Here is a 144,179-nt window from a genome sequence, read left to right on the forward strand (position 1 = left end):
ACCTTGAGATTACAGAGTGATTCCCAGATCATCTTGGGCTAGAGTGAGACCCTGCCTTGAAAAACCAACCAACCAACCAACCAACCAACCAACCAACCAACCAACAGAAATAATAATAATAATAGAATAAACAGAACAGAATGTGTGCAAAGAGAACCAATGGCCATTCTCTATATTCCCAGTGTCCCACCTGGGGTCTGCCCCCAACTCTCTGATCTTCCTTGCTGCATAGCTGAGAACCCTGAACCCGGGGTTATTCTGATGGTTCCCAGAGTACTTCTCTGTCTCCATAGAAGGGTGGTTTTGGCTGGGTTGGGGCTTTGTGGTACTTATCTTGACTGTTCTCTTTTAGAAGGAAGCAAGAACACTTGTGCCATCTGCAGAGAGCTCATCACCCTCACAAAAGAAATGCTCACTTCTGGGCCTCACCTGGGATGTCATTATCATTACCGCTCTTCCTCCACGCATAGTAGGTTCATCACTGCACCCCTTCTCCCTAACATTCTTCCAAAATAGACTAACGCATTGGCTCGCCAAACGCTTCTGTGCAGGCGGCAGCAGTAGCAGCTGCAGAGCTTGGCAAGTGCCAATTTCTGGGTGTCACGCTAAGCCTACTGAATCTTAAAATATGGACATCAACCCTCATTCAGTGTTTTAACCAAATGGCCAGAGATAGTGCGTCCAAGAATGCGCTGCCCAGCCTGCGGGCTCTTGCGATCTGCCCCAAGTCAGCACCAAGGTGGTTCCTCTGGGCCCTGGGAAGACGCTGGGAGGGCCAGCTGCTCTGGGCTCCCCACCTGCAGACAAGGACCTAGGCGGGGAGGCGCCCTGGTGGGAGAAGCTGCAGTCACCAGTGGTTCGCTGTCCCCTCACTTCACAGCCAGAGGCGGCGCCCGAGTCCCTGGCTGGCGAGACTCTTCATTCTAGTTCCCTGTGGTTCAGAACTGCAGCCGAATCTCAGCCTCCCACCCCACCGCTCCAACCTAGCCTACCCAGAGCCAGGTCTGGCAATGCACCGTGGGTTATGGATGTATACGCACTCCTTCTAAAGAGTGTTGGGCTGTTTGGGAGTGCAGTGGCGATGGGGTCTGAAAGAAAACCGGAGAGGTAGGGAAAGAGAAAACTGTCCAGAAAGCTAGTCTAAAGGCTTTCAAAGCTAGAGCAGGTAAGGAGTTCGGAGAAACGAGAAACGGAGATGTATAGGCGCCACCCTTTATCCAGTCCGTTCTCTGTGATCCTCTCCTTCATCGAGGCCAGTGACCTCGCCCGGTACCTCCCCACCCGGTAAAAATGGGCCTGGCTTGTACAGATTTACTAAGAGAGTGTTTTACACTGAAATTTAGGAACTAGTTAGGGATTAGTGTCTTCCAACCTTGTGCTGTTTGTACATGTTCATTTCTGGCTCCCTAGTATCTTGTGTTCCAGCTTTGCTGAATTCTATGCACACATCACTCCTAGCTCAATCTCTAGAAAGAGAATATGCGAAGGTTCTGGCTCCTACTGCAGAAGGCTGGCGTCCCTTCCGTCTACAGGAGACACGGAATTACTTTCCTTTGCAGCGTCCGCTTTTTATAAATGCTTTATTTTAAAGTCGAAACTTTGCGTCTGCCAGCCTATTGATATATACTACAAGAAACACTATTTTTAGCAACCAATACAGCGTTATATTTTAGATTAAGGTCGCAAAACGCAAATGGAAAATATCCGGAATAGAGAAACTATATGAAATCCTTACTTGGATTAACCACTCTCATTTTTCAAGTTGTATATTTTTCCACTGTGTAACCACCACAGCCAATCTTTTTTTTTGGGGGGGTATTGTGAAGATCAATCCAGGCAGATGTCTGAAAAACAGTAGCACAGAAAATGGGGTTATTTAAAAAAAAAAAAAAAAACAACCCGGCGATGTACAACACACGTTTAATTCCAGCACTTAGGAGACTGAGGCAGGAGGACCACTGGAGTTCGAGACCAGCCTAGTCTACAGAGTGAGTCCTAATTCAGCCTGAGCTAGTGTGCCAAGATTTGGCCTCGAAAAAGAAAAAAAAGGAAAAAAAATTCACCTTGAAATAGTCCTGATTAGGTAATATTTATGTTCTAAAATAGTAAACATTCACTCTATTTTTGGAGGTTCCCCTGCCTTTTTTCTTTTGTTCTAGCATGCCCCCCACAGGGGTTAGAGCTGCAAGCGGTCCCTCCAATGTCACAACTTCCCAGAACCAGCAACTTCTAACTGTGATAATAAAATGGGTCTAAGATAGGATTAAAATTAACGTAAATACATGAAGAAAAATGTTAGTGTTTTTGATGATCCTGATTATTTCCCTCGATAAACGGTCATATTTGGTGGTAGAGTGGACATCTTGTATTCCAGACTATGCTACCTAAGTGGCCATTTTCCGCTCTTCTTGATTCTAACTATATCTTTCACCCTGATCTTGTCATAGAGGAAAAAAATCCATGTCTAAGTTCATTGTATCCCAGTGCATATGTGATGTGCGGACATCTGGATGACAACAGAAATTACACCAGCTTTGAGATGGTCACATAGCTGGGACCGAGAGTAGTTGATGAAGGCTGGATGGAGGTCTACGGCTAATAGACACCCCAGTTCATCCAGGTCCTGGCCACAGCTCTGAAGCTCAGCTTGGTTTTTCGTTCTGGGTTGGGTTTCCACATGCTTTTGTTCCTTGACAACAGCATCTCAAGCCGGGACTTCGGAAGCTGGGGAAGGTCGGGCGGCCGCGGCCCTCGGTGTCTCCTCCGCTGTCACTCCGGGACGCACTGGCGTGCAGGTCCCCGGATCCGCCGCGGCGCGTCCCCTCGCCAGGGCCTGGGGTAGGCGCGCGGGTGGGTGCCCCGCCCCGCCACCGCCGTTCCAGTCGGGTGGGGGCGGAGGGTGTTTTCAGAGGTTCGGCGTCGTCACCTCTTCGGGCTGCGGGTCCTCTCAGGTGAGGGAGGGGGCTGCCTTAGAGCTCAGCGTCAACGAGGTCGCGTTCGGATGCCGCTGGGGACGGCGCTTTAATGCTCGCGCGCCTGGAGGCGACCTGAACGCTGCGGGGACCCCAGTCTGGCTCTGTTGGTCGCGCGTGCTCGTCCCTTCCCTCTAGCATTGGTGAGAAAGTGGGTAAGATTAGCGTCTCAGCTGCAAGAAACTTATTTACAATTTTCCAGTTTTGGAGGCAAGCCGGAATGCTCAGAGCACGTGGGAGGCACCTGAGCCCGGGAGTCAAAACGCCGGTCCTCGGACGGGCTGCGGGCGGGTCACCAGCCCTGCCTTCCCGCTCCAACCTGAGTTCAAAGATGAGAAAAACAGGTGTCACGTCGTCGCTGCGCTAATTCACCCTCTGGGTAAATGAATCTCAGGGATTTGGGTGCCAGGACTTAAGAAGGGCCTGTTAGGGCTGTTCCTTGACTTTCTTTAAGGACTTGTCCATTTACAGCAGGGCGTGGGACCTTGGAGGAACCTGCTAGGCCCTCTGGCACACCCGTTCTGGTGGAAGAATTCCACACTTATGTTGCTTATCTTGCTTCGGTTGGCAACCCCCCTGCATTTGCATTTCTTCATCTTTTCCCGCGTGTGTTTGAGGAGCCCCAATGATTCCCCCCAATCCCAACAGCGGATACAACCGGGCTCCACTGCCTGCACTTTGTTGAAGTTTATAGGGTGTAGGTAGCATCAGCAGAGCGCTGTGGACAGAAAACTGCTTCCTAACGTACTATTAATTAGCCTAGTGGCTCATCTGGTCCAAATTCTGCCCCGGCTGGTGGACAAAGGAGTCAGGCAAGGTTCCTCACCCTCTCCACACCACACAACACCCTCCCTGCCTTCTTGGATGTCGCAGTGAGCTTGACCTCATCTGGTCTTTCTGGAAGCTTGTGTGAGAGCCACAGTGCACCTCTACCTTTCTACTCATCTGTCCTTAACAATGTAACTTGGGTGGACCGTGGTCTGAGCGCGCCCAGCTTCGGAACTCTAAGTGGCCGCAGCCCATAGGGAAATGACCCCTCCTTCTAGACTACAGGCCATTAGCTGGTTCCAGTTCTGAAGCACCTACAAAAATCTCCAGATTTAGTCCTGTTCTTTTCTCTTTCTATACTAAACATTCACCTCTTGCCAGGTGTCGCCCAGATGTGTAAACACTCCAGAAAGCTCCCATTGTGCTCAGAGCTTATTTCCATGCGGGAAGTGGCGCGCACAAGAAAATGGCAGATGTCTTATTTTTAAACAAACATCCTTTTAACAGTGGTCCGAATGTGAGCAGATTGGCCTAAAACCCTCTTCTGGAGTATCCTTTCTCTGGCAATTTGTGCCACAAAGAAGAGGAGGGCACACGGTTCCGGTCGCTCACACTGACTTTCATGATGGACACCACTGCCCAAGCACACTGTGGTCATCGGCGCCACCAAATAGAGGGATTCTGAGCAGCCGTCTTTGTCTTCTAGACAATTTAGCTTCTTTCTGTTTACAAATTGTTGTCTTTTCTCGGATGAGAGAAAGAGAAGGCGATTCAATTTAGAGTGTCTCCAAATTAATTTGTTAACATCAGTACTTGTATGCTCCTTTAAAAGCTCTTGATGGGAAGTGTAAACGTTCTAGGTTCATTCAAGAGGACTGTATACTCTTTGGAAGGAATGTTCTGCTGGTCTTTTGTTTCCTGAAACAAAACCCACAGTTGAGTAACCTTTCAGATAACAGACATCTATCATCTCTCTCTCTCTCTCTCTCTCTCTCTCTCTCTCTCTCTCTGTCTCTCTCCCTCCTCTCTCTCCCTCTCTCCCTCCCTCCATCCCTCCATTTTTCTACCTTACCTACCTACCATCTATCTAATGTCAGTCACTTCAACATTTTGGTTTGACATACACTTCTTTTCCTTCAGTGACCACTGGCTGCAACTCCTAGGAAAACGCCCTGCAGAGCTGTCCCTGAGAGCAGATCAGTCTCCAACCCAAGCCATTTCGAAAAAAAAAAAAAAATGTTTATCGGAATTCAAGACAAGTGTTGCATGTATTTTCTCTGGTGATGAACTGTGGTGTCAGGGAAACGTGGGAGAATAAAATAAAGTCCAACACCAGTCTCCCGCGTGCTCCCGCCTGGAGAGGGGCACGGCGGCCGAGCCCGCCCTTGGGCCTCGCGGGCCAGGGCTCAGGAGTGCGCGGCGGGTGGAGGGCCGGGGCGCTGGGCGCGGCTCACACACTCGCACCGCGGGGAGCCTGGAGAGAGAAGGTGGGGAGTTGCGCCCAACTCCTGGAAGGCCCGTGAGGTGGCGAGCGGCGGAGGCGGCAGCGGGGCAGCGTGGCAGCGGCGCCCCGCGCCCGGGAGATCACCGGGAGATCACTTAGAAGCCCGGCTGCCGGGCGCAGCCGAGGGACCGGGATATCGCAGCCCAGACGCGCGCGAGGGTGGGCGCGGCGCGCGGCGGGCTCACGTCACTCAGCCCGATTGACCAATCAGTGACACGCTCCGGGGCGCCCAGGGCCAATAGGAAGCGGGAAGGCTTGTGAATGGCATGGAGAAGGGCGGAACTAAGGGAGCTAGGAGCGAAGTTGAAGCTAAAGCCCGTAAGCTATAAAGAAGTTCCGGGGGGGCGCTTTCGGCTTCCAATTAGGAGTAATACCGGCCTGGGAGCCGCGGGCGAGGAGGAGGAGGAGGAGGAAGAGGAGAAGGGCTCCAAGATTCCCGCCGTCGCGAGCCCGCATCCTCCTCCTCGTCGGGCCGCGTCGTGCTCCCCGATTCATGACCACGAGGAAGCCGCCGGGGTGCGCTCGGGTCCTGACCGCGGGCGGGCGGCGCGGGCGCCCTCGCCCCCTCCCAGGCCCGCCGGGACACCAGGTAGGTGCGGCCCGAGACCCGCGTCGCCGTCGCCGGGCGGTCCGGACGGGCGGGCAGGGGCCTGCCACCTGTTAACCGGGGCGCGCCGCCGCGAGCTCCCGCCCCTCTGGGCGGGAAGGCCGGCGCCTCCTCGGGGGACCGCGGGGCTCGCGTGGAGGTCTCACTTTCTGGAGGTCCTTCTGACTGGGGCCCGGGCCCGTACTCGGGGCCCGCGCGCGATGCTGTGCAGGAATCTGCTCCGCTGCTCCGTGCACCGGCGGGGCCTGGGCGCCGGGCCGCCCGCCGCCCAAGGTCTCTAGAGGGACTTCAGCACACGCGACTTTCCGGGGCGGGGAAGCGAGCGCGAGCATTATTTGCAGGCGGCCCTCTCTGGCTATTCATTTCTCCCTATCTTTAATAATAATAATAATAATAATAATAATAATAATAATAATAATAATAATAATAATAGAACCACGGCTTGCAGGGCGGAGGGAGGAGGCACAGAATTCCCTTTCTGCGGGGCCGGGCAGATCCCTGATGTTCTGATGTTGTTGTCTTCGCAGAGGTCTGAGAGTTATCCCGGATTCCTGCCCTTCCCTAAGGAGCTCCTAGCTGCCGCCCTGAAGAGCAGGCGTCGAGGATTATTATGTCGAGTTTCCAAGGAAAGGGGATCTCTGCGCTGAACTGGAGAAAAGGCAGGCTTCTAAGGGACCCCGCCAGCATTTGATATCTAGGATTGCCCACAACGTTCCTATGCTTACACCTACATTTTCACGAAAGTATTTTGTTTGCTGCGTTGTCCCGTGCAAATCACCAATACAAGTTTCCCTGGAGCAAACTTCAGCCTCTTCACTCAACGTATGCGTTTTGTTTCTACCAAGTATGATTTCTAATTGAAAGTTAACTTTTGGTTTTGGATGAATCTGTGGAGCTTGTGTAGTAAGAAGAAAGGGAGACTGAGACACAATGAAAGAAAAATCCAAAAATGCTGCCCGGACTAGGAGGGAGAAGGAAAATAGTGAATTTTATGAACTGGCTAAGTTACTGCCTTTGCCTTCAGCCATCACCTCGCAGCTGGACAAAGCATCCATAATCAGACTCACAACCAGCTATCTCAAAATGCGAGTGGTGTTCCCAGAAGGTAAGGGGTTGTGCCGATCTGGAATTTCAAAGGCAGGAGGGTAAGAAATCTGCCAGCAGCAAGCCTCACAGAAACACTCTTGTAGTTGCATGTACATCCTCTGCAAAGGGACATTTAACCCACTTGCTTGGCCAGGGCTGAACTCTGAATCCCCGTGGCCTTCGCTAGCTAGCCTTCCTGTCCTTCACCCTACCTAATACTTTCTCCAGCCCATCAGATGCGTTTGGCTAGGAAGCAGCCCAACAGTGCTTTGTCAACACTTCAGATCCTGGGCTCAAAGGAAAGTACTACTAATCCAAACACGACCTGCTTTCTTTCTTTCTTTTGGTAGAATTGCATCCAGTAGAAAGCAGGGGTACTGCCGAATTATGTATTTTTGCTAGGTATAGATTAGAACCACATAATGGAGCTTAGGAAGCCAGATAAAAATTTTTCAGCAAAACGGAATGGGCATATCTCTGAACAATATGCCCTGCATTCTTCCAGCCTCTTAGCAGCTTGTAGGAGATTGATCCTGAGTTTTAAAGTTGTGCACAAATTCTGAAATGACCCATGGGGTCTGTTTGTTCTGACCTTGATATCTGTAAGCTTTAGGCTTGTCCCGAAATATGTAAGATTGAATGACGGCAGCAAGCCGCTTAGAAATATATTCTCAGCCTTAGGTTAGGAAGTGTGTTCTGAGAAAATTATGGCATAAGGCCTAGAAGTTAGCTGAGCAGTGGGCATGATTTAAAGCTGGAGTTTTGATAACCACAGTTCCCTGTGAGAGGACTGAGCCACCTTTGAGATCTGTCCTGCGTGAATTCATTTATCCTCACTGGGGAAAGGGATACCACCTCTTTATTTGCTCATCTTTACCCATATACAAATTGCAAACAGATTAAAAAGGTGTTAGGTAAGTTTTCATTAAGGTAGTTTGGTGAAGGAGTGATTACTAGACAAACAAAAATTCGAAAGAATCCATTTATTTACAAGTGAGAACTTTTTTTTGATCCATAGGAGTTTATGTTGTTACTAGTTTGGGTGTGTTTTCTTTTAGAGATGGAAGTAGTTATTGTTGGGGCTGAAGTTTCACTGGGCTTGATTTTGATGTAAAAGCTTGCAAAATATGCTATCAATTAGTCTGCAGGGACACAGCAGAAAAACTTCCAGACTGTAGTTTGTTTCCCCTCAAGCTCTCCAGTGTTTGGTGACTCTTAAGTTCCTTTTTGACTCCGGGATGGGGTGGTGGTGGTGTAATAATTAATGCTTGGAGTATCTGAAAAGTTTTTTAAGAGAAGAAAAATAAGGACGCAGGACCTATATACTAAAATCACATTTCCCATTCAACTGTGCTGTGAATTCCTAATGGAAAAATTACCATTATCCAACTCCACCTTTTGTTTAAAAAAGAGATTTGATGTCTTTTATACTGTCAGCGCCTACTTTATAAAAATCAAGCCATTGCATGCTCCACTGGTCGTCCTCTTCCTAACAGGATTACTAACAGCGGTTTGTCAGCTCCTGCGCTCTCAGTGGGCTCCCTTCCCGCGTGATTCCTAGCGGGTCTCATCAATTATCGGTAGCAGTGTCGCTTGCTGCTTGATCAGGAACAGCACATATATGTTGTGTGGCTTCTGGGCTGCGAGTAATCGCAGGAGAGAAGGGCGGTTGCTCCGCAGCCTCTCTCGGAGTGACCAGGCAGGCCAGAGACCCTGGTGGGTTCGGTGCACACCCGGGACAGGCGCGGCTTGTTTGGTGGTCGTGTTTTTTTTTTTTTTATTACAAGAGGAAGCTTTCTTCTTTAAACGCTTACTCTAAAATTAAAATATCGCATTATAAACAAGGAGCAAGAACCAAAGTAAACTCTCACGGCCAAATTCTGGTTATTTAAGAGGGAACTAAAGATTCCCCGCCAGGCTCACCTTGGTGGCCTCGCGGTCCCCTCTGGCTACTTTAACAGGCAATTGTGCTTTCTGCAGCCCCTCTTCCAGAGCCCTGGCCCCTCCCACCTCTTCCTCTTCCACGGGTGAGTGTGAGTTTATGGGGAGGAGGGAATGGACAATGTGTGAACTCTGGGCACATCATTTATTTCTCAGCTACTGTTGAGCTCATAACTCACCCGCAGCCTCCACCCGATGAGTTAGACAGGGTCATCGGAACAGCTGACTCCTAGAATGAGGTTTTAATCTTGAGAGTGAATGGGCTTCAGAACCCAAAACCGAAACACTGCCTTTTAAGATACTAAAGAAACGACAAACACCACAAACCCTGGATGTTTTCAAAGGAGGGAAATACTGACAGGGCGCAGAATCAATCGCAGCCTGCAGGGGGTGCCAAATTCGGGTTTAGTCTAGCCCTAGGGCTGTGGGGTGGGTTGGTGGACAAGGTTGGCATCCAAGGCAGTCTGTAGGGGAAACCCAACACTTTATATAGCTGTGATCTTTTTACTGTTGTTAGTTTAAAGATAAAGTTCGACTTCATATATGTGCATCCTAGCACATAGTAGGTTTTCAATAAAGTTGTTTTAAGGATAGGGACAGCAGTTTTATCATGATGTAGATTTGGGAATATACAAAGTCTCAAATAATTATCAAGTTGGTGACATAGCTCTCAGCAGCACGACGTAAAACTTCAGTTTTTGCTCATATCCCACTTCATCTATATTACTGTGTAATACCAACAGGCTCTACAGAGCATAACAAAAGATCTTCCATACTTCTGTCTGTAAAAAGGAAGATCATTGAAAATTGGTCATTTCCTGCATAGATTTTTTTTTCTCTTGCAGAGTCAAATAGCTTTTGTCTGGAACTGTTTCAGCTTTAGCTATTTAACCTGGAGGCGCACTAAGCCTCAACACTAAGGGAAGAAGAGAAGGAAGGTATAGGCGTCTGGAAAATTAAGATTTAAGTATGAAACTGGGTATGGTATGTGCCTGTAATCTCACCTCTGAGGTGGTGGAGGAAGGAAAGATAAGAAGTTCAAGGTCATCCTCAGCTACATACTAATTTCAAGGTCAGCTTGAGGTACAAGAGACCCATTGCTTTAAGGAAAAAAAAAAAAAAAGAAGGAAGAGAGAAAATAAAATAGCAAAATTTAGTAGTAAAAAGAAAATCAGGGAGAATACAGTGAAATCACTTAAGGTGCACAACTTCTGTTTGGTAGTATTGCATCTAAAATAGCCTTGCAAAGGGTGAATGTGGAGGCACTTAGAAATGTATAAATTGTGGGTGTAAAAATGCAGGATTACAAAGAGATGGCATTACTTTATTTATTTGCAAAATGGGACAAATTCAACTTTAAAAGCAGTACATATTTGTTATTCAGCTATTATGCAATTTGACTGAGTACACAGTGACACCCCGAATAAACTTTGAAAGGCCAGATATGTTTTCAGATCTGCAGCTATTAAAGGTCTTGGTAACATCATTTTACATTTCATTGTATTGTAAAACAAAAGTTATCACAGAGTTGAAATTAGTAACTGCAGAGGAAAGAGATAGGAAAAGAGAGGTCAAGAACAATTAAACAAAACTCCATATATCGCTTCTATAACTAATTCACAGAAAGACTGAGTTCCTTCATCTTTGGATTTTTTGAGCCAAAGGACTGAAAAAGAAAAAGGGCTCAGTTTCCCACGTGGATGGTGATTTAAAGTTGTTTTTCTTGCTGCTTGGGGAAATGATTGAGTATTGGATTTCCATGTTTATTTTCTTACAGAAGTTTTTCTCATTTAAAAGTCTTTAAACACTGTTTACACTCGACTCTGATTTTCTCTAAGTCCAGTTTTGATGTTGACTGAAAAACTTGGAGTGCAGAACTAAACGGGAGTGCAGAACATTTGCGAGGCGGATTTTCTACCTAAAGCGATGGCGAGTGTCACTAATAAAAACCAAATAAACTTGGTATCATAAGCTACTACCAAGCCGGGTATAGTCACCTACCTGAAGTTAAAACCAGACTAAATATACCAAGGACACATCTATTTGTAAGGAGGTTTGTTTTTCCGTTCTGAAGAATGTTGGCATTTTCAAGCATTTACAGAAACATGTGGACTCGGAATGCAAACTCATGGATCCGTGCTGCATTCCTTGTTAGTCCAGGTATTTCTTTAAAAAAAAATGAAAAAGAAAATGAGTTTCGAGTTCCAATAACAATGATTTAAGTGGGTCACCCATTGCTAGTCTCTTGGAGACCCAATTATTTAGGAATACTCTTGTCACTCTGTGGACTCTTTGAAAGAGAGACCTGGGTAGAGCCGGTACTAAACACACGCGGGCGGGGGGGTGCGGGTAGCTGAACCGTGGTGTCTGCAGCCCGGCCCGGGACCGCGATGGTAACCTGTGCGATTCGGCGTCTCGCCGGAGGCCCGAAGCTGGAACCCGAGGAGGTAGCTGTGGTTCGGCCGGTGCTCTTTTCGTGGTGGCCGGGTTCGAGGTCTGCGCACCCGGGCGTCCGTCCAGCCCTCGCTGGCGACCCGTTCGCGCCACTCCGGGAGGGCGCGCTTCGCTGCGCGGTCCCCTCTCCCAAGCCCAGGAGCCCCTGAGCGGGATTTCGCGGGTCCCGGCCGCGCGCAGTTCTGCGACCCCGAGAGGTGGCCTCGCCAAGTCCCGGACACTTTCCAAAACCCAGGTCCTGGACAATTGCGGGTCACACTGCGGTCGCCGTGGAGGACATTCTCCCGCAGACTTGTGGCCAGTTTTTGCCTGGACCGGGCCAAAGAAGTCTACCCTTCCCTGGCATTGAGCGTCCCCACGTTCCCAGCCGGTGCAGGTTAGTTCTGGCCGGCTAGATCAGGAACTGAACCCATCAGCCTTCATCCTCCGTCGTAGAGCGCACACGGGCGGGTAGGCCCGGGCCGCGAGCCGTGGTGGGCAGGACGCACACCGTGCAGAATAGGGCCTGGCCGGGTTCTGCCCACGAGTCCAGGGGACTCCCGGGTGGCCTGGGATAGCCCTAACGCTCAGGTGGTAGTGGGTGTTCCCCAGTGAGAGACTGCCCCGGGACTTGAGTTCCGACCCGGGGATCACCCATTCCAAGTTCTTCCCCCGAGAGCTCCGCGGAGGGACCAGCGCTGCTCTGGACCTAGAAGGCCACTGGACATTCGGCTGGGGCAGTGCCTGGGCTGTCCCTGTGAGGGACTACACGAGGGCACACGTCTATGCAGATACAGTGTTAATATATTAAAAGGGAAGGAGGAAGGAACCACTAGAGTAAGCTTTTTTTTTTTTTTTTTTACTTCTGTCTGGAAGAAGGCGGCGATGATGCCTGGTCTGTAATCTATATTTTGTCAAGGGTATGAAATTCATTCGAAGCAAAAGCTCGATCAATTTATTTTTGCTGCAATAACACAGCTGGGTATGCTTTGAGCTCGCGCTAGACTGGGGGCTCATCATTCATTCGCCAAGAACGGGCCTAAATGGTGCCTGTGGGATTAGGTCAATTTTAGTGGATCTACTTCGCCTCATTTGGTTACTAATTGGTTTCTTGTTTTATAAATCGAAATCTCATTTTCAGGAAATTACAAAACCCGTGCAGTCAGTCCATTGAGGTAATCCTTGGGTCAGGGGGTATTTAAATGGAAATGGCTCAACCCGGCACCGCGGTGGAGCAACAGTGAAACTTCTCGGGTTTTCAAAGGAAATGTGAGCTAGCCCTTTAGGTCCATAATAGATACATCCCTTCTAATGCTACTTATGTAAATATGGTAAACCAGACTTTAAGGGACGAGGGGGACTGAGAGAAGTAAAATTTATCTGCTAAGGTTAATGTGGCATATCTTGGAAATCTTCCAAAATAGATTACGTTTTCCTTTGTCTTGGCCACTTTAGCTGGGGAAAATCCTTTTGTCTAAAACCCGATTTAGTTATCGCCTCCCTCACACAGCTCCTTTTCTGCTTGGCAAAACCCTGTTCCCTCGGCCTCACCCAATCACAAGAGAATCTTTAGATCTTGTTCCCACTGTAATCCTGCCGCAAAGGGAGCTGGTTCCTTCTCATTTTAAACAGACAATCAAAGGATTTGTGAATTTTCTGCGGTAGGTCAAGTGCAGAGATGAAATCTCACCTACCTCCTCATCAACTAAAACTGAGTCTGAGGCACTCCACCAAAGGCCAGAGGCTATGAGCCAGCGGACTTTAGCCCACTTTAATACTTTTAGGAAAGGGGACCTTGATCTAGTGTAGGTAGGTGTCCTCCTCACCTTGAAGGGGGAGCTTGTCTCTAATATTACATCAGGAGTGCTCCACAGGTAGACAAGGGCAGTCAGCACCTTATGAAACATTAACCCAGACTCATCCATGTGACAGATTTCCATAGAGAACAACAACAAAACAACAACATAGGCAACACTGAAAGCAAAGGTTCCTTTAAGGGGCTGTGTGTGTGTGTGTGTGTGTGTGTGTGTGTGTGTGTGTGTGTTGGGGGTTGTTACAGGAGGGCGATTGAGGCCCAGTTCCCTGGATGGCTGTTTATTAACCTATGAGGAAGTATTATTTTCCCTTGTAGTGCATGCTAGTGAGGGCACAACCCAACAGGACAGAACACCTGGAGCTCCCAACTAGTTTGTTTCCTTCCTTCCTAACTTCCTTCCTTCCTTCCTTCCTTCCTTCCTTCCTTCCTTCCTTCCTTCCTTCCTTCCTTCCTTTCTTTTTCTTTTTCCCCAAGTACTGTAGCACCCTAGATGATGTTCAAATTTTTTGGAGGCTACTACACAAGATCAACTTTTTAAATTAAAGATGTTTGTTGGCACAAGATTCAGGCTTTATTTGCTCCCGAGCAGAGAGATGGTTTCTCCACAACTGCAGCCCACAGCCCACTGCTGGGGACATGGGGGTGTATTGGTCCCTCAGCCTCTGGGTTCAGTGCTGTACCTGGTCCAAGGGGCATCACCCAAGTCTTGCCACACTTTGGGCAGTGCCCTTTCTCTTTTCCTCATGCTTTCTTTCCATGCAGCCAATTTTTCTTACTACCCCAGTGAGGATGTCTGAGTATGATCAAAACCAAACACTTGTGACAGAAATCGTGGACAGGTTGGCTGGATCAGGAGTAGTGAAGAAAAAGTGACTGACTTGAAAGCATGTGCATGGTTGGCTGTGACGGGCCCTCCTGGACATTTGGTCCAACGGGATGACTAGGGCTGGGCCGTAGAGTCACTCACTCCGGAGAGAAGCTGGGACAGCCTGAAGAGTCTAGAGGGTAAGGAGGGAGGGGAGTCAGTGAAAGACCTGGAGCCTCAGTATTTGCCAAGCAGTGTGGAAATCGTTAGCTTTATTCAGACGTGCAAACACCCAGAAAGACCTTCAGGCGTAAGGGGTGCTCATTGTTAGTCATTGCCTGGGTTTGATCACTTTCTTAGGAAGCAGCTCCTGGCCAACACCTTTAAGATGCCTAGCCCTGTGTTTTATTGTAAACAAACAAAAACCCCCAGCCGCATATTATAGTGCGAGAGTATGTCATTCTGTGATTTATGGAATATTTGCCCCTAACAAAGTAGATAATTTTTATTTAAGGTTTAAGCCTTGTTCTATAATATAAGAATGAAAGGATTTAACTGTCTAGTTGAAATACTTTCAACAACACTGTTAAAAGATGCTGTACCCTTTTCTTCTGCTTAATTTTTATTTTCCTTCTAGACACAGGTATACACATATTATATATAGATTATATTACACATGATTTACATCATAATTATATTAAAATTTAAAATTAGACTAGTGAGTCTCTGATATTTTATTTTTAAGCTTTGTCAGGATAGGTTTGTGACAAAGGCTTCAAAAATTATGGTGGCAACATCAGGGAGGAGGGACTGTCTTTGCAAACAGGACATGGTACCTGGGAAATAGGGAAATTATCTCTGTCCAGAGCAGAGAAAAAATACTGCTGAGAAGTTGTTAGCACCTCACAGTAAGTTACTACGAAAAGCCCAAGAAGTATTCTTTTCTGGAGGCTGCAGGGTGCTGTGGGGTGAGGGGTATGGGAATGCATCAGGCTGGAGCTAAGAGGGAAAGGAAGTGGAAGGACTGCACAGTGTTGCCAAACTGGCAGGCTGGAAGTCAACTACAGATTTTTTTCAAAGGGGATTAAAGTCAGAGGCCATGGGAGGAGAGTGGCTAGAAAGCCTGGCAGCCAATCAGAAAGGCCACCAGAGACTGGCTAGATCTGTCTGGCTTTCACTGCACTCTGCAGTGACAAGCCGGGTGTAGGGACCCTCTGGCATTTAATAAGGACAATGATGAAACCCTAGTAAGAAATAAAATTTCTCTTGCCCCAGTAAACACTCAAGAGAACCTCATTCAAAGTTATACGGGAATTCCCTGTCTCCAGGACAGAGGCCACTTGAGATTCTGCCAGGCAAGAGGTCCATGAGGTGTCAGTCCTGCTGAGAAACCTGTTCAAGCCAGAAGAAGCCAGTCTGACTTCTGCTCAGAAGCCCAGAAGGAGGCGTTCCTAAATCTTACAGGGCTCCCCCATTCCCCACCCCAAAGTGGCTTCCTGTAGAGTTTGACTCAGGAGGTGGTGTCCTCAGGCCCTGCCTTTTGCAATGTAACAAGCCATAAATCTGCCTGCTGGGTTAGGGCTCCCTTCTAAAAGTTGCTGGTGTGTCTCTACAGGGCTTGGCGAGGCATGGGGCCACTCGAGTCGGACCAGCCCTCTGGACAACGTTGGCAGAGAACTTGGCTCTCATCTACTGCAGGTACAGGCATAGGTTTCCTGGAACCTGGATGGCACTTGTGCTTTTAGTTTCTTGTAAAAAAAAAAAAGAATCTGACCTAGACATGGTCCACTCTAAGCCCACTAGCCCCTCCAACGTTGAAAAAAAAAAACTCCTATCTAGCTGGGTGAGGATGGTGTGTAAAGGGAAAACAAAGTGGCTTTGGACTTTGGGTCCCATCAGAACTTGGACTCAGGGAGGGCCTGATAGATTTTGGGTGAAGAAACTGGAGTGAGTCAGGCAAGGCCTCCAAGGCAGGGCTGTAGAACCATCATAAACAAAGGATTTGCAAAGGAAATAACAAGAATTGGGTGTAAATGCCCATCAGTACTTTAAGCCCACACATTCCAGATCCAGTTGTGCCTGCAACTCATTTCATCTCTGCCTTGTAGCTCCCTGGCTCCTTTCTTTCCACTACGTCCCTGGCTTCAGGCTGGCCCAGGCTCTGTACAACCCTCCAATCTATACATATAGGCCTCCAGGTGTTGAGTTTCACCAATGTGAGGTGGCTCATTACCTTGTTATTTGCAGTGCACATCGTTTTAAATTGCCTATTGCCTGCTTAAATCACGGAACAAATATTTTAAATAATAAAACTTTCAGCGGCATTTTAAAGTTTGACACTGTCCCCCACCCTGCTCCCTCTGTATTATTATTATTCAAGTCTACCAGGAGCTCCTGGAACCTCAGAAGCCTACTGGAATTAGCCATCATGAGCAGTGTTTGTTGGCAGGATCCCATAGCCGTCAGGTCCCTCTGCCACCTTTCTCCTCTCCACCCAGAGACCTTTCAGCTTCACAAAAGAAAGGCCTTGGACAAGCATTACCCTGGCCCCTGGTTTGGGTTCCATTTTGAATGTATCTAGAAAAGCACATTAACTCTCTTTACTGAAATCCTTACTTCAGATGAGGTACCTGTATGGCTCATGCCACCTTTGTATTTTTTCAATTAATTTCTCCATGCAACATGAATAAGTAAATGAAACCTCAAAAGCCCTTGTCCCTTTTGGTTCTTGTCCAATTTCTTTCCTTCACTCCAAGTTGCTGGCAAGACTTACTTCACACTCCATAATTCAGGGGCTCACTCTCCCCTCTCTATTTGCTGTCACATCCCTGTAGCTTGACTTCTCTTTTTATTACTATGCTCTGCACAGGCTCCACCACATTTTGATATCAAGAATGGGGTGCACATCTCTTATCTTACCTGAACTTGTTCAGTCTACAAAGACAAGAAGATGAGTTGTATGCCAGATGCAGAACTTTGTGCACAGGGAATGAAGTTTGCACTCTGAGGACAGCAGACTTACAAACGTAACAGGGCACTGCAGGCGACATAGGCTCTGCAGAGAATGGGGACAAAGTAGGACCCTATGCAAAATTGGGGTGGTTGGAGAGGGCCTCTATGAAGAGGTGTCATTTGGGCAAAAAATGGAAGGCATGACATGGAAAACAAATGTTCACTTTTCTCAGTTTCTAAACTAGTATAATTTCCTCAAATAATCTCCCTTTTTAATCTGCTCCTCTTTGATTCCGGCTGATCTGTAAATGATGTCATCTTCACAGAGATCTACATTTGTTTCTTCTCACAGCTCCAATGCCTCCTGGTGATCTTATCCAGCAAATACTACCTGAGTCACTCTTTGTTCCCTGTGACCCTAGCTGGTTTCTCCTGAGGTACTGGCATTTAGAAACATCTAAGTGGGAATCTGCATGCACCCTAAGTTTAGCATCTCTAAGACAAAAATGAATTATCTTCCCCTCTCACCAGACTTTCAGCATATACAAAGTATCACAGCTTTTTATAAATTTTTAGTCTTGGTTAGCCTTCTGCTCAATCTCCTTACTAAAACTAAGAAGCCAATATTAATTTTTATCTCTGCCACTAATTACCATGAAATCCGCATCTAGGACCACCATTAACTTAGACTCTCCATTTATTTCTTGTCTTTGTAAGTACCCGATTTAATCGACTATCTCTGCTGCTGCTACCTGCTCAAATCTCCTCATGTCCTTCTTGTAGGTGATTAGCAGGGAACAAAATATACTGTTCTGTTACTTTAAAACCTCAGTTGGAATCCTAGTGCCTGCAGGGGCAACTCCAGATTCTCAGATTGACATTCCAACCTCCACAAGTCCATTGAGGATGTACCTCTCCAGCCTCATCTCTGATATACCAAACCTATCATCTCATACTATACCTTCATATATCCTTCCTTCTGCCTGAGATACTTTTCCTTCCTTCTCTAGTTCAAGCCTCTTCTTCAAGGTTTTGCTTCTTTAAGCTTCTATGATGCTCGCCAAGGTCTCTGGCTACTCAGCCTCTGAGTCTCTTGTCTATTCAGCACGACTCAGCCATCTGGTCATTATATCCATCTTCTGGCCAGTTGTCTCTGTTGGACTTCTAGCCCCTTAAGAGCAGGGTCTAATGCATTCTAGGTCTACTACCTCAGACACTGCATTCCCAGTGACAGGGTAAGTCTAATATATTTCTTCATAACGAGCTTGTCAGCTGGATACATCTGTAAACACATACACACACACACACATGCACACACACACACACAATCTATTGACTTGCTTTTCTGAAAAGCCTCTTATCTCATAAATCCCCCCCTTGTGGACTCTTTCCAGAGCCACTGGCCAGCTTCTGTCTGTCTAAAAACTCCGTACTGCCAGTACTTCCAAGGTGACCAGTGCTATTATTCTTCATTAAGGAATCCTTCAAGACTGACACAGTTTCTTCCATTAATCAGCACCCAAAGACTTTAACCTCCTTCTTATTGACACCTGTGATCCTTGCCCTCCCCAAGGACCTTTGTGGATGTCTTTGTTTGTTTCTGGGGATCTCCAGTCTTACTGGGCATTTGGCTTGTTCATTGCTTCCTTGATTCTTCTGGGTGTGATACCTAATTGCAGACTTGGAAAGAACAAAAGATGAGACTCTTGAGGCTGGTTGCAGGTCCAAGTTCTGGACATACCCTTTGCTCCCTTGACTGTTTCTACATTCTGCCACTTCCTTCCCATTTCTCCAGACCTCTCAGTTCACTCTTTCTGCCTCCCCAGACCCTGGATGGCTTCATCTTCGTGGTGGCCCCAGATGGGAAGATCATGTACATTTCAGAGACAGCATCAGTTCACCTGGGTCTTTCTCAGGTAGGTGAGTTGTCCACCCTTCCAGCCTGCAGTGTTAATAGCCAAAGCTGGAGATGAGGGGAGGGCTTCCCTAGTCCTTTTCTATCTACATTTCTAGAGCTTGAAAACTTTCAGGTAACTGGAGGACTCTGGTTCTCCCAGTCTTTTAGCTTCTACCTAGCCATAAGCAATTGCTCCTTTTATTGTTTTCTTTTTGAATTCTTACCATAAGCCAGACAAGGTGGGAGGAATTTATATAATGATTTCATGATGTATTTGCCAGGCATTAGAAGTGATGCCACTGTGACTATTGTCACTATCACCACTGCTGATACCATGATTATTTCACAGGTAAGGAAGTTGAGGTTTAGATAAGATGTGGTAGGTACAAGCAGCAGAGCTGGGATGAAAACTCAGGACCTGTTCCAGATTGCTGACTCCTGTCCTCGTATTCCTATAGACCCCTGGCCCCAATTTTCAGCCTCTTCCTGGGACACTGTACCACCACAGAGATGGCGATATGATCTCCTCTTCTTTATAGGTAGAGCTGACTGGGAACAGCATCTATGAGTACATCCACCCTGCTGACCATGATGAGATGACTGCAGTGCTCACGGCCCATCAGCCCTACCACTCCCACTTTGTGCAGGGTAAGACAGACATGTGCCTGCTACTAAGCATGTGGTTTGGTATTCTCCCAATTAGTCTTGGCTGGGACTGGTGCTTGGCAGTCCCATGTCCTGAGCTTTCCTCTGCTCCTCTTTCCCAGAGTATGAAATTGAGCGTTCCTTCTTCCTGCGAATGAAGTGTGTCTTGGCCAAGCGGAATGCTGGCCTCACCTGTGGCGGCTACAAGGTGCGTGGCTGAGCTGGAAGGTGGCCCTGTCCTGGTGGCCAGGTGTAGTCTGAAGGCAAGACTCTATAAGTGGGAAGGTCATAGTCTTACTGGGCCCAGGTTCTGGGCTGCTCAGGGAGCTCTTGAAATAGAGCCTTAGGAACTGCAAAGCCTGTGAAATGCAAGTAGTTGTAAAGCCCCAACTCAGTTATGTTAGATTTTGACATCCAAAGAGGTTAAGAGCCAGAGCTTTAGCTACAAGCTGAGGTTCTCCAGTTGAATGCAAATGAACTTCATCAAAAAGTGGGTTCCAGGCGGGGGCGTGGTGGTGCATCCCTTTAATCCCAGCACTCAGGAGGCTGAGGTAGGAGGATCTCTGTGAGTTTGAGCCACCCTGAGACTACATAGTGAATTCCAGGTCAGTGTGAGCTAGAATGAGACCCTACCTTGAAAAACAAAAACAAAAACAAAACAAAACAAAAAAGCAGGTTCCAGGGACCTGATTTAGATGCATGAGGGTTGGTGGTGACTAGACTTTCTCTGTCTCTCATTTCTTCTTTACAAGCTCACAGGTGAATTCACTGTTACAATGCATTCACTGTCTTGAGACACCTTAGCATATGGATAACGTTAGGCTTGGTGCCCTTTGCACTTGTGACAATGTTTCATCGCGTTTCAACTCCTTTCCCATCTTTGGGGGCTCTTTCTGGCCAGAGTTGAGTCTTGCTCCTTCTGGTCTACCACAGGTCATTCACTGCAGTGGCTACCTGAAGATCCGCCAGTACAGCCTGGACATGTCCCCCTTTGATGGTTGCTATCAGAATGTAGGCTTGGTGGCAGTGGGCCACTCATTGCCTCCTAGTGCTGTCACAGAGATCAAACTACACAGCAACATGTTCATGTTCCGGGCCAGCTTGGACATGAAACTCATCTTCCTGGACTCCAGGTAGGTGAGCAGGGCTGAAAGGGACCATAAAGAATGGCCTTGTAGCTGGGTGTGGTGATGCACACCTTTAATCCCAGCACTTGGGAGGCAGGGGTAGGAGGATCCCCATGAGTTCAAGGCCACCCCGAGACTACATAGTGAATTCCAGGTTAGCCTGGGCCAGAATAAGACCCTACCTCGCAAAACCAAAAAAAAAAAAAAAAAAAAAAAAAAAAAAAAAAGAATGGTCTTGGCCTTGCTGAGTGAAGAAGAGCTTGTGGTGATCTGAAGAGCCTGTTTTTCAGGTGAGGTACTGATGAGGCTTTGTGAATTGGGGGTGGGCATTCATGTCTGGGTGGTTTGTCCAGAGAGGGACTACCCCCACTCATTCCTTGGGGATTGTTGTTTGCAGGGTGGCAGAGCTTACCGGGTATGAGCCTCAGGACCTGATTGAGAAGACCCTCTACCATCATGTGCATGGCTGTGACACCTTCCACCTGCGCTGTGCACACCACCTGTGTAAGGCCATACTCTGTTCTGCCTGCAACTTTGGAGAGGGTGCATTTAGGCCACACCCACCAGTGGGAGCTCTGTTATCTCCTAGAAGTGGTAGTGTGTGAGGACCCAGGAAGGCCTCCTGATACACTTGATCTCATCTGGTTTCTCTGAGTTGTAGGACCTGCTAGCACTGAGGGAGATGGGAGTGTTTCTAGGAGAAATCCTTTCTCAGAAGACTAGCTAACTTTCCTCAGGAGCTTACCTGACCTTTAACACAACTTTGTTGTGACCTTACCCTCAGGACTGGGTACCTAATCTTCCATTGTGCAGACAAAACCTCCCTTCAATAGTTAAAAAAGCCAATCTAGGAGAAAAAGTAATTTTTAGTGATTCCTGATTACTTATGTGGAAGACCATGGCCCCTGGAAGGACCATACCATTAGCATAGCTGTGGGGAGGGCAGGAGCACAATGCTTTTTAACAGGACAGTTAAAATTTCCCAATGGGGAATTTTCCTGTTGCCTGGTGCAGTTATGAGGGCCCACAGAGATCACACTCCCACTCTCAGGCGTTGTTGACCAATGGGGCAGGCTGGGTCAGCACCATCTGCATCTCTCTCTCCAGTGCTGGTGAAGGGTCAGGTGACTACCAAGTACTACCGTTTCCTGGCGAAGCACGGCGGCTGGGTTTGGGTGCAGAGTTATGCGACCATCGTGCACAATAGCCGCTCCTCCAGGCCACACTGCATTGTCAGCGTCAACTATGTCCTCACGTGAGTGCCAGCCTGGGACCCTGTCACCCACCCGGGGATGCTTTGATCTCTGCAGGATGCATGCTGGGCATTGTTGACACCCAGTGCAGGTTGAACACTTTCATCTTTCTAAGCCTTCTAGGAAAAGATTTAGGTGTTTTTTCATCGTGGTCCACATTTGCTTTCTTTCTCTCTTAAAAGGTTAAGAGAACCCTGTATTAAATAAAACTTAATGCAGCAGAAAAAGAGAGAAAGAGAAAGAGGAAAAGATCCAATGCACGGAGCCATTTATAGTTAACAAACAGGACATCTGTTTCACTTTTTCAGATCTGGGGTTTGAAGTTCTTAATTTTAAACAGAGTCTCCAATCCATGTTGAGAGTTCTGAGAGAGTACTTTTTCCCTTGAACCATAGAGAGGGACTCAGTGACCAGGAGGAACTGACTTTAACCTCCAGAAAGCAAAGGCTGGGAGTCAGCTCAAGTAGCTATGGGCGCCCCACCGGGTCTCTGGTGAGGAGATGAGCTCTGGTTCCAGCTGTTGCATTCAAACCTTACTCTCTGGACTCCTATCATTTGTCCCTGGTATGGCCCTTCATCGTGATCAAGTGGTGTAGTATGAGCCAGTTGAAGAACACATTCTATAGGGTCTGTAAAAATCAAATTGCTTAGGGTTGAAGACTTTATGTAAAAGTATTTTGTGTTTGTGAAGTTATCTCTTTCCTCTTTTGTCTCTGTCTTTAAAAAGAGGTCAACATTCCTATGATGTGATTTTAGAAATTCTTTGACACACCTGGCACTTAGCAGAATACTGTTTAAGTGTTAGGAATTTGTTTAAGGGTTGATCTTTGGAATCAGCTCATGTTATGCATCATGAGGAATAGATTCATTCCAGATTCTGCTTTAAATTGCCAAATTAAAACTAGTAGCTGATAATACTATGCTGAGCATTAAGACTCCAGACCTATTTAATAAAAGACTAATCCAGTAGACTCCAAAGATGAATTTAAGGGAGGATTGTGTATTTAAAAATAATGGCTTGTTTTTAAGAAGAATTTTTAAAACTATTTATTGATATCCGTACATATACACAATGTACCCTGATCATAATCCACTCCCACCATTTTCCTTTTGTCTCCTCTTCTCTATGACCCCCACCGCTGAATCCCTCTTTCCAAATAGTGCCTAAGAACAATTTCTGACTACTCTCATTTTAGTATGCAGTGTTAAAATAAACATTATTAGTTTTTTCTTTTGGTAATAGCAGTGAGATAGTATATTTCATTACAGAGTGAAAATATCCTGATATTTTGGATATGTGAAATGAAGCCACTTACTTTATGAATGCAGTTTTTCATATTGTTAAAGTAAACATAAAAAATGGCAAGGCATAACTCATAAATAAGCCTTTGGTGAAGCAGAAATATTAAAGGGTGAAAAATTATGTCTGCTTACCATGGCAAGGAAACGGACATTCTTTAAGAAGGTGCTTTGTATGTCTGAGACATCACAAGCATTACATCCCCTCTGTTCACTGGTGGGTGCCTGTGGTTAGTAATCATTCTTTATCAAACAGCAGGGTCTGTAGTCACACAGACCCCTGTAAATGATCTGAATGCAGGGTAGACCTCCCAATGGGTAGCTTAATTTATGTTTGGAGTCATTTTGAAATTTTCTGTTTCGTTTTCCAGAGGGTAAGTGTTCTTTTTCCTTCTGTTCACTGTGTCATTCTTTACACACTTCTTCAGGTTGGTAGAATTAGACCATCAGTTTTACATCAGATAAAAAGGATATAATGAAAGTAAAGAAATGATCTATAGGAGAAAAATAGTGTGGCACACATGTTTTGAGCATTTCGTACCTCTAACTGAAACTAGAAATAAACACACAGAAGCATGTATACATGGCCAGATGAAAAGCTGAGCTTGATTACCCTCTTATGAGTCTCAGCTTCAATTCCTTGCATAAAAATTCTTAGAACAATTTTTATAGCTGCAAATGTGGAAACTGCTTTAGATGAAAAGTCATCCAATACTCTGTGTGTGCTGACAGCATTTTCATAATGAACAGGTTTGCAGTTTGTTTGATGTGTATATGACACATCTGGCTGGAAGTTACTAATTTATATTGTCTTAGCAAATTAAATAGATGGCTATTGATTCTTAGTGGTAGTAGTGAATTATCATGTACATTTGTTTTCAGGCTACTTCTCCATGCAGCCAGAGAATGATAAGTGAATTCTTTCCAAATGCATCACCACCTCAAACATATACTTAAAAGCTGTAAGTTCTGAAATGTCAGATGTTTTCCAAATTTAAACATTTTAATGGTATATGCTTTGAAGTGATCATCATGTCATGGAAACAAGAAATTTTAGAATAATCTTTGATCAAATGAAGATGTTATGTTCATAAGAAGCTCATTTTTCTGACATTGTGATGGTAAATGTATTGCTGAAGTTCGAAATCAGTGATTGTTACTGAATAAAAGCATCAATGAAGAGCAAAAAAGCTCACTAAACTTCTGTAAGCAAGCAGCTACAGTAGTGTATGTAGGAAAACTGGATGGTTTTTGAAGCCAGGTAGTGAATGCCCTGGGGCTTTTTACTTACTTCTATGACTACTATGTATTCAAATCTTAAGAGAGTGAGAAGGCACTATGGCTAAAATGTAAAAATTCTGTTACTTTTCTATCTATGAGGTTCAATCAGACCTTTATATTTCCTTAACATACCTCAAACAACAGCAACAACAAAATCTTGAATAAATCATAATTTATTGTAAGACACACATACTCTGGGAGATTTCTCTTCTATATTAAAAAAAGCTAATAACCTGTGAGTACACACATCATTTGAAATTTATGTTATATGTAACAGGCCTGGTTCTTTGGGGATGGTCCTGAGAATGTGGTGTGGAAAGGTTTGTATTACATAAACACCTGAGTAATTTTGGGGAATTTATATGCACTTAAATTTAATTGGTAACAGTAATAGTTCATATTCAGTTCAGATGTAAAATATTAGTGCTTAATGTGAAAAAATTGAAAATGTGGAACATCCAGTAAACTATGAAAAGTAATTTCAAGGAAAATGAAAGGTGTTGGTTTCCATTATACTTACAGACTTTGTATATTTTAACATTACTAAATATTTTTTCACTCTTAGGGATAAAGTAAATGATAGTACGTATTTTAAAATGTCTTAAAACTTTTTCAAGCATATAGGTTGGAAAAATAGTATTGTTAGTATCCATAAACACATCTAGAACCAACATTCAAAATTTGTTATATTTGTTTTGTATTTCTCGCCCTATATATAGTCTAAATAATTGCAAAGAAAGATGTAGATACCATAGCACTATATCTTTACCAAGTATTTTCCAACCTTACCACTATACTATGATGTCACTTTTATAGTGTCCAAAAATTACTCTTAGGAGCTTGTAAACATTTGGATTATGGATGCCATTATAAATTATCTGCCATGAATTCAATTCAGGTACTCATTGAGAAATGATCTCAGCTAGGCTGAAGAATAGTATTTTGTGAGGGGGCTGCTACAGAAGTAGCTAAGTGTTAGTGTATTTTAAATTAGATTTCTAGTAAGAATTATAAGGCATTCTGATATGTACTTGGAATAAAAGAGAAATTGAATTTAGTGAGTGATTTGGTTCTTGTAAAATTAGGCTAAGTATTTTAGCCCCCACCCCCCTTTTTTGCTGGTAAAAATGCTTGCTGTGCTTACTTTCTGAACTTAGGCTGGCACGCTGCTTCTAGTGGACAGTCTCATCAGGTATTTTAGAAGATATTCAGGGTATCTAGGAGGAAATAGTTTTCTGTGTTAAAATTTTTGTGTTACGGAAAGCAGAACAAATAGACACAATCTGTTCAGTGGTTATCTACTAAATACCTCTTGGATTTTGCTGAAAAGTTAGCACAATATTAAGAGAGGTAGATTCATGTCAAAGAACAAGGTAATCTACATGCTAATTATTGCAGGTTTCATGCTTTCTGTATTATATACATATTATTTCATGTTCTCAGTTAACTCTAGTGACAGTGATTGTAATTTTCATAATTTAGAGGGGTTTGAAAATGTTAACATGGCTGGAGATATGGTTTAGTCATTAAGGCACTTGCCTGCAAATCCAGGTTTGATTCCTCAGAACTCACATAAGTCAGATGCACATGGTGGTACATGTGTCTGGAGTTTGCTGTGGCTAGAAACCCTGGTGCACCTATTCGCTCCATCTCTCTCTCTCTTCCTCTTTCTCTCTAATAAATAAATAAAAATAAATTATTTTTAAAAAATCAAAAAATATGAGCATATTGTAGATTATAAGACTTCACATATTCTTACCATTAGTAATAAATATGAAAACATGTTTGTATTTATTGTTCTTTCAAGAATGTCAGTAATACTAAATTAATTTGATGTCAAGTGTGTTCAAATTTATCTACAGGTCAGTGACATGACTATTCCTAGCAAATTTTAGAGAATACTTTTAAAACTTGGCCAATTGTATGGATGTTTATAAAAACAGATTTATGGGGCTGGAGAGGTAACTCAGCACATAAAGGCACTTGCCTGCAAAGCCTGAAGGCCCAGGTTCACTTTCCCAGTACTCATGTAAAGCCACACGCACAAAGTGGCACATGCATCTGGAGTTCATGTACAGTGACCAGAGGTCTTGGTGTACCCATGCTATCTCTCCCTCTTTGCAAACAAATAAAAATATTTTAAAAAATAGATTTCATTTTTTTTAGTTAGCAATCTCTCTTTTATGTTTCAGATGATATCAAGTGAAGTATCTTTTGATTAAATTACAGTATCTTACTCTTATGCCTCAGATCTGTGGAGCACTTGTGTTAATTTAATCTTTCTGACAGTTTTAGAATAGCAACTACAATATAGACATAAATTAGCTTCTACCTTACTTATGCTTAATCTTCATTCAAGATTGAGTATCAAAGTCTCACTTGTCCTCGTCAGGTGACATTTTATGTACCATAATGATTATAGAAACAAACACATTTGTTGGTTGCATTAATAGTAATCTTTTAACTGCCACACACCTTGTTAAAAGGAAGGACTTTATGAGTTAGCCTTTTTACTTTTATTTTTTTGTTTTTTCAAGGTAAGGTCTTGCTCTAGCCCAGGCTGACCTGAAATTCACTATGTAGTTTCAGGTTGGCCTCAAACTCACAGTGATCCTCCTGCTTCTGCCTCTGCCTCCTGAGTGTTGGGGCTAAAGGAATGTACCACACCTGGTGAATTAGTCTTTTTTTATGTGCACAAAACCTTCATACACTTTTCTTATTATAATTTTTAATTTTTAGTCAACATATTTTTTTTTGGAGGCAGAGTCTCAACATATAGGCCATGCTGTTTTCAAACTCCCAGCCTTTCTGCTTCAGCTTCCTGAATGTTGGGATTATAAGTATGTATCTGATTGTATTTAGTTTTGAATTCACCTTTCATAAATGTTCAAGCTTGCTGTTCTTTGAAGAAATAATTCTGAATGCATACTTCTGTCAGAGTGTTGTCACCTTGGTTACCTGATTGTTTCTTGACAGCTCTGCCTGGTGGTTGGGTCAGAGGTCATAGTTCTCATCTGCTAGGTGAGGGAACTGAGGCTCACAGATACTACTAAGTAAGTGATGGAGCCAGGGAATGTTTTTATTTTTATAAGTGACACATAATTGTAAATATTTATGGGATATAGGTTGCTGCTTTTATGCTTGCATATTTTATTCAGTAATCAAATCAGGGTAACTGACATATCTATCACCTTGAACATTCACTATTCACCATTTCTTGTGGTCAGGCCATTAAAACTTCCAGCTCAAAGATGTTTTGAAATATACATTACATTATTGTTAACGATGGTCTCCCTACCATAATATAACATCAGAATTTATTCACCCTATTTGAATTGTAACTTTATACATATATACTGTCCTTATCCCCCGTTACCTCGTGAAGTAAAATGCTAAGTACAACATCCTGTTCTCTGCATGAGGGTGAGAGCTAGAGTGGTTTTGGGGAAGAAAAGTCTGAGAGTGAGGGATGAATTTTAACGAGTACTGTGTGTAGTGTTCAGCCCACCCAACATTGAAATGTGAGTTCCTGGTGGAAGATTGAAAAGCTGCTTCAGGGTTGCTGCTTCGCAAGTGCATGTTCAGGTATTGACATTTCACTCCCTAAGATATAGTGGTGATATTTTCTCAATAGCAATCCATAATATGAAGTGTTCAACAGTTAAGTCCCATTAAGGACATTGTTTTTAGCAATAAAAACATGGAATGCAAGCATTTCAGTCTTTTTTTTCTGACTTCTTGCCTCTAGATTTCAGATATACAATTGCTATTATTAATTATTTCATTTATGCAACCAGGTTTAACTTTTTATGTTTTCATTAAACAAAAGCTTTAAACCAAATGTTAATTGTTTTTAAGCCAATTCATCCTGTTTATCATATTTAACCTACATTACCTCTTGTGGCAATGGAATACTTCCAGACTGTATATGTGAGCATACACATGCATGCATGAGTATGTTGTCCCTCTTCTGTCTTTGAGGGGAGTGGAGGCCATTCATTGATGGTAGTTTTTCTCTGGGGTTTCTGCTCTGGAGTTGAGACCTTCCCAGCATTCCATGCTGTGTGTCCTCTGGCTCCTGGACACTGTTGCCACTGGCTTGCTTCCCCTTCTCCAAGTGTCTCTGGCCTCCTGTTCCTCTTTTGTTGATGCTCTGACTTGCAAGACACTGATTCACAGTCCCACCCCCTTCCTTCCTGGGTGATGGTCACTTGGTGAGCTAGATAGCTAGATTGACTGCTCTTCTGGTTTTCTCATCTTGCCCTTGGTAAGAAAGGGCTCTGATCTTTGAATCACATCATAGAAAAACATGTATTACTGCCTTATTGGAGACTGGGATTCATGCATGGAGCATTCAAATAAGGCTTTACTTCAATTATACGAAAGCATGCCTTTTCTCTTGACAGTCTACCTATTGGGAAATGTTAAGTTCCATACAAGCTATAGCTAGGTCTGGTGGTTCAGATTTATAATTGTACCTACTCAGGAGGAGGAGGCATGAGGATCATAATTTCAAGGCCTATCTAAATTCTACAATGAGTTCAAGGGCATCTTTGATAACTTAGTGAGACCCTGTCTCAAAAAGTAAAAAGATGAGCCAGGCGTGGTGGCGCACGCCTTTAATCCCAGCACTTGGGAGGAAGAGGTAGGAGGATCGCCGTGAGTTCAAGGTCACCCTGAGACTCCATAGTGAATTCCAGGTCAGCCTGTGCTAGAGTGAGACCCTACCTTGAAAAAATAAAAAAAAAGTAAAAAGATGGCTGGGGATATAGCTCAGGAGTCAAACAATGCTGTCTCAGAACACTTGAAGTCCAAGTTTAATCCACAGGACTTTAAACAAAATGCCAGGAAGTATGTATAGGAGGCTGTGCATAGCTTGATAATTTCTTAAAAGTCTGCTACTGCTTTTCCTTTACCCAGGATTTCTCTTTGCTGTCTGCTGTCACTGGCTATGATGTGTGATGTCTTTCCAGATGGGTGTGTGATGATAGAAAATTCATTGGGGGGATAAAGTGCTGATTTCTATGCTTAAGCTATCATACAAAAAAGAATTAGTTAGAGTTTAAATGAAATGGGAAATATCTGAGTATTTGTGATGGAGAACCTGTATATTAGCCTTTCCTGAAGAAATGACCTCTGTTGTATTTCTCTGTTATATTTCAAGGTCATGGCACTGGCCTGGGAGAGGGATTATTCACTCAGATACAGATCTGAGAGAGATGAGGAAGTGATTTTTTGTCTGCTACCATTTATGACGGATGTTTGCTCCAGAAAGTGATATGTGTTCATGAAGACTCACAGTATCATTTCAAGAAACCTGTGAGGGAATACCATGAGCCTTGGTACAGAATGGGTTGGAAATAAGACTCTTTTTGCATAAAAGCTGTGAGATATTGATGTGTCATTCCATCTCCTTGGCCCTCTGTTTACCCATCTGTAAAACATGGACATTTATGCTTAACTTTTAGAGATTTATGGAGAATACCATGAGCTAAGATGATATGAAATGAAATGTTATGACATAGATGAGGAAACAGTGAAAGATAGAGAGTATGTGAGACAAACACTAGTAGAGTACCAGGCACAAACCAGATCCTCAAAATATCTTACCTATTATTATAACTTTTGTCAGATGTGTAATAACTACTAAAATATTTTGAGGGGAAAAAAGAATAGTGTCTTCATTAACTTGAATTTCTAAGTCCTTAAATCACAAAATTAGATATTTATTTTCTCCTTCCTACTCAGTCCCTTCACTGTGCCTTCCAAGTGCTGTGCTGTTTGGATGTGGTAATTTCTCCAGCTCATCTAGGCTCATTCCACCTTTTGCTGTTGTTGTCATGTACTCTAAAGGCAGCAGAGATTTCTGCTTGGAGGTAGGTAAGCCAGAATCTCCCATGCAGTTTCTTTGTGCCAGGATGGTTGAAAGTGCTTTACATAGGTTACTTTATGAGGGAAAAAGAAATTTCAGAGGAGCTAGGCTTTTACCAGAGCTCTAGTTCAGTGGGAACCAGTGACTTGCCTACCTTAGTGGTGTTCAAGTTAGCTAAAGTACATATACATGAGACGTGGTCTCTTGATGGTAATCAGTGATGACTCTTTGTTCTACATGGACTGAACATGACCTTTTGTGAAACATAAATCATGGCATCTCTCAAGCAGTTTATAGTTGACATGAAAAACTGGAAGAGCTCCACTTATGCATTTAGGAAGTCATGTCAACCCAAGTTGAATTGGTCTTAGATACACTTGTACTATTTGCAGAGGGCACAGAATTCAAAAGAGCTAAAGTGAAGGTGAAGCTCTCATGAAGGGCAAGAGCTTAAGGGATGGAAATAAGGTAAGATCTTTAAGCACAGGCCAGTAACTCCATTTTCAATGTGGTTCTCTCAGCAAGTTCTTGTAACATCACTCTTCATATGAGATGCAAACCAATTGTTTCACTGCTCCTGTTGAAGTGGGGTTATCTTTCCTCCCTCCCTCTCAACTGTGCATGATCCATCAGGACTAGCAGGTATTTTTTCCAAATTAGTAGTGGTTGAATTTAAAAAACTTAAATAACTTTAATAATATATTTTTAAAAAATAGTAAAATATTTTAATAAAAGTTGGTAATAATTTTTAAGCACCTATGCACAGAACATAGTCTTGAAATTTGGAGAGTTATCAGTATTCTAAATTGAATGTAAATATTACTGAAAATAGTGTATAGTATTATTACTGTGTATCATGGCTTATTGTTAAAATTGATTTTCAGAAGATGATGTAAGGAATATATTGCGACAATAAATAGCAGGCTGGACAACATGGAAGTACAAAGTCCTTATGTGACTTTTTTTCCAGATTTGCAGGGTATGAGGATCTCATTTGATGCAATTCTGGTGCTATCAGAATGTGATGCAGCCTAACCTCTAGGCTTTTTTTGTTTGATGTTTCAAGCCCTGAAACATGCAGAGATCCATTACAAGGTATTTGAAACATATATTGTGAAATAAGATATCACTATATATATATCACACCACATAGGATATTGGTTAAGAGTCTATTAATTATCCCCAGTGCTGCCATTCACAGGCAAATTTCTTAATTTTATCATACACAATTAAAAAACATTTTTTTTGAGGCAGCCCAGGCTGACTTGGAACTAGCCCAGGCTCACTTGGTACTTACTCTGTATCCCCAAGCTAGCCTCGAAGTCACAGTGATCCTCCTACCTTAGCCTCCCAAGTACTAGGACTAAAGTCATTACAGAAGAGGGCCCAAAATTCCTTGGCACTACAAGGATCATGCCTGAGGAATGAACTGGGAGGAAAGGTCTGAATCATTCTTACCCAGTGGCAGCGAAGAAGTAGAGATACTGGCAGGAGTTGGGCTTATTTGGAAGTGTGTGTGTGTGTGTGTGTGTGTGTGTGTGAGAGAGAGAGAGAGAGAGAGAGAGAGAGAGAGAAATTCATAATTGGCAATAGAGTACCTGGCTATAAACTAAAGAGTCCTACCCTAACCCTCACAAGGGCTGCGGCCCTAGGGTATCTCATTGTTTTAGGGAGGGAGAACAACTATATTTGAGTTGATTTTGTTCTGCTGTAGGAGTGATGATGAATTTTTTTCTGCTTTTAATTGGATTTCTCAATATTTTTGGGATTGCTGTTTGAAAGGAATGTCTCAGTGACTTTTTATATGAAAGAATCAAAATGGATCTGTTCAGATCTGTTAATAGTTTCAGGTGCTTGTAATTTTCAAAATAACTTTGTAGCTGGGCATGGTGGTGCACGCCTTTAATCCCAGCACTCGGGAGGCAGAGATAGGAGGATCTCCATGAGTTCGATGCCACCATGAGATTACATAGTGAATTTCAGGTCAGCCTGAGCGAGAGTGAGACCTTACCTTGAGAAAAAAACCAAAAAACTTTGTGCTTCTAAAGACTATTTTTATTTATTTGCATGTGTCAGGGCCTCCTGCCACTGCAAATAAACTCTAGATGCACAGGCAACTTTTTGCATCTGGCCTTTCATGGGCTGGGGAATAGAACCCAAGCTAGCAGGCTTCGCAAGCAAGCACCTTTCAGCACTGAGCCATATCCCCAACCTGAATTATTTTGTTCATAAGGGCAAACTCTCATGCATTGCTGCCCTGTCTGAATTGCTGTGTTAACTACCATGTTTAGGAAAGTTGAGGCTAAATATGGAGTCAGATTAGAAGGACTCTTGCTTTGTGCAAGGGCTCAATGAAATCTAATGTTTTAGCCAATGCAACATAGCTAGTGTGTAGTCAAGCAGCCTGCCCACCCCATGTCTAGACTCATGGTCATTTGATGTCCTTTTTGACCTGCTCTTTTTAAAACAGTGATCTTATATTAGGGTGTGCTAAATAAAGTTGTTATTGCTACATGTTAAGGCAGTCCAATACTGGCAATTTCATATGATTCTACCTACTATTTATGAAGTACTTTATGGTATCTTGAAAATATTTTGCAAAGGCCTATGGAGAACTTCTTCCCTCCTTTAATATGAGATCTCCACACAGTGGCTTTGTTTCTTCATAGTTTGTGTGCACTTGGGACTGAATCAGCTGTCATGTAATAGCCTCGAGCCCCAATCCCATCTCTCCTTTACCAATTTAAGCATCAATAGTAATGATGTTTTCATAAAATAGCAATTGGCAAATGTCTCCCATAGATGATTGTTTTATTTAGAACATCTCATATTTTACCAGCATTCAAGTGAGAGTTGCTGTCCTTCCCAGAAGGATATTTTTTTTTTTTGATTGATTGCAAAATGGGTAGAGCCTGTGAATGTATCTTTTTCCCCCCTCAGGAATTTCTGTTCAAACAGAATTTGTCGTATCCACATCAGTAAAGCCGTGCTAATGTGGACCTCTGTCCAGATCTTGGAAATAGCCTCATTATATTGAACTGGATGTCATAATGGTGCCATTAAGGTGGGATTGGTTCAGTGTTTGTACATTTAAACCCAAATCCCCTGCCACTTTTACATCTGGCCAAGAATAGCAACATTTCTAGTAATTCACCCTTAGAAAGTGCAGGTTCTCATCTATCTTCTCTTGAAAACCATGGCAATAGAATACTTGGTTTTGAGCATTCTTAGAAGTTTATGGCTTACTATTCTTTAGTCATTCATATTACTTCTGAGTTTGTGATCACTTTAATGTGTTCTGATGACTGACGGTAAAAACACCCAAGATTCTTTCTTTCAACATCCCCACCTAATTGATATTGCTCTCCAAATATGTAGCATATAAGGAGTTGATTTTTTTTTTTTTGGAGAAGGGTCTGATGATAATTCAATACAAAGTCCTTCCTTTATCTTTTTAAGCTATTAGGAGACTAATAGTGTTGAAAGTCACAGTATTTGGCTTCTTTATGGAAATCTTACTGTAGTTCAGCAGAAAAAAACATTTGTGCTATGTTTGGAAAATGGACCCCTGTGAGGTCTCAGCTCAGGAATGCTGAGCCATGAAGTCCACAGAGGGCAGGGCAGGGTGGGTGTCAATTCCACTTCTCCATTATAGCATTTAAAGAAATAGCAAAATTAAAAGTAGTGCTGTATGGTGAAGGCTAATTAAAAGCTGGGGGAAATTAGAGATATTACATAGCATTTATAATAAAATCTCTTTTGTGTTTGTGTGGCTTCTCAGTTTGCTCAATAGGACTTTTATTACACACACATTTCTATCACTAGAGTCAGCTTAGTTTCTGTTGCTTTAATTAAGGGGATAGTAAGAAATGTTTTGGATGGTGATTTTGTCTAAGACAAGTGGGAGATGGTGTGTTCATGCACTTAAGTATTTCCCCTGTGCCAACTACCTAGGCAGCATGGTAGGGCTCTGGTATGACCAAGGGACACAAGATCCCTGCCCTCACGAAACATCTATTTCAGTAGAAAGATACGGATAGTAGTTATAAACAAATAAAATGTCATAGGATACCAGGAAGTGAAAGAAAATACATAAACAAGAGATAAGAATGGCCAGAGAAAATTACTTTTCTCTGAAAGCTCATGAATGAAGGAAGAGTGTCAGCTGGGCTGAGCACTTTCCTGGCAGCAGGCAGCAAAGACCAAGAAGCAGAAATCAGCCTGGCTTGTCAAGGTCACTGAGGTAGTTGCAGAGGACAGAAGGGCCAAAGGTGGAAGGAGACGATGTTTGAAAAATGGGTACTCAGACCTTTTTGGTCCTCAAAGGCTTTGAAAGCCATTGGCAAATTCTGAGCAAAGGTATAGCATGCCCTAATGTTTGAGATGGAGAGACTATTCAGGCTGAAATGGAAGATAGGTTTTGGAGTGGGCAGAGGGTGAAGGCAGGGGCAGTGGGGGAGATTATTGCAATCACCTAGGGGAGACAAAATTATGGGTCAACAAAAGGAAGTAGTGTGAGGTGTCAGGTTCAGGTTATATTTTGAAGGTATGCAATCCAAGTTTTAGGGCATAAGCCTTGGCTCCCACAGATCCCATAGTCTAGGCTCAGTTATCTATCTCAATATGCCAATGAAAGAGATGAGTAATGGTGAAAAGCAGAAAAAGGAAATGGAAATGAAATCTATGAGGTACATTGAGAAGAACAGACAAAAGGGTCCAGTGACCCCAAGTCTGTCTTCGGGGTACTGACAGAAGCCCTTTAAAAACATTTATTTATTTATTTGAGATGGGGAGAGAAAGAGAGGGAGAGTGAGAAAATACATGAGAGCAAGAGAAAGAGAGAAAGAATGGGCATGCCAGGACCTCCTGCCACTGAGAAAAAACTCCAGATGCATGTGCCACTTTGTGCATCTTGTTTTATGTGGGTACTGGGAAACCCAGGGAATCAGGATTTACAAGCAAGCACCTTTAACCACTGATCAATTTTTCTAGCACAGGAACTCAAGTTTCAGTAGAGGACAACTTGGTACAAAAGGCAAGAGGTGTGCATATGCAGTCATGCTCAAGATGTTTTCTCGATCACTGTCGCAGCTCCTGGTCTGCAAGGTGGTTCTAAGCAGGACTTATTCCAGGAGGGAAGACAAGCTGGTCCTCAGGAGTTGGTATCTTTTATCCTTATCACTATCTGGGGCTGGTCTCTCTTGTAAGGCTTTATTCTTCCTGGAATCCAAGGTAACTATACCTTTAGTTCAATGACTTTCTCTGTCTTTCAGCCTGAGGATGAGGCAGGTTAGGTACACAGAGATAACTAGTCTCAGCTTAGGTGGTTATCATACCTATGCAGAGTTAAGCAGAAGTCTGACCCACAGTAAAGGAGACTCAGAAATATAGGCAGAGCTGCCAGGCTTCATCTCAGTGCTTGACACTTGATAAAAAAAAAAAAAAAAGTTACTATTTTAGCAGACAAATCAGATTTTCCATTGTCCATTCAGAACTTATTTTTATTATAACTTACCTCCCAGGCAATTTAAATAATGCCTAAGGCACATATTATAGTGATAAAGGTAGAACATTTGTGAAATTTTGAATTTTCTTCATAAAATATGCCTCAAATTTATTTTAGCCATTTAAATAATGGAGTTTAATGTATATTTAGTCAAGCATTACAGTAGTAAGGGCTTAAGAAGATTAGAAATAAATGAATCCAATTAAGAACATGTCTCTGAGACTTGATGTGTCATGGGTATGAATGAACTGTTTGCACAGCAACTGAAAAGAAATCATTAATGATTAACTATCTAGAAGAGGTTTAATCAAGAATGTTATAGGAAATATTTAAAAATATTTAAGTTAAACAAATGAGGGTTTGTGCATTTGAAGGCATCGTATAATGCCATTGTGTCTGCTCTCTTTTCCTGGAGTTTAGTATCTTAAGTTATGCTTTTCTATAATCTACAAAAGTGGTAGTCTCTGCATTGAGCAGAGAAGGGTGGAAATTCCAACAATGCCCTGACTGAGGCTTTGCTTTGTGGGGCTTTCACATGAGGCTCTGTGGAGAACCCAAGGACCCTGGTGTTGAGTGTGGGGTCAAGTTTACCAGTATGGTGGGAAGATTATTTCATTTTGTCTTGTCTGCATTTTTTTCTTTTCTTTTATTTATTAAATTATTTAATTTTGGTTTTTTCAAGGTAGGGTCTCAGTGTAGCCCAGGCTGACCTGGAATTCACTATGTAGTCTCAGGGTGGCCTTGAACTCATGGCAACCCTTCTACATCTATCTCCCAAATGCTGGTATTAAAGACATGTGCCACCAATTTTTTTCCCCTTTTCTTTTCATTGATTTTGTGTAGAGCTGAAAATAGGTGTGTACCTTTCACCCACTGTGCCAGATGATACTTTTAGTGATCAGCTGCGGATGAGAACCAGACAGGAAAATGGCTGTTTTGGGAGAGGGGAGGCTAAGTTCCTGGGAGAGAGTTCAGGTTTAGGTGATGAGACTCCACTGCTTATCCACTTTAGATATTGGAGAATTCTAACCAAACACATATTTGAAGAACATTAGCTTAATGAATAACAGTGAAGTAGCTGGGGTGGATAGTGGGTGGGAAGGAAACAAAGAATATGGAACAGAGGGTAAGATAACATTTGAGGATTTTATTTATTATTTGTTGAAAATTTAAAAGTAATACAAACTTGGTTGGCATTAATATTTCTTTTATCTTTCTTTCTTTTCTGTCTCTGTCTTTCCCTCCTTCCATTTCTTTCTCTTCTTTCTTCTTTTTTTTTTTTTTAAGATTTTTATTTATTTATTTGAGAGAGAAAGACAGAGAGAGAAAGAGGCAGATAGAGAGCGAAAGAGAGAATGGGCACGCCAGGGCCTCCAGCCACTGCAAATGAACTCCAGACACGTGCACCCCTTTGTGCATCTGGCTAATGTGGGACCTGGGGAACCGAGCCTCGAACCGGGGTCCTTAGGCTTCACAGGCAAGCGCTCAACAGCTACGCCATCTCTCCAGCCCCCTTCTTTCTTCTTGAGACAGGGTTTCACTGTGTACCCTAGCTGGTCTGAAATTCACTATGTAGCCCATGCTGGCCTCAATTTTTTTCATCCTCCTTCCATAGTCTCCCTACAACTGAGATTACAGGCTTGAATCCCATTACTTTCTATCTTTAAATTTTTTTCTATTTATTTAGTAACTTCTTTACTTGTTAGAGAAACAGCAAGAGAGAGACTGTGTGTGTATGAAAGAGAGCGAAAGTTATGAGCATATCAGGGCCCTACTGACACTGCAAATAAACTCTAGATACATGCACCACTTTGTGCTTCTGGCTTTACATGGATACTGGGGATTGAACCCTGGCCATCAGACTTAGAAAGCACCTTTTTTTTTTTTTTTTTGGTTTCCTAAAGGTCTTGCTCTAGTCCAGGCTATCCTGGAATTCGCTATGTAATCTCAGGCTGGCCTTGAATTCACGGCAGTCCTCCTACCTCTGCCAATGGAGTTCTGGAATTAAAGGTGTGTGCCACCATTCCTGGCACAAGCAAGTGCCTTTAACTACTGAGCCATCTCTCAGCCCTACTTTCTTTTTATTTAACTCTGTTTTAGAAGTAAGTTAAAGGAATTCAGTGCTGGGGATGTAGCTCAGTTGGTAGAGTGTTTATTGAGCATACACTAGCCCTGCATTAGATCATACGAATTTCATAAAACTAGGCATGGTGGCACAGTCCTGTTAATGGAAGCACTACAGAGGCAGAGAGAGGAGGATCAGAAGCTCAGCATTGCCCTTGGCTATAGAACAAGTTTGAGGCCAGCCTGGGCTACATAACTACTTGTCACAACAAAGCAAAAAAAAACAAAGGAACAAACAAAAAATAAATTAGGCCAGGAATGGTGGCACATGCATTTAATCCCAGCACTCAGGAGGCAGTGGTAGGTGGCTTGCTGTGAGTTTGAGGCCACCCTGAGACTACAAAGTGAATTCCAGCTTGGGCTAGAGCCTTGAAAAATCAATAAAATATAAGTATAAAAAAAATCAATAAAATATAAATATAAATAAATAAATAAGGAGTTCAGACTATGAAAGAGTGTCAGTTTTGAAACATATTCCTTTCCTAAAATGAGCATGTGTTTAATTTGTGTTTAAGTGTGTTTAATTTGTTTTGCTCTGCATTATAAAGATCAAAATGCTCCTTTCCTTCTAAGAAAATAAGAAACAAAGGAGCTATAATAACAACAGAATTTAGATCTTACATCTGAAGGATGAAGAGATGTATTTAAAACTTCAGAATTATATTTTTTTCAAGGTAGGGCCTCACTTAAGCTCAGGCTGACCTGAAATTCACTATGTAATCTCAGAGTCTCAGAATGACCTCAAACTCATAGCGATCCTCCTACCTCTGCCTCCTGAGTGCTGGGATTAAAAGCATGTGCCAAATGCCCAACTCTTCAGAATGATTTTCGAGCATAAAAATTAAGTGTTTTTTTTTTTTTTTTTCAAGGTAGGGTCTCACCCTAGCTCAGGTTGACCTAGAATTCACTATGTAGTCTCAGGGTGGCCTTGAACTCACAGCAATCCTCCTACCTGTGCCTCCTAGGTATTGGATTAAAGGTGTGCACCACCATGCCTGGCTAAGCAAGAAATAAAACCCTCAAATTAGGGTTCAATTTAATTGCACAATGATAGATAAATGCACTTTTTTTAATTAGCAGTGCCTCTTACATATGCATCTTTTTTTTTTTAATTTTATTTATTTATTTGAGAGCGACAGACACAGAGAGAAAGACAGATAGAGGGAGAGAGAGAGAATGGGCGCGCCAGGGCTTCCAGCCTCTGCAAACGAACTCCAGATGCGTGCGCCCCCTTGTGCATCTGGCTAACGTGGGACCTGGGGAACCGAGCCTCGAACCGGGGTCCTTAGGCTTCACAGGCAAGCGCTTAACCGCTAAGCCATCTCTCCAGCCCTACATATGCATCTTATGCACACTAAGCAATCTTTTCTTGTTGAGCTACATCTCCAGCCTATATATAATTAAAAAAATATATTTTATTTCTACTTATATTTCAGAGAAGTAGAGGGAGAGAGAGAGAGAGAAAGAGAAAATGGGTGTGCCAGGGCCTTCAGCTGCTGCAAAGGAACTCCAGATGCATGCGCCACCTTGTGCATCTGGTTTACATGGGTCCTGAGGAATCAACCTGGGTCCTTTAGCTTTGCAGGCTAGCGTCTTAAACACTAAGCAATCCATCCATCCCTACATACAATTTTTTAATTTTTTTTGTTTATTTTATTTATTTATTTGAGAGCAACAGACAGAGAGAAAGAGGCAGAGAGAGAGAGAGAGAGAATGGGCGTGCTAGGGCTTCCAGCCACTGCAAACGAACTCTAGAAGCGTGCACCCCCTTGTGCATCTGGCTAATGTGGGTCCTGGGGAATTGAGCCTTGAACTAGGGTCCTTAGGCTTCATAGGCAAGTGCTTAACTGCTAAGCCATCTCTCTAGACCCCTACATACAATTTTTAATTCACTTGAAGCTATATTGTTTTCAGAAACCATAGGCAAAGACTCTGTTTTATTCAAGTATACTAATAATAAATAAAGTCATGTTTTCTAAAGAAGGAAACAAAAGTTAAATAGTTCATATGAAAGCCTTCAGAGGCAGATAATTCTATAGGTAGGAGTTGTGGAAAATAGATTAGGAAGTAAATGAAATGTGTAGGCACTGAGAAAACACATGGACACCTGAACAATTATCATTCATACATGGCATGCCTGAAACAATGAACCTATCTATGGAGAAAAGTCTGGTAGTGTTTCCCCTTTGTATTTAATTTACATGAAGAGGAAATTCTGAAAATAAAAAGAAGTGGGGAACTATTTCACTACAAGATGGGAATATCTGAAATTTTGCTCAATTCATTTTTGTTTTTTGGGGGGGAGGGTTTCAAGGTAGGGATTCACTGTAGCTTAGGCTGTCCTGGAATTCTTTATGTAGTTTCAGGGTGACCTCAGACTCACAGCAATCCTCCTACCTCTGCCTCTTGAGTGCTGGGATTAAAGTCATTTACTACCATACCAGGCTTTTACAATTAGTCTTTCTGAAAGAAATACTTGTTCTGATGATATGCCCATTATAGAAAAATTATGATAGTGCAGAGAAGTATAAAAAAAGAAAATATGTTTTAGTTTTAGATGTCTGCATTTAGTATTTACTTTGTTGCTTCCCATGATGCATATCTAATACTTATTAATTTAAAAAGAAAAATTCAGTTTATTATAGTGTTTTTCTCATATCATCGGAGTCAAAACATTTAATGACTACATAATATTTTATTACATGAATATGTCCTAACTTAGTAATTCCTTTATTTTCAGATCTTAAGTTATTATTTCTGGTTTAATATGATAAATTATTCTGATGAACACCCTTGCATACATTTGTAATACTTTTATTATTTTCATAAAAGTATTTCCTCTTTCAATGGATACTTTTATATTCCTAGAAGTGAAATAGCTGAATATAAAGTATGAACATTCTTAAAACTATTGCTCTCTTACCAGTAATATACATGAGTGTCTACTTATTGAATTATATTACTAGGGTTTTATGTCATAAAAATATCTTCAACAATTTGAAAGTAAAATATATCACTTGTTACCTGTTTTAATTCATGTAGATTATTATTACTTATGAGGCAAAGTCTTTAAAATATTTCCCAGCAATTTGTTCATTGTGCACATCCCTTTTTCTTTTGTAGAGATAGTATATTCATTACTACCTTGGAATGTCTGTTTCTCTGGGGGCTTAATGCCTCCTAACTCCTTCTATAAAGTGGTAATAATTCCATATATCTAGTTTAGGCTAAAACTAATTTGGTATTCTAGTTTTCCTAAATATCATATGTGCTATGCCTAATGTTAAAATTTGATAAAAAGAAATGTATTTTATTAGTGTGTATAATACTAAAACAGTTAAATATTACATTTTTCTTTGACTTAGGAGCTCATGGAACTTCAGAATTATTACTATTGATTATAACAGGGATTAAAAAATGTCTCATAAATTCATTTACTTAGCAAACATATATAGGTTTAATGGTCTCTTGAATTCTTGGTTACTTGGATTTGAAATAAGAATTATTTTTGTAAATCACTAGCAAGTGAGTATCTGTTCTATGTAAGATGTGCTAGAAAATTAAGACTGCCATATGACAAGTGATTTAGGAGTTGTTTGTAAAGATATGACATTCACCACAAACTAAGAGGCAGGAGCAAGAAAAATCACCTTGGCCCATAAGGGTGAGGAAAATGTTCAGATGCAGTGTGGTGCCAGGTATTTAGCTCTATTTCAGCTTGTTCAGTGGGTTAACTGGAAGTATCACACAATGTCTGCTATGAGTGAGATGGCTTCTTGGTGTGTTATAATTTTTTGCCTTATTTCTTACTTATTACTGTTTGCCTACTGATTTTATTCATCTTTATCCCTCTTGAAATCCAAACATGATAGCAATCTGTGTCTGAGCCATTGGTCCTATTGTGGAGCCATCTACTCCATAGATGTTGGATAAAACCTTCAAACTGGTGGGCAAAGATGATTTCTAGGCAGAGGCACTTTATGTAAAAGCAACACATTTTTAGAATTATGATATGGAACAAATACTAACCCACTTATTAGTATGAGACTGTTTCATTTCCAGGGGTGCTTTAGTCTAAGTTCCCAGCAGATTGTCTTAGTCTGTGAGCCTCTCACAGTATGGATTCTCCTTCTCATCTCTCTCAGCTCGGCTCCATAGGAGCCTGAAAATGAAACATAAAGTAGGTCTCTCTGCTGCCAACGTTTACAGTGGCTAGGCAGTAACTCTGCCAGAATATAAAGCAGGTCATGCACTTTGTGTAATGGTGAATCTAGAATCCAATTAAAAAGTTTAATGTAAGGCACAATCATTCCATTTAATCTGATTATAGTTTAATGCAATCCTCTGCTTATTTCCATCAGTGCCTTGGGTCCAACTCAGTTACATATCTTGGTTTCCACGTTTTTTGGCTGGGTAATTTGATCATCTTCAGCTGTTTAAAAAATAGCTCAGTTGGGAAATCTAACATCTTTTGAGAATTGCCACATAATGCAACAGCCACAAAAAAGCTCTAGAATGACCTGCAGATCTGAAATTGATGGAAGCAAAAATTCAGTTCTTTAAAATTAAACTGGAATAGAGTGTGATAATAAGGAGGAGCATTCTTGTAAAGAATCTAGACATACGTTTCAGCTCACTTGAAGGCTGTGAATGTCAGTGTGGATGCTGGCATCACAGAGTACTGTGTCCCAGTTGCAATGATAGCAAAGGTGCTCCTACCTTTGCAAGGGCATCACACTGAGCTTTTCATGAGGGAAGTTGGCACTGACATCATGAATAGTTGTGACATTGTTAAGGGAAGGCTGAAGAAGACGTGCAGTGGCCCCATTTTTCTATTGGAATTTGAGTTATTCTAAATGTGTACATGACTATTATAAAGTTTAAAGTAGACTTGGATGGCTAATTCTGCAAATTGAATGATTTCTGACTGTCTCTAATGGAATAAGAGGATTACTTTGGTCTGTGCAAATATGGGTGAGATTGACAAGCTGCAAGTCCAAGTGTTTGCAAATTACCCATCTCTCATTGCTTTCAGAACTGAGTTATCTGAGGATGTCCATAGGTCTTGTAAAAATTATTAAAAGGAAAGAAAACCAAATGTAAATGATTCTCAATGAAGACTATGCCAAGTGGCCTATGCCATTATTCCCTTTTAAATATGCCAGTAATGTCTGGAGGAGCTGCCATAAAAAAGATGAACCATGGAGCCCAAGCTGGGTCTGTGTGGCATTCTCAAGAAAGCTTGAGGTAGAGCTGGGCTGTGTCTTTAATTCAAATCAGTTGAGTGACCCGTAGGAGTTTTGAGTAGTGAAGCAGGAGGGCTATATTCTTCTGAGTGTGTGCTCTAAGGATACCACTTTCTGACTTAGTAATAAAGAACCTACCTTAATAAGTGTCTAGACCATACATACCACAATAAAGTTTAAGTGCTAAAAGATAGCAGAACAAATTAAAATGTGTTCAGGGTGAAAAAGCAAGAAATGCCACATTAAGGTATTTGAAATGAAAGTTATCCTAACTGCCACCAAAGCAGAACTTGTTCTTGTGAAGATAGTGCTGAAAAGTGCCAGAGTTTGAAATTCAGAATAATTCTGCTCATTGAGTATTACTCTTTCTAGGCACCGTGCTAGTTTTTCATACACTACTTCATCTAAACTTTGCCATCTCCTTACCGATTACAAATGGAAATTGAAGCCTATATGGCTTGTTAGACAATATGTGAAAGGTTGATTTAAAACCTGATCTGCTTGACATTGTGGTCTTCTGCTATATTTGGGGAATTATTTTTCTTTATTTTTTTGTTGAAGACAAAGATCATTAATATTTTTGTTAAATTATCAAGAGCATTTATATACCTTTTATACTTGATAGTTTTCATGGAGTATGTAGAATTTTAAATTCTTTACTGACTTTAAAATGTTATTTAGATTTATTTAATTTGTGGAATTTCTGTCATCAGAAGTTATGCAAAAGCTTTAACAAGACCTCCATTTTTTTTCATTGTGTAATAATCATACACATTTATTACAGCATATTTCATGCATGTGTACAATGAGAAATGATAAAATCATAGTAATAGTAATCAGAAGTTCCATTTTTCTTATCATTTTTATATTTTGTGCCTTTAAGCACCTGTCTTATAGTTTTGCATGAAACTTGTTATAGACTATGAACTATAGTCACTTTCTGTGCTATGGAACACAAAGAACTCATTTCTCCTACTAACTATATTTTAAAAATATTTTATTTATTAATTTGAGAGAGAGAGAGAGAGAAAGAGAATAACTGTGAGTATGGGTGTGACAGGACCTCCTGCCACTGCAAACAAACTCCATATACATGCACCACATTGTGCATTTGGTTTTATGAAGGTGTTACGGAATTGAACTTGGGCCATCAGTCTTTGCAAGCAAGTACCTTTAACCATTGGGCAATCTTCCCAACCCTCCTAACCATATTTTGATACCAATTTTCCAGCTTCCTCCATCCACCTCTCTCTCCCTTTTCTTGCCTTCAATAGTTATTATTCTACCCTCTTCTACTTGAAGATCAGCATTTGTTAGCCTCCACATATAAGAGATAACATGTTAACGTGGTATTTGTCTTTGTGAGTTTGACTTTTCACTTGACATAATGTCTTTCAGCTCCATTCATGATGCTTCAAATGATAAGATTGCATTCATTTTTTATGGCAGAAGATATTCATATATGTGTATGTATGTATACTTCACATTTTTTTTCCTTTTTTTACTTCAAATTTTCTTATCCACTCATTTGTGTGTGAACATCTCAATTGACTTTACATATTAGCTGCTGTGATGCAATAAGCATGGGGATTTAGGTATCTTTTTAATATGATGATTTCATTTCTTTTGGGTTGATGTTCAGAAGTATGATGGCTGTATTACAATGTAGTTTTTGGTATTTTTTCCAGTTTTCTGAAGAGCCACCCTACTGTTCCCTATGATGACTATATCAGTTTATTTTCTCACCAGCAGTGTAGAAGAATCCCCTTTTCTTTGCATTAGCTTTTTTTAAATATTATTTTGACTGGAATGAGATATTAAATTGTGCTTTTGATTTTCACTTCCTTGGTAGCTAGTGATTTGAGTTGGTCATTTATATTTCTTCTTTTGAAACTTGTCTATTCAGATCATTTGTCCATTTTACAATTGTATTACTTGTGGATTTCTGTTTTCTTCAGTTCCTCATATGTTCTACATACTAACTTCCTATCAGTTGAAGAGCTTGCAAATAATTCTTCCATTTTTTTTGTAGGTTAAATCTTCACCATGTAGATAGTTTCCCTTGCTGTGCAGAAGCATCTTAATTTGATACAATCCTAGCTGTCAGTTTTTATTTTTGTTACTTATGCTTTTGGGCTCTTACCAAAAGGCATTGTCTATACTGATGTCTTGAGATGTTTTCCCCATTTTCTGCCAGTATTAATAGGCCTTTCATTTAAGTTGATATTATTTATTTCCAAGCAGAGAGAGACAGAGAGGAGAGACAGAGAAAATGGGTGCATCCGGGCCTTCGGCTGTTATAGTTGAACTCCAGATGCATGTGCCATTTTATGCATTTGGCTTTATGTCTTTACTGGGGAGTCAAACCCAGGTGGTTAGGTTTTACAGACAAGAACCTGAACTGCTGAGCTCTCTCTCAAGCCCATGTTTTTTTTTTTTTTTTAATATTGCTTGAGATAGGAATTAAATTGCAATTTTCTGTAGCTAGATAACTGGATTTCCCAGCATTAATTGTTGAGAGGCTATCTTTTTTCCAATGTATGTTCTTATGTCTTTGTGAAGAATCAGTGGAGTATAGATACATTGATTTACTTCAGTGACACCTCTGTTCTGTTACATTGCTCTGTTACATCAACCTGTGTATAAGTTTTTATTCCAGGACCATGCTGCTTTGGTTAGTGTCGATTGCAGTATGTTTGAGATGAGGTGTTATAATACCTCCATCTTTGTCCTGTGTACTCAGGATTAGTTTGTATGATGTGAAGAATATACTATTTTTTTTTAAAAAATTTTAGGTGCTAGGAACTGAACCCAATTCCAGGAGAATGATTTACTCCTGAGCTGTACCTCCACAACTTCAGTGGTTCATTTGTCAATCACTATGGGGAGTATACGCATTCTAACAATATTGATTTCTTTTTTCAATCCATGAGCATTGGGTGTCTTTCCATTTTTTGTGCTTTCTTTAATTTATTTCAGTAATCCCTACTCTCATAGTCTTGAACTCATGATTTTCCTTCCTCTGCCTCCCAAATGCTGGGATTAAAGGCTTACACCACTATGCCTGGCTAAAATGTTACTGAATAAACATTTTTTTTTTGGAGACAGTGTCTCACATTATTGCTCAGGTTGTTCTTGAACTTATGACAATCCTCTTGCATTAGCCTCTAGAGTGTTAGGATTATAGGCATGAACCACCATGTCCAGCCTAAGCTTTTTTTTCCTACATGCAGCATCATGTGATCTGTAAATAGTTATAATTTAGCTTTTTCATTTCCCATTTATGTAGTTTTTTTTTTTTTTTCTTTTGAGGTAAGGTCTTGCTCTAGCCCAGGCTGACCTGGATTCACTATGTAGTCTCAGGGTGGCCTCGGACTCACCGCGATCCTCTTACCTCTGCCTTCTGAGTGCTGGGATTAAAGATGTACACCACCATGCCTAGCTCCCATTTATATAGCTTTTATTTCTCTCCCTTGCTTTATTGTTTTCTCTGCTACTTCCAGTATTAAGTTAAGAGTTATGAAAGTGGACTCCTTGTTTTTTCCAGATCTCAGAGGAAATGTTTTTAGCTCCCCTCCCCCAAGAAATATGATTTGTCTGTGAATGTGTCATATATAGTCTGTGTTATGTTGAGGTATATTCCTTCTCTATCCAATTAGAAGTCTTTATCATGAAGTAGTGTTTAATTTTTCCAGAGTCTTGTTCTGCATCTATTCAGGTGTGCATGTGTTTTTTTTGTCCTTCATTCTGTTGATATTGTACATTTGTTAATTTTCATATGTTGAGTTACTCATGCAGCCCTTGAGTAAATTCCATTTGGTCATTGTGTGTGATCTTTTTGATATGATGTTGGATCAGAGCTGCTAGTGTTTTGTGGAGAGATTTTCTCTGTGCATTCATCAGGGTTGGTGGATTACAGATTTATTTTTTTGTTGTGTCTTTATCTCACTTTGGAATCAGGGCTTCATAGCGTGAGTTCCCTTCCTCAGAAAGACCTTGCAATAGTTGATAATTGAGATACATGCCTACTAGAATCTGACTGTGTAGAAAGGAAAAGTGAATATTATTTATTCTTTGATTATAATTATGAAATTCATGCATGACATGCTAAATTAAAAAGGAGTTTACAAAGATACTTGGCTACACTTGCAAGGCTGAATTATTTTTGTTTTTTATGTATATCTTGTACTCTTCTAAAAATATTTTTTAATTATTTGCAAGCAGAGAGAGAAAGAGAGGGAGAAAGAGAAAGAGGAAGAGAGGGGGTAGCAGAGAGAGAAAGAATAAATGGTATGCCAGAGCCTCTTGCCACTGCAAACAAATTCCAGATGTGTGCTCCACTTTATGCATCTGGCTTTACATGGGTGCTGGGGGATTGAACCTGGGTTACTAGACTTTGTACTTTTATTCACTGAGCCATTCTGTCCTCTATTCCAATGGACAAAAGTGTATTTGATTCAGATGGTCAAGGGGAGTGGCTCTACCTCCCACCAGCGTCCTATTTGATTGAGTTACTGTTGTTTAAAGGAAGACAAGTCAAAGAACTCACAGCCCACATGGTCTTTTCCCATTAAGGAAGGCTACTGGCTGGGTTTGTTGGTGCATGCCTTTACTCCCATCACTTGGGAGGTAGAGGTAGGAGGATCAATGTGAGTTCAAGGCCAGCCTGAGACTACATAGTAAATTCCAGGTCACCCTGGGTTAGACTGAGACCCTACCTCAAAAACCAAACCAAAACCAAAACCACCCACCCAACCAACCAACCAACCAACCAACCAAACAAACAAACAAACAAAAGAAAGCTACTGGTTCTAAGTTGTTAATGCTCATTGGTGAGGACAAACTTTTTTATAGTTTTGTCCTTGATATCTCCCCCTTTCATCTGTGTGATGTTCAGTGAAATTGTCTTTAACACATAAAAATCTGACTCTTGTAGGAACTTAAAATTTACTGAGGAAGATATAACATAATCATTTGAAAAATTATGTTAGAATGGGAAGAAGTTTCCAGTCTCCACCTCTCTTAGGATTAGGTCTGGTGCCTCCAGAGAGGGATAGAGGCTTAGGTCTTATATTAATTGATGTCTACCTGCCCTCTAGAATATAACCTCATACAGCAGAGACTTAGTAGGCATATATTGAATGAGTGTGTAATATTAGCAAGCAGGAAGCATTTTATAGAGGCAAGTGGGATTTAAGAGGAACTCTATAGGTATATGTTGGGGGAGTAAGAAAGCTCCAAAATATATGGAATACTATTTGGATAACATGCATGGTGATGAATTAGGCATTATGGCAGACAGTGACATGAATAGACTTCCGAAGCCAAGAAGCCATGGTACATGTTGACTTCTAAACTTTGGGCTACTCTTGAGGAAAAAAAAAAGATTATTTGCATTGAGTGAATTGAATAAAACCATTTATCAGTATCTGCAAGGGATTTGTTCCAGGATTCTCCCTGGATATAAAAATTCACTTACAATATCTTAAACAATGTATATGTTATATAAATAGTTGTTATGCTGTATTGCTTAAGGAATAACAATAAGGAAAATAAGCCTGTACAGGATTAGTACAGATGCAATTAAAAAATATTCTCAACTTAATGTTTGGATCTGCAGATATGACATGTGCTGGTAAAGATCCTGACCATTTGAAATCAAGCTATTGTAGTTTGCTGATGTGTGTCACTGTTCTATAGCTGTGCCAGTGATAACCCTAAAATTACTGGAACTGTGTGGGCTGTTTCTCTTCTTTCTCACATGAGAGACTCCTGGCCTGAGTTACACTTGTTCATCTTTTAGTTGATAGTCAAGTTGCATGTGTTTGATATGTCTGGTATGTATGTATATGTATATGTGTGTGTGTATGTATATATATATATACATATATATATGCATATATATGTATATATATGTATGTAAATATATATACATATACATGTATATATGTATATATAGTATTTAAGACTATTTTAAGACTATGTATTTGTACATTAAAATAGGCATACAAAACTTAATAAAGAATCCTTATATATGTTGGACTTGGGGCTTACCTTTTGACTTCTAGTGCAAAGGGGGAACTATGATGAAATACATAGTTCATAGTGTTCAGGAGTTAAATATAAAGTCAGCTACCCAGGAACAGCCTAAATAGTTATGGGAGCTGAAAGAAATTTCTCCCATGAGTGCTGATAGAGAAGACTCTGAAAATATACTCTGTATTCCCTTCAATCAGTCTGTAGTCTTTATGTGTGTTTGTTTACCATTGCCTTTCACAAATATATTATAATCTATGCATTCAGGGATTGTACATATTTATTCTCACATCTCCATCTAGCACAAAATTTTATCTATATTAGGAGCTTAATAAATTATTTATTAAATGAAACAAAGAGTGGGAAAAAACTGGTGGTAAATGTACTCTGAGAGAAATGAATTAGTCAATTGGAAGGGATTTTTAACTAAGCATAGGCCTAGTCATACTGATTAACTAGCTATTAGAATGTTTGGCATGGTTACCAAAATGATTGCTCTAGTATCAGCTTATAGAAGACATTCTTCTCAATAATTAGGTTGCATCAGCTAGATATTTCATCAACTGGCTGTTGAGTTCACTGCACATTGGAAACTTTCAGAGTAGGTTTTATAATTTACATCTCACAAAGGTCAGAATTTAAACTTTATACTTAACTATATAAAATAAATTAGTTTTATTTTCTACTTAACTAAAATCAATGGAATATTTTTTTCAAGGTAGGGCCTTGCTCTTGCCCAGGCTGACCTGAAATTCACTATGTAGTCTCAGGGTGGCCTTGAACTCTCGGTGATCCTCCTACCTCTGCCTCCTGAGTGCTGGGATTAAAGACACGCACCACCAGGCCTGACAGAAGCTTTTTGTCTGTGATCTATGAATATATATGGGTATCATGATCATATGCATGTGGGCATGTGTGTGTGTGCACACGTGTGGAGGTCAGATGGCAATATTGAGTATCTCCCTGTGTAAGGTACTCTCCACCTCATTTATTCAGGCGGACTGTCTCACTGAAACTTGAGTTCATGGATTTAGTTAGTTTAGCTAGATATCTTGCCCCAGGAATACCTATCGTCCTCCTGAGCACTGGGATTTCAGGCATGTATCACCACACCTGGCTTTTACATGGGTGCTGGGAATGTAAGCTCAGGTCTTCACACTTGCATGATAAGCACTTCTTTCCAGCCCCTGGGAGGGGGTACCTTTTAAAATAAATCAAGACTGTTTCATAGGCATATCATCTAACTCGGCTAATGTCTGTGGAAGCCAAATTCACACATGTTAGTTAAATATGAAGCTTTTCTAGAAGAATTCTGGTGTTCATGTAAACCAGCTATCTGGCTAACTTTTCTTGCTTCCCTTTTCACATGTAGAGGACTATCACTCCTAATAAGAGAATGCATGAGTATATTTCCTGTGTTGGATAATTAAGGGTTTTGTCTTCCCACCCTACAGAGACACAGAATACAAAGGGCTACAGCTCTCCCTGGATCAGATCTCAGCTTCTAAACCCACCTTCTCCTATGCCAGCAGCTCCACGCCCACCATAACTGACAACCGGAAGGGGGTGAAGGCCCGGCTCTCTAGCTCAAAGTCAAAATCCAGGACATCCCCATACCCTCAGGTAAGTATGTGGCTATTTTGTAACTTTCTTTTCTTGTGACCTATTTTGATTCTGAAAAAAGTAGAAAAACTGTTTGGAATTACTCATCTGGTTTTAATAGATTTAAAACGTCTGTAAATCTGGAAGGTTTTACAAAGCTATCTTCTTTCTCTTCTTCCTTTAAAGTAAGTGTGTTAGTAAAATCTATGAAATGATCTTGTGGTTTATTGCATTTATATAAGGATAAGGAGGATTTAGTTGTTATAACTTTTTTGTTTTTTCAAGGACATTAATTATACCACCCCATGATAAACCAAGAAGATGAAGGTAACATAGTAAAATTAGGAAAATAAGAGCTTGACATAGCAAATTAAATTAACACAGGAATTGGAAAATAATAAAATAAAGTGGAAAAAGAATGAAGAATGCCTCTCACCATGAGATATGAGCACACATTGACTAAGACCAGATGACAGTTAAGAGTAAGGAAAGCAAATCTCTTATCCTGACAAGGTGGTGAGATGATGAGACCCAAAGGAAGTATTCTAGAAATGTTGCAAGGTACAGATGAGAGTCTTTGTTCATGGAGGAAAATATAGTGTTTTCTGATCTGTTTGTGATATATAGAAGCTAGGCTATGTCAAGTATATATGAGGCCATTTCACTCCCATCCTCCTTTGAGAGAGTTCTGGGCCAAATTTCTCACAGTTTCTTGAGTAATTCAGCAGATAGTTCCAAGGCCTTTTTAGTTATTTACTTAGTTCTTATTGGTTATGTTTTGTTTTTATTAAAAATGGTATACTGGGAGATACAGAAATGGTTATTTTCTTACTTGTCAGAGCTGTTATTTTGGTAATATGTTTGGCAATGAACAGCTGTGTACTATCTGAAGAAAAAGTGTTCATTGACTCAGTGGTCACTGAAAAGCTACAATTTGCTAGATTATTTTAGCATCTGGATCTGTGAAGTTGAGCAGACCATGACCTCTGTCTCCAGGAATCTTAGGTCACACGGCTTGAAATCTTCCTCAGAGAAGTTTAGGGTTTCTTTACTCTGACAAAATGGAGTAGAGAAGGTGGATGGAGCCTAGATGTGTTTTAGAGCTCTATTTCTGACAGGATTGCTGAGCACCATACTTGTGAAGTATTAAGAATCATGCCAAAGCGGGCTGGAGAGATGGCTTAGTGGTTAAGCGCTTGCCTGTGAAGCCTAAGGACCCCGATTCGAGGCTCGGTTCCCCAGGTCCCACATTAGCCAGATGCACAAGGGGGCGCACGCGTCTGGAGTTCGTTTGCAGAGGCTGGAGGCCCTGGCACGCCCATTCTCTCTCTCTCCCTCTATCTGTCTTTCTCTCTGTGTCTGTCACTCTCAAATAAATAAATTAAAAAAAAAAAAGAATCATGCCAAAGTCACTTCCACTGCCCATGCTGCTTTCTAGAGAATGTCTAATGAGGTGTATCTTGTACTTTGGAAAGTAAATTTTACTTCTTCCTTTGCTTCTTGGAAGGATGGGTTGTGCCGTGGAGTTAGCATTTCTCTTAAATATGTTGGAGTATGAGACACACAGCTGAAAGAAGAATTTAGGAAATTCTAAGTTCAGAAGCATTTGGTTCTTTGTTGTACAGAAATTAAGCACACAAAATCTCCCTGATGTATTTCTAAGACATCATTGCATAGTCTGTTTCCCTCATGCTCAGCTCTTAACATCTAAGTTTTCTGCAAGTTCATTCTAACAGTCTGTGTTCTTAAAAAATATCTTTACTTCCATTAGATGATTCCTTGTGTACAGTGTCATGAACACATTTGTGTGTGCATGTGCGTGTACATGTTTGGTGGGAAGCAAAATGAAAAAGTTACATATGTTCTGTAGTTTTAAAAAATAATTTAAAATGGAATACTATAAAACCACTCTGATCTCTTATTTTTCTCTTTCTAAATTTGCCTTCCCTCCCCCCACTATTGCATGGTGTTCAAAAATCACACATGTACACATATGTTGATCTAGGATTTCTCTAGTTTATGTGTGTATTCATTTTTTTGAAGCAAACCCAACAGACTGGCATTTTTTTAGAGAGGGAGAGAGAGAGAGAGAGAGAGAGAGAGAGAGAGAGAGAGAGAGAGAAAGAGAGAGAGAGAGAGAGAGAGAATTGATGCACCAGGGCTTCCATCTGCTGTAATTGGGCTCCAGACACGTGTGCCACCTTGTGCGCATGCCTGACTTTGTGCGTTTGTGTTATTGTGTGTCTGGATTATGTGGGATCTGGAGAGTCAAACACTAAGCCATTTCTCTAGCCCTGTGGTAACTTCTTATCCACATGTAGTCCTTAGCACTGTGTCCTTAGCCTTACTTCAAGTAGTAGAGACATACATTAAGGTTACTTAACATTTGCATGTCTGGTGAGAGTGCCTCTTGAATTGTGTTTATTTTATACACTCATGGTGCTAGATCAGTCATTGCTTAGTTCCTACTATGTGGGCTCCTCACCCATATGGGTCAAAAATGGAATTCTCCCTCTACATTCAAGGAATCACTGGTGTAGGCTGACAAGTAAATAGGTATTTGCAATTTAGTGTCAGGGGCTATTCCTCACCATTTCTACTGGAAGAAAACTTAGGAATCTGTCCTTTTTGGTTTTAATTCTTCAGAAAATTTAAAGAAGAAAAAATCCTCTCAAAAATGTTATTTGGTATAAATTGTTCTAGAATTAAGGAATAAACTTTAATTTTTATGCATTCATCATTTCTCATATCAGTTTCTACTCACCAGATGCCAGCTGGGGTTCTAGATGCTGCTGTGATCACTGTGGGAGGCGGGGGCATGGATTGGGTGAAGGTGCTGCAATATAAATAGTAGTGGAAGAGATGGCTTTACATTTTGCAGTATAGTTAGTGCAGGAAGTGTAATATGAGATGGTATATTCCAAGGGCTTTGTGAATAGTATCAATGAGTTAGGCTGGCTTATGAAGGTATTACTGACATGGTTTTGAGGGTAACATTCAGGGAAAAGAAGGGAAGATGGCTCAGAAGAGTAAGGTTATGAGGAAATGCAAGAATATGTTGTTAGTATGACTGAGTCTGCTGGTGGAGTGGGGAAGGTTGATTTCTCTGAATGAGGGAGTGACAAGTTTGGAAACAGACTGGGGCCAAATATATGTTAAGCCAAGGAGTTTAGAGTTGGATTTGTGGAGAAGAAAACTATTTTTAGTAGAACATGAGTGGGCTGACATGATGAAGCCAGGCAAATGGTTTAAAAGACCAACTTTAATGTGATATTGGTCTATGAAGACCTGTAGGAAAGATCTCTACTAAGGTCAAAGGCAGTACAGATGAAGAATTGGCTGACGTTCTTGGCTTCTTGTGATAGGTATGTTTTGATTATCATTGACTTACTTTGAATTTATTAGTTTATAACTTAGTTTCAGTTGTTAAAGCCAAATATAGTTGGAATTCCCTTATATGTATTAATGGATGCATAATAATGAGTAATTATGATGATGATGATGATGGCTTTAGTGTATTTAAGTTTAAAAGCATCTGCCCATTTTCCCAAAGTAGCCTGTACCTTTGTTTTGATATTTTTAACATGCAGATTTTCATCTAAGTTTTCAGAAGATAGTTGCCAGAGCAATAGGAAATCCACAAAATAATAGCTGTGCCTCTTAAAAGTTAACTCAGTGGTAACTTAATGATGCTGTTATTTATTAGGTCGTACATGACATATACTAGGCACATCTAACAAGTACTAACAGATGTTTACTAACTGGCAATCAGCATCACTGTGTTGCAGAATTATTTAGGCACCTTTTATATGAGCATTCAAGACATACACACACTATAATTCACTATCACCACATAGTTTAGGTTCAGAAGTAAATGAACTTTCAGGCCCTTTCCTGGAATTACATACCATTGGGAATGACTTTGGATTTGAATTTATTGTGGCTGTTTAATGAATGACTCTGTGTGTTACTTGGGATGGGGAAGGTCAAAACAGAATTGTTTTGAATGATAGAACATTCCTTATAAGAAATATTACAGTTAATTTCCAAAGGCTTCTTGTATCTCTACTGTGCAACTGTGCAGCAGTCAGTAGACTATATGATTGATATATTGCCCTGTTATCAGTCTTGTACTTATGAGAAGAGCAATGCAGTTTCATAGTTCTTTTGAATTTGGACTAGTTTTTGGACCAATTGTGTTTTAAGCAACTAGTCCTACTGTAATGCCAGTTGAAGGTTATCTTGCTTTGGTGTAGTCTGTCAATCATGAATAAACTGCCTTCTGATTTCAGAGATTCCTTTTAAAATTATGTTGGCATGTTTATAGTTGTATTTAATATAATCAGTGTGTGCCATCTGAGTTTGTGACAGAATACTGCTCTCCTTTTGCCTGTTCCCTAACCACTAGTAACCAATGTGTGTATCATCCTGGATAACCATGCATGCATTACACTGTGCATGCTTCTAGATTCTGAAAGTATTTAATCACTTGATATAGACACACTGTAACACTTGGAGGGTTTATTTCACATCTGTTACTTTAAGCTATCCCAACGAATCCTCTTAATTTTCATTGCCAGAAATCTGGCCTCCTTTTGGTGGCAGTAGGCACTCTCTTTCCACAAAAGTTTCTTCTGGCCCCAGTGGTACACTGGTGACTAGTACACCCGGAACCTGCTGTGAATTTTAAGTTGCAGAGGAAAAAAATACCAAGAATTTTCCCAGCAAGTAGTCCTGCAACACACAGTACTTTTATCACTGCCAGTATAGATATTCCTTCAAAGGGAAATGTAATCCTTGATTATTTGAAACAAAAATATTAATGTATTTGTACAAGAAACATTTTTCCAATAAATATTACATTATACAGGCTGGGATATAGGTCCAGGCCATGTATAAATTTAGGATTAGTCTCTCTCCTGTAGAAATATCAGGAAGCTAGTACAATAAACATGGCCTTGTGTGTGTGTGTGTGTGTGTGTGTGCGCGCGCACGCGCACATGTGTGTGCATGTGCATACATATGGAAGTCAAAGGACATCTTTCCTGTCTTCTACTTTATTTGAGGCAGAGTCTCTCTCCATCTTGCTATTGTTGTTGACTGCTGCTCTCAATGTGATCCTCTGAGCCCCCAGGAACGTCTCCCATCTCTACCTCCTGTCTTGCCCTCAGCATACAGAAGCCCACTATGGGGACTGGGAATCAAGCCAGGCCTAAGCAGAAAGCACTTTATTCACTGACCCATCTCCTCAGCCACATTTTTGGCCATTTGAAATTATCTTCACATATGAACCTCTGAGTATTATTTTAGAAAATATTTTGTTTAATAAGTTGAGACCTGTATGATTTGTTTATATTACTGCATTTATATAAACACCTGTGCTGTGTAAAGGTGAATGCTTAAGTCATCATACCCATGGTCTAGCTTGGGAGAAAAAAAACCTAATCTTTGAGAGAGGAAGTAGAAGATGTGTTTAGTTATGGGGCTTCAGGGCCACAGCTTCTGGCTGGAGGGGAATACAGTGTGGTCCAGAGTTGTTGGTTTCCTGTTCATCCTTTACTTGATAAATTTAATAAGGTTGGAATTACATCAAATATCTTTTTCCAACCACAGTGGTATAAAATAAAAAATCAGTAAGAGGAGAAAAATTGGAAAAGTCACAAATATGTAGAAATTAAAAAAGCATACTCCCAAATGGCCAATAAGGACTACTTGGAAAGATAAGGGTGCTCAATAGAATAGGTGTGAGGAAGAGGGACAAAAAGGGGTGTTAGGATGAGAATATGATCAAATTACAGTATGTTCATGTATTAAAATTCTCAATAAAATATTTAAAAATCTGGAGAAAACAAAAAATGCAAACAGAACACTCCAAAATATCTAGATATAGCAAAATATGGTCCTGAGGAAGGTTTATATATGGATACTTGTAATGTAAAAATAAGCATGGGGTGCTGGGGTGATTGCTGAGCAGGTAAGTACACTTGTCATGCAAGCATGAGGACCTAAGGTGGTATGAGAAGGCTCAGGTTTGATCCCTAGTAGCCATATAAAAAGGCAGGCATGATGATGTACATTTATAACCTCAGTTTTTTTGGAGTGGAGAGTGGATATGGGCCTTGCTGGTCATTCAGTTTGATGGAAAACTAAAGCTCTGGGTTCAGAGAGAGAAAACAATGGGGAAAGGAATTGAATAGGATACCCTATGTTCTTGTTTGGCATCTGTATACACACATGTGCATATACCAAACTAACACACATGCACACGAAATCATACAGGCTATACATACATGGCAAAAAAATTCTAGTGATTGGACATGGAAGCATGTTGTTAGCATTTGAAGATTATATTAAGCTACATAATAAAACCTTTAATAAAACAAGCATCTAGAGTAGAATTCAAGGTAGTGTTCTTGCCATTGCATTCAATCCCTAGCTATCCATAAACAAAAAAACACAGAGGAATGGAGGGATAACTTAGCAATTAAGTCTAAGAACTCATGTTCAAATTTCCAGATCCCACATAGCCAGACACACAGTGATGCAAGCATACAATGTTTCACATGCACACAAGGAGCCACCCACACCTGGAGTTCATTTGCAGCAGCTAATGGCTCTGGTGTGTCTATTCTCTTCCTATCTGCCTCTCTCTCTCTCAAAATAAATTATAAAAAAAATCTTAAAAAACACACACACAAAGGGGACTGGAGAGATGGCTTAGCAGTTAAGGCACTTGCCTGAAAAGCCTAAGGACCCATGCTTGACTCTCCAGATCCCACATAATCCAGATGCACAAAGGTGAGGCAAGGGCAAGACACACATGCCCGCTAGGTGGCGCTAGCATCTGGAAGTTGATTGCAGTGGCTGAAGTCCTGGCATGACAATTCATTCTCTCCCTCCTCTCTCTAAAAAATAGAAAAACACAAAGAATGCTGTAAACCTAACTTTATGCCTAAAGATGAAGAATAAAGAACAGAGTTAGCAGAAGGTTGGAGATAGTGAGGAACCAAATAAAGCAGAAAACAATAATGAAGATTCATAAACCTTTAGCTAGACTAATTTAGAAGAGGATACATGTAAATATGAAAAAAAAATGAAGAGGAGACATTACAACTGATACCACATTAATGTGGAGGATCTAAAGAGATTACTGTGAGCAATTTTGCACGAATAAATTGGAGAATTTATAAGAATATAGATGCATTTCTGTAACATAAAACCTACCAAGACTGACCCATTCAGATACAGAATATCTGCAGAGGGCAGTAATGAACAAGGAGATTCAATCAACAATAAAAAGCCTTCCAAAATGCCAAACCCACAACTACATAGCTTCACTAGCAAATTCTTTCCCACATCTAAAGAAGAAATAATGTGAATCTTTCTTCAAAATTGTCTAAGAAACTGAAAAGGAAGAAATATTTCTAAACTAATTTTATAAGGCCAGAATTCCAGTACCAATAATGAAATGACACTTCAAGATGAGATAATTTCAGGTCAATATTATTAATGAACATAGAAGCAAAAGTGTTTAAGTGTACTGGAAAGTTAAATTAAATAGCATATTAGAAAGATAATATGCAGTGACTGAGTGAGATTTATCCCTGGCATGCAAGGACAGCTCAAAATACAATCAACAATTGTGATTCAAAATACATATGGTTATCAGAATAAATGTGAGAAAGAATTTGACAAAATCTGGCACATTTTCATAATAACTCAACAAATTGTTTACATAAAGAATGTGCCTTAACACAATAAAATCAATAACACATAAGCCCACAGCTAACACAATACTTAGTGGCAAAAAGCTTTTCTTTAAATATTATCCATGTATATTATATTCATGTATTAAATTATCATAATGAAACACATTATTTTGTACAATGAATATACACTTAATCAGTAAAAAAAAAGTAAAAAGAAAGACCACAACCATGACAAGACAAAACATAAAAGTTTGCATAGAACCACAAAAGACCCTGAATAGTGAAAATAGTTTTGAGAAATAAGAATAAAGCTGGTGGCATGATACATCCTGATTTCTAACTGTATTATAAAGCTATACTAATCAAGATGATATATTACTATGAAAATAGAAATGGAACAAAATGCAGAGACTAGAAATAGATCCATTCCTATAGGTTAGCTAGTATTTGACAACCATGCTAAGAATAAACAATTGAGAAAGGATAGTTTCTTCAATAAATATTGTTGGGAAAATTGGATATCCAACTCAAAAGAGTGTAATTGGGTCTCTGTTGTACCAAACACACAAAGTAACTTGAAATAGATTACAGACTTAAGTATAAGACCAGGAACCACAAAATTTATGGAAGAAAATATAGGACCCAGTAACTGATATTAGTCATGTCAGTGGCCTTGTTTGGATATGTCACCAAAAGCAAACATAAGCAGACCTGCATCAACCTAAATTGCTCCAATACACTAAAGGAAGCAGTCGATACAATGAAAAAAATAGCCTTTGCAATGGCAGAAAATGCTTTCAAACCATGTAACTGATAAGATGTTAATCTATACAATATATAAAGAATTCAGTGTATAAGGAACTCGGTAGAAAAAGGTCCAGGAAAAATGGGCAAAGTGCCTGAGTAGAAATTTTTTCCAGAGATGACATACAAATGATCAAAAGGTAAACAGGAAGGTGGCCAATATCACTGCCAGCAGAGAAATGTAAATCTAAACTTACTTCTCTGATGATGGCTGGTATATAGCAGATGAAAGATAGAAACTGTTAAGATTGGAAGGACAGGAAATGCTGTGTGCTGCCAGTGTAATATAAATTAGTTCAGCCATTCTGAAGATAGTGGGAGAAGGGGTTCTTTAAAACAATTTAAAAATGGAATTTGACATAATCCAGTAAATCCCATGTCTTGGTATGTACCTCTAAGAAATGAAATCATTATCTTGAGGGGCTACTGTGAGTAAGCACAATACACAGTAGTGAAGAAATGCAAACAACCTAAGTGTTCACTGGTGGATGAATGGCTAACATCACTTTCAGTTAAATGGCAACCTTGCCATTTGTGACAAAATTTGAGTTCATTATGCTCAGGGAAATGTACCAGATGATGACAAATATTGAATAATTTCACTTGTATGTAGAATCTGATCATGTTAAACTCATAGAAGTAGAATAAAATGCTTGTTGTTAGAAGCTGAGGGAGTGGAGAATGAGATGTTGGTCATGTTAACCATGCTAAATTACATACTTCAAATTTACCAAGAGTGATCTTGAGTTTTCACATTAGACACTCACAAGTCATAAACTCAGAGAGATGATGGCTATATTAACTAACTTGAGTCTAGTAATAATTTTACAAGGTCTACTTATGCTACATTATTATGTTGTATACCATAAATTTGTGGTGTTTGTCACTAATAGCTCTAAAGGTGGTGAAAAGACTCAGATGTGTATACATATACATAACTAGGTAAAATCTACAGTTTTAGTTTTCTGAATTTTTCTGTACTTAGCTTCCAAAAAGGAAATGTAGGCCCCTCCTTTCATTTCCAGTCACCAGTTTAGAATGGATTTGTTCAGTGGAGGGCCTTCAAAACTTCAGTTCCTTTTCACAAAGTCACAAAATGATTGATCTTTCAGTATGCAGAAGCTGTTAATATGCTCACCAAGTAAACCCAGTTCCAGGACATGGCCAAGAGCATCTTGGGCAGCATTTTCACTGTATGAACCTAGAATAATGCAGCAGAGACCACAGGAAAGCTGCACTGAGGGGCTGGAGCAAGGGGCCCCACCTGTACCCACCTCTCCAATCTGACACTACAGGTGGACATCAGAGGGAAGTAACACATCAGTAAGGGACTGAAGTGGTCTCACTTATGGCTGAAGCCTACCATGAAAAGCAGTTGCTACTAAAATTAAAGCCACTCTGCTGGAAACACAGAATTTACCCATCAGGCTAAACCCATTTTTACTTGGTGTGTTCTTGGTCATCTACAGTAGAGGATGTGCTAAGTTAAAGGATTCAGTTAAATGTTTATCCTGTATTTGTTATTACCTGTTTAAAACTTCAGTGCAATGAAAATGTTTTAAAGTCCTTTAGGAATTCTCCTTTGAAATTACAAAAGGGCTAGATTGTGGATTTTATGGTTTGGAACAGCCCTCTCCATATGGAACCCTATGGGTGATTCCTTATAGTGTTACACTTGAGGAAACACAGCCCCTCATCTGGCATGCTGACTCCCTTCCAGCTTATGGAGATGCTCACCACAGCCACTTTTCTGTGAGAAAAATGAGGAAATGGAATCCTAGGAACATCTTTGCAACTGTGGGGGGTGGATTAAGAGAAGGCTTATGACATTTTAAACCACATTTGGGACATATTTTTAAAAAAACTTCCCATATTTCTACTTGATGAAATATATTAGAGGATTTACAGGTGTAAATTACTTCTTGTCAGCATATTTTAGAGTTAAATATGAAATATGGATTGAAATTTAAAACCAGTGTCATAATGAGTAATTAAGTATATATAACTGATTCAAGTCATTGAAATAATAAATGAAAGTATTGTGAATACTTTCCTAAATATTGATTTTGGGAAGCTGATGATTATACTATTTTCTAAGATGAAGGAAGAAATGGCCCAAATACTTAGAATTTCTAATAATTGAGTTCTGATTTAGTATTTGTTTTCAATTTTAATTACTTACATTATGAATAGATGCATTATTACTTAGCTTCTCTTATGAAATCTTCTTGGATGTGATTCAAGATTGATATCTTTTTCTCTTACAATATATTTATTAGTCTGAGAGTGTAGCATGCAGAAGGTTCTGGATTCCATACCCACCATCATAAATGTGTGTGTGTGTGTGTGTGTGTGCGTGTGTGTGTATGTGAGAGAGAGAGAGAGGGAGAGAGAGAGGGGTGGGGAGAGGAGAAAGAGGAGAGAATGTATGAATTTTCTATAAACAACTTCTCAGAAGACTTTTTAGGAAGGTTCTGGAATACTACATAGCTGTGATATATGTAGTATATAATCTCGTATGTAGCCCTTCTTAGGGTGTATTATATGCAATTTTTGTTTATTAATAATAACTTAGAGATGAAGAAGTAGCTGCAAAAATGACTAGCAAGAGAGCAGGAATGTAGAAAATAATTGCTACTTACTTTCTTTACAACTTCCCTTTTAAATTTTCTAGGTACTAAAATTTTTCAGTTGAGGTGAGCCTTATTGTTTGTGTGCTCTTTTAGTTAAATAGGCACACGGCTTCAGTAAGCCTCTCAGATTAGCAAATAACTTGCATTATTTTCATTTTATGAACCATTTGATTCTGACATGAGTTTTTCACTTACTCTATGTCTGTCCTTGAGAATCCACCTGGCACTTTACAGTGTATGTACGCTGAAGCTGTCCTCACAGTCAGCATGGCCTCTGTTCAAGGGAAGCATCCATTGCACTGGGGGTTACTTTAACAGACATGCCGTATCACTTTAATCTAACTCCTTCACCATCTGTTCTCCCTATAATGGTGAATGAAAAAACAGAACATATTTTAGGTTTCAGGGTTACATTAGTAAAAAGTAAGATAAAAGTGATTTAAAAGCATGCATATGTTCTCAGTACAATGCAGACTGCATCTGTGGCATTTTCTCTCATGGTTCAAACACAAATCAAGAGGAAAGCTGCTCATGTCTGATAGAGTGAAAGTTTTTCATGGAGAACAGGACTTCACCATCAGAGGGTCTCTTTATATATTTTACAGCTAAAAATGATAAAACCTCAATGAGCTGCCAGAGTAAAAATAGATAACTGTGACATCTACTGTGGGAACATCTGGCATTCCTCCTCAGCTTGGTCCTTGCTGCTATGTGCAGATGAATGCAGAGCACCTGTCTAGAGCATGCTGTTGAAGGAGCCATGAATCCTTGGACCGTTATTAAAAAAAAAAAAAGAATATCTATGGTACCACTGTGTCAGATTGCTTAGCAATTACAGGACACCACCCACGGGTATGAAGAGATGATTTACTGGGATGTGGAAGTAGGAAAAAAATATCCCTTTTGTATATCCATTAGAGGCAGGTCTTTGATGCCTAAAAATAAATAAATATATAAAATACAAATTATATAGAAATATGTAACATAAACAGATATTATAAGTCATATATAAGTACTAGTGGAATTGTAAGGATTCTGGAATTCTACCTCTGCCTCTTATACTTCATAACCATGTAACTTGGGGCAAATGTTTACTTATCTTAAGCCACATTTGCTTGACTGTAAAAAGATTGCTAAGACTTTTAAGATGCCAGCATTCAATAATACTACATCTGTGGAATCTTAGCATAGTGAATAAGAGATAACAAGCATTTCCTAAGGGAACTATTGTTATAGGCTTTACTTAGCATATGCAAATTATACAGTACTATTGTCTTTTACTCAGTTGTAGTTCATTTACCCTGCTTAACTTAAAATATTAAAGGAGAGACTAACATTTCCCTTCTTTCAACTCCTTTCCCTCTGTATTCAAGCATTTACCACTTTCTAACATATTAAGGTTATTTTCTATGCATTATTTATACTCATCCTAATATGAACACCTTGAAGAACAGAGAGCTTTATTTTTCATATCCGTTGGCAGGTTGACCTGAAAATAGTATTCAAAAAATAGTTTCCATTGACTGTATATTAAGACCTAATGGATGGCTCAGACCTTTAACCTGGTAAAGTACCAGTCTCTGGAATGGTTCTTTTATGAGCTGGACCCAGAGGTTGAGCTGGTGGGTAGCATTTGGTTTTGTGTTTTATGAAATCAAGAGCCTTCATCTGATTTATTTTTAAATACACAAATGAAATTCTTGTTTAGAAATTTAAATTTAAATAGCAGACTGGGGTTAATTAAGGTGTATGGTACTCAGAATGACAACACATTTTCTAAGAAATGAAAACAGAAGTTTCTGCAAACATTAATTTGAGTGAACTTTCTTTGATAGATGTAAACTAATTAAAATAGAAAATTCAGTAATTTAGTGGCCTGGCTTTAAATATGGGAGAAAGTTGTTATATTTTCATAGAAGAGCAGGTATCTAGGAGCTCAAAACATGGTTTTATTTCACTTGAATGGCCAGGGGAAATCAACCTCAAGCTTTTACATGGCCTCATTGATGACAAATCTTTTTTGAAAAATATTTTTTTTTATTTATGCATACATATATGAATGCATAAATGCCTACATATATTTGTGAAGAGAGAGATTAAGAGATTGTGAGTACACTAGGGCCTATAGCTACTATGAACAAACTCCAGATGCATGCACCACTTTATGCATCTGGCTTTGCTTTATGTGGGTAGTGGGAATTGAATCCTGGCCAGCTGGCCTTGCAAACAAGTACCTTTACTCCTGAGACAGATTCCCAGCCCATGATGATTCTTAATCTTCCATGGTCTTACCACCACATTCTTAGGCTTTTAATCAACATGTAAATTAACAACGTACATTTTAACATGAAGCATTGCTTTATCTCTAGTAAAACCCTGTGTTTAGGTAATTTGCTAGTGGTCTGGTGGTCTTTCTTTTACTTTTTTTTTTGGTCTTTCCAGGTAGGGTCTCACTCTAGCTCAGGCTGACCTGGAATTCACTTTGTAGTGTCAGGGTGGCCTCAAACTCACAGCAATCCTCCTACCTCAGCTTCTGGAGTGCATGAACCACCATGCTTGGTTTTCTTTTTCATTTGGAAATGATAAATTGCTTAACTTATAACATATATTTTATTTTTTAATTTTTTATTTATTTTTTTAAAGTTCTGAAAATATTTTATTTATTATTTATTTGCTTGTTTATATGCAAGGAGATAGAAAGACATAGAGATAGATAGATAGAGAATATGAAAATGGTCACTCCAGGGCCTCTTGCAATTGAAAATGAACTCCAGATGCATGCAACACTTTGTGCATCTCGCTTTACATGGGTACTGTGGAATTGAACCCAGGCCGTTAGGCTTTGTAAGCAAGTGCCTTTAACCACTGAGCAAATCTCCAGCCCAATTTTTTTTTGAGGTAGGGTCTCACTGTAGCCCAGGATAGCCTTGAATTCACAAGCAGTATTCCTACTTATGCCTCCTGAGTCCTGGCATTAAAGACATGCACCCCCTAGCCTAGTCTGGTGATGCATGCCTTTAATCCCAACACTTGGAAGGCAGAGGTAGGAGGATCACTGTGAATTTGAGGCCACCCTGAGACTACATAGTGAGTGAATTCCAGGTCAGCCTGAGCTAGAGCAAGACAACCAAAAATAAATAAATAAATAAATAAAAAAAACATGCACCCCATTGTCCAACTCCATGTATTTCAATCTCTTCTGTGCCTATAAAATGAATCAGAAAATAGCCTCTAGGTGATACAGTTTATAGGACCTGTCATTTTTACAGTATGGTTTTATGTTAACAATACTTGCCTATACAAGTGAAAGTGATTAATCAAGGACCTTTACATATTAAGTGAATGTCTATAGCCTTAATTTTTGTTTGTTTGTGTTTTCTTTTTCTTTTAGGAGTCAGGATCTCATTCTATAGCCCAGGCTGGCCTACTCATGATGATGCACCTGCCTCAGTCTCCAGTGTCAGAATCATAGGTCCAAGTCACTATACCCAGACTATGTTGTGTTATTTGTTTAATTCTCACTAATCCTAAAACATAGTCTATTCCTTTTCTACAAGTGGCAATCCTAATCCAAGCAAAGTGATCTTTTGACAGTAGATCAAGGCCTTCCCCCATTTGAGTCTAATACTAGTTTTTATTGGTATCTTTACTTTATAACTTTGAGCTACATTTTTATGTTCAAAGTATTAGCAATCAGTAACAAGAACAAAGATATTTGGGCAATGAAGTTACAGTTTTGTTAGAGCAAGTTTCTATTTCTTTAGAAAAGTGCTAATTTTATAAAGGGCTTTATCTGAAATCATTCTAAACAATAAGTTGATAGGATTTTTGGTTCCCAAATATTTATTTGAAATGATTATGTAAGTACACAAAGCTTGCAAGAGGACTCCAGGATATTCCTGCATACTGCAATTGAGCCAACAGTGCTTATTGTACTGTACTTGCTTTGTTATTTAAATTTTTTAAAATTTATGTGCAGGTGTGTGTGTGTGCGTGTGTGTGTATGTGTAGGTGGGCATACCACTACATGTGTGTAGAGGTTGAAGAACAGCCTACAGTTATTTGTGCTCCACCTCCTTTGAGACAGGGTCTTTTGCTACTGCAAATGAACTGCCAGACTGCAAAGGAACATCAGACTAGCTGGCCCATGGGTTTTGGATCTCGTGGTCCACCCTCTGTCATTGCTGGTGCATTGCAGATGCAAGTGCCCCTTTGTATCTGGCTTTACATTGATGCTGGGGAAGTGAACCCTGGCCAACAAGCTATGCAAACAAATACTTAAACTCACTGGGCATGGTGACGTACACCTTTAATCCAAGCACTTGGGGGTTGAGGTAGGAGGACTGCTGTGAGTTCAAGGCCACCCTGTACCTCAAAAAACCGAAAACCTGCTGAGCTGTCTATCATTTTTTAACTCTAACTCTCAGTTTTCCTTTCTTTTCCCTCATTAATTTTTTCTGAAGTTTTGGAGTAAATTATAAATGTGATGGCAACTTATGTACACTTTTAAATATATCTCAAGGTATATTTTGTGAGGACAAAAATATTCTCTTCATAACCATAGCACAATAAGAATTAGATTTTTAGGGGGAGGGAGGAATGTAGTACTAAATTGGCTACATAGCTAACTAGCTTGGATGTAAAAGATATTAAACACATTGTATCATATGACTAAATTCAATAAGCATTTAGATGGTGATCAGAAATGGGCTGCAGAGATGGCTAGTGGTTAACATGCTTACCTGTGAAACCTAAAGGCTCATGTTCAACTCTCCAGGTCCCATGTAAGCCAGATAAACAGTGACACAAGTGTGCAGGGTTGCACATTTGCACAAGAGGGTGCATGAGTCTGGAGTTCAATTGCAGTGGCTGGAGGCTCTTGTGTGCCAATTCTCAATCTCTCTCTCTCACTCTCACATAATAAAAGGCAGTCTGTTGAGCTGCCTCAAAAAAAATGAAATGGCAGTTTTAGTTAGTAGTGTGTTGATTTGAATGAAATGTTCCTCAAGGCCCATGTATTTTGAATTATTTGTGCCTTGCTGGAGGCATTTTGGAGAGGGAGCCTTGTTGGAGGAGGTGTGTTTCTTGGGTGCAGGATTTTCGGTGTTATGGCCCAAGCCGCCCTTGTCAGAGATTGGCTCACTCTCTTTGCCACCTTCCACCTGCTGTAATAGGCTGTGATTCCCAGTTTCTGCTTTGCCATGCTTTCCCTGCTATGATGAAACTTCCCCTAGAACTGCAAGTCTGAAAGAAACCCTTTCTTCCTATGAGCTGCTTCTGATCAGGTGTTTTGTCCCAGCAACGAGAAAGTAGCTGATACACACATCATTTAAAGGTACAGATTATACAACATCTGGACCTTCTGGCTCCATTTTCAAGCTGAGTGATTTGGGAAAAATTACTTAGCCTTGTTGTGTTTATCTGCTCAGGCTGCTAATAGAAGATACTGAAACTAGGCAACTTGAACAGCAGACATTTGTTCTTCAACGTTCTGGAACCTGGAGCGTCCAAGGTGAATGGCCAGCTAATTTGTTCTCATGAGGGCTTCTTGGTTTTCAGAGGCTGTCTTTACCCTGTGAATTCACATGGTGCCCAGAGACCACCTCGGGTTTTGTTTTCCTATGAGAACACTAATCCCAATATGAGGTCCCCGCCCTCAGGATCTAATTATCTCTCAAAGTCTGCACCTCTTAACATCATCCAATGGGTCTTTGAGCTTCAACATATGAATTTGGGGAACATACACTTTTAGTGAATAGTATTTTCTATTTGTTCAACTGTAAATTAGAGGGTTGTCAGGCAGGCATGGTGGCACACACCTTTAATCCCAGAATTTGGGAGGTAGAGGTAGGAGGATTGCTATGAGTTGAAGGCCACTCTGAGACTACATAGTGAATTCTAGGTCAGCCTGGGCTAGAGTGAGACCCTATCTTAAGAAAAAAATAAATAAATAAAAAACATTGCAATAAACTAGAGGGGTGTCATGAGGATTAAGTAATACATAACCATAGCACAATTAGCAAACTCAAGATAGTTCACATTAATAAATATTTTTTATTTAGCCTGACATTATATATATAATATTGAACCAGTAGCATTTATTTCCCTGCGGTCAATTTCCCACCCAGAATCTTGTACTGCATATAGTAGTCATATCTCTGTGATCTCCTGTCATCCGAATAGTTCCATCTTTTGGCTGTTTCTTTCATGTCACTGGCATTTGTGAAGAAGGATATCCAGTTCTCTTAAAAAACTGTTTCGTCAGTGTGTGTGCTACTTCCTTATTGTTAGACTGCAAGTCATCACCTTTCCCCTCTGGAATTCTTACATAAGTAGCATGATATCTGCAGACCAGAGGATCAGTCTTTCATGACTTGGTTGGGGATATTAATGTTGATCACCAGATCAAGGTATGATCTGATTTCTCTAGTTTATACTGACTGCTCGTTTTTCCTTTTCAATTAAAAAGCAATCTTTTGAGTTGACTGTTTATGACCCTGAAAATATCCTGTTTCTCATAAATTTACCTAGGTTTATCATCTATGATGAGTCATGCTCAAAGGGGTCTTTATTAGGTTGATTGTGAAATGCTTACTTTGCTTCTCAAACTGTGCTAACCACTTGATACTCTACTGTGAGGAAGGTCCCTTCTCTTTCATCTGTTTGCTTATCAGCGTGAACTCACTGATTCCTGTTGTGTGCGCTGTATTGTAATCATTTATTGCTGCTATTATTAGCTTTAGATTAAGCTTTCCATAAAGGTAAATGGGAATTCCTTAAAGCTTTTAACTTTTTTGACATATTCCCATCATTTTATTTTTTGAGCACTTTCCTACTTTGTGGTCACCAAGTAGTTTCAGATACCTGTGATACCTTCCCTACTTCAGCCCTGGAATGAATAGTTCCTTCAAGGAGCCCTCATCCCTTTTAGTCAAGAATGGTATTTATAAACAAAGATTCACACACTAAGGGTGCATATACTGCTGGCATGCAAGTGCCTCTGGGTCTTTTAGCAGATCAGCTGGGAGATATGCTTATATTTCCCTTCTCGATTCTTTTGTCCCCCTCTCCCCCTCATAGGTTTACATGTTTTCTGGTTTGTCCCTGGGGTTCTTTCTGCAAAAGCTAGGAGATATATATGTGTGTGTGTATACACACACACACACACACACACACACACACACACACACATATGTTTACTTTTATTTTTAACATGATAGATAGCATATTAGACACACATACACAAACACACAGACACACACACATATATAATTTTTTTTTTTTGGAGGTAGGATCTCACTGTAGCTCAGACTGATCTGGAATTCACTATGTAATCTCAGGGTGGCCTTGAACTCCTGGTGATCCTCCTATCTCTGCCTCCTGAGTGCTGGGATTAAAGGCACGCACCACCACATCCAGCTATTTATGTGTTCTTAATTCTCTTCCATGTGTGCTTTCTTTTGTTAAAAAGCAGCTACTTCTCCATTGTGCATTCTACTCTTCAAATAATATTCTGTATTTGAACATGGGGGTGATTTCTCTTTTTTAATATTATTTATGGATTTGAGAGACAGAAAGAGAGAGAGAGAGAGAGAGACAGACAGACAGACAGAGACAGACCGAGAGGAAGTAGACTGAAAGTGAGTGAAAGTATAGGTGTGCCAGAGCCTCCTGCTATTGCCAGTGAACTCTAGACACATGTGCCACTTTGTGCATCTGGCTTTACGTTGACTGAGGAATCAAACCAGGGCCAACAGGCTTTGCAAGGAAGCACCTTTAATCACTGAGTCATCTCTCCAAAATCATTGTGATGGTTTCTAATATGTGTCAATACAAATTGTGATGTCTTGTATATAATTATTTTCTGTCGTTAGAGCCATATTTGTATGGTAGCTTCTTAGAAGTGAGGTGCTTCTTGGTTGACAGGTAAGTGATACAGATTATAGGTGCTACTGAATTTCCTTGCACAAGGGCTGTTTGTGCATTCCCACTGACAATAAGTGGGGATAGCTGTTCCCCCAACCTGCCTACCTATGCATTGCCTGTCTTGAGTTGCTGCTAATCTGACAGCTTAGAAATATTGGTTTAGTTTGCATTGATCTTACTAAGAAGTTAAATATCTTTTCATAGAGTTTTAAAATATTTCTTATAAATATTCTGTACCTTTGAAAAATTTTCACTGTGATTAGATTTAGTTCTTCACAATTTTAAAACTGAGAATTGAATTTATGTTTCATTTTAATTGATTTAAATATTGAAACCTATGTATCATGTGGGACTGATTATGTACTATTTCTGCTATCCTTTTTCCAGAAATCCTGTAATTTAATTAATGTAATACATATTTTTTCATTTGCACAAAAAGTTATTATAGTTTTCTTCATATTAAAATAATTTTGAATTTTTATTTTATTTAAATTTTAATTCATATTTATTAGCATGTTAATTATAATATTTCTTTTTAATGAAATTTACTAAAGTTTTCTTGTGAACTGACAGTTGATCAGTTGTGACAAACAAACATGTGGACTGAGAAGTTTTCTTTTTTATTATTAGTATGTCAAATTTGATATGCAGCCATCAAATTCAACAGATTGGGTCTGTGTGTAAACTCTTCTCTATATTTTAACTTACTTGACTTGTCTTATCGTAAGAGTGGTGTGCTAGTCTCCTATATAAAATACTTCTATCCATTTTTCTTTTTTCCTTACATTTTTATAGTTTCTATTTTATATAGATAGTATTGCTATGTTAGTAATAACAGTTATGTGCTTTCATTGTGAATAGTGGCCTTTAACAACAAAAACACCTTTTGTTTTGTTTCACTTAATGCTTTTTAAACCTGAATTCTGTGTTGTTTGACTTTAAAATCCAGCTTTCCATTTCCTGTTTATATTTGCCTTGTTTATATTGCACTGTATTGTGAATCAAGTTGAAAAGCCATATTAACTGATGACTCAGGCCTAGTCATACTGATTGACACAGTTGGGATATTTGATTTAACACTGTCATATTATTTTTGTTCTTATTTTTAATTAGTAGGTTCTTGCTCTAGCCTAGGCTGATTTGGAATTCACTCTGTAGTCTCAGAGTGGCCTTGAACTCATGATGATCCTCCCACCTCTGCCTCCCGAGTGGTGGGATTAAAGGCGTGCACTACCCCTCCTGGCTGTCATGTTATTTTATATTATGTTTACTTTATTTCCTGTGGCATATTCATTTGTTTTTCCTGATTTATCCTCATTGCTGTTATTTAACTTATTTATTGACAACCTCCATATACTTGACAACATACCGTGATTATAATTTCCTCCCACAACCTTACCTTCTCCCCTACTCAAATCCCCCCTCCACTTCTTTCCAACTAGTCTTTGATGTCATCATTTTTTTCTTCCTTATTATGCAGGTTAATTGCTATTGTTTTCTTTTTTAATGTTTATTATTATTATTATTAACAAGGTGTTTCAAATGGATACATCATGTGTTGGTACCCTCTTTTCCCTCATCCCTGCCCCAATTCCATTGGGGACAGTCCCCAGTGGGGTTGCAGGTAATCCCCATGAGGTTGTGGTTTATGCATTGTGGGAGCAGTAGTCAGTTATTTTAGGGGGAAGGGAATGCCTCTGGACATGATATCACAACCTGTGGCTCTTACAATCTGCCCCCTCTTCAGCAAAATTTTCTGAGCCGTGGGGGGTGAGTTTTAAGTTTACTTCAGTGATGAGCTCTTAGGAGCCTCTGGATCTCTGCTTTGGTAGGTGTTGAATATCCTCAGGGTCTGTCGCCTACACCCTGGTGCTGGTACAGCATGTAAACAGTACTCTTGCTTGTCTCCCAATTCCTCTGTGGTTTCAGCTGTGGCTTGGCTGAAGGGTGAGGGGTAGTTTATTTCCTTGGATCTTGCTCACTTCTGAAAAAGAAGGACAGATTCTCTAATGGAGAATGAAGTCAGCATAGTTTAAGTGGGATGAGCATTATTAATTTAGAAAGAATTTGATGTATGTAACCTCTCTTTTAGCCAAAGCCTAGTGAGATCTTGACACTGGAGAACATGATCTTTGTCTCCATGGGATTCTAATATTTAATTTATGTATTTATTTGAGGGAGAGAGAGAAAGAGAGAGAGAGAGAGAGAGAATGGGTATACCAGGGCCTCTGGCTACTGCAAACGAACTCCAGACATATGCACCACCATGTGCATCTGGCTTATGTGGGTACTGGGGAATTGAACCTAGGTCCTTAGGCTTCACAGGGAAGTGCCTTAACCACAAAGCTATCTGTCCAGCCCCATTGCTATTATTTTTAATTTATTTGAGAGAGGAAGAGAGAAAGAGGGAGAGGGAGAGAGAGACAGACAATGGCACATCAGGGCCTCCAGCCACTGCAAATGAACTCCCAATGCATGTGCCATCTGGCTTATGTAGGTCCTGGGGAATTGAACTGGGGTCCTTTGGCTGTGCAGGCAAATGTTAACTGTTAAGCCATCTCTCCAGCCCCCCATTTCTACTTTTATTTTCACTTTTTATTTAGATATAATTGTAAGTTAATATGAAAGCATAGCATGCAATTTGATAAAAGTATAAATTTACATACAAGTTTAGCAAAAGAAAGAAAGCCTTCTATAACTACTTCAAATAACCCAACTATGTAAATTGGCAAAGAATTTCATTATACATTTCTTCAAAGGGAATGTACACTGGCCAATAACTACATGAAAGATCATCAGCCAAAGACGTGCAAATGCAAATCAAAATAAAATATCTATCACCTCATACCCTCTAGGATGGCTATTATAGACTCACACGAATATGTGTGCATGTTTTTGCACTTGTGTGCATGTCTGCACACATGTGCGCGCATGCACACATGCACCCAAGAGGAAGCAGTAAGCATTGGTGAGGTGCACAGAAGTCAGGCACTTGTGTAGTATTGGGAGAAACGTATATACAGTGGTAAGGCTGCTTTAGAAAGCAGCATGAAATTAGAAATAGTATTTCTATATGATCCAGAAATTTTACTTCCGTTTGTATACCTAAAAATACTGAAAACAGGGTCTTAAAGATGTATGAAGCAGGGTTAAGGATATAATCAGAGATATCTTCATATACTTATTTATTATGTCATCATACCAAAAGGGTGGGAAATCTTAAACAAATGAATATAATAAATGTGGTATAAACAAATAAAGGAATATTGCTCAGCCTTTAGAAAAAAAGGACAGTTCTGACACATGCTACAACATGGGTAAACAGTGAAGTTATCCATGAATACTGAGTAGATTGTTGAGTATTTATGAGTTGGCTAAGTGAAATAAGCCTTTCACAAAAAAGACAGATAATGTCTGCTTGCCCCTGCGAGAGATCTGGATAATTGTCAAATTCATAGTCATAGAAAGTAGAATGGATGTTGCCAGGGGCTTGGGCAAGAAGGGAAGAAAGAACTCTTCAGATTTGCAAGATGAAGATTTCTGAGGTGGATTGCAGTCCATACATTGTGAATGTGTGTAACCCATTTAACTATATACCTAAAAATGGGCAAGGTTGTAAGTTTTACCCACTCAAAAGTAATCTTAAAATAGATTAAAAAGAAGCTAGTAATGGCAGTAGGACAACTGTTATCGAGTATAGACCTTCATGTACAGATTTTTGTATGAATATAGTTTTCTTTGGGATAAATGACCAGGATTGCATAGGGTCATTGCACATCTAAGTTTTTAAGAGTTTTAGAGTATTGTTTTATAATTTCCATTTGTAGTTAGTTATTTAATCAGAACTGTATATATTTCCATATTCATACAGGGATTTATTTTTAAATATTTTATTTATTTAAGTATGAGAGAGAGAATGAGAATGAATATGAATGGGCACATCAGGGCCTCTAGCCACTGCAAATAAACTCCAGATGCCTGTGCCACCATGTGCATCTGTCTTACATGGGGGTGGGGGGTCAAACCTGGGTCCTTAGGCTTTGCAGGCAAGCGCCTTAACCGCTAAGCCATCTCTCCAGCCCATACAGGGCTTTAATATGGAGCTCAATTTCTTCCTTACTTCTTGGTGCTTCACGGACTGCGATCTGTCAAGAACACATTTTCCTGTTAGCTTGTGAAAAGCCATGCTTTGAATTGATAATGGTGAGGTGGAAGGTTGCTTTTTTTTTTTTTTTAATCTTACTGAATCAGTTTCTTACTCTTCTTATTCCCACTGCTTTGTCTCTGAGGAACAAAATGCATTCCCACCTTACCTTCTTCTCTTATTAAATCATAACCTTTAAATCCACTGCTCCTTTTTTGTTCTTCTCACATTTAAGGTCCTCCCTTGACTGTGGACAGTGCCATGGACCACTGAACACTGACCTGTGTCTGTGTTCTGGTACACACACTCTTTTATACTTCTCTTTCTGAGGGTGATTTTGGCTGTGTGATGAGCTCTTTTTTTTTGACCCATGGATCTTAAGCCTTTCTTTACCCTGTTACCCACAAGTTTTACTTCAGAAGGCTTTTACCTATATGTAATTTGAAGTCAGTCTTGTTTTCTGCCTCCTAAGAATAGTGATTTTGTAGTTACATGTGACATAATTTGTACTTGAACTTACAGATTTTGAAAGGAACATAGGCCTGGCAGGAAGTAGTTTGCCTTGCCCTTGAAGGTCTCAGAATCACATGGCTGCTCTTATCCTTTATATGCTAGAATGGTAATAGTTTATTGCCCAAATGCCATCATGTAATTTCTAATAAAATGGTATCATAATGGAATTCACAGGGAAAGTTGGCATTATTGTAAAATTTTCACACTTTATAACTTTTCATAACCATGGCAATAAAAATTCTTAGATTTGGGTTGCAGTTCCCAGTAAAAATATTATTTTACTTTATTTATTATTAAGAAAGATTTTTTGTTTATTATTTTTATTTATTTATTTGAGAGTGACAGACAGAGAGAGAAAGAGGCAGATAGAGAGAGAGAGAGAATGGGAGCCCCAGGGCCTCCAGCCACTGCAGATGAACTCCAGATGTGTGCGCCCCCTTGTGCATCTGGCTAATGTGGGTCCTGGGGAATTGAGCCTCAAACCAGGGTCCTTAGGCTTCACAGGCAAGCGCTTAACCACTAAGCCATCTCTCCAGCCCAAGACATATTTTTTAATAAAAATTATTTATATTTATTTGAGACGGGGGGTGGAGAGAGAGAGGAGAAAGAGAGAGAGGGAGAGAGAATGGGCATTCCTGGCCCTCTTGCCACTGCAAAACAACTCCTGATGCATGTGCCATCTTGTGTATCTGGCTTATGTGGGACCTGGAGAATTGAACCTGGGTTCTTAGGTTTCACAGGCAAGCGATGTTACCTCTAAGCCATCTCTCCTTCCCTTGAGACAGTTTTAATTGTGTAGCTCAGGCCAGTTTTGAACTTGTAATCTTTTTTTTTTTAAATTATTTATTTATTTATTTGAGAGCGACAGACACAGAGAGAAAGACAGATAGAGGGAGAGAGAGAGAATGGGCGAGCCAGGGCTTCCAGCCTCTGCAAATGAACTCCAGACGTGTGTGCCCCCTTGTGCATCTGGCTAACATGGGACCTGGGGAACCGAGCCTCAAACCGGGGTCCTTAGGCTTCACAGGCAAGTGCTTAACCGCTAAGCCATCTCTCCAGCCCTGAACTTGTAATCTTTTTGACTCAGCCTCCCAAGTGCTAAAATTACAGGTCTGTATCATTATGCCAGGCTACAATTATCTTTTTTAAATAAATGAAATATAAGGACAGGCATAGAAATCATAAGCTTTAAAGGGCAATACATAATTATCATATAGAATATTAGAACTGAAAGAAAAGACAAAGTTGAATGTGACCAGTTCATAATTTTCACAGAGGAAGCTAGAGAACATGAAGTGAGTTAACCAAGGTCACCAGGGAAGTTATAGGAGGAATAGGCCTGGAAACAGGTTCTCTTTCTTCTCTGTCTGAAAAACCTCTTCAATTATGTGACCATAACTCTGGTTCAACCTCCGGTAGAGTACTGTCATTATGACCTTGTTCTTGTTAAAAGAAATTAAATCCTCTACTCAAGAGCTTGTAAATGTAAATGACAGAAGTAGAGCGAGGAAGACCAGGAGCCCGCTTCTGCAGAACTCTTTCTGTGTTTTGTCTGTCTGTCTCCCTGTCTGCCTTCTTTTTTTTTTTTTTTACTCAAGTCTTCAGATCACCTGAAATATTTCAGATTGAGCAGTGATGTTGTAGCATTCACACCAGAGTTTGTGTTCAATGTGGTTCATTTTAAAGAAGACATTTTGGATCAGAGTTTCAGTGGTATGCACAGTACAAGTTCACATGCTTTCTTTAAGAAGCAAAAATTTACTGCTAGACTTTTCCTCTATAACTTCATAGCAGTTTAAAGTCTTGGTCTAAATGACTTACCCAACTTCAGTGTGCTGAGTATCTCAGGACAGTATACTTACTGTAGTAGCTTTCAGGCTATTGACAAGAAACTTATCCTTTAAATTCTTCCTTGGGAGCTCTTGAAGTGTGCACCTCGTGTATGCTAGGGTTGGATTCTGTTGAATTTTCTCTGTGAGTGAAGGACAGACTGCTCTTCTCTGCTGCGCCCACAGCACTTTCCCATGTACACTCAGGGAAAGCTTTTCCCTCTCAACAGGGCTCAAAAATCTTGACTGGAGTGCTTGAAAAATAGGCCTGGTTTATACTTTTTTATAAAAACAAGTGGAGTCCGGACACCTCCTACCTTGGAACAGCACTGATGGTCTGAATCTCCCAGAGGCAAGGAGATAGATGTTGCTATGACAGCACACAACAGTAGCACTTAGATCCCTACTTAGGCAGGCCAGGGGTTGCTATCCTGAACGTGAAGGTGCTCTCTTGTGGGAAGAGGCTGGTGTGCACAGAGAGCAAAAGCTGATGGCCTGTGGGAGGGGTGTGCAGAGGGAGCTAGAACTCAGGATGTTTTGGTGTCTTCCATAGGACAGCCCAGCAAGGAAAAAAGTTGGACCTTCTGTTTGTTTTCTAATGGAAAATGTTGATAGCTCACATGTACATATACTATCATGTACTTTCTAAGCACATGGTAAGTTCTCAGTAAATGACCACTATTATTATTATAGCAGGCAATCTCTACTCTTACAATCATGTTGACAGAAATTATTTTCTTTGGGAGGTTTTTTTACTTTCTTGAAATATTTTTATTTATTTGCACGCACAAGTGTGCACGAGAGAGATATTGTGGTTGCACTAGGACCTCTTGCTGCTGCAAATATACTCAAGACACATGCTTCACTTTGTGCATCTCGCCATATGTGGATATTAGGAAATTAAACTTGGACCAGCAAGTTTTGCAAACAAGTACCTTTAATTACTGAGCCTTGTCCACAGCCCAGGATTTTACTTTTTGTTTCAACATCTGACCAGATAGTTTGGGAATAGGTGAGCAGTGTTAATTCCGGGACTACAGTGCTTGTGTCCACTACTGCCATGATCCTGTGTGGAGCTGCACTTCAAAACATGAAGTACACCCAGCTTAAACTTGGGAAGCCCCTGCAAATTGGATTGCACTTGCATTAGGGAGTCACTTATTAATTATTATTCTACACATTCAGCAAAGCAGAGTTAATAGTCTAACAGAATAGGTTTTATCTTGTTTCTTTAAGAAGAAACATGGAAAGCAGACAGATATACAGTAATTGGAATCTTTCTTTAAGCCACACTTTGTGTCGTGATGAAGAACTTGGATTTGGATCTTGGTTCTGTAACTGCAAAAACTCTTTTCTGACAACCAAACGGATTTTTCTATACAGGCATCATCTAGTTCCAAGTGAGTGGTGCCTGGTGCTATAGTGAGTCTTACTTCGCCGCCTCAGGCCAGCATCTCCTGAGGGTACTTTAGATGAAAAGCTGTTTTTATGGTTTGTTTAGCTAGTTTATTTATTCTCTCCCGCTTTGGTTTTAGTACTCAGGCTTCCACACAGAAAGATCGGAGTCGGATCACGACAGCCAGTGGGGAGGAAGTCCCCTGACAGACACCGCCTCCCCGCAGCTTCTGGACCCAGAGCGGCCAGGCTCCCAGCACGATGCGTCCTGCGCCTACCGGCAGTTCTCCGACCGCAGCGCACTCTGCTACGGCTTTGCGCTGGACCATTCCAGGCTGGTGGAGGAGAGGCACTTCCACACCCAGGCCTGCGAGGGAGGCCGCTGCGAGGCAGGCAGGTACTTCCTGGGAGCTCCGCAAGCGGGGAGGGAGCCCTGGTGGGGCTCTCGAGCAGCCTTGCCCCTGACCAAGGCTTCCCCCGAAAGCAGAGAAGCTTATGAAAGCAGCCTGCCACACATCGCCTCGGTGCACCGGATCCAAGGTAAGAGGGCCAGGAGCCTGGGATGTTGAGCCCTGCTGGAGGTGGCGGGTTGAACACTGGGAAGGGGGATGGTGGTGCACTGAGCATGGTGGTTTTCTCTTGTGATTTACATATCTGAAACTCACACCAAAGGGATTTTAAGAACTAAGTCCACCCGGTGTCTTTAATTTAGGTAATGTTTGTAAACTATATACATGGCAGGTAGAAAAAAGCCCCTACTTTTCATTTTAAAAATCATGACAAATAGAAATTGATTTATAAAATCTGTTGAACTTGTGGTAGTATTTAAGTTTATCAGTATTTCCCACGCTACGCGGACTTGCTTTGCCTCTAGGCATATTCAGGCAGAGAGGTCTGTGTGGTGCTGTTGATATTTGGAAAGGCTAGTCTTGGTTCAACTATGGCTCATGTCATGGTTGTTTAGCCTCTTTGGGAATTAAGTAGTACCTGTCCCTTCATCTCTATGACAACCACAACACTCCTTTGAGAAAGGATGGAGCACTTCACAGAAACCCCTGGATTTTTCACTAGGAATTGTTACATATCCTTACTAACACAGGAAATGGACGCTACAGTTAAAGCTTTGATTGTTGGTCCTGCTTTCTTAATTCAGCTCAAAGCACCCTGACCATCCAGGCAGGTCTTTGAAACCTCCCTATTTCATTTAAAGTTATGACATTAGGGGTCTGGGGAGATGGTTTAGTGATAATGGCATTTGCTTGCAAAGCTTGCAGGCCTGGGTTCGGTTCCCTAATGCCCACATATAACCACATACAAAAAGTAGCACCAGCACCTGGAGTTCATTTGCAGTGTCAAGAGACACTGCCATGCTCATACATATGTAAATAAATAAAACTTTTTTTTTTTCTTTTAAAGCCATGGCATTAGTATTGCTCTGAAGGCTGAATTAATACTTTTGTCCTTAGGCTGAGAAATGTGTTAGATCATGTTGTCTCTACCCTTAAGTCTCCTGTCTAATGCTACTGAGACAATTGGTAGCTGTTTCCATTCTTGCTTTTTCTGCATTTGCTTTAAGTAAACAACCCACTATGAACCAAGGGACATTTTGTCAGTCTTGTAATAGAAACACAGGGCACAGGGCAATTGCTTGCCAAAAAGAGAGAGAGAGAGAGAAAGAGAGCAGCAGAAATTCCGGCTTAACCTATGTGGTCTGGGAGAAAATATTAGAAGTAAAATAAGAAGAAAAGAGAAAGAATAACAATTAATGGTGTGACTCAGGGCTTTTCTGCTGCATGAATCAGGATACAGGTTTCAGATGTCCCTGCCTCTTTTTCTTCTTGCTTTTGTGTATTGATTTTCAATTATTTGCAGAACAATTTGGTCTATGGCATACATTTTGGATGCATTATTCCTCTGTATTCAGTCTCCCTCTGTAGTTTAGAACAAGTTGTTATAAAAATTGTTAATATTTATTCCTTGTTTCAGAAACAATCTAAGATACCTGGGTGTATGTTTGATTCCCTCTGAAGCTGATATGCTAATTGCTACTATTGACAAAACAGTGTTTATATTTTGATTATGACAACATAGTATCTATATCTATATTATCCATACATACACATATATGAATATGTCTAAACTCTCAATTGTCTAAAATGTTAGTGCTTTAGTGTAAATCTACTTATGATACATTAAGCACTGTTTTAGTGATTTATTTAAAACAGATTTATTTAAAGTAGTTCAGCTTATGTATTGTCTTCTTCAGACTCAAGGACAGCATTTTTCTAAGCATTAATTTAACATGACAATGTTCTAGCAAACAGCACAAACCAAATTTTATTCGTCTTTCTTTCATTATTTGAAGCTGGGCAGGTCTAATACTATACATACAGGAAAAAAAATGTAACCTTTCTATTTCACTAATTGGCACTCACAACTCATGAATTACTTTTTTTCTGAATGAGGTTTTTCTTCTAAGAGACTTGTTACAAAATTTACATGCACTGAGAATTCATTGATTACATATGAGTCCAGGAAACATGAAATTTAGTATCATAAGTTGATTCTCTGTTGGTATAGGTCTATGTTTATTTAAAAAATTACATTAAAAATTATATATATAAGTTTTCTTCTGCATACTGAACATAGCTTTCTTTCTTTTTTTTGTGATGAACTTTGTTACCACTTACTTTTTACTTTTTCTGACTTCTAGGGCGAGGTCATTGGGATGAAGATAGTGTGGTCAGCTCTCCAGACCCCGGGTCAGCTAGTGAATCAGGTGACCGATATCGCACTGAACAGTATCAAAGTAGCCCACATGAACCTAGCAAAATTGAAACTCTGATAAGAGCCACCCAGCAAATGATTAAAGAAGAAGAGAACAGATTACAGCTAAGGAAAGGCCCTCCAGAGCAACTGGCTTCCATTAATGGAGCAGGAAAAAAACACTCCCTCTGTTTTGCAAACTACCAACAGCCCCCTCCACCAGGTGAAGTGTGTCACAGCTCTGCTCTTACCAGCACTTCACCATGTGACCACATCCAGCAGAGAGAGGGAAAGATGCTGAGCCCCCATGAAAATGACTATGACAACAGTCCCACTGCACTTTCTCGGATAAGTAGTCCCAATTCCGACCGCATATCAAAATCCAGTTTGATCTTAGCTAAAGACTACATACATTCAGATATGTCTCCTCATCAGACAGCAGACCATCCTGCTATCTCTCCAAACTGTTTTGGCTCTCACCGGCAGTATTTTGATAAGCATGCTTACACATTAACTGGATATGCCCTGGAGCACTTATATGACAGTGAAACCATTAGAAACTATTCCTTGGGCTGTAATGGCTCACACTTTGATGTAACTTCCCATCTAAGGATGCAGCCAGACCCAGCACAAGGACACAAGGGAACATCTGTTATAATAACCAATGGAAGCTGATGTTTTTTTAAAAAGTATTTTGTTCTTCAAGGGTGTCTGAAACATATTTATAGTTTAATGCCCCATTATCAGCATTTGCTATGCTGCAGATTGTTAGAGAGGATAATTTGAGTTATTGGTAATTTGACATGAGTTCTTGTGACATCAAAGAAACAAACATGGCACTAGCATTCAGGGTTGTACACAGATAATGGAGCTTAAGTGAACATAGAAATTGCCCCACTAGTTATACAGGAGCCAGGATATATACCTTTGAGTTGAAAAATACTCATGTAAATTAAGAAAACATCACACCACATGGAAGGGTTGATGAAGACATTGTGCTGTGACAATCCAGTAAAACTCTCACACACAGACCACTCACCATTCATAAACTGCTTTGTACACTTGACTTGCAGAAATTGGGAGAACATACCATAAATGCACAGAAATGAGTATCTTTCCTTAACTCTACCACATTAACCTCTTGAAGAAATGTCAATTTCCAGAGACCAGAGAGATATATCTTATAAATTGGTTTCTTCTTTGTGACTTCACACTAGTCAGCTTATTTGGCTCAAGCATAAATTAGAGAAATGGTTCTGGCTATGATACAAGAATGTGCTTTCACCTGGTATCCATTACAAGCAATCAGGAAGTGGTGATTTTCCACCTTAGTTTTGAGCTAGACAAGGACCAGGATTGCATTACAGTAGCAGTAAGCGTTTTCTTAAAGCATTGCAGTGTCACAAGACACCTCAGAAGTGTGATGGATTCAGACTGAAATAGTTTAGTGAAGAATGAAAAAAGTAGAATATCTTTCAAAACAATTTAAGGCTCAGAATAGGCAAATGACGCATTTAGGGCTTGCTTATGAAACCCACTAAATAAGAAATTCAAGCTAATTCACCAAGAAAAAAAAAACATGCTGATATGTGCAAAAATAACTGAAGAAGACCTGTAAAGTGCTACGTGACAGCAGTATGTTTTTGAAAGCATTTCAAAGCACAGATGTGCCAATGTGCCAGCATGTGGAAAGCCTCAGGAGGTGTAGTCTAAGATAAAAGACTAGGGATATGGACAAGTAGTTCAAAGGGTGAGGGGGTCTGATGCTTCCAAATGTTCACTTTTTTTGCTGTTTTTAAACAATGAAAACAACACACTTGCTCATATGGCTATGTGGCACAGTAGAAAGACCAGTGGACTAGATGTCAAAATCTCTAGGTTCCTGTCTTGACCCTGCCTAGTACTTAATTTTGAGGTCATAAATGCATCATTCACCATGCTTGAGCCTGGTTCTCTGGTCTGAAAGGCAGTTCTGATCATCTGTGGTTCTATGGCTCATTGGGGCAGTGGAACTTGTAAGTAGTTCTCTGCTGTAAGTTGTTAAGTCTGGTTGTTCTGGATTTTTCTGTTCACACGCAGAGGTCTAGAAGTTTTGCAAGTTAAGCATGTAGACTCTTTCAGGCAGGGATAGTTATGATCAACTTTCTCTTAGATACAGCCAGAACATAGCTGGTAGAAATTTATGAGGGTAGAAGAAAAATAATAAGATTTGTTTAATGTGCTAGTCTCTCATATTCTCTGCAAAATGACATATATGATTTGGGACTTGCCACGATTTCTCATGCCTATTCCTCTTGTCATGTTCAAAGTGGGAAATGTGCTGGAATGACTTGGCCTAATTCAGAAACAGAACACGGCATTGGACACTCAATGGTTAGTGCTGTGTGTTCATCACTGCATACAGTTACTTGGCAGTCCATAGTTGATGACAATCTGTCTGGTAATAATTTGAGAATTGAGTACTACATTGTTTGTACATAAGAGAAGAGGCTACATAAAATTAAATAACTTTCTTGGGGGTGACACAACAATATTTGTTGATATAAATGAAGAAGGGCAATTCAGTGAGAAAAAATGGTAGTTATATATTTTCAAAAATGTTTAAGGCTAAAGAAAGGCTAAATTTTGAACTAGGTAAGCAAAATTATTCAGTAATTTTTAGGAACTTTTGGGAGAAACTCATGGGGTTATTTAAAATGAATTTGATCAGTCTGAAACATGAAGTGAGGTTTTAGAAATGGTCAACTTTTTACAGAATTCTGTAAATGAGGAAATATTTCACATGCATATATCTGATGAATATGGTATGTTTTGGTCAGGAAGTCTGAACAGGTAGGTTCTACTGATGGATATATCTTAATATGCTAGGGACATACTAAGAGAATGAAAAATAAAGAACCAAGGAAAATTAACTGATTGTAAATAAAAGATTGTCACTAAAGAAATTCAGTGGAATTTTTATATGGAAGATAATTTATATAAGGAATAAATCCTGCCCTCCATAGAGAGGAGCTCATCAGGGGAGCAGTGCTTCTTAGAATGGCATAACAAATGTTTTTAAAGGAAGACATAATTATCTAAATTGCATTTTTATTAAAGTTTTGATAGCTCTATCCAGCTTTAAATATATTAACCATCTATTTAATTAATTGAATGTCAATAATTTTGTAGTAGCAGTTTTATAACATTATGTACAATGCCATATAGGCTTACAGCTTACAGTGCTTTGCAGTATCTCATGGTTATTATAATTGATCCAAAATAAGCTGACATTGTACAGCAAGGGAGCCTCATACTATTCATGTAGACATGTAAAAATATACGTGTAACCTACCTTGTTTTGTTCTGGATAGGAAAATCTTGTCTCCTAAAGACGTTATCTATGCCTTTTAAAATTATAGGATATAAAATGAATATGCTCCAAATGACTGAATCACTTAAAATTAAACTTAAATTGGCTTTAGTTTTAATCTTTGATTCCCAAACTTTGCTAAAATGCTGACAACATGAAACTTGATTGAATAGAGAATGCTCATTCTTTCTGATATTAGCAAGAATATTTGTGTTGCCCATTTATTTGATTTACCTTAGAAAATTGGATAACTAATGAAAATCAGGATTTCTCCCTTTTTTATTGGAATAATTCTGTTAAAACTGTTATCGAGAGCATACAGTTTTGATGTTCTATTTTTTTTAGATGCATTGTTAAAGTGCAAGTCAACATACATGTGGGTGTCCTTCAGTTTTCACAATATCCTGAGTCTAACATGCTAGCTTCCAAAACTGTACCTGCCTAAGACAAGACACTGTAACAGCATTGGACAACATTCAGAACAAGACAGGATGCGGTTCATGATTTGCCTTTGGTGTTTATACAGAACAACCACTTGTTACTTCCTTGTTATATTTTATAGGGCTAGAATATTTCCACTGAGAACTGTTCTTAATTCTCTCTCTACCCTGCTGCCACATGCTGCCTTTGGGCAGAGAATCCCACTTACAATAAGCTTTAATGGAATTTTCTAGAAAGGATACTATGTTCCTGTTTTCTTTTTTAATGGTGGCTGAAGTTCAATCTAACACAAGAATATTAGGAAAATGTGCATTGATATTTTTAAATAAAATTAGAAAGTTTTCCTCACAAGATCTAGGCTCAAAAAACTTTGATAGAATATAATATAAAGAGGCACACAGTACAAATCTACTATTTTACCATGTTTTCTCTCTCTACCCTGTCTCTGATTCTGTCTCTTTGAAGAGCAGGAGAACTGAATCTTATTATGCTATTTGGTGCAAACTACTAGTACAGGCAGCACTAGGGTATAATAGAATGAAAGTTGATAATAAGAAATCTGAATAGTTGAGATTTTGAGAATCATTCACTTTGCCTGGTGGGCTATCTCACATTATAATACAGTCCTTCTGATTTACAAATTTTGAATGCTCAGATCTGCTTCACTAGTCCACTCACTCATAGATGTAGACATGTATTCAGTTTCCTGAATGGCTTGAAGAATTTAAGTCCTGCAATACTCCAGATAAATAATTCAACTCTCATGTTAGTACCAGATTTTGTGAACAGGCATTAAAGCCTAGACAACTAATGGCTGGTTTTTACTATAACACAAAGCATGCTAAGTTTTAAATAAGTGGTAAAACAGCTTTGACACATGCAAAATATACCATACATAGAAAATGTTCTTGGCGAGAATTTTGTCAAGTGCTTATTTCTTGTGTACAAAGGTTGTACGGGTAGTACTTAAACCCCAAAGGTGAGATGGTAGTCCCTTCCAAATAGATGTTTGTTTAGAGTTCCTTCTCTAAAACTGTATGCAGAAAGTACACACAAACACACGGGGGAAAATAACTTTTATATCACCTTGAAGATTTTAAAAATGTGCCACACAATTATATTCATACATATTTATGATGGTTCACATGAGAAATTAGAATTTATAATTTGAAACTAAACATTTTCAATTTATTTATTAAAATTTTGCCACATTGGAATTGGCTTTCATAAAACTAGATGAGAAAAGTTTGTCCTAATTTGCTAATCCAGTATACATTTTATCACTGTTAAATTTATGCCCAACAATCCCGATGTGTTTACATCTCAAAAGAAATGGAATTAACATGGGAAAATATTTACAAGTACAGTAATTGGTTTTTGTTTTCCCCTCCACAGGAGAATGTTTAAAAAAACAAAGCATATGAGTAGGCTCTTCAAAAAGGATAAAATATTTTATGTTTGTTTTTTTGACTGACATCCTATAAAAAGGATTATATTTGTGAGAGAAGATACTTATTGCCAATATTCCAAATACCATTTCACAATGTATAGTTTTTAGTGATATTGTAGTATAAAGCTGTAACTTGAACTTTTACTTTGGATTGTAAAGTAGAAAATATTAGCTATGTCGATGATATCTTGCAAAGTGTTCCCATTTATAATTATTTATATTGTAAATAGCTTTCTGAAGTAAATTTGAAGTTAATGTGCATAAAATGTATTTATTATGTGAGATTTTTGGTTTAAAATATAGTTACTGATACACAGTTTGAGTCTGAAGTATTCATTGAAAGAATAACCTCAGTAGAACAAAACAGATTTGTCAGCCAGGAACTATAAATACACAAGCCATTGCATGTATAGATTTGCACTCACAGTGATTCTCCTACCTTTACCTCCTAAGTTCTGGGATTAAAAAGCATGCACCACCACATCTGGCTCATGTATAGATTCTATTGGAACAGGTAAGTCCCAAGAAATACACACATACACATATACATGGGACTCACGAATAGAAGCTTACATATATGTACATCAACTATGAAGTGATGGATTTGAGGTTTTAAAAATATTTTTATTTATTTGTGTGTGGGTGAGATGGAGAGAGAGTATGGGCATGTCAGAGTCTGGTACTGCAAGTAAAAAACAAAAACAAAACAACAACAAAAACCCATGTGACGCATTGTCCATCTGGCTTTACATGGTACTGGGGAATTTAACCTAGACCGGTAGACTTTTCTTTCAAGTGCCTTTAACCACTAAGCAATCTTCCCAGCCCGGGTTTGAATTTTATAAGGCACTGAAGCATGGGTTCTTAGTGTTTTATCAGGGCATTTGAATCAGCACATCTTACTACATTTTTCTAAGTAAAGTAAAATATTACATTTTGATGTTCAAGGGGAAAAAAGACCTATAAACATATGATCTATAAACATAGGATCTTAAGATGATTTTGTTTGCTGTCATTTAAAAGCACATTGGGGCTGGAGAGATGGCTTAGCGGTTAAGCGCTTGCCTGTGAAGCCTAAGGACCCCGGTTCGAGGCTCGGTTCCCCAGATCCCACATTAGCCAGATGTACGAGGGGATGCACACATCTGGAGTTCGTTTGCAGAGGCTGGAAGCCCTGGGGCTCCCATTCTCTCTCTCTCCCTCTATCTGTCTTTCTCTCTGTGTCTGTCGCTCTCAAATACATAAATAAAAAATTAAAAAAAAAATTTTAAAAGCACATTGAAAAAATCCTGTGTAATTTTGTTTTGGAATCCAAAGTATTTTTAAAATTCAAAATTAGTAGTTTAAGTGAAACAAAAGTATTTTCATAGTGCTTCTCATGTTTTTATTCCTCTAAGAATTTATTATTTATCTTGATGTGTTCTAGAAATTGTCATTGGCCAGTTCAATCAACCAGTAGTTTTTATTCAACAAAATGTTGTCATTGGTATTTTGCTGATCTTTTTTTAAACAAAGCTAGACAAACTATCAGAATATCATAACTTAATTAGATATTTTTCAACATTATTAATAAAATATTTGTTTGAGTTCTTTTGATTGTGAAGACAAAACTGCTTTAACCTATCTCATTGAAATAACTTTGCTTCCAATCTTATTCATAATATTTATTGAATAGTGTGTTTGCTTCCCTCACAATAAGAAATACTTAAGAGAAGCAATGGATCCTGAGAAAAGGCTTACTGTCACTCATCCTTGGAGGTTTCAGACCAAATTATTTGCTCCTGTTGTGCTGTGCTCAAGCCAAGGTGGTGCATCATGGTGGGAAGCATTGGGGGGACAAAGCTGCCACTTCTGTATCTGGGGAACAGAACAAAATCAAGTGAAAGGAGTATCTGGAGCTCAGGTCATGCCCCAGATGACTGCAAGACTTCATGCTTGGTCCTGCCTTTTATGACTTTACCCAGTAGGGCCAAGATGGGGTCTAAGCCTTTAACCCCGGGTCTTCAGGTGGCATTCAAGATCTAAACTCTAGAAGATTTTTTTTTTTTTTTTTTTGAGGTAGGGTTTCACTCTAGCCCAGAATGACCTGGAATTCACTATGTAGTCTCTTGCTGGCCTCATACTCACACAGATCCTTCTCGCTCTGACTCCAAGTGCTGGGGTCAAAGGCATGCACCACTGTGCCCAGCTCAGAATTTTTTGTGTGTCTCAGATTGGATAGGAAGCAACACTTTCATTGCAGAGTGTTGTAACCATAAAAGGCACTTATCGATTTTTTAAAAATTTTCCTTATTTGTGAAAAATGTGCTTTTTATTTTTTAATTTCTATTTTTTAATTTATTTGCCAAGTGGAGAGCAAGAGAAAAATATGGGTGCACCAGGGCCTTCTGCACTGAAAACAAATTCAGATGCATGTACCACTTTGTGCATCTGGCTTTACATGAGTACTAGGGAATCAACCCAGGCCTTCAGGCTTTGTAAACAAGTACTTTCAACCACTGAGCCATCTCTCCAGCCTCAAGCTATACTTTTTAAATAATCATGAAATTGATGACCATGTATTGAGGCAGTAAACCAATTTCAGAACATCATAGCAATCTGAGTAAGGAGGTTCACTTTCCATTGTAGAAGAAGGATTCCACTATTCTCCTTGTCATCATTGAAGGAACTGACTCAGAATCATTCAGTAACAGAGATAGCAAGTGGTGGAGATAAAATTTGAACCTTGAAGTTTGCTATGAAACATTACCTTGCTTCAGTCTACTTAAGTAAAAATAATTACTATGATAATATATCTATTGAAAAACATTGTCTAAAATGTAGTTGCATGAAATTGATCATTAAGTCAAGTAAAATTGTACCCACAGTCACCTCTCTGTATGGCCTGAATGCTGGTGTTGCTTTCAGTGATTTCTGATTACCAACCTTGAAAATGACAGGCCAGCCCTGTGGTCTCCTAGCACACATTTTACCTTCCTCCTGAATGAATACTCTGATTTTTAAAATAATTTTAAAAAATATTTATTTATTTATTTATTTATTTATTTATTTATTTATTTATTTGAGAGAGTGAGAGAGGGGAAGAGGGAAAGAGAGAGAATGGGCATGCCAGGGCCTCCAGCCACTGCAAATGAACTCCAAATGCATGTGCCACCTTGTGCATCTGGCTTACATGGGTCCTGGGGAATCAAACCGAGATCCTTTGGCTTTGCAGGCAAATGCCTTAACTGCTAATAACCTCTTCATTCCCTGATGTTTCTTTTATATAGTCATGATGCCAAGAAAAATCTAGAATACGGTATGCCTATAGATAAATTATTCTTACAGGTTTTCTATGACATCTGATTGGTTTTACTTTATTTATTTATTTATTTTTGTGATAAGGGGGATTAAACCCAAGGCCTTGTGCATGCTATGTTCTCCCACTATTCTGTGTTCCCAGCTAAGCTTTTGGAGGCATTTTCAATTAACAAAATATAAATGGCTTAAATAGTAATTGGAAGCTGTGTACATTTTCAGGTTATAAACCCAAATGAAAGTATTACATTTTTGTGATAGTTCTGTTTTATTTCTTGGGAAACTTTCCTTGTTGGGATAAGTCCATCCAAAGCACCCTTACTCCAAACTAGATGGGTCAGCAGTGACTGCTTTAGTTAGGGGCTTCTTTTTGAGAGCACTCTGCATTTAGATCTTAAGGGGCTGTTGACACTCTCACATTATGTCACCTAGAGGAAGGCTGCTCTTCAAAGTACAGATGATGCCTGTAAGGTGTCTTAAGCAATGTGAGTACTTGTTTGTATCGGCCTATCTGCCAATGCCTTGGTAATCATGACAGCCGATGGGCTGGGAACAGAGGCAGCTTTCCAGACTCAGCCACTAATCCATAGTCAGGAAGATCAACTCTCTGTAGTACTTTTTGGTCTTTTTCATAATTTTGCTTTAAAACTTAATGTGTACTATATTTCCAAATGGAATTTGGTACATAGTAGGGAAAATGTAAAGAGTACTGACTTGAGCTTTTGTATATGATCTCTGCTTTCTTAGTTTCCCCCAGGCCAGACACCCTTGTGGGGAGTAATTCCATATGGGATCCTTACTTGAGGGCCACGTAAGTAAACCCTAAAGGGAGTCCAGGCAGTATCTGCAGAGCCATAAGGAAATTATTCTCAGTTTTGAGTAAGAATTTTTTCTGATAGCTTTGTTTTGAATATGTCTTAAACAACAAAACCCAGGGTCCTTTATGGATAAGGTCTCCAGGATTCACATGGGAATGGATAAGTGGGATCCACCATGAGAAATCATTGAGACAATAATAGTCTCATTATTCAGTGCATTTCCACATTTCTAATTTCCAGTTTCAGCTCCATGTTAGTCATTTGGCTTATTAGTGAGGCTAGACAAGGCTTGTCTGTGATGTTATGCTAAAAACCCATTTTTTAATTTAAAAGGTCAGGGGCACATTTTCTTCATGCACATTTGCAATTCTGTCACATAATTAAAGATTTCCATTGCTAAGAAGTTTCTTTTTTTTCTCTTTTTTTCAGGGTGGAGAAGAAAAGAGGCTTATGCTAGTAGATTTTACACTTGCAGATATCTACTAGTCACACTTCTTGTTTAAATACCTGCATCTGCCATTAATTAACTTTGGTAAATTTCCTACTTGAAATTAACATGTGTAGAAGGTTTCACTCAATGTAAGACATAGGATGCATTGTTTCCGAAATTTGTTTTCCTTGCATGGACACTGATGCTACGCTACTTAATGTCACCAAAGCATAAAATGGCTTAAGAATTCTGTCACTCCTCCATATGTGTATATATATATACACAGATATCATGACATTCTCACACATTCCAGAATTAACAATAACTTGTGACCAACACATGCCTCTTTGTGTTGCTAATGTTGTGAAAGTATTTTTTCTGATAGTTTCTTCCTAATCCAATTCACTTTTCTTTTCTTTTTAGTTAGTATATATTAATTATACAAAGTAGTGGGTTTCATTGTGACGTTTTTGTATATTTATGTAATCTACTTTTATTATAGTTACTACCTCTATTGGCTTCTCATCCCCTTCCACTCCTTGTCACCTTCCATATTCCTAATAGTCCCATTTTTATTTTCTTCTAAATTCTACATATGGGAGGAAACACATGTCATTGTAACCAGAATGCAAGAGCTGGCACAGCCTGTCACTACAAAGGCCAATGAGCAGAGACAACTTGAATGTTAACTGTGTTCTTTGTTCAGAGAGCCTACAGTCTAAGAAGGTAGTACACTCACATCTTAAACAACCTGCCTTTCGCCTCATGTCATGTCATGTCATGTCATGTCATCTCATCAACTCCAGCCAGCAAATTTTAGGAAGCCATTCAGGCTAGGTGTTAGGGCACTAAGGTAGGCAGTCATTTCAGAATTCAGTCTTGCCTCTCTGACCAGGTGTTGGTGTGGTTTGAATGTGAAATATATCCCATAGCATTTTACATTTGCACACTTGGTCCCCAGTTGGCAATGCTGTCTTGGAAATCTTTAGGATTACAGGTTTTAATTTAAAGGAAATGAGTATTAGGGACAGGCCTGGTCTCACTTGCTGTGTGCCATCTGCTTCTAGATTCAGATACAATGTGACAATGCCTCAGATTCCTGCAGCCAGGCTTCCTGCTATGATGAACTGTGTTTCTTCTTCAACTGCGAGCCAAAATACACCCTTCCTCCCTTAAGTTGTTACTTGCCAGGACTTGGTCATAGCAATGAGAAAATTAGCTAATTCAGGTGGTCAGCCACATTTCTGAGATTTGTGAGGTGTATTCTCTCATTCTGTGGAGGTTTGGGCTCTGGATTTTAATTTTTCTCAGAATTTCTTAACATTAATTTTTAATAGCTTAATGTCTTCCGTATCAGCCTTACAATCCAGGGTAACCTTGGCTATTGTGTGTGTGTGTGTGTGTGTGTCAACTTGAAACAAATCCTAAACAGTGAGTATATGCTAAGCTATTAATGTGTATGCACACACATTCCTTTCTACAATATATAATAGGAATGTCTCTTTAATACAGAATATAGAAGTGCCCCTATCCGTCCTACCATCCCTTACCAATGCTTGTATTCCTGAGTCTGGCTTCTTGTCCTTAACAGTATGATCTCAAGTTCTATTCATTTTTCTTGCAAATAACTTAATTTTGTGGATAGGTGACTACAAAGGAGAATGAGATTGAGCATGAAACTTTCTCCTTATGACAGAGCCACCCCATCATACCTCAAAAGGGCCCCGGCTGAAATTGAAGAAAAATTGGTGAAACTAGCAAGGGTGCTGTTTTTCTGGTGAACCGGGTACCAGCACAAGGGGGAAGAAGATCAACACAGAGAAAAATCAACTCCTACCAAATCAGAGAGCCAGAGACCCAGAGGTCTCCAACACCTCATCACTGAAGCAGACCAAAATGAACCCAACATGACTCAGGGAAATTTTGCGGAAGAGGTGGCGGAAAGAATGTCAGAGCCACATGTTGGGTCATGATATGCAGAGACATTTATCCTACCCATAACTGAGGGCTAACTCCACAATGTATGACCCATATACCTCAACAAGGAGGGGCCAATGGGAGTGGGTAGGTCATGGATGAGCCTAATAATGGTACCAAACTGACTGTATTTGCTGAATACAAAATTAATTAATAAAAAATTAAAAAATCTTTCTTCTAATGAATTAAAGTCCTAATGCCTTCTTTACACTTTCTCCATCTTTAACTCTTTTTTCCACTCTTTCTCTCAGTTTCAAGCATATTCCTTCCTAGATTTTAAATACAGTGTGTCTTGTAGAAACATCTTCACACACACATACACAAACATACTCCCAGAGGAACCCTACCTTCAGTTCTTCAGATCCTTGTTGCTGAGCTACTCTTGGTTCAATATCATAGCAGCTGAGTTAAATTCTAAGAGCAACTCAAACCCTATTCTTAGTTGATGTCTGCATACATTTTAGCCCTTACCTCCCTGAAATAATTCTGTATCTTTTCTCAGCATTTCAAAAATATATCTGTATACTCTTTCTTCTTTCATACCTGCTTGCATTATGGAAAATGATTTCTCATTCTAAGAATAACTCTTCTTCCTGTGATATTGGCCTACTGACACAGTTGTCTCTTTTCTCTTTTCATTGCACCTTAGTTTCTGCTTCTGGACAAGTATCAGTCTCACAATGTTTAAAGGACACCAGGAATTATAAAAAATTCAAATAGTCTTATTATTATCTTCTCTTTCTCTTCCTGTTATCAATAAAGATTTTTATATGCTACATCATACTCTCTATTTTCATTTTAGACACAATTTCAGTTAAAGATCTAAATGTTTTAAGCCATTCATTTTAATGAGCTGTCCCTTGTACAAAAGATACCACCAATTCCTCATTGTCATTCACATGGTATTTTATTTTTTAAAATAGACTCATGTAACCTAGGCTGGCTTCAAACTCCCTATGTAACTGAAAATGACCTTGAACTTCTGATCCTCCTGTTTCTACCTCCTGAGTGCTAGTATTTCAAGACTGTACATCTCTGCTTAGTTCTATGCAGTGCTGAAGATTAGACCTGGGGCATCATTCATGTCAGTCAAACACTCTACCAACTGAGCTATATCTCCAGCCCTCACATAGTATCTTGACCCCTTTGGTCTATAAGTGGTACTGCAATGTAGTTTAGATCATTGACCTGGCACATACTTAGCCCTCATAAAAATTAAGAGAAAAGACACATTAACACACTTGCTGTAGTTACCTTCCTTTATATTTATTTATTTATTTGATAGTGACAGACAGAGAAAGAGGGAGGGGGGGGGAGAAAATGGGTCTCCAGCCACTGCAAATGAACTCCAGATGTGTGTGCCCCCTTGTGCATCTGTCTAACATGGGTCCTGGGGAATTGAGCCTCAAACCAGAGTCCTTAGGCTTCACAGGCAAGTGCTTACCCACTCAGCCATCTCTCCAGCCCACCTTCTTGTTGCTGGGACAAACACCAACCAGAAGCAGCTTTTTTTCAGGCTTATAGATTCCACAGGGAGCTCTCTTGTGGTGGAAGCAGCTGTTTCAATTCCAAAGTAGAGACTGAACCAGCACCAGCAAGCACAAACAGCCAAAGCTCAAGCTTTTGGTCTACATACCTAGTAGAGCAGGACTCAAGATCTGCCACCAGTGACATACCTTTTCCTGCAGAGATCTGCCTGCTGAAGATTAAGTATGAAGCTTAATTATAATTAAGAAATATCTGAGACTAGATAGGGGAGATACATTTGTATGGAAACATCTCAACACTAGAAATGATGACTGAAGTGAATGAGACACAATGTCTGTTCTAAACATCATACAATGCAATCAAAATAAAATGGGGAAGCAGACTGTGAATGAGATAAAAAATGGAAATCAAATTTTAAGTACAATTCTGAGATAGTGACATATACCTCAACATGAGTAATATAAAGGTTTTTCATTATTTGTTTCTTTGAGAGGGTAAGAGAGAGATAGGGAGGGGGGAGCTAGTTGATTGATAGATTAGATAGATAGATAGATAGATAGATAGATAGATAGATAGATGATAGATAGATAGATAAGAGAATGAGAATGTATGGATACATCATGGCCTCTTCTGCAAAAGAACTCCAGACACATGTTCTACTTTGTGTTTCTGATTTTACATAGGTACTAGGGAATAGAACCTGGGATGGCAGGCTTTACAACCAAGATCCCTAAAAAAGGATAGGCTTCTGTCACAGCATTTTATTACCCACCTGAGGTAAAAGGTAAGACCCTATTGCTGAAGACACCACATACTGCCAATAGAACATCTAGAGACCTGGCTGAATCTGGAAGGAAGCCAGTTCCCAGATTAGCCCATATAGTGCTGGAAAGTGCTACATGAACTGCTGCAGGAAAATGGCCAACAATATTGTGAGCAAAGAGGGAACATTGCTATACAAAAGCAACCAGCCTGATAAGATGTACATATGTTTAATAGCTCTCTGATTTGTTAAGAGATCCCCTCAGTGGAAAGAAACCCATAGCCGGAACTGGGAACCAAGTCAGAAACCTACGGAGACCAAGATTATGGATTCCAACCAAAAGCTTCTACTAGTCTGGCCAAAAGAGAAGCTATACCCATCAAAATCTCTCTAAATTAACAATGCTATACCCTTTAACCTATGCTAATCTCACTCTCCATTGGAGGATCTGTTTTATTCTTTTTCAGAAGGCAGCAAGAACCAAGGAAAACCAAAACCTATCAACAAAAAAAGAAATTTGACTACCTGTCAAAAGATGAACCACTCCTCACACATCTGGCCAGAGCCCAGATGAAATAAGAGGAATTGGTGAGATGAGCAAGAGTGCTGCTTCCATGGTGAGCCCAGCAACCTGAGCCAGGGTGAAGGAGACAGACACTGAGCATGCTCAAAAACAGACCAAAGCAGAAATCCAGAAGCTGCTGCGAGTTCAACACCAAAGTAGACTTAAAACACACCCACCAAGGCTCAGGGAATTTTATATAAGAGGGAGAGGGCAGAAAGGTTGTAAGAACCACAGGGTGGGAGGAAATACACAGCAGAATAGGGGCAGAGAGGAGGGAAATGATGGTAACAACACATGTTGTATCCATACAAAGTTTCTACTTACTAAAAAAATATTTGAATAGATTATATTTGTTTTTTTTTTTCAAATTTAATAGTTTTATTTACAGTGGTATGTTAATATCTAAACTACATACAAGTTTGTTTGGGAGAACATCTGGTAGAGAGGACAAACATTTCCATGTTAAAGCTTTGAAGCAAGATTGCATGATGATATTATAAATGCCTTAAAGTAGAAGTTTGAAAAATATGAATTTGGTTATTTTTTATGTTCACTTTATTTTTTTATTAATTAGTTTTGTATTCAGCAACTACAGTCAGTTTGGTACCATTATTAGGCTCATCCGTAGCTTACCCCCCCCCTTGGTCCCTCCTTGTTGAGGTATATGGGTCATGCATTGTGGAGTTAGCCCTCAGTTATGGGTAGGATAAATGTCTCTGCATATCATGACCCAACATGTGGCTCTGACATTCTTTCTGCCCCCTCTTCCACAAAATTTCCCTGAGCCATGTTGGGTTCATTTTGGTCTGCTTCAGTGATTAGGTGTTGGGGCCCTCTGGGTCTCTGGCTCTCTGATTTGGTAGGAGTTGATTTTTCTCTGTGTTGATCTTCTTCCCCCTTGTGCTGGTACCCAGTTCACCAGGAAAACAGCACCCTTGCTAGTTTCGCCAATTTTTCTTAGTTTCAGTTGGAGCCCTTTTGAGGTATGATGGAGTGGCTCTCTCCTTACGGTCTGCATCTATCTGGAAAAGAGAAGCAGATTCTCCACCGGAGAGTAAGTTAGCACCAGGACAAATGAGATAACCCTTACTTTTTTTTTTTTTAATAGAGAATTTAATAGGTGTAGGCTCTCTTGTAGCTTGGATATGGTTCTGACTTGCTTCCCAGCTCCAGCTATGGGTCTTCTACCACTGAGGGGATCAGTTAGCTGAATCAAGAGCAGTTGGTTCCCCACCATGGCTGTGTGCCACTATTGCACTTGTATGGGCATCACAACAGGTTATTTGCTGCTAAGTAGGTTAGATGCTGAAACAGATATTGGTCATTTACCCCCAGTCAGCCATGTAGCACCTTCTGGCACTAGATGTACTGACTGTCTGGGGACTGACTCTCTTACAGCTTCCAGCCATGCCATTCCATTTTACATGTCGACTACATACAGTGTCTTCAGTAGTAGGGTCTTACCACTCACCTTTGATGGGTCATCAAGTACTCTGACAGAAATCTGTCTTTCTTTTAGGAAACCTTGTAGGTCTCTCTAATCAAAAGCTCACTGTGGATGATAGCCACATGCTGGTACTGCAAGTTACAGGTCAGTGCCCAGTAAGAAAAGTAAGAAAAAGATAACTAATATACAAGAATGAGAGAGAAGAGAGAGAAAGAGGGGGGAAAAGGAGGGAGGGAAGCTGTAGAAGATTAAGGTTGGTCTTCATCATACCCTCTCCAGTGTCTTGTGGCTCAGGTGTTCCCTCTAAGGGCCTGGTGAAGGTTCAACCATTTGGTCTGCCTTTTAGGGAGTAGAATTTTATGGTACCATTGCCGTTTGGGTCTAGATTTGTGTTTCCCACCCTTCCATTGCCCTACCCTTCCTCCCCACCCATCCTATGAAAAATGGTTGAACCTGGAACAGATCATTCTCAGTGTACTTACCCAATCACAGGAAAAAAATCGCCACATAGTCTCACTCATCTAGAGCACCTAACCTGAATCTACCCAAGATGCCTTACATACCCAGCAAGCATCTCGTGGACTAGACAATAGATTATATTTGTTTATGCCACCACTTACTTAATTATTTCCAAGTATTATCCTGTGAAATTCATCACTTCCCAACACACAGGTGCATTTGTTGTTTCCTTACCATATTATTTGTTTAGAGAGGCAGTGTATTTTATGATAGCATTTGCATTTTGTCAAGCTGACTCAAATCCAGTTGTGACTCCCAGTATAACCACCACATCCCATCTTAGATGATGGTTCAGATCTAGGTGTGAATCCCAGTGTAACCAGAGTATACATGCTTAGATGCTGAGTCAGATGTAGGTGTGAATCTCAGCTCTTTTGCTTGCTGGTTATATGGCTGGAACTCTTGTTATTTCTGTGTGTAAAATTGGGACAGATGGCAAGGATTCATGCCTTAAGGTGTTGTAGATACTGGGTAGATGGCTTAGTGGGTAAGGGTGCTTGCCATGTAGAGATGAGGGCCTGTGACAGTCTGAGTTTTACTTTCCAGAGTCCACACAAATAGCTGGGCATGGCTGCCCATATATGCATATAACCCCTGTCCTGTGTAGAACAAAGATAAGCAGAATCACTGGGGCTGGCCAATCAGCCAGCCTGATGGAAAAACACAGTACCAAGTTCAGTGAGGGACTCCATCTCAAGGAAACATGGGGATGAGTGACATTCTCCTCTGGTCTTCATACCCATGAGCATCTGCACATACATGTGTATACATCATACCACACATATACTATACACACATACACAAAAGAAAACAATGTTGAGAGCCTTCAGCAAAGCAATGCTTATAGACACTTTTGCATATACAAGTGTTCAATAAAGGTTAGTGCTCAGTGGTATCGACCTCACCAACGTGGTCTTGCAGTTTTTCACTTCCCTTCACTTATAAGCCAGTTAGTACTGAACTAACACTTATGAAGTGCTGCCATGTACTGACATCCATTTAGCCACTGGTGAGGCAGACAACACACTCCATACAGCCTCTGACTCACAGGCTCAGGTTTGGAGGCAGTGATAGTGAGAATCCCATGCACTTGAGTTTTCTTCACTTTTCTACATGCTGCTCTTGCTTTGAAGCTGGTCTTTCATGGCCTTTCCTTGACTAACCCCTTCTCCACAGCCTTGGGACTTACTTTTTTTTCTGAACTCCACATGTTCTTGCTAAATTGGCAGCTGTTCCTCAGGATCTCTCTGTGTGTGATGTGTGTATATGATGTGTGTGTTATGTGTGATGTATATTTGTGTATGTGTGTATGTCATGTGTGTGTGATATTTGTGATGTGTTAATATGTGTGTATGTGATGTGTGTTATGCATGATGTGTGTTAGTATGTAACATGTGTGTGTGAAATGTGTGATATGTTAATGTGATATATCTGTATGTGATGTGTAATGTGTGTTAGTGTATGACATGTGTGTGTGTGATGAGTGTATGTGATGTGTCTATGTGTGTATGTGATGTATGTGTTATATGATGTGTGTTAGTGGGTGATGTGTGAGTGGGGGTGTGATGTGTGTATGTGATCTGTGTGAGTCATGTGTAATATCTGCTAGTGTGTGACATGTGTGTGAGTGTGGGTATAATGCGTGTGAGCATGCATGCTTCCAGCTGTCAGTGTGGAGGTCAGAGGAAATTTTGCATGTGCTAGTCCTCAGCTGGAAGGCAGGGTTTCTTGTCATTCTCCCTGTTTCTCATGGTTTCATTCACCAGGTTAACTGATCTAGGAGTTCCAGGAAGCTCTCCTATCTCTACCTTCCTTCTCTCTGTCAGTGAGCTGGGATTACAGAAGTCTGCCACAGCTTCTGCCATTTTATTTTATTTAAAAAAATTATTTATTTATTTATTTGAGAGCGACAGACACAGAGAGAAAGACAGAGGGATAGAGAGAGAATGTGCATGCCAGGGCTTCCAGCCTCTGCAAAGGAACTCCAGAGGCGTGCGCCCCCTTGTGCATCTGGCTAATGTGGGACCTGGGGAACCGAGCCTGGAACCGGGGTCCTTAGGCTTCACAGGCAAGCGCTTAACCGCTAAGCCATCTCTCCAGCCCGCTTCTGCCATTTTATATAGGGTGTAGAGACGTGGATTTGAGTACTCTGGCTTAAGTGGCAAGCCCTTTATCCACTGAGCCATCTTCCCAGCCCTCTCTCAGCATCTGTAGCATGTTTCAGACCTTTTATTTGCAGCAAAGGTCCTCAATGCTGTGACAATTCTGTATGTCTTCTAGTTTAGCCTTCGCTCCGAGAAAAGTGCTGAGTATGTGACAAGGACACGATGGATGATTAAATTCTCCCTCAGGAAGGTAATGTATTTCAAGTGATTTTTGTCTTGATGTATACTCAGTAGTAGAATGCTCCCATAAATAATACTCTGGATTTTACCAAATCCTAGTATCTTCATGTTATCCTTTTTTTCTTTTCTTTTACTGAGACAAGGTATGTGAGGTTGTTTTCAACTTTCTGATTTTAGGATCTGAACAGGAAATGTTCTGTTACTTATCCACGTTAATGAGTTTTACTTAGTATTTGCATTGAAAAGGACATGATAAATGTGACATCCTGACATATAGTTCCTGAAATGGTGAATAGGAGCATATTTGTGTCCCACCTTTCTCCCTTCTCAAGTATACTTTCTGTCAAATATCCCTCTTCCCCAAATCTTAGCATTTCTGATACATATTCCATATTTCTTTAAGTTGTATTACATGATACAGCCTTAAAAACAGTTTTCCCAAATCTTACCATCATTATGATGAGAAACCACAATAGTCAACTTCCTTTCTTTCTCCCTCAAATTTTCTTCCTCAAATTTCCTTCTCTGCATTTCATCCTCCACACATCTTTCTAAATAACTTATTTCATCCATTTGCTTAATAAAGTTTGATGTCAATCTGGGTAATATAGAGAGATCCTGGATTCTATCTCAAAGTAATGGGGTGGGGAGAGACAGACGGGGAGAATTTGCATACCAATTACCAATTTCTCTAGATGAAATTTCAGTCCCCTAGCTTGTCACATGGAATTATCCCAACTGTGCTCCAAACTTTCCCCTCAGCCATGTCTCACCTGTCTGCCTGGCATATGCTGCAATGAGGTTTTCACGTACTGGGATGTGCCATGCATGAAACTGCCCTTGGCCTCAGCACAGGTTGTAGTATATTCAGAATGCTCCAAGGCTCTTCCTTATAGCCTTCAAAGAACAGTTCTCTCTTTTGGCTTCTCACAGTATGTGGTTCATATCTATCAAATGTACTGTGAATTGTGGGATTAAAAGAATAGTTTGGAGGCTGGTGAGATGGTTCAGTGGTTAAGGTGCTTGCCTGCAAAGCCTAACAATTTGGGTTCACTAAAAAAATAAAGCCAGATGTACAAAGTGGCACATGTATCTGGAGTTTGTTTGTAGCAGCTAGAGACCCTCAGGCACCCATTTTTTTTTCTCTCTCTCTCTCAAGTTATAATTATAAATAATAATAATAATAAACAATTAGGCCAGGTGTGGTGGTGCACGCCTTTAATCACAGCACTTGGGAGGCAGAGGTGGGAAGATTGCTTTGAGTTTGAGGCTACCCTGAGACTACATAGTGAATTCCAGCTCAGCCTAGGCTAGAGTGAGACCCTATCTCGAAAAAAAAAAAAAAAAATTAAATAGGTTTGAGAATATAGCTAAGAGGTTGAGTACTTGTTTAGCATTTATGAAACCCTAAGTTTTATCCCCAATACTGTATATATGTATATAATATGCATACATATCACTATTTAAAAGTAATGCACAAATGTGGGCTGGAGGGATGGCTTAGCAGTTAAGGCATTTGCCTCCAATGCCAAAGGACCCCAGTTTAATTCCTCAGGACCCATGTTAGCCAGATGCACAAGGGAGCACATGTGTCTGGAGTTCATTTGCAGTGGCTGGAGGCCCTGGCATACCCATTCTCTCTCTATCTCTTTCTCTGTCAAATAAATAAATAAAAATAAAACTATTTTAAAAGTAATATACAAATGTATGCTGAAATTAAAAGAATAATAATTTTATAATCTCATCTTTTCATTTTACAATATATAATGGGCATGCTTTTATTTTAAACCATTGTGTATTTCTCTTCAATTTTCTTTATGGTTAATAGTGTGGATATAATATAACATTTATCCTTTTTTTTGATAGACACCTATTTCTTTCCAATTTTTATTTATAGTTATACATTGCATACATGTGGGCAATACTTATCTTTGCAAACTTATCATTTTGTGTCTGTGTCTAAATTTTAGTAGAATAGACTCTTCTGAGTAAAATTGCTGGGTCACAGAGTAACTTCAGTTTTGGTAAATACCACTGAATTCTTCTTCAAAGTTATTTTCCTAAATGGCACTCCTTCAAATGTACATAAGCCTGTCAAGAGGGCCTACACCTATTAAATTCTCTATTAAAAAAAAAAAAAGTAAGGGTTATCTCATTTGTCCTGGTGCTAACTTACTCTCCGGTGGAGAATCTGCTTCTCTTTTTCAGATAGATGTAGATCTTAAGGAGAGAGCCACTCCATCATACCTCAAAAGGGCTCCAGCTGAAACTAAGAAAAATTGGCGAAACTAGCAAGGGTGCTGTTTTCCTGGTGAACTGGGTACCAGCACAAGGGGGAAGAAGATCAACACAGAGAAAAATCAACTCCTACCAAATCAGAGAGCCAGAGACCCAGAGGCCCCCAATACCTAATCACTGAAGCAGACCAAAATGAACCCAACATGACTCAGGGAAATTTTGTGGAAGAGGGGGCAGAAAGAATGTCAGAGCCACATGTTGGGTCATGATATGCAGAGACATTTATCCTACCCATAACTGAGGGCCAACTCCACAATGCATGACCCATATACCTCAACAAGGAGAGACTAAGGGGAGAAGGTAGGCCACGGATAAGCCTAATAATGGTACCAAACTGACTGTATTTGCTGAATACAAAACTAATTAATAAAAAAATAAAAAATTAAAAAGAAATAAAGTATGGTTTCATATGTTGGGGTATAAAGACTTGTGTATTTCTTAACTATCTTCTCATGTGTTCACTAAAATGACATAGGTCTTGAGGAATTGAACCTGGGTCCTTTGGCTTTGCAGGCAAGCACCTTAACTGCTAAGCCATCCCTCCAGCCCAAACATTGTAATTTCTAATAGGTTTCAATTCATTCCTTTAAATTTTCTAAGTAGGTAGCAATGTTTATTTTCCAATGCTATTTGCTAGCAAATTCTTTGAAAGGCCTTTGACATTAAGAATGATTGTATGTTTTCTTCCTAATTTGAAAAATTTCCCCCTAATGTGGAAACATTCTTGTTTTCTTATCCAAATATATTGCTATATTTGGTAAGCTGGTGCTTAACATAAGATGTTTCCCCCTATATTTTCAGTTGTAATTAATTTTCTTGTTTTTAGCTTTCTTTCCATAGGGATCTTCAGAGGTAAGAGCTATGTACCATTCAGGGGTCAATGCCTCATACCACACAAGGCCAGGATGAAGTAAATACTATAGTTCGACCCTTATTTGTATCTGAAAATCTGGATTCACATCCCATTCTGACTCCTTCTCAGACATCACTTCATATGTTTATTTCTTCACTTGTGAAGTATTTTCCTTTCTCAAAGGCCAGCTAAGGATCAAAGGAAGAACACATATCACATATAAAGAATTTATCATGGTGTTTAGGGCATAGACAGTATTCATGGTTACTTCCTTTCTTTTTCCATTTAAGTAGAAAACAACATGAATTTACTGTCACTAAAAATTATCATGAGAAAAGAAACCAAAGAATTTTATTAACAGATAAGACCAGGGTGAATTTGGACCTATGCAATCTCATTGCAGAAGTATGTGAACTTTATTTGGTCACTGACATCAAGTTACTTTATTTGAGCAGCTTACAGCTACAACTTCAGAAAAACTTATGTATAGATGCAGGGCTAGTTAGAAATAATTTTATATTGCAATGATTAAGTTTTTACTATAATCACATGTATGCATACATGAATAGAAGCATGCACTCATCTTTCTGGCTTTCAATTTTTCTTAAAAAGACCATCATTTATATGTCACCAAAGAATAGAATTGATACTGATTTGTTGTCACTAGTTTAATAGGAAGCTTGAAAATTTTATGACAGTGCTCTAGTTTTGGACTTTGTATTTTTGTAAGAAGTGAAAAGAAAATGGATCTGTTTATGTCTCAAGCTTCCCTCACCAAACTTCAATATTAATGTTTTCTCATATACAGGAGAATAAATTCTATTATCTATGTATGATTCATGCTGAATCAATGCCTCAGTAAAACCCTCCAGTGTCATCTCGCTGAATAGTTTCAAACAGGAATATAAAGCCCAGATGAAACTAAGATGAGATAGTAGAAATTGTGACAGGACTATTTTTGAAATGATGCTCTTAGGAAAAGCTGCTGATTGAAATCAATACCTCAAGACTTGGAATTTGAAAAGACCATTTCTGAGACCTGAGAGGGTCACTGAATAGAAGTGTCAGTTGATGGCATTCAGACCATGCAATTGCTTTCACCAAGGTGCCTCTGTGTTTACTTAAGTGACTTATGGTAGCTGGTGGCTGAGCATGCATTGAGAGAGTCTCCCTGGACTAAGGCTCCAGGGAGGAGGAGACTAGAGGGGACACTGTCTGTGGTTTAAATGAGGCAGGCCAAGTGTGCTATATTGGAGGAAATGAACTGTATTTTTTCCTTCCAGTTTCCACTAGAAAAAAAAAATGTAGAGTGTGAAGAATATAAACCTTTTTAATATTAAAAAATTAGTATATCCCACACCTTTTAATATTCATTTCAGAAAAAAATCCTATTTAATTGATCAGAATAATCAATTTGTACAGATCTGTGATAATGTTTCCAATTTCCACCAAGGTACATGGAGTCATTTTCTTTTTGTTAAGTGTGAAATTTTGTTTGTTGTGATGTCCTGGGGAGTGGGATAACACAAAGGTGATCCAATGTAATTTCAAGGTGCTTTATGTAGAAGTTTCCAGATAACTTAATCATGTTGAGAAAAATTCAAGATTATTTTATGGCAATAAATGCAGTTTTTTAATGAAACTATTAGCATTTCAATTTTTTCATAGCACTAGATTTAAAGTTTTAAATGATTCTGTTCTTTAAATATTTATTTATTTATTTGAGAGAGAGAGAAGCAGATAAAAAGAGAGAACCAGTGCCTCTAGCCTCTGCAAACAAGCTCCAGACACATGTGCCACCTTGTGCATCTGGCTTTCATGGGTACTGGGGATTAAACCTAGGTCCTTAGGCTTTGTAGGCAAGTGTTTAACTACTAAACCATTTATCCAGGTCGGTTTGTCTGTTTTTGTGAGCAAAAAATGAGGCAATCACATTTCAGCGTCTTTAGCACATTCAGTGTGTCTTAATTGTTAGCATTGTTCTCTATGTTTAGTTTTGGTTGCTTGAATCAAATTAGATGACTATAAAGTGGTCTGATCCCAACAACATTTGCCATCAACTCATGGGACTATTCCAGATTTACATGCAGCTGACCATGTAAATCTCACGTGACCATGGGCTGAGGAGTGACAGTCCCATTTCTTACCCCAGGCTCTCTCACATGCTGCTAGTCTAGATAGGTTTTCTGGTTCTGCACACTTGGCCAAACTGAATGTTAACTAGGCTTTGGAAATGGAATTAAAGTTTTAAATGATCAGAACAGCTTGGACAGCAGAGCTGCCTCATCAGTTACAAGAGTTACTTAAGGTCATATTTAAAGGGCGGACTTCGTTGTTGCTGTTCTGAGAAACTGTGTTGTGACCGCAGTGATAGGGTGTGAGGTGAGAAAAAAGATGGGGATTTAATAGCACTAGAGGAAAGCCACCAGTAGAGGGTTTTATGGGTCACATCTGTGGATCAACATACTTTGAATCAAAGCCTGATGTTAGGGCATTTAGTTTATCAAGTTAATAGAGCTAGGAAGAGCCATCAATGTAAGTAAGAATATACATATAAATATATATTTTTTCTACATATAATATAGTATATAGCATATATAGACCTAGTAGGGAAACTTACATATATATTACAAAAAGACTTGATAAGATAGTCTGGAAGCCTACCTCAGAAAATTTTCTACTATTTCTTCTTTCAGAGTTTAGAAACTCAAATCTGAGGAATAGTATTGCATAACTTAAATATAACCTCAAGGCCAATATTTTTTCACTTTTCTCTTCACACCAGCAAAGACACCTTAAGCAAAGAATTTAAACTCTTGGGGGGAGGGAGGGTATTACTATGGGATATTTTTTATAATCATGGAAGATGTTAAGAAAAATTGAGGGAAAAAAGTATTTAAACTCTCCAAGTCAGTATATTCAACCATAATGTGAGGAAGAGTTCCTACTTTAAAGAGTTAATAGAGAGTCGTGAAAGTAGAGCCTTCACAGTCAAAACACACAGTGCATAGGATAGCATAAACTCATTATGCAATAAATATTATTTATTACAATTATTATAATCATTAAAATTATTATTTTGATACCATCCTTTGGTTTAAATTCTGTAATTTCTGTTTCTAGGGCTGTGCTTAGGTCTGAATTAAAAGTTATGTTTTCTTTTAGCTGAGAAGATTTTAAAGGACATTGCATCTCATCAAAAGCATTCTTTGTAAAAAGGAAAAAAAAGTGTTGGAATGTATGTGATGGTTTTATTTTTATTGCTTTTCTTTAGTGGAATTCCAGTATTATTCAGTATGCCTTATGTTTACAGAAGTATTTAGGGTATAATCAAGAATACCATAATACTGTCTTCATAAATGGGCACTGTTTTAAAAACTAGGCATAATTAGCAGGAAGATATTCATAGTGTGGGCCTGACATTATTATGACTGTGATATAAATTCCACGAGGTGGAGAAGATGCAGAGGCAGAGGCTGCAGATTTATCATAGCAGGATGCGTTTGCAATATGGATTGTACTTATCTTTTTATTCGCCACAGACAATGTAAATTAGGAACATCTGAAGAAGGATTCGAATAATTTACCATCTGTGGCTCACTATAAAATATGCTGTCCCAATGCCCAGAAAGGAAATAGAAATATACTGTTTTCTAACTCTAGTGATACAATTTGGCTTGGGCTCCCAGAGGAAGTCTCACACCAACGCTAGAGGACAGAGAATCATCCTGAAGAAAAAAATGGGGAAATGGCAACAGGCCACTTCCTCTCATCTCAGTTCAGGACTATTCTGAAAGACTTATTTTCCTTCTGTTAAGATGTAACCAGTGGGGCTGGATATTTGGCTTAGCAATAGAGTTCTTGCCTAGCATGTCACAGGCAGTGAGTTCCATCTATAGCAATGGAAAAATAAAAAGATGTCACCAATGAATTGAAGCCTTAAGGGAAGTGAGGTTTCAGGTAATGATCCCATTAACCTCTTTTCCAGTTTCATGTTATTGAAACTCTTTTGGTGAAATTCAAAACTTTAAGAAATGCAGGGACTCAGGAGTTTGTTCTGTGATTAAAGGTGATTGCTTACAAATCCTTTCTGACCTGGTTCAATTCCTTAGCCACCCATGTAAAGCTCAATAAGTGTTCATTTGCAGCAGCAAGAGACTGGTGTGCTCCCCTGCCACATGCTCAAATAAATAAATTTATTTCCACATGTGCAAACAAAAATTGTTTTAAAACATAAAAAGTAAATATAATTGAGCACTTAAGAATTTAAATTCATGTAAACAGGTGATATTAGGTTGGGTGTGTTCAGTGGTGCTGGGCATTCTGTGTGGATAAGCATATATAGGAAACATCAGGATGCTCAGAGTATGAAGTTAGTTATGCTAGCAATGGACAAAGGGACAAGAGCCTACAGAAAGCCTGAAAACATCAGGTTTGCTCTTCCCTCAACTCTTACTATCCTCACCGGCCAAAGAGGAAACTGACTTTTCCTTATTTTTTTGTATATGTGTATATGATATGCATGTATGCATGTTTGCCTATGGGTAGGCTCATGGTGTGTGTGTGTATATGTGTGTGCATGTGAATGCATGCATGCATGTGGTGGCTAGAGGTTGACATAGATGTCTTCCTCAGTCACTCCCCACCTTATTTTTTTGAAACAAAGTCTCAGCAAACCTGGAGCTTATTGATTCCTCTATACTAGCTGGCCAGCAAGCTCTCGGGATTCTTCTGTCTCTGGGTCCCCAGCACTGGTATTACTGGCTCATGTAATTACTTTGGTCATCTTTTAAGTGGATGTTGGGGATCCAAATACAGTAGTCATGTTTGCAAAGCAAGCATTTTATCCACTGAGCCATCTTCCATTTTGTGATGAAGATGATAGTAAGTTGTTGAGGGGGAAAGGTTCTGGGTATATATTAGGATAGTGGACCTCCACTTGAGTGCTCTGGAAAAGATGACTTGGCCACAGCAGTTGTGAGCCAAACAGCATGAAATTGCATGATGACAGTCTCAGCACTAGTCCTGTGTGTGTTGAAGAGGGGGGGCAAGAACTTTCCTAGAGAGAATGAGGTGGATGAGAGAGAAGTTTATGTCTCCTCTTGAAATTTAACCTTCACAATGGCAGTGAGGAAATGCCCTTGGCTTTCAGGTGTGATGATGAGGAAAGCTAATGAAAGGTGTGAGTGGCTGCATGTATATTTGTAGCAGCTTCCACTTGTCACTACACAACAACAGGGGCACTTTGAATAAAAGCTGCAGGTTGTCAGTCTGTAGAGATCACTTCACTGTTTGTGTAATCTGCACTGTAATGAAGGTGTTCTCCCCACTGTGAGAGCTGCACTGGGGAAAGAAGGGACCTGTCCTTTCTGCACACACTGAGCAAGGGCTGGGTAGTGTTGATCCAATTAAAGCCACTAATTTGCAAGGGGCTCTAAGCAGACCTGAGGAATCCCAAGACTTTCTCTTAGTTGTGTGTGTTGGGTTCAGAAAGTGGAAACACAACATCCCTCTGGCCTCCCAGGCTACCATGAGAGCTTCAGCTTAATGCGGAACTGATTTCTTTCTTTGAGCAATAATAGCAAAGCCAGCACTTCAAAAAGACCAATCCATCTTCTCTCCATAAAACGTTAATACCCTTCAGCATACAGAAAAAGAGAACAAGCTTCTCCCCCTTTGCATGGCAAGCACCAACTGAGAAAAGAAAAAAGAACCAAGAGCATTTGAATATCCTCTTTTGCCACCCATCAGGTATCTATTTATCCCACTCACAAGAAAGAACATCCTCCCTGCAGCTCACATGTAAGCGGCAGTTTAGCTTAAACTGGGGCGGGGCGGGGTGGGGGAAGACAGCATCCTCACTGCGATAACCACCCAGCCCTGCTTGTTCCTAGGTATTGGCTATGCTCCTTTCTACTGAAGCCAGCCCTCCAAGCATGTGGGAGCTGATGTATTGTTTTCAAGATGTGTGTGAGCATGAATTTTTGGAAGTACCTGTGACACTATCATCCAGTCAGCCCAAGGCCCCTCTTTCTATCTCTGTGCCTTCATCAATCTTCTATTACAGTTCAGGGACTGGCTGATGCTTAGTATGCCAGTAAATTTCAGAGAGAAATTTTTGATGGGGGAGATGGTTATCAGAAGAGAATTCCCAAACACTGCCCTCAAGTTTATTGGTCTATTTTGTTTTAAATGGTCTGAGAGGATCAGGGGACAAGTTCTATTGTCTTACTTAGTGTCTCATGTAGAAAAGTAGTGTTCCATGCAGAAGGCACTCATTGGTCCTTAAGAGAATGGGAGAAAGGGAGTTGCATTGCATTCTGGATAAAAATGTTTGAAATAAGTTCATAGGCTTTTGAGAAATAATGTTGGCATGTTACTCTAATTTCACCATGGAATCCTAGTGCTGGAAGGAACTTGGGCCCTTTAGTATGGCCTTCTGTATGTGATTATATCAGTACATAGCAAACTATGCCAAGGATTTTTTATGTAGTATTTTTTCAGGTCCTCACTATACTCCTGTGAACTCAGTTCCGTTATCATGATTTGTGCACACCAAGAAAACTGAGTATTGGGACGTTAATTATTTGCTCTAGTTCTCATGCTAATTAGTGATGGGTCAAGCTTTAAAAGCTGGTCAGAAGCACTATTTTTGCAGAAACCAAGGTCTGGTGCTTCCTAGATCCACATCTCAATCTGTGCAAAACTAACATGAAGCTGCTTCTGACATGTCTGGTGTGAGAGGTACCTGGAAGAGTTTGTTGATAAGAAATAATGTGTATCATATAGTCTCTTTAAAATATGCTTATTTTTTGTTTCTTTCTGCATATTTTCAAACTTGCCTATTGCATTTTGATCGCATGAATCCCACATTATCTTCCCTTATCCCTGTGTACCTCCTTTTCTTCCACTGCTTACCAGTGGCTATGCCATGAAAGAGAATGACTTCTCTTCTCCCAGTAATCCCTAGCTGTCATTAGCTACTTAGGAAGGTAGTTGATTATATATTCTACCAAAGAAAAATCAATATCGATTGAAAAGCTTCTGTATTATTTGTGTAGGGTGTATGTGTATTTTGAGCCTTTTTTTTTTTTTTGAGGTAGGGTCTCCCTCTAGCCCAGACTGATCTGGAATTCACTATGTAGTTTTAGGGTAGCCTTGAACTCACAGTGATCTTCCTACCTTGGCCTGCCTAGTGTTGGAATTAAAGGCAGTTATCACCATGTCTGCTTGAGACATTGGTTTCTATCTTGTCTGGCTTTCTAAGATTTGCATTGCTGGACACAGGGATACACACCTGTAATTCAAAAACTGTGAGGAAGAGGGAGGGATAGGAGGACCTCTCTCAAGAAATCAAGGACTGGGGATGTAGTTCAATGTAGAAAGCTTGCTTATCATCACAAAGGTCCCAAGGGCTCCATCTTCAGCAATGAAAAAAAAAAAAAAACAGCCTAATATAACAGTTATCTTAATATTACAATTTGTTTGGGAATTTATAACTAAGACTATCTAGTGTGTGTGTGTTTGGGTGGAATGAAGGGAGTTTGGGTGCTGGTAGAGAAAAGCAATGGAATAACTTTAGAGTGTTCTGAAGTGACAAGTGCAGGTAAGAAGAAAGCGAAGGGTCTATGCAAGGAGACTTCCAGGGTCTGAAAAGGCATTCTAACTCTTCTTCCTGTCTGTGGGGCCTGAAGTTATAAGGAGCTGGCAGGCTTGCCTGCTATGACTGCAGTAAACCAAGGCCTCAGTAGGCACTTGCTACTTAGTGAGAACTAGTTCAAGTTTTCTTCTCCAGATCTGTGGATGGGAAGGCTTCCAGGGCTTTGAAAAGTCTGGGCTTGTGAAATTAGACTTCTTCACAGCATCTGAGCTAGGATAGGTTATCTCTGCATCAACAGAAAAGTATTTTCCCCTGAACTTATCTGAAACCAAAGGCTTACACTGACTATTGCACCTAGTAGTTTTTCACACGGACAATCCAAAAAAGAAAGAAAATGAGTTTTTTTTTTTCTTAAATATATGTTATGGTGGCAGAAAAAAATTTTCTGGCATCAGTGTTTAGAATTAGGAAAATCAGCATCCACTTGGTAGTTTTGGCAATAGTAGTGTGAACAATAATAAAAACAAAACCCAGCATCTGCTAACATGTACAGAATAACATGTCGTTTACAATCCCCTTTTACACAGATATTGTTGAACCTCTCAAGAACCCTGTGAGCAATGCTAGACAGATGCCACCATCTGTATTTAATAAATGGGACAATGAGAGAAAAGTGATATGATTTCTGAAGGTTCCACAATGAAATGGCAAATTCAGGACTTCAATGTGAATCTCCATTGGTAACACAGCTTTTACAGAGACACATTTCTTAAGTGAATTTCTGTAGTGTTCCATGGAAGAAATCATTTGTTACTATATTTCTATGACTTGAAAGGCACCAATTGCCTTTAATAATCGTTATTTATTATTTGTTTGAGAGAGTATTACAGAAAGAGGCAGAGAGAGGCAGAGAGAGAGAGAGAGAGAGAGAGAGAGAGAGAGAGAGAGAGAGAGGGGTGGGTGGGTGGGAGAGAATGGGCATGCCAGAACTTCTAGCTGCTGCAAATGAACTGCAGAGGTATGTGCTGATTTGTGCATTTGGCTTCATGTTGGTACTGGGGAATTGAACCTGGTTATTGGGCTTTATAGAAAAGTTTTTTAACTGCTGAGCCATCTCTATAGCCCCAAGAATCACTTTTTTTTTTTTTTTTTGAGGTAGGGTCTCACTCTGGTCCAGGCTGACCTGGAATTAACTCTGTCATCTCAGGGTGGCCTTGAACTCATGGCAATCCTCCTACCTCTGCCTCCCAAGTGCTGGGATTAAAGGCATGTGCCACCACGCCCGGCTAGAATTACATTTTTACACTTAAGTGATAAGATTAATTGTAAGGAGGATTATAGTCCTGGTTAGTAATAAAATAATGTTGTAAGTTACTTATAATACCCTCAAGCCACTGCTCTTTCATCTTCTGGACTCTCAGAGACATAGATAAAAGAAGGTGAAACAAGACCAGGACAAAGTATAGAAAGTTTATTATAAAATACAAATCTAATGTTACTTAGGGCTCTGATTTTCCCTTATTATTTAGTGAGGACATTCTGTTTGAGTCAAGGAAAATGACAATTTCAAATATGCAACAGTTTTAAAAGGCAACTTGTGAATTCATATACAATAATTAATGAAAGGTCCCACAATTATTGAGCTCCTACTATGTGCCAGGAACATTCTGCTTGCTTTCTTCTTTAATTCTGAAACTGGTGAGATCACACACAAAGTATAGCTTTGATAGACTGTGAAGACATTGTTTTCTTCAAATTATAATGCTTCTACTGCTGCCCTTTGTTGAGTGACTAGTAGAATAGTAGAGCCACAGGTTATGACAGAATGCACATTCTCTTCTTCCTTCTGTCATGCAACAAGACTACATTTTCTAGCCCCTTTGTATCTAGATAAGACTATATATTTAAGTTACAGTCAATGAAATGTGGTAGAAGTGAGGTGGGCCACTTATGGAGTTGGACCCTAAATCTTCTATACTTTCAAGAACTATTTTTCTATAGATTGGATGCAGAAGATCCAGTGATAGGCTCCAAAGCTATAAAATGTGGAGAAATTAGTAAATAGATACACTTTGGGTCCCACATTAGTTAGCAAAACTACCCCAATAGTCTCTCCTGTGACATTAATGAGAAATACTTTTGTTGTACTAAGATCATTAAGATTTTGGAATTGTTTATTATGCCAGCTAACAGTACTTGTCTATTTATTATTAAATGATTATTTAGCAGCACCAAATGACTCAAAATAAGAGTAGATGACATCTTATTGAGTATTAGTTAAATAGTGAGGAGATGTTAAATGAGTCAATGGAAGCTATCAGCTAATGACTGAGAGAGCTAGGACTGGAGCTGGGCAAAATGATTTTGGAGCTCGTGCATTTAATCATTTTGCCTTGATATTTGTCTCTGAAACACAGCATGCTCTAATTTTTCATTCCAGAATTAATTCATGAGATAAAGTGAATTTCAGCCAAGTTTTTTTTTAAAACTTAATCATTAACAACTCTTTAGATAAACAGCTACAAAAGACTACCTTTAATAGCTGAAAACCTTGATATCTAGACCACTGGGTAGTTATATTTTAACACTGTCAACAATGTAAATAGACACATATCCAATCAAGCTATGGGAGACAGGACACTTTAGCTGAAACATCTTAGGTCTACCTATTTATTTGTAATTTGTCAAGATTACATTTTTAAAAAATATTTTATTTATTTATTTGAGAGGTCAGAAGGAGGGAGAGAAACAGAGGAAGAGGCAGATAGAAAGAGAGAATGGGCACATCAGGGCTTTCAGCTACTGCAAATGAACTTCAAATGCTTGCACCATCTTGAGCATCTGGCTTATGTGGTGCTGGGAGATCAAACTTGAGTCCTTAGGCTTCACAAGCAAGTGCCTTAACCACTAAGCTGTCTCCTCAGCCCATGATTCCTTTCTTACTACCATAGTGCAAATCAACTACTTTTCTCTTTGTACTTCAGTTGTTAGAGAAGAATGGCCTTCGAGATCCCAAGATCCTTGCCATAGTGGTAGAGGTAGTCTGTGTGAGTGGTAGGGCCAGCAGAAATGTTACATAAGGAGCAGCCATTTTTTAAACAAAAATGTAACTTCTATATTTTTATCCCATGGGAATTCATTGTTTGTGCTTCATGTTTGTTAAGCCTCCTGAAGATCATTATTTGTCTCCCAAGTCAAATATACACACTAAAATGCCATTGATCTTGAAGAATTTTAAGTATGACTGTATGTAGTCCTTGAAGAGAAACCATCTTTAAAATAAAAAAATGAAAGTTTTTAAAAAGCTAAATTAGAAACAAAAAAGATATGAAAACTCTGGAACCTATATATACAGAAATAGTTTCAGGGGGACATATGTTCTTCTTTGTAATACAAATGTGTCGAAAGACCACATATCTGCAAAAATCAACTACAAAGAATACCAATGTGAGCTAATGCATATCAAACCATTCAGTCATGAGAAAAATTTGGAGAAACTAGCCAAGGGTCCATCCAGAGCCACTCTCTGCCATGGTGATTAACTTCCAGATGTTGTGCCCGTTGCCATGCATAGGCTCCAGTTCAGGGCATCATTTGAAAGCACAGCCTACTTAGAATGCTGATTAATTTTACTTTCTGCTTGTGAAGAAAGCAAGCTTTCCTGCAGAAACCATCACATCTTCCTCCTTCCCCATGCCCAATCTTTTCAATAGCATTTCTCTATGAAATCTTACCAATTTTCTCTTTCTCAACTGATTTTCACATCTTAATTTAGAGACTATATGCCACAACCCACATGAATGTAATAAAAGCATACTGATGAAGCCGGAAGATGGCAGAGTGAGTGTTGAATCACTCAAGAACCCTTTATATCAGAGGATGGACAAAAGAGGGTGCAAAATGAGAATGTTGCCTATACAAAGCTGCAGCACAGAGCTGCTGTGGACTTTTGAATAATATGATATTAATGTCAATAGTAGCTGTGGTTTGGACTTCAGTCATGATATGATAGCATATTTAGAACACATATTGCAAACAGTAGAAGCTGGGTTTTATCTAACATACTGTCAAAGGGAATCATGTTAACTAGCAATTTCACACATATTATTCCAATGATGGATGAGGCTAAATCATGTGTCTGCAATAGAATGGGACCTTCAAGGGCCTCTCCTGCCAGTAAGGGAAGGGAAAGAACAATTTAATCTACTTAATGCAAGTATCTTTGCATTCATATCTTTGAAAACTTGCAGCATATATGATACAATATATATGCTATGTATATTATTTATATTATATATATTATATATTCAGAACATTTTATTAGCCAATACTTATTTTATTAATTACTTTCATTTCTAATAAGGTTGTGGATAGTTTATATTCAATAAACCCTGAGTTTTTCTGATTTCTACTTTATTATTTTTTTTTTCTACATTTTTATTTTTTTTCCGAGGTAGGGTCTCACTCGAGGTTAGGCTGACCTGGAATTCACTATGTAGTCTCAAGTTGGCCTTGAACTCATGGCGATCCTCATACCTTTGCCTACAAAGTGCTGGGATTAAAGGCGTACACCACCACACCTGGCAACTTTTCCTCATTTGAAATGAAGCTGTTCACAAACTTAGTTGTAATGTCTACAGGTGATCCTTTGCTGAGGGCCAGAAAGGAAAATTGTAATTTAAGACTTCATACTGTGCATTTTTCTCCCTCAAACTCTAATTAGACTCTACCAATAGCAAGCCCTGGGATAATCATATGGAGATTTCCCCTTCTACTAAGTGCTTCTGTTCCTCCCTACAGGACTTTCTTTGATGTTGTTTCCAGCTCTGGTTTCTCTGGATCTCTAAACTTGATTTCTCATCCACTGAAGGTCTATTGACTTTGCAGCTTCACAGAGTGGACTTATAGCAAAAGAAGACTCACTACTTTGGAACTCATGTGTGCCTATTTGAGAGCATCTTGAGGCTACCCATAAAAGAATCTATTCAAGTCACTTGGAAATGTTTATGGAGACAGCAACAGTAGCTTTGAAAGACAGAGAAGCTCAATGGTATAATTTTGTGATTGTCAGAACTTCTCTCTCTCCAAAACCCTAGAGACAAATGGATAAACATCTCCTAATGGCTCAGTATTAACTGGACCTCTATACATAACAATTCTCCATCCATGTATCTCTCAGACTTAGAAATCTCTGCGTCTTACAATGTCTATAAGATCTGGCACCAAGCCTCTCTCACACAACCAAAGCATTTTATTTTTCATGACAATTTTATATCACTTCCAGACTTTAAAACTTTTTCCATTTTACTGAAAATTCTTGGTTTACTTGTTGGCAGATAAAACACTGTTCTTAAGTGCACATATTTTAAAATTAACTGTTCTCTAACTTCAGTGAACAAAACCTGGTTGGAAAGCTTTCACTCTAACAAAAATTCTTCTAAAGCCTCCCTCAATTCATACAAGCCAAAGATAAAAATTTCATTCCTCCGACTCATGGACTGAGTGCGTCTCTACATATGGTGTAAAGTTTGTTTGCTTAGCTGCCTTGAGTCCATAACTTTTCATTTCGCATTGCTGGTGAATTTTGTTTTGCAAATTTGGTTGGCACTTTTTTTTTTTGGTTTGATTTTTTTAAAATTTTTATTAACATTTTCCATGATAATAAAAAGTATCCCATGGTAATATCCTCCCTCCCCCCGCACTTTCCCCTTTGAAATTCCATTTTCCATCATATCCCTTCCCCATCTCAATCAGTCTCTCTTTTATTTTGATGCCATGGTCTTTTCCTCCTCTTCTGATGGTCTTGTGTAGGTAGTGTCAGGCACTATGAGGTCATGGATATCCAGGCCATTTTGTATCTGGAGGGAGCACGTTGTAAGGAGTCCTACCCTTCCTTTGGCTCTTACATTCTTTCCGCCACCTCTTCCGCATTAGACCCTGAGCTTTTCTCCATGGCATTCCTGTCGTCTCCACTCTCTGAGCAGCACGGGGCTGCGGGAGCCTCGGCACCGTCGCCCGCCGGGAGCATCCTGCCTCCGCGCGCGTGCTCCGCTCCATGCACAGCCAGCCTGGCCTACGGACACACGCGGCAGCTCCGCGCCGGGAGCCGCCTTGGTTGGCACTTTTGATGTTGAGTATATTTATTTTATTTCACAAGGAAGGTAAGCAATACATATCTATGTTGAAGAGATGCTAATCACATGTCACATAAAATACAGTGCCACATCAGGCAGCCTCAGCTTACATCTCTTCTCCTGAATGCTGGCTTGGACAGACTGATTGACTGCTCAGAGGTTTCCAGTGTGACTCTCTTGATTTAAAATCTGGGTCTGCCATTTTTAGCCATGGGAAAATATGCTTAAATTCTTTAGGTCTCACACCATTTGTAACTTAGAAATACAATTGTCACCTTATCTCAGGTATGTTGGATTGAGTTGCTACAAATAAAAGTTTAGAGTGGTGTCTCAGAGAATGTTGATAATTATTATTAAGTTATTCATTTCTCCTCTGAGGTGATACCATGCATTCCATAAGCCAATTACAACTCTTCTACTGCTATTTGTGCCTCAGATATCCCCAATATTAGTGTTAGGAATGGCATGAGCCAATCTTCCTTTATCCATGGGACTGTAAATTCTGCCTGTTTTCTGAAGAAATAACTTGCTAAATCATAGCTACTACATGTGTAGCAGACATTAGCAGGGTCTCCTATTAAAGAGATCATCCTTGTAGGCTTCTGTCTCTTTAGCCAAGGCTTTCTGGACACTTGATGTAAGATGAACAAGTCATTTCTTTCTCTAAACAACTTGGCCTTTTTTCTGAAGCCTCTATTTACTGTATGTACTTTAACATGTACCAGGTAAACTTGGGAGCCATGAGACCAATGTATAGATGAAGAGAAGTAGAAAACGCTTGTCTGCAGAAAGAGAAAACTATAGTAAGCAGACAGAAGCCAAGATGAAAAATTTTGAGAGATCTGAAGAAACTGACCTCTAGTGTTCTTGATGGTATGTATTCTCTGATTGTATTTATAACTTTTTGTAAATAGCAAAGACCACACTTCTGGTTCATATTAGTTATGATAAGCAATCAAGCACACAAGCTAAGTCCATCCTTCCATAGATCCCATGATCACCTGTGTCATCTGTTCCTCCGTTGTGTTGTTTCTGTGCCACAGAACATGGTCTCCTCGTGCTGCAAGAGTTAACTGCATCAGTATTAAACTATAGAGTATTTTAATCTACATTAGTTACAGGAATTTGTGTAATTTTAGAGTGCTCTGCAAGTTCAGGAGATGGTAGTTGAGTGGATGAGGAGATGGTTCAATGGCAATGCAAGCATGAGGATCTGAGTTTGATCTCTAGCACTAGGTAAAAAGCTGGCATGTCTGTGCATATAATCCAAATTTTGAGGGGTGTGGAGACAGGATATTTACTGGGACTCCCTGCTTAGCCAGTTTAACAGAAAAATGGCTCCAGTTTCAGTGAGGGACTCTGTCTCAGGGAAATAAGGCTGAACCATGATAGAGAAAGGGGATACCTGATGTCTTCTGTCTTTCACATGCTTGTGCAAGGGGTACACTCAACTTCATACACCAATGAATATACAACACACACAAAAGAAATGATGGAAGATTAAAATGCACTTATTTATAGTGTAGTTTTTTTAATGTGCCCAAAATTCTGTGAAGAATATCTGCAATATTCTGTGCTAACTCATGTTTAACAAAGAACCTACTTAGTCTGTCTGACATCAATTGAAAGTGAACTTCAGAAGTGAAGAATCACTACTTTGGTCCATTCTAGAACCTTATCCATATGAGTGATTCAAAGTCTAATTTCAAAAGTGTAATGAAATCTTTCAAAAGATTGTTCAGCAGCTAGAAGTACTTGCTTACAAAGTCTGCTAACCACAGTTTGATTCTCTAGTATCCACATAAAGCCACATGCACAAAGTGTATTATTCTTCAGAAGTATATTTTCAGGAACATTAACCATGTACTAGGTTAATAAATTATGAACACATTACATACTCAAGCATGTCATGAAATGCTTAATTGAAGTAGAATTAAACCCTTTCCTTTATTGAAGAAATTAATGATACACACTATTCTTCAGTTGGCATAGAGTTGTAGTAATTCCAAACATTATTGATGGTGGAATCTTTTTTATTTTTGGTAAATCTCTAGGGCTAGTGTTTCATGGCATATACTCTGGGTGCATCACTTAAAGAAAGTATTTGGGAAGTCTAGGGTTGTATGGTATAATTAAGCTTGCTTTGTTCTCATAGAGCTTATATATAGCTTTTTCCTTATAGATGGTGCCCAGATTCATTTGGAACAGGCAGATTTAAGATATAATTTCCAAAGTGTAATGAAATATTTCAAAAGATTGTTCAGCAGCTAGAAGTACTTGGTTACAAAGTCTGCTGACCACAGTTTGATTCTCTAGTATCCACATAAAGCCACATACACAAAGTGTATTACATATACATACACACACACACACACACATATGCTATATATATATGCCATACATATATATATATATATATATATATATATATATATATATATATATATATATATATTTATATATGCATGCGTGTGTGTGTGTAGTTTGTTTGTTTGTTTAGGAAATGAGTTTTTAGGTGGCCCAGGCTACAACCAAATAATTGTACTTGTTAACAGAAAACTTTTTCTACTCAACATTTCTAATATCAAAATCTGAGGCTTTTCCATACCAAGAGACTCTCCAGTGCTCTGTGGAAGACAACAGGGTATCATACCACTCAATTCAATTCTAATTCTATCATCTTGAGTTAGTGTATATTGCACAACTCAGGGAAGCAATCTTACAAGATTACTCCTGCTTCTGCTGCCAATCCAAAGTCCTAGGTTGCTTCCTGCACTTCTGACCAACTGGCTCTCCTCAGAGGGCTCCCTTTTCAGATTCTGTCATTTGTTATCATGTCTCCCAGAACTAAGGAAGGTACTCTATTAACATTTACCAGTGTGCTACAAAGGCCATGACTCAACAATACCCAAATGGACAAGAAGTATTGGGCAAGGTATGAGAAAACTTCCAAACCTTCTCCAGTACCTTTATGTGTTTGCCAACCAGAAACATATCAAAACATTATTAATCAGGAACTTTATACAGTTTAATTTCTAGCTGTTTCTTCTAACTGGAGTTTGGTGGATGAGACTGAATATTCCAATCCTCTAATGACTTCATCTTTCTGGTAACCAGCACAACCTTGATCGCAGACCAAGTAAAGGCCACTCTGAGCATTCTCATTAGCATAAGTGCAGGTGTGATCAAAAGGGGATCAAGATGAATATCAGAAGCCACTTCTACCATACAGGAAGTCCCAGGGTTTTAGGAGTTTAGTGTCAGAACTGCGAAGAAAGACTGTATTTTATGCTATACCACAGACAAATTTTGGGGACTACTCCTACTATACTTCAAACTCCTTAAAGTGTCATATTGCTCTTTAAGTCTTTATTTAAAAGTAAATTGATTTCAATCACTTAGTTTAATCAAATTATTGATATATTAGAATTAAATATTGTTCACTCTCAGTGATTTTGGGAAGAAGCCATGCCTTTCTTTTTCTAACAGTATACTCCTTTAAAATATTTATTTGGTGATCTCAAATTTCATATGGAAAGGCAGAAGGCCTCGCATATCCAAACATATCCTCAGCAAAAGAAATACCTCTGGTGGCATCACCATACCCGATATAAAGTTATATTACAAAGCCATAGTAATAAAAACAGCATGGTACTGGCATAAAAACAGGAGTATAGACCAATGGAATAGACTTGAGGACCCGGATTTTGGGCCAAGCAACTATAGCTACTTGATATTCGACAAAGGCCCAAACAATATAGACTGGAAAAAAGATAGCATCTTCAACAAATGGTGCTGGACAAACTGGATAACCACATGCAGGAAACTAAAACTTGATCCACACATTTCACCATGCACAACACTCAAATCCAAATGGATCAAAGACCTCAACATAAGACCAGAAACTCGAAAACTACTGGAAGAAAATTTAGGAAGTACTTTCCATGATATAGGAATGGAAAAAGACTTCCTGAATAAAACCCCAGTGGCTCAAGTTCTTAAACAGTCACTCAACCATTGGGATCATATGAAGCTGAAGAGTTTCTTTACAGATAAGCATATAATAAACAAAGCCAATAGAATACCCACAGAGTGGGAGAAAATATTTGCAGGTTATCCAACTGATAGAGGCCTTATCTCTAGAATTTACAAAGAACTCAAAAGTCTAAACAATAAGAAGACAAATACCCCACTCACAAAATGGGGCACAGAGTTAAACAGGCAATTCACAGAGGAAGAGATACAAATGGCAAACACACACCTAAGAAAATGTTCATCATCCCTAATCATCAGAGAAATGCAAATTAAAACAACTATGAGATTCCACCTTACCCCAATAAGGATAGCCAACATCAAAAGGTCAAATGAAAATAAATGCTGGCGAGGATGTGGAGAAGCAGGGACACTCATTCACTGTTGGTGGGAATGCAGGATGGTACAACCACTTTGGAAAGCAATATGGAGACTCCTGAAAAAGCTGACTATAGAAATACCAACAGACCCAGTTATACCATTACTGGGCATGTACCCTAAAACCTTCAAACCAAAAGCCAGAGAGATTTGCTCACCCATGTTTGTAGCAGCTCAATTCTTTTTTTTTTTTTTTTAAATTTTTATTAACATTTTATTATTTTCCATGATTATAAAATATATCCCATGGTAATTCCCTCCCTCCCCACCCCCACACTTTCCCGTTTGAAATTCCATTCTCAATCATATTACCTCCCCATTACAATCATTGTAATTACATATATACAATATCAACCTATTAAGTATCCTTTCCCTTCCTTTCTCCACCCTTTATGTCTCCTTTTCAACTTACTGGCCTCTGCTACTAAGTATTTTCATTCTCACACAGAAGCCCAGTCATCTGTAGCTAGGATCCCCATATGAGGGAGAACATGTGGCGCTTGGCTTTCTGGGCCTGGGTTACCTGACTTAGTATAATACTTTCCAGGTCCATCCATTTTTCTGCAAATTTCATAATTTCATTTTTCTTTACCGCTGAGTAGAACTCCATTGTATAAATGTACCACATCTTCATTATCCACTCATCTGTTGAGGGACATCTAGGCTGGTTCCATTTCCCAGCTATTATAAATTGAGCAGCAATAAACATGGTTGAGCATGTACTTCTAAGGAAATGAGATGAGTCCTTTGGATATATGCCTAGGAGTGCTATAGCTGGGTCATATGGTAGATCAATCTCTAGCTGCTTTAGGAACCTCCACACTGTTTTCCACAATGGCTGGACCAGATTGCATTCCCACCAGCAGTGCAGAAGGGTTCCTTTTTTTCCACATCCCCGCCAACATTTATGATCATTTGTTTTCATGATGGTGGCCAATCTGACAGGAGTGAGATGGAATCTCAATGTAGTTTTAATCTGCATTTCCCTGATGACTAGTGACGTAGAACATTTTTTTAGGTGCTTATATGCCATACGTATTTCTTCCTTTGAGAACTCTCTATTTAGCTCCTTAGCCCATTTTTTGATTGGCCTGTTTGATTCCTTATTAGTTAACTTTTTGAGTTCTTTGTATATCCTAGATATTAATCCTTTATCAGATATATAGCTGGCGAAGATTTTTTCCCATTCTGTAGGTTGCCTCTTTGCTTTTTTCACTGTGTCCTTTGCGGTGAAAAATCTTTGTAATTTCATTAGGTCCCAGTGGTTAATCTGTGGTTTTATTGCCTGAGCAATTGGGGTTGTATTTAGAAAGTCTTTGCCAAGACCAATATGTTGGAGGGTTTCCCCTACTTTTTCCTCTAGCAGTTTCAAAGTTTCCGGTCTGATGTTAAGGTCTTTAATCCATTTGGACTTAATTCTTGTGCATGGCGAGAGAGAAGAATCTATTTTCATCCTTCTGCAGATATTTATCCAGTTTTCAAAACACCATTTGCTGAAGAGGCTGTCTCTTCTCCAATGAGTATTTTTGGCATTTTTATCGAATATCAGGTGTCTATAGCTACTTGGGCTTACATCTGGGTCCTCTATTCTGTTCCACTGATCTACATGTCTGTTTTTGTGCCAGTACCATGCTGTTTTTGTTACTATGGCTCTGTAGTATAGGTTAAAATCAGGTATGGTGATACCACCAGCCTCTTTTTTGTTGCTCAGTATTATTTTAGATATTCGAGGTTTTTTATGATTCCAAATGAATTTTTGGATTGTTTTTTCTATTTCCATGAAGAAAGCCTTTGGAATTTTGATAGGGATTGCATTAAATGTGTAGATTGCTTTAGGTAAGATTGCCATTTTCACGATATTGATTCTTCCAAGCCAGGAACAAGGGATGTTTCTCCACTTTCTAGTGTCTTCTGCAATTTCTCGCTTGAGTGTCTTAAAGTTCTCATTGTATAGATTCTTTACTTCCTTAGTTAGGTTTATTCCAAGGTATTTTATTTTTTTTGATGCAATTGTGAATGGGAGTGATTCTCTGATTTCATCCTCTGTGTGTTTGTTGTTAGCATATATGAAGGCTACTGATTTCTGTGTATTTATTTTGTATCCTGCTACATTGCTGTAGGTTTTGATTAGCTCTAACAGCTTGCTAGTAGAGTCTTTAGGGTCCTTTATGTATAGAATCATGTCATCTGCAAATAGTGATAACTTGATTTCTTCCTTTCCAATTTGTATCCCTTTTATGTGTGTCTCTTGCCTTATTGCTATGGCTAAGACTTCCAAAACTATATTAAATAGAAGTGGAGACAGTGGACACCCTTGTCTTGTTCCTGATTTTAGTGGAAAAGCTTCCAGTTTTTCCCCATTTAGTAATATGTTGGCTGTAGGCTTGTCATAAATAGCCTTTATTATATTGAGATATGTTCCTTCTATTCCCAGTCTCTGTAGGACTTTTATCATGAAGGGATGTTGGATTTTGTCAAATGCTTTCTCTGCATCTAATGAGATGATCATGTGATTTTTGTCCTTCAACCCATTTATGTAATGTATTACATTTATAGATTTGCGTATGTTGAACCATCCCTGCATCTCTGGGATAAAGCCTACTTGGTCAGGGTGAATGATCTTTTTGATATACTCTTGTATTCTGTTTGCCAATATTTTGTTGAGAATTTTTGCATCTATGTTCATGAGGGAGATTGGTCTGTAATTTTCTTTTTTTGTTCTATCTTTGCCTGGTTTTGGTATCAGGGTGATGCTGGCCTCATAGAAGGAGTTTGGTAGGATTCCTTCTTTTTCTATTTCCTGGAAAAGCTTAAGAAGCAATGGTGTTAGCTCTTCCTTAAAAGTCTGGTAAAATTCAGCAGTGAATCCATCCGGGCCTGGGCTTTTTTTAGTTGGGAGATTATTGATAACTGCTCGGATCTCCATGTTTGTTATAGGTCTATTTAAGTGATTAATCTCATTTTGATTTAATTTAGGTAGGTCATATAGATCAAGGAAATCATCCATTTCTTTCAGATTTTCATACTTTGTGGAGTATATGCTTTTATAGTATGTCCCTATAATTTTTTGAATTTCTCTGGAATCTGTTGTGATGTTACCTTGTTCATCTCTGATTTTATTAATTTGTGTCTCTTCTCTCTTTCTTTTGGTCAGATTTGCTAAGGGTTTATCAATCTTGTTTATCCTTTCAAAGAACCAACTCTTTGTTTCATTAATTCTTTGGATTGTTCTTTTTGTTTCTATTTCATTAATTTCTGCCCTAATCTTTATTATTTCTTCCCGTCTACTACTTTTTGGTTTGCCTTGTTCTTCTTTTTCCAAGGCTTTAAGGCGAAGCATTAGGTCGTTTACTTGCGACCTTTCTAATTTCTTAATATAGGCACTTAAGGCTATAAATTTACCTCTTAGAACTGCCTTCATTGTGTCCCAGAGATTTTGGTATGTTGTGTTCTCATTATCATTTGACTCTATAAATTTTTTGATTTCCTTTTTGATTTCTTCATTGACCCACTCATCATTTAGTAGTGTATTGTTTAGCTTCCATGATTTTGTGTATGCTCTGTAGCCTTTCTTGCTACTGATTTGTAGTTTAATTCCATTGTGGTCAGATAGAATGCAAGGAATTATTTCAATTTTCCTGAATTTGTTAAGATTTGCTTTGTGTCCTAATATATGGTCTATTTTAGAGAATGTTCCATGTGCTGCTGAAAAGAATGTATATTCTGCAGCCTTTGGATGAAATGTCCTGTATATATCTGTTAGGTCCATATCTTCTATGACCTCATTTAGTCCAGATGCCTCTCTGTTTATTCTTTCCCTGGATGACCTGTCAATTGATGAGAGTGGGGTGTTAAAGTCACCCACCACCACCGTGTTTGGTGTTATCTGTGACCTTAGTTCTAATAGTGTTTGTTTGACGAATTTGGGAGCCCCCATGTTAGGTGCATATATGTTTAGGATTGTAATGTCCTCCTGTTGGAGTGTGCCCTTAATCAATATAAAGTGACCTTCCTTATCTTTTTTGACTAACTTCGGACTAAAGTCCACCCTGTCTGATATTAGGATAGCAACCCCTGCTTGTTTTCTAGGCCTATTTGCTTGAAACACCGTCTTCCAACCTTTCACCCTAAGATAATGTCTATCCTTTGTAGAAAGGTGAGTTTCTTGAAGACAACAAATTGTAGGATCCTGCTTTTTATCCCAGTCTGCAAATCTATGTCTTTTCGTTGGGGCATTGAGACCGTTGATATTAAGAGATATTATTGAAAGGTGTGTATTTATGTTTGCCATTTGTGTGTGTGTGTGTGTGTTACTTGTTCTACCTGTGCTCTCTTCTGTTAACTGGTATTTGAGTATGGCTGGTTTTTTCTAGGTTCCTTATAAGTGTGCTTTTCCTTTTGTTCAGCATGGAGGATTCTATCAAGTATTTTCTGTAGAGCTGGTTTTGTCTTCAGATATTCCTTTAACCTGCTTTTGTCATGGAATGTCTTTATTTCTCCATCTATTTGGATGGATAACTTTGCAGGATAAAGTAACCTTGGTTGACAGTTGTTATCTTTCAGAACTTGGAATATATCACTCCAGGCCCTTCTGGCTTTAAAAGTTTGTGTTGAATAATCTGCTGTAATCCTGATGGGCTTGCTTTTGTAGGTAACTTGATTTTTCTCTCTAACTGCTTTCAATATTTTTTCTTTGGTTTGTGTGTTTGGAAGTTTGAGTATAATGTGGCGAGGAGAGTTTCTTTCTGGGTTTTGTCTGGCTGGGGTTCTAAAGGCTTCCTGTATCTGTATTGGCACCTCTTTCCCAATTTGGGGAAAATTTTCCTCTATGATTTTGTTGAAGATGCCTACTATGCCTCTGGAGTGGAATTCTTCTCCTTCTACTATGCCCTGAATTCTTATATTGGATCTTTTCATAGTGTCCCTGAATATCTTGAAATTCCCACTCATACTTTTCTATAAGTTTGTCTTTCTCTTTGTTGGACTGCATTAGGTCTGCCACCTGATCTTCTAGCTTAGATATTCTGTCCTCTCCCTCATCCATCCTACTGGTGAGATTTTCTACAGAGTTTTTTATTTCATTAACTGTGTTCTTCATTGCTAGTAATTCTGACTGGTTTTTCTTTATTATTTCTATTTCTCTATTTATGTCTTGTATTGCCTTCTTTATTTCATTAAATTGGTGTCCTGCCTCTTCTTTGATTCCTTTGATTTCCTCTTTGATTTCCTCTTTGATTGTTTTCATGTGTTCTTTGACCTCTTTGAACATATTTATAATTATTCTTTTGAACTCTTTCTCAGGCATTTCCTCTAACTCTTTCTCACTGGAGGACATTTCTGATGCATTAATACTTTTAGGTGGATTTATATCGTCTTGCTTTTTAGTGTTTCTTGTGTTATAATGTATATATTTTTGCATCTTGGATTAAGTTAATGCTTGGATTTTCTAGCTAGCTGTGTATTCTTAGCTGTATCAATTGATTTGGTGTAATATATTTTCAGGGTAGGACCTTAAGGTATTAGGTGTGGCTCTTAAGACTTTCAGAGTATCTACAAAGATGTTCTTAGGGGTTGAGTTTCCCTGCTATAGGAGTATTCAAGCAGGCTGAGTGGAATAATATACTGGTAGATTCTAAAATTTAGCTAAACACTGTACCCATTCCATCAAAAACAGCCCCGAGTATGTATGCAAGAGTAGTTATTATAATGACCAGATCCTCTATCAACAAAGAGGTTTAGAATTCTGGTCTGTTGAGTTATCCAAGTCAGCTTGTGACCAAGTGAGATCCTTCCCTGGTGCAATCCCAGTTACCTTGGGTGATTGTGGTCTCAGTCAAGTTGCTGCCTGGGTCGTCGGGCTGCTGTTCTGATTTCTGGAGCTGGGCACTTGCTTTTCCTACGGGGCAAACTGAGTCGCTGCCGCCGCCTCTGCAGCTGTTGTAGGTGCCACCCCCGGAGCCCCCACCGCTGCTGAAGCTGCCGTTGCCGTGTCCACCGCTGCTGCTCACCCCGAAGCCGCTGCTGCGGGATCTGTCACTGCTGCTGCTCCTGGGTCCGCTGCTGCTGGGGCCACTGGTACCGGTGCTGGAGCCGCTGAAGTTGCTGCCAAATTCTGCTCCTGCTTGGGTCCCGCCGTCAGCCCAAGTTGGCGTGGCCGGGTCCCGGGCCGCTGCTGTGTTCGCTGGAGCTGGGTTCAGGCGGCAGGGGAGGGGAGGGAGCCGCGCTGTTCTGGTTGTATCGTTTCTCCACGTGTGCTTTTACCTCGCGGTCTGCTCCTCCCTCCGTTGCTCGCTGCCGCTCTCCCCTCACGTTTCCCGAGTTGCGGAGAGCGCGGTGTGAGGGGAAAATCCCGCACCTGGCTTGTCCTGCGGCTCGAGCCGAGAGTCCGGCGGTTTTCTGCCGCTCCGCGGTTGCGGCGGGTAGCCGACCCGCCCCGGAGCCGCTGTCCCCGCCTGTGCAGGCTCTGGATGCTCTATAACTCTTCCACTTCTCCGCTGCCGCCTCAACTTCCTATACACCTCACTTTTTAGTAAAAGTGTGTATTTTGCTGAGTTTTTTTTGGTCTTCCCCCCCCAGGCTGTTTTGGCGTGGTACCTACGCCGCCATCTTAACCGGAAGTCGCAGCTCAATTCTTAATAGCTAAAAGCTGGAATCAACCCAGATGTCCATCATTAGAAGAATGGATAACAAAGATGTGGTATATCTACACAATGGAATTCTATACAGCAGTAAGAAAAAACGACATAAAGAAATTTGAGGAAAAATGGTTGAACCTGGAACAGATCATTCTCAGCGAACTTACCCAATCACAGAAAAAAAATCGACACATAGTCTCACTCATCTGCAACACCTAACCTGAATTTGCCCAAGATGCCTTACATACCCAGCAAGTACCTCATGGACTAGACAATAAGATGGATGGGAGGGCGGGGAGGGAATCAAAGGGTGGAAAACAGTAATCCGGACCCAAATGGCAATGGTACCATAAAATTCTACTTCCTAAAAGACAGACCAAATGACTGAACTTTCACTAGTCCCTTACAGGAAACACCTGAACCACAAGACACTGGAGAGGGTAGGATCAAGACTGACCTAAATCTCCTACATCTTCCTTCCCTCCCTCTCCCCCTCTCTCCTCTATCTCTCTCCTCTCAAACTCTTGTATATTAGTTATCTTTTTCCTCAATTTCTTAGTGGACACTGACCTGTAACCCCCACTTCCAGCTTGGGCCTACAATCCACAATGAGCTTTTGATCAGAGAAACCTACAAGGTTTCCCAAAACAATGACAGACTTCTGTCAGAGTACTTGATGACCCACCAAAGGCCAGTGGTAAGACCCTATTGCTGAAGACTCCATACGCAGCTGACACACGCAAAATGGAATGACATGGCTGGAAGCCAGGAGAGAGTCAGTCCCCAGACAGTCAGCGTGTCTAGTGCCAGAAGGCGCTACATAGGCGACTGGGGGAAGTGACCAAGATCTGTCCAAGCAACACATTGTTTAACCTAATAAGCAACAAATAACCGGATGTGATGCCCACACAAGTGCAATAGTGGTACACAGCCATGGTGAGAAATCAATTGCTCTTGAATTGGCTAACTGAGCCACTCAGTGGTATTAGGCCCATAGCTGGAGCTGGGAAACAAGTCAGAACCATACCCAAACACAAGCCCACTCTACAATATCAAGCTACCATCAATCACGGGGTATAAGAGGGCCTACACCTATCAAACTGTCTATCAAAAAAGTAAGTGTTATCTCAATTTTCTGGGTGCTAACTTACTCTCCGCTGGAGAATCTGCTTCTCTTTTCCAGATAGATGCAAATCCTAAGAAGAGAGCTGCCCCAACATACCTCAGAAGGGGCCCAACTGAAACTAAGGACAACTGGCGAAATAAGCAAGGGTGATGTTTTCCTGTGAACTGGATACCAGCACAAAGGGGAAGGAGACCAATGCAGAGAAAAATCAACTCCTACCAAATCAGAGAGCCAGAGCCTCAGAGGCCCCCAACACCTCAGCACTGAAGCAGACCAAAAATGAACCCAACATGGCTCAGGGAAATCTTGCGGAAGAGGGGGCGGAAAGAATGTCAGAGTTACATGTTGGGTCATGATTTTCAGAGACATTTATCATACTAATAACTGGGGGCTAACTCCACAATGCACGACCCATTTTCAATAACAAGGAGGGTCTAATGGGAGGGGGTAGATCACAGATGAGCCTAAATAATGGTACCAAACTGCCTGTATTTACTGAAAAGAAAACTAATAAATTAAATTAAAAAAAATATTTATTTGGGGCTGGAGAGATAGCTTAGTGGTAAGGGTGCTTGCCTGTGAAGCCTAAGGACTCAGGGTTGATTCCCCTGTACCCATGTAACCCAGATGCACATTGTGACACATATTGTCTAGTGTTCATGTGCACTTGCTAGAGGCCCTGGCTTTCCCATTCTCTCTCCCCCTCCCTCTTCCTACCTCCCTCACTCTCTAATAAATCAAAAAGAAATACCTTAAATATTTATTTGAATGCAACAAAGATATTATTGCAACATCTCCATCAAATTAACATGATTTAAAATCACTGGCAAGTGCTTTACTCTTTTACACATTTCTTTCACATTTAGTGAAATATCCCTTATATTTTTGCTAAAGGAAAGAAAGATAAATCAAGATTTTTGTTTATACACTCATAAGGTTTAAGGTGCCACAGTTCAATGCAATCATAACAGAATGTGATGCATTCTAGTTCATTGTAAGATTTTGCCATTCTTGCATCCATGGAATTCAGTCTGGCAGTATAAAAACAAGCTGGGCAAAGTTAAATGCTTTAGATTACATGAGTATTCATTCCCATAATGCATATAACATATGCATTGCATTTTAATTTATGAGCTTAAGGGAACAGTGATTAAGTAGGAGAGAGAAGAGCTTTTTAAACACCTTCTGGGGAGTGATTTCCACTCTGCTGTCACATCTCCAATTATTCTTTCTCTTCAAATCCTTATTCTCTTTCTTTGAGTTCTCCTGGTACAGGTGGCTGCCATTTGTACAGCTATCAACTTTGCTGCCTGGCTTTTAAGGCAGGAGTTATTTATGCCAGCCCCTGCTTATCCATCTCTTGATTCATTTAGACAAGAACAGCTACAAAACATTTTAAACAGCTTGAGAAAAAGGTTAACTTTAAGGATCACATGTTATCATGCATATCTTCCAAATAAAATGCTGAAGTATGTCCAGCATGATTCTCAGAGCCCTATGACTTTAATGCATTTTTAAAGGGAACCACTCCCTCAGATGCCAGAACTGTGAGGGTCCACACCATCACAGCAGTGTGAGGACCATCAGGGACAAGTTGCTTCCTTTTGAATGCTTGAGTTCTTCAGAATCATGGTTTTGCTTCTGTTAATTGTTGCTGCATATTTTTCTTTCCCCAATCATTTGGTTTAAAGTTTGTATGTTAGAATTAATGGCAGGTTTTGCAGTCTGTTAAGCCATAAATTACAACTCCTTGTCTTGGTACTGAAAGAGATTACTTAGCCATTCACAATTTTCCATGGGATGTTCTCCAGATGTGTGCCATCTGAAGCCTCCTGACTTCTTTTTCTAGTGGATGAAGAAAACAAAGGCTGGAAAATATATACATCAATGTGAAAGCATACAGGTCCTCAGGCGAGGCGAAGATGCCATCACACTTTCACTGAGTGCATTTGTGTCTTTTAACAATGTCCCTGCTGTGGTGAGCAAGTGCACTTGCTGCCTGGCTCTCCTTTATGTATAATTTTATGCTAATCCTTGAATTGTTCAAGGGGTCTTTAACAGTCAGCTGTCCTTTTCTGTCTTTTAAGGCATCAAATAATGTTACAACTTGGATATCCCATGGATGTGGGCAATTGTGTCTACACAATTCTGGGCTATTGGATTTTCTAATATGTTATCTGTTAAGGACATGGTTCTTTTTAGTACAATCTGGAATGTTGCAGGGATTCTTAGTTTCAAAAGTGGTCCAAAGGAGATGGCCATTAAAACAATGTTACCTCTAATCCAATTTCCCATAATCTCAAACTATGCAAAAGCAAATGTTGAACCTGTGGCTGAACCCAGTCTTTTGAATACCAAATCAAGTCCTCGTCGTGTATTACTTTAACTTTTTTTTTTTTTTTTTTTTTTGATGTAGGGAGGCTGATTGTTTGCAAAATATCTTTGGGTTGCCATTAGTTTAGGTTTAATCCTTTAGAAATATTCAGGGCTCAGGCCTATTCAAGTGCCTGGAGACCCAGTGCATCGCAGCAGCTTAGCTGAGCCTGCAAGGCTGCTGTGTACTTAGACTGCACTTATTTTGTTCAGGTTCACGAGCAGACGAGACAGCACTGTCAATTCAAAAAGACATTCTTTTCTCAAACTATTGATCTCCATTGCTCTTGCAAATCCTCTAGTATTGGCTCTCAGGATTACTATAATGCTATAATCATTCTGTTAAGGATTCAGATTTGTGGTGAGCTAAAAAAAAAAGGGTGGGGGGGAACATCAAAAGGAATGAAATGCCCTTGAAGCAATCAATTTTTGTTCATCAACTACAAATGCTAAGAAGCTGCTTTCAGCTAATAATCTATAACTGAATTAATGGCACATGTCTTTTTTTCATGGAGCATTTTCCTCCTTTTAAGTGATCTGATTTTGTATTGTGGGATGTGAATTTAAGTTGCATAGTATTCTAAAGAAGAAAAATGTCATGGGAAGTGAAAAGCTTGTTTCAGTTACTTTCAAGTGGCAAAGTAGTAGAAATCTCATTGAGTTCTGAGGAAGATAATCCTGAGGAGGAAGAAGAGCATCATATCTCTTCTACTTCCCCTGACAGTAAACATGCCATTGTGGGTTGAGTAGTGGTAACATTCTTGCAGAAGTTTCTACCAACAACAATTTTCTGAAAATAATTAATGTCCTAGTATGACTCAGCTTCTTTCACATAAAATAGTTCCAACAAACAAAACTTTACCAATAATATAATAATAGAGTGATTTAGAACCAGCCAGATATTTCTTCATTGCTAAAAATATAATTTATAGGTCTCTGTTAAGATGCTTATTAAAAGCTTTGAACATTTAAAGGATAGTGACCTGGAATTTCTTCGATTTGCATTCCTTTCCCAGGCTTGTTCTTTTCTGTAAGAGAGAATGCCAGTGTTTATATTTTTGTCTATGAGAAAATCTTTCATTTGAAGAACTGAATGTTCATACACTGCCCTGTACCCAGCAACCTCTGTCAGCCATCAAGACTAGAAAGATCAAGTTCTATGTGAGCATAACTGAATGGCAGAATGCAGAGAAACACAACTGGTTTTGGTCTTTACATGTGTGGAAATTTTTGTTTAAAAAGAAACTGACTCTTGGTCAATTATGTCAATAAAATTTGATAGTGTGAACAAAATTGTAGAGGAGTAAACTAGTTAAAAAAAGGTTTTTGAATATCTTAGTTGAATTTATAGCATTTATTTATATATATGTAAAGTTAATTCCATTAATTATATGTCAATATCTTTTGAGTTTTTCTTAATTGTGTCAACAGTCAGTTTTGTTGACAACTACTTTTGTTAGTATGGTTTGTTTGTGGGACTGCACTTGACAATAATAAGTCCATTTTATTATTTCAGGATTTTTTTTTTTGTCTTGTTTTATGTTTTTTTGAGGTAGGGTTTCACTGTAGCCCAGGATGACCTGGAATTCATGATGTAGTCTCACTCAAACTCACACAGATCCTCCTAGCTCTGCCTCCTGAGTGCTGGGACACCATGCTCAGCATTAAGACCCATTAAAAACGGCTGAGGAGGTAGCTCAGCAGTTAAACTGCTTTCATATGAAGCTTGCTGGCCCAGGGCCAGTTTCCCACGTAAAGCCAAATACACAAAGTGGTACAGGTGTCTGGAGTGCATGTGCAGGTGACAAGACACTCTGGCACCTCTCTCTCTTCTTCCCTCTTCTTAAATAAATCAATAAACAAACAAATAAATAAATAAATAAACATAGTTCCTAATGAAGACTCTCTACTTCTCTCTCTTTTTACATTCATCAGCAGGTTTATATAGGACACATGGATGCACTTTTTTTTTTTCCAGTGTATATGGCAAACAGCCAAACCCCTTGATCATCAAAATAACTTATTTTGTACATTACAGCGCACAGAACAACAGAGGAAAGACACTTTGTTGGAGGGCAACTGAAAAGCATTGTGCAAAATGTCCATGTTGCTCTGAAGTGGAAGGATTGGAGCGCAGGGCCTGTGGCGTCCTGAGCGCGATCCTCCTCTTGGATTGCAGGGGCTCAGCGGGAGCTGCTTCCTCCTCAGCACACTCTTCCGGCTTCTCCTCCTCATTCTCATGGTCTTGGGGATAGAGGTCTGGGTATTCTTGCATCCACTGCTACATGGCTCTGAACGGTCTACACATTCTGAGCCCTTGATTTTCTCTGTGCTATAGTGGATGCAGAAAAGGCTGACTTGAACTGTTCCTCACCCGTGCCACTGGCCATTTCCCCAGGGCACCCGCAGTTCCAGTTCCAGTCTCCATTTGGCAGTACCAGTCCTTCTGTCCCAGCTCTCAGGAGGCTGAGACAGGCTGTCCATGAGTTTAGGGCCATCCTGGGGCGTGTTCCTTGTATGGATTATCGGGGTCGTCAGCTACTAGCTCGGCACTGCTGGCAATTTCATGGTTTTCTTTGGTCACAAAAATAATTTGATCCTTCCCTTCCTGCCGGCAGTAAAACATGGTTGCTCTGGGCGCTCTCAACTCTCTCAAGGCCGCAGGCCCCATCAGCAGACACACCTTTCACCTCTTTTTTGACTTTTTGAGGCAGGATCTCACTCTAGTACAGGCTGACCTGGAACTCATGGCAGTCTTCCTATCTCAGCCTCCTGAGTGCTTGGATTAAAGGAATGATATTCTACACTTGGACCTTAATGAAGACTTTCTAACTCGCAATACCTCTTTACCCCCATTTCATCCTAATTTTGGTTCCCATGAATGGCAATGAATGTTTTCTGAATGCCTTCTATACATCTTTGGGTTCCTTGTGACCAGTGCTGAGCCAGGCACAGGAAACACTGTAGGAGAATGAAAGTTTTCTTAGGTGTGAATCTAAAAACCTCCCAAGATTTTGAGTAAAAGTATTATTTTAGATTTTCTGGTCACATTGATTCAAAATGAACATTATCTCTTATTGGGCTGAGTTGGTAACTACCAGTTTTCTTGTCAGAGTGGTGAGAAATTCATAGTTATACCTATACTCTGCCTTTGGGCAAAAGGAAAGTCAATATTAGCAGGAGGTGTGAACAGTGTAAAAAGGTGCTCCAAGTTCAAAGTTGGTGAGTAATGTCTTTGAAATTGTACTATCCTCAGTACCTGCTGTTGCAAATTCCATGACTGTTTAAAGACAGATCTCAATGGTCCAGTTGCAAATTTTTGTATTTGTGAGGCAAAATCCATGTCAGATGAGTTTAATATCTATGTGTATTCTTATATCTTTTTGTCCAGTTTTGCCTTCTTGGTATTATTAGGTTTAAAATTTTTTACTCACTTTATTCCTTAGGGAGAAAGAGGCTGATAGAGAGAATGAGTGTACCAGAACCTTCACCCACTACAAATGAACTTGGGACACATGTACCACTTTATGCATCTGGCTTACGTGGGTACTGGGGTATCAAACTTGGGTCCTTTGGCTGTGCAGGCAAGCACCTAAAGTTATAAGCCATCTCTCTAGTCCACGTTCTTATATCTTGTACAAGCTACTTTTTAAATTTTTGTGTTACATGTCTTTCTTTGAGCTTGCTTTTTTCTCCTAAAAATTGTAATTATTTGATAACATTTTTGGAAAGGAGTTGCATCTCCAGTATTTTTGCTTCCCAAGTTTCTTTGTATTATCTACCTTAATCCTTGAAAACTCAGATTCATCTAGGTCCCTGGTAGAGTGTTTGTAACCCTTCATGACATGTGGCATGTATCTAGCTACACAAGTAATATTGTGAGTAATTGGAAATGAATATCAAACCACTTGCTTTAAACACCCCTGGCACATTTAGGCAGGTATGGAGGGTAACAAAGAGTTTCTCATCTTGAGATAACTGCATTATCATCTTTTAAACAGAAGCCGTGCTTGCTACTTATACCCATATGGTGTGTGTGTGTGTGTGTGTGTGTGTGTGTGTGTGTGTAAGAGAGAGAGCGAGAGGCTGTCTTGGAGTTTGACAAAATAATAACAGACAATAACAAATACAGAAAAATTACATATAACATTTATATATAAATTGTCCATTTAAGAAGTGATGCTTTTCTTCCTATAAAACAAAATCTATTGCTGTTTGATTAATTTTTCTCATGTACTAAAAATATGCATGAAAACTCATGAAACAGAAGAAAACCATACATGTGGGCTCCATATATTATAGCTACAAGGAGTCTTCTGTGTATTTACTTCTTGATTAATATTTATTTATCATCCTCCAAGAACAGAACATGAATGAGAGTCACCTTAAATATATTTTCACAGAATGGAACTGAGTCTTGCTTCCTAACAGAACTTCTAGGGGTGAACAGTGTTGTAAAAAATTGTGCAATAAGCCGGGCATGGTGGTGCATGCCCTTAATCCTAGCACTTGGGAGGCAGAGGTAGGAGGATTGCCGTGAGTTCAAGGCCACCCTGAGACTCCTTAGCGAATTCCAGGTCAGCCTGGGCTAGAGTGAGACCCTACCTCAAAAAACCAAAAAAAAAAAAAAAAAAAAAAAAAAAAAAAAAAAAAAATTGTGTGATATGTAAGCCACTGAACTCCAAGCTTCAGTTCCCAGGTCTTCTACTCCTAGATCCTTGCAGCCTACAGACACCCTCTAGGCCAGTATATTTAGTAGTGCTGTAGTCCAGTGATAAATAGTAAATGAAAGTCTTTAAATGGAATTGAAAAATCTGTTTCAGATCTACATTGACCTGTTGCACTTGGTTCATTTATGGAAAACACTGTGTTACTCTGTTCTGTGAACATAATTTATTTAATTAGGGTGAGGAAGAGAGGGAAAATACCTTATCCTTTCTAGTTTGTATATTTTGCTCCCTTTCCAGTCATTGATAACATAATTCTATTCAGGAAAATAAAACCATTTTTTCCAATACTCAAGGTTTATGTTTTTTATTAGTCATGGACGTTCTCAGTATGTAAGCAGCACATGTTGGTACCATCCTTTCCCTCATCCCTCCCCCATCTCCAAAGGGACTCTCCTCACTGTGGATGCTGGTCATCCCATGGGAATTGTGGGTTGTACATTGTGGGGGCAGCTATCAGTAATGGGGAAGAGGCAATGTCTCTATGCATAATGTCCCAACTTGTAGCTTTAACAATAGTTTTGACCCCTCTTCCATGAAATCCCCTGAGCCATGTTGGGTTTGTTTTAAGTCTACTTCAGTGATGGTCCCTTAGGAGCCTTTGTGTTTCTGGTTTGCTAGGTGTTGAGTCTCCTCAGTGTCCTTGTGCTGATATCAGGTTCACCAAGAAAGCAGCACTCTTGCTCATTTCACCAATTTCTCTGTGGTTTTAGCTGGGGCCAGGATGAAGTGCGCTGGGACATTTATCTCCTCAGATCCAGCTCCCATCTGTAAAAGAGAAGCAGATTCTCCAACAGAGAGTGAAGTTGGAATAGATTAAATGGGATTACCATTATTAGTTTAGAGAGAATTTAATGGGTATAGACCCTCTTGTAGCCCAAGATTAGTGGGAGCTTGATATTAAAAAGTGAGCTCTCTGGATGTGATTCTGACTTATTTCCCAGTTCCAAGTATGGGTTCCTTTCCACTGAATGGATCCGTTAGCCAATCCAAGAGCAGCTGGTTACCCACCATGGCTGTGTGCCACTGTTACACTTATGTTAGCATCACATCAAGTTGCTTGCTTCTGAGTAGCTTAGAGCTCGAGTTGCTCTGACAGATGTTAGCCACTTTCCCCCTATAGCTCATGTAGTGCTTTCTGTATGGGTTAATTGTCTGGGGACTGGCTCTTTTCCAGATTCCAGCCAGGTCTCTCCATGTTCTGTACCAACAGCATGTGGTATCTTTAGCAGTGGGGGTCTTACCATTAACATCTGGTTGGTAATCAAGTGCTCTGACAGAAATCTGTCTTGTTCTGGGAAACCTTGAAGGTCTCTCTGATCAAAGCTCACTGTGGGCATTAACCACATCCTGGTACCGAGTGCTACAGGCCAGTGCCAAGGGAAAAGAAAGCAAAAAATAAAAAGAAAAGAAACAGAAGAAATTTAAGGTTATGCTTCATCTCATCCTCTCCAGGGCCCTTTGATTCAGGTGCTCCCCCTAAAGTCCTGTTGAGGGTTCAACCTTTTAGTCTGCCTTCCAGGATATAGAATTCTATGGTACCAGTTCCATTTGAGTCCAGTTTTGTGTCTCCTCTCACCCTTACCCTCCCCTCCTGCCTCACCCTTCCTATTGTCCAAGTCTTGAGATGGTATGTCAGCATCTCAGGCTGATCCAGGTTAGGAGCTGCAAACGAGTGAGACTATGTGATGATTGTCTTTCTATGATTGTTTACGTTTACTGAGTATGATCTATTCCAAGTTCAACCATTTTTCTACAAATTTCATTGTGTCACTTTTTCTTACAAATGAGTATAATTCCATTGTATAGATATACTGCATCTTGGTTATCCATTCATCCAATCATGGGCACCTGGGTTGATTTCAGTTCTTAGCTATTATGAATTGAGCAGCTATAAACATGGTTGAGCAAATACCTCTGAACTGAGGCTTGTAGATTTTAGGGTAAATGCCCAGTAAGGGAATAAGTGGATCTGTTAGTAACTTTATGGTCAACCTTTTTAGGACTCTCCATATTGTTTTCCATAGTGGTTGTACCAGCTTAAATTCTCACCAACAGTGAATGAGGGTTTCAATTTCTCTACCTTCTTGCCAACATTTGTTTTCATTTGATTTTTTAATGTTTGTTATCCTTACTGGCATAAGGTGAAATCTCATAGTTGTTTTAATTTGCATTTCCCTGATGGTTAGGGATGATGAACATTTTCTTGAGTGTGTGTTCGTCATATTATTTCTTCCTCTGAGAACTCTCTATTCAGTTCACTGCCCCACTTTGTCAATGGGTTGTTTGATTTTGTTTTTTTTTTTATTGTTTAGGTTTTTAAGTGCTTTGTAGAGTCTACACATTAGGCCTCTTTCAGTTATATAACCAGCAAAAAATTTCCCCCATTCTGTTGGTAATCTATTGGCTCTACTTATATGTTTGTCTGTGAAAAACATTTCAGCTTCATGAGATCCCAATGGTTGAGTGATTGTTTAAGTTCCTGAGCTACTGGGGTTTTGTTCAGGAAGTCTTTCCCTACTCCTATATCATGGAAATTTGCTCCTATTTTTTTCTCCCAGCAGAAGAGCTTCATGTCTTATACTGAGGTCTTTGATCCATTCAGTCTTGATTTTTGTGGATGACAAGATGTATGGTTCTAGTTTCACTTTTCTACATATGGTTATCCAGTTTGTCCAGCACCATTTGTTGAAAATGATGTCTTTTCTCCAGTCTACATTATTAGGGCCTTTGTCGAAGAACAAATAGCTGTAGTTACTTGACTTAAAGTCCAGATCATCAATTCTGTTCCATTTGTTTCTATTCCTGTTTTTATGCCAGTACCATGCTGTTTTTGTTACTATGGCTTTATAAAATATCTTTACATAAGGTATGATGATGCTTCTAGAGGAGCTTCTTTTGCTGAGGATATGGTTGGATATCTGAGGCTTGTTGCCACTCCATATGAATTTTGAGATCATTTTTTTCTATCTCTGTGAAGCATGATGCTGAGATTTGTTTAGAATTGCATTAAAACTTTATATTGCTTTTGGTAGGATTGCCATTTTCACAATATTAATAATTCTGCCTATCCAGGAACATGGGAGGTTGTTCCATCTTTTTTTTTTTTTTTGAGGTAATGTCTCACTTTAGCCCAGGCTGACCTGGAATTCACTGTGTATTCTCAGGGTGGCCTCAAACTCATGGTTATCCTCCTACTTCTGCCTCCCAAGTGCTGGGATTAAAGGAATGAGCCACTTTGCCCGGCTGGTCTTTCCATCTTATCAAGTTGTCCTCAGTTTCTTTCCTGAGTGTTTTTATGTTTTCATTATATATGTCTTCACATCCTTGGTTTGTGTTATTCCAAGGTATTTTGTTGTTGCTCTTGCTATTGAAAATGGGACAGAGTTGCTAATTTCTTTCTCTGTATCTTTTGTCCTTTGCATGTAGAAAGGATAATAATTTTTTACAGTGATTTTTTGTATCCTGCTACTATGCTGAAGGAATCAATCACCTTTATGAGTTTTGAGATGTAGCTCTCAGGTCACTTATGAATAGAATCATGTCCACAAATAGGATTAACTTGACTTCTTTGTTTCCAAGTTGTATTCCTTTTATTTCTTCTCCTGTCTTATTGCTTGGGCTAGTATTTCTAGTACTATGTTGAAGTGCAGAGGTGACAGTGTGAACCCCTGTCTTGTTCTTGATCTCAATGGGAATTCCTTCAGTTTTTCCCCATTAAGTATTATTTGGGTTTTAGGAGCTTTATTTATAGGCTTTAGTATGTTGAGATATAAACCATCCATGCCTATTCTCTCCAAAGTTTTGATCATGAAGTAATGTTGTATTTTGTCAAAGGCCTCTTTTGCATCTACTGAAATGATCATATGGTTTTTGTGACTAAGTTTATTTACATGGTATATTATGTTGACAGATTTCTATATGTTGAACCAACCCTGTGCTGTGTTGCTGAGATAAAGCCTACTTGATCAAGATGTATAATGCTTTTGATGTGTTGTTGAATTTGGTTTGTGAGAATTTTGTTCAGGATCTTTGCAGCTAAGTTCATCAGGGATACAGGCGTATAGTTTTCTTTTCTTGTTTTATCTCTGTCTGGTTTTGGTATGTATGTGATACTAGCTTCATAAAAGGAGTTAGGGAGCTTTCCCATCTTCTCTGATTTTTTTTTTTTTTGAGGTAGAGTTTCACTGTAGTCCAGGCTGTGGACCTGGAATTCACTATGTAATGTCAGGACTGTATTTTTAAATTTATTTTTATTTATTTATTTATTTATTTATTTATTTTTAATTTTTATTAACATTCTCCACGAATATAAAATATATCCCATGGTAATTCCCTCCCTTATTTATTTATTTATTTATTTAAGAGAGAGAGAGAGAGAGAATATGGACACACCAGGGCTTCTAGCTGTGGGTCTCTGGCTCCTCAGGGGGCCTTTGCACACCAGCTACCCCTGAGGTATCCAGGCAACTGTGAAGCAGGGTCTTGAGTGGCCATGAGTGTGACAGGAAGAAACACTCAGAGATGGCTTCAGAGAATAGCTCATTTATTTGTCAAGGGACCAAGTTTAGTTTTTTAAAAATATATTTTATTTATTTGCAAGCAGAGAGAGACAGAGACAGCAAGATAATGGGTGCACCAGGGCTTCTAGCCACTGAAAACAAATTCTAGATACATACACCCCTTTTGTGCATCTGGTTTTATGTGGGCCCTAGGGAATTGAACTCAGGCCATTTGGTTTTTAAAGCAGGTACCTTAACCACTGAGGCATCTCTCCAGTCCCTGGGACTGAGTTTTTATAAGCAGTTGACAGAGAGAGCAGGAAATGGGTCCTAAGGGAATTGGTGGGTTCAAAGGTTGCTTGCCAATGCCTAGTTGGCATATAGGGACATTCATTCCAACATGTAGGGAGAGAGTCGGGTGATCTACCTAGTGGCAGGAAGAGGTATAGCGAGTGGGGTTGCAGGGGGATGGGCTGCATGAAGGCTGTTGGCTGATACCATATAAGAATTTCCTGGGCAACTGGCCAAAGTCACAGGGCTATGAGGGAAGCCTAATTCTTATCAGGACATCAAGGAGCCCTGGGCTAAGGGGAAGGAGTGGCCCTACTTCCGAGATTTTTCCAGGGTCCCAGGCTCCCTTCGATCTCCCAAACTGGGGGCGGGAGGGGGGTGCGGGAGAGGAGCCTTGCTCCTGCTGGTCAGGGACCTAAGATTTGTCTGGGGTTCAGGCTGCTTCTACCTCTCCATAGCCTAGGGCCCTAGTCAAGTCTGATAGGTTAGACTTGCTTTAATGCAGGGCCTTGCCTGTGTCCAACATGTAGCCACTGAAAATGAACTCCAAATGCATGTCCTACCATGTAAGTCTGGCTTACATGGAACCTGGAGTATCGAACCTGGATCCTTAGGCTTCACAGGCAAGCACCTTAACCACTAAGCCATCTCTCTAGCCCCTGTTCTCTGATTATGTGAAACAGTTTGAGAAAAATTGGTTTCAGTTCTTCCATGAAGTTTTGATAGAATTTGGCAGAGAAGCCATCTGGTCATGGACTGGTCATGGATTTTTCGGGGAGGTTTACTTATTTATTTTTTCAAGGTAGGGTCTCACTCTAGCTCAGGCTGATCTGGAATTCACTACATAGTCTCAGGGTGGCCTCAAATTCACAGTGATTCTCCTATCTCTGCCTCCCAAGGGCTGGGATTAAAGGTGTATGCCACCATAACCAACTCGGGGAAGTTTTTGATTACCTTTTCGATCTCAGTGGGTGTGATGGGGTTGTTTAAGAGATTTATCTGCTCTGAGTTTAGTTTTGGTAGGTGGTATGTGTCTAGGAATTTATCCATTTCTTCCAGATTATACAGTTTTGTGGAGTAGAGGTTTTATAAGTAAGTCCTGATGACTCTTTCACTTTCACTTATGTCTGTTGTGATCTCTTCCTTTGCATTCCTAATTTTTAAAATTTGAAGTGTCTCTTTTTCTTGCTTTATCAAATTGGCCAGGGGTTTATCAATCTTGTTTATTTTTTCAAAGAACCAGCTCTTTGTTTCATCAATTTTCTTAATTTTTTTCTTAGTTTCCAGTTCATCAATTTCTGCTCTGATTTTGATTACTTCTTTCCATCTGGAGCTTTTTGGGTTGGATTCTTCTTCTTTTTCCAATGCTTTTAGATGGTTATTGATTTGGGATCTCTCTGTCTTTGTTATGAACACATTTAGTGCTATGAATTTTCTCCTGAGTGCCTTTTTTGTGTCCCATAAGTTTTGGCACGATGTGTTCTTATTATCATTCAATTCTGGAAATTTTACAATTTCATTTTTTATTTTATCCACTACCTAGTTATTGTTTAAAAGTGTGTTGTTCAGTCTCCAGAAGCTAACAGAGTTCCTGGCACATCTGTTATTGTTAGTTTCTAGTGTTACAGCATTGTGCTTTGATATCATGTAGGAAATTATGTTGATTTTCCTAAATATATGGAGACAGGCTTTATGACCCAGTATATGATCTATGTTGGAGAAAGCTCCATAGGCTTCTGAGAAGAATGTATATTCTATAGATTTGGGGTAGAATGTTCTGTAGATGTACATTAGGTCTAGTTGGTCTATGGTGGTGTTGAGCTTTCTTACTACTCTGTTGATCTTTTGTTTGGATGATCTATCTATTGATGGTAGTGGAATATTGAAATCTCCAACTATGATGGTGATGGTGTTTATTTCTGTTTTGTTGTCAAGTAGATTTTGTTTTATGAATTGTGGTGCACCTGTGTTTGGTGCATATAGATTGATGATTGGGATATTCAGTGATGCTGGAACCCTACAGATCTTTCCTGCTATTGCCCTAGGAGCTGAAGCATGGTTAGGTGAATGCCATCTTGAATGGAAGTTCAAGTTTTTTTCCTATACCATGTTTGAATTCCCCTTTCTCAATCCAAGAAGAAAAGATTGGATTGCACCAATACATTTAGAGAAAGTTTAACAATTTCAGTTCATAAAACAAGCATGTAGGGTCTTTCAGATTGCAAGAAACAAAGACATGTTCTGGGACCTTAAGAGGTCTGGTTTTCCTAGGGGTCCACACTAAGTTAAGAAACCTGGAAAGCTATCACAGCATTGAATAACCTGTCTTCAGTGAGTACTGCAACATACTCCAGGATAAGATGGGAATTCTAATTTTTTTTTTTTCCTAAGGTAGGGTCTCACTCTAGCTCAGGCTGACCTGGAATTCACTATGTATTCTCATGGTGGCTTTGAACTCTTGGCGATCCTTCTATCTCTGCCTCCTGAGTGCTGAGATTAAAGGCGTGTGCCACCACACAAGGCTAGGAATTCTAATTTTGTGTGTGTGTGTGTGTGTGACTCCCAGTACTTTTCTATTAGCTTGTCTTCCTGCTTCACCAAAAAATCCTCTCATACTGTGTTTCATGGTGCTTGGTCAATTGGTGAGTTACTAATCAGAATTATATACCATACTATAGAGCTTTAGGTAGTGTTCTTCCTCATAGAGTATTTAATGGGCTCTGGGGCTCTGGATTTAACCAGGCAACCAGTGCAGCAGGTTCACAAGCAAACATGGCAGCCTCCCCCCATGGAGAATGGATGTGAAATGCATCACAAGGGGTTGAGGAGATGCTCAGTGGGTAATATGATTGACATGCAAACGTGAAGAACTGAGTTTGATTCCCAGCACCTAGAGGAGTGGGGGAGCTAAGTGGCATGCAATGTGGAGACGGAAATAGAGGGGACCACATGGTTCCCCTGTTAGCCAGTCTAGCCAAATTAGCAAGTCCAGGTTCAGTGAGAGAGACGTTGTCTCAGAAAATGAGGTGAGGAAATCCAGGAAGACACCTGACATCAACCTGTGATCTCAATGCAAATTTGCCAAAACATACACACAAGCACACACATAAAATAGGGAAGACATGTCATAAATTAAAAACATCTTTATATCATTATAAAATATATTAATCCTTATTATCAATTATATATGTCATATTTAATAGAATATATTACTAGAAAATATGTATGAATACATTGTTAATATTCAAAGGATAAAGATATGCTATTGCATCTAGTATAATATGTACTACTGCTCTGCGTTCTTGACTACAAATGGATTTCTTGTGTGTAGTACACATAAACTACATGCTTCTGTAATGTGCAGAAATACCTATGACACTGTTATCATGCTCATGCCTTGTAAAAAGTGAAGACAAGCGTGCAGCATAATCTGTGTATGATATGATACAGAAATGTGTGGTAGTACACACTCACCCAGCCTTGTGAAGTTGTTATAAGGCTCAGACTAGTTGTCCTTGTGAAAATGACTTGGAAAGCTTAAACCTGTTCTGTGCACATTAAAAAAATGTCACCAAGAGTGTGTTAAAAGCCAGATTTTGGAAAGCCTGTGTCTGATAATCGCCTGAGTAGGGTGATTAGCTTCACCAACTGACGGTATCAATATATTTCCCATTTATAGTTAGAGGTAAATCATGTTCATGTAAGTGGAAATCCTTTATCCAAACAGAAGTCAAAAGGGACTAAGTCACATTTATCTCAGAGTCAAAAATAAAATAAATAAATAAATTAAATAACTAAATAAAAGAACTAAAAAAATATAAAAGAATGAACCATGTCCTCAAGACAT

The 144,179-nt window shown here is 39.6% G+C and overlaps 1 protein-coding gene across 7 annotated transcripts; it reads left to right on the plus strand.

Annotated features, from left to right (window-relative positions):
• Window positions 1-2,542: 2,542 nt before the first annotated feature.
• Sim1 (SIM bHLH transcription factor 1) lies at window positions 2,543-82,097 on the plus strand. 7 transcript variants are annotated; one of them, XM_045155461.1, is made up of 13 exons: window positions 5,748-5,833; window positions 6,379-6,956; window positions 15,548-15,630; window positions 18,711-18,800; window positions 19,321-19,429; window positions 19,549-19,634; window positions 20,360-20,559; window positions 20,951-21,057; window positions 21,661-21,808; window positions 50,625-50,793; window positions 77,866-78,122; window positions 78,210-78,265; window positions 80,439-82,097. In XM_045155461.1, the coding sequence occupies exons 2-13, from the start codon at window positions 6,782-6,784 to the stop codon at window positions 81,164-81,166; spliced, it is 2,208 nt and encodes a 735-aa protein (XP_045011396.1). In that variant the 5' UTR covers window positions 5,748-5,833; window positions 6,379-6,781; the 3' UTR covers window positions 81,167-82,097. The 7 variants fall into 7 exon arrangements, with proteins under 7 accessions (XP_045011394.1, XP_045011396.1, XP_045011397.1 ...); XM_045155462.1 differs by having other exon boundaries at window positions 78,213-78,265; XM_045155459.1 differs by lacking the exon at window positions 5,748-5,833 and adding an exon at window positions 2,543-2,620 and having other exon boundaries at window positions 77,866-78,265.
• The last annotated feature ends 62,082 nt before the right edge of the window (window positions 82,098-144,179 follow it).

The sequence above is a fragment of the Jaculus jaculus genome, chromosome 7 (genome assembly GCF_020740685.1).
Source record: "Jaculus jaculus isolate mJacJac1 chromosome 7, mJacJac1.mat.Y.cur, whole genome shotgun sequence".
Lineage (NCBI taxonomy): Eukaryota > Metazoa > Chordata > Mammalia > Rodentia > Dipodidae > Jaculus > Jaculus jaculus.

Coding starts and splice junctions, on each gene's coding strand:
- Sim1 (XM_045155459.1), top strand. CDS start 6,782: ATGAAAGAAAAATCCAAAAATGCTGCCCGGACTAGGAGGGAGAAGGAA. Junction 20,560..20,950: donor CTCATCTTCCTGGACTCCAG/GTAGGTGAGCAG, acceptor TGTTGTTTGCAG/GGTGGCAGAGCTTACCGGGT. Junction 21,809..50,624: donor AGCGTCAACTATGTCCTCAC/GTGAGTGCCAGC, acceptor CCCACCCTACAG/AGACACAGAATACAAAGGGC.